The sequence below is a fragment of the Chlorocebus sabaeus genome, chromosome 20, assembly GCF_047675955.1.
Source record: "Chlorocebus sabaeus isolate Y175 chromosome 20, mChlSab1.0.hap1, whole genome shotgun sequence".
NCBI lineage: Eukaryota > Metazoa > Chordata > Mammalia > Primates > Cercopithecidae > Chlorocebus > Chlorocebus sabaeus.
Genome location: NC_132923.1, coordinates 17,638,937 through 17,783,115, shown reverse-complemented (window position 1 = coordinate 17,783,115; position 144,179 = coordinate 17,638,937). Strand labels below are relative to the sequence as shown.

At 40.9% G+C, this 144,179-nt stretch overlaps 1 protein-coding gene across 2 annotated transcripts; it reads right to left on the bottom strand.

The window, feature by feature from the left end:
• Window positions 1-33,154: 33,154 nt before the first annotated feature.
• Window positions 33,155-142,406, bottom strand: TBX15 (T-box transcription factor 15). Of its 2 annotated transcripts, none has more exons than XM_007977382.3 (8): window positions 140,093-142,406; window positions 84,917-85,130; window positions 79,698-79,799; window positions 77,839-78,010; window positions 76,609-76,776; window positions 65,478-65,542; window positions 50,379-50,476; window positions 33,155-35,632 (listed from the first exon to the last, which is right to left on the bottom strand). In XM_007977382.3, exons 1-8 carry the CDS (start codon window positions 140,295-140,297, stop codon window positions 34,848-34,850), a joined length of 1,809 nt encoding a protein of 602 aa, XP_007975573.3. In that variant the 5' UTR covers window positions 140,298-142,406; the 3' UTR covers window positions 33,155-34,847. The 2 variants fall into 2 exon arrangements, with proteins under 2 accessions (XP_007975573.3, XP_007975575.2); XM_007977384.3 differs by lacking the exon at window positions 140,093-142,406 and adding an exon at window positions 136,070-136,525.
• Window positions 142,407-144,179: the final 1,773 nt, after the last annotated feature.

Genomic DNA, 144,179 nt, shown 5'->3' with positions numbered 1-144,179 from the left:
CTTGCATGTGAACCTCTAAAGGTTGGTGGAGACCACATCCATGCCATGTGTGATGTGGTACTGTGTAAAATCTCTGGAATGTCCTGAGACTGGATGAGCCTGAGCGCCATCATCATGTAGTTCCTCCATCAATTCCTGAGTTACTGGCAGCTCCTTTTGGATCAAGACTGGAGACACCACCACCACTAAGTGTTTGGACACTTTTTGGCTCACCTGCATCTGAGAACAGTGACATCACTGACCAAGCCTCAGATGTCTGTGCAGCTCCCAAGACCCTGATCAGAAACCTGGGCAGGAGGCCATAGCAGAAACTCTTTGGACCAGGCTCAGTAAATTACTTCAAAGCAGAGGTTTCATGACAAAGGAACCTGCAAGGAACAATAAAAACCAACACTCAGCCTCATCCGGGGTGCTGAACTGCATCTACACATGTATGCTGGTAGACATGGGGCCAAATTTTTTGTAGACTACTGTGTTAGTCCATTTTCATGCTGCTGCTAAAGACATGCCTGAGACTGGGCAATTTGCAAAAGAAAAAGATTTAATGGACTTACAGTTCCACATGGCTGGGGAGGTCTCACAATCATGGCAGAAGGCAAAGAGGAGCAAGTCATGTCTTACATGGATGGCAGCAGGCAAAGAGAGAGCTGTGCAGGGAAACTCCCTTTTTAAAACCATTGGCTCTCATGAGACTTATTCACTATCACTAGAAAAGCACAGGAAAAACCGGGTGTGGTGGCTCACGCCTGTAATCCCAGCACTTTGGGAGGCTGAGGCCAGTGGATCACCTGAGGTTGGGAGTTCAAGACCAGCCTGACCAACATGGAGAAACCCCATCTCTACTAAAAATACAAAAAAAATAGCTGGGTGTGGTGGTGCATGCCTATAATCCCAGCTACTTGGGAGGCTGAGGCAGGAGAATCACTTGAACCTGGGAGGCAGAGGTTGCAGTGAGCAGAGATTGCGCCATCACACTCCAGCCTGGACAACAAGAGCGAAACTCCATCTCAAAAAGAAAAGAAAAGCACAGTAAAGGCCTGGCTTTACTCCCTCCCACCAGGTCCCTCCCACAACATGTGGTAATTCAAGATGATACTTGGATGGGGACATAGCCGAACCATATCAGCTATTTCTTCCCCAGCTTTATTGAGGTATACTTGACAAATAATAGTTATATGTATTTATATACAACAGGTACAATACAATGTTTTAATATATGTACACATTGTGAAATGATTATCATAATCAAGCTAATTAATGTATCTGTCACCTCAAATAGTTACCCTTTTTGGTATGGTAAGAACATTTAAGACAAACTCTTTTAGCAAATTTCAAGTATACAATACAATGTTAGTAACTATAGTCATCATGTTGTACATAAGGTCTCCAGAACTTATTTACCCTCCATGACAGAAACTTTATACCTTTTAACCACCATCTCTCCATTTTCCCCAACCCCTACAGTCCTGGGAACCAACCGTCTACTTTCTGCTTTCACGAATTTAACTTTCTTAGATTTCATATATGAGTGAGATCATGCAGTATTTGTCTTTCTGTGCCTGGCTTATTTAACTTAGCATAATACTGGTGGGGCCACTTTTTAGGAAAAGCCAAGATATTGAAATCTAAATTGATTTAAAAGATAAACCAGGATCAAATTATTCTCATCACAAGCGGGATCTTTCTTCATAAAACTATTCAGAGTAAGGTCACTTTATGTATTCCATTCTCTGCTACTGTTAAAATATGCTTAGTTCTCAAAACTAGGTTCATTCACCTTTCATTGAACATACTATTTGCATAAAATGCAGTGTAGCTCTATTTAAATGAATTTAGTTTAAATAATTAAATAATTCTATTTAAATGAATTTAAATATAGGAAATAGGAGTTTGGTTAATGGTCTGTTTGGATAATATTTTAATCCAGGAGCTCATTAGTTTTTTTTTAAATGTGGAAGTCAGTTTAGTTCAAACTGATTCATACGAGTATTTTCATTTCTCTGGTGCACATGTGTGTTTGGGGTTTTTATTATCATTATTATTGTAGGAGCGGTTTCAATTAAAGGTTCAGAAAAATATTCATAAGTGGTTTCTGTTTGAGTTCAGCAGATCATCCAGGGACTCTTGATTTAGTTCAGTTCAATCTCCATGTATTTGTGTCTGTTGCATACATGGACGTGTCTGTACCAAGTATGGGTGTAGGCAGAGATATCCCTCTTGAGTTTTGTCCAAGCTCACCTCACCCTTTGTCTAAGCACTCAGCTCCTGATTGTAGAAAGAGACCTCTGGGTGCACAGGAAAGTCTAAACTCCATAGAGAGAGAAGCAGCTTCCCATGGCTGAGCGGGAAGGCCCCCAGGAACAGCCTCCTGGGATGAAAAGTCTCCCAGATACCCAACTATCTCCTGGGCCAACACTTTCCCACATAGTGCTCAGGCAGTTTGTGACTAGCTGCTGCTAATCCCACCACCACACCTCTTCCTGGGTTCTTTCAACAGAAATCTGAGTACCTATTATGAACCAGGCTCTATTCTATGAGCCAAGACTCAACACTAAACAAGAGATACACATTTCCTGCTCCAGCCACACCTCACAGTGCTCTTCCCTGAGATACCTACCTCTTGAGTTATCATAATTTTCAAGAACAGAACAGAATAGACAATAGATATGTATCTAAATTTTTGAATGATAAGGCTTGCCACCTTACCTGATATTCATTATTAAATAAGATGATTCCAAGGAAGAAAGACCCTGAAATGCAGCACCTAAATTGCAGGTGATCATTGGGAGGTGTTTGGTCTATACCATGTTTATATCAAGTATAAGATTTACATTTACCTGCAAGAATTATGGCATGTTAAAAGAGCCTGTGTGAATAAATATGTAGCAGATTTGGAGAAAAAGTGAGTTTTGCTTTATTATAAATATATTCTTCTTCATTCCATTATTCAAAAAATATTTGTTAAACCATTACTCTGAGTCAGGCACTTGTCCAGATAAATAGGTAAGTATTGTATATCTCGGGCTTTAATACAGATGTTTTCATATTCATTACGTGAAATGGTCCACAGAATTATCCTGTGCTGAAGACAAGGCAAAGCTATTATTATTATTATTCCAATCATGGTCTTGAGTACCCAGAGTCAAGGGTCCAAAATGCCCTTCTCAAAATTGCATAGCTGATGAACAGTGTTGTTACTAGGCAGAGATTAAGAGCACCGAGACTGGAGTTCTACTACTTGAGATCAAGTCCGTCCTCTGCTGTGTGACCTTAGGCAAGTGATAACATCTCTGTGCCTTAGTTTCCTCATTAGTCAACAGAAAGAATACTAGTTTCTACCTCATTGGATTGTTATTGTTATGAGAATTAAATAAAATAATGCCAATTAGACACTTAGAACAGTGTCTGGCAGCTGGTGAGTGCTTAATAAGCCTTCACCATTATCGTCAAACTCAGTCTTCTGGTGCCAAAGCCTCTATCTGCTGCCTGTGTCCATAACTCCTGCCTGATTCCACTTTGCTCAGGGTTTTTCCTCCCTCAGATCAGAGGCATTAATATTTCAAACTCTCAAATTCCACTGGAAATTCTGACTACGCTCATCAAAACTATTATGACAAAAGCCTTAAGACCGGTGGCCATGAACCAATACAGTCACCAGTCTTTCACTTTCCATACGAAAAACAGTTATATTTTCCAAGTCAAGCCAGTCTCCCGCATGGAAATTAAACCACCTTGGATTCTGGTAAACTTGACATTCTTTTTATTAAAGCACTAAATTTGTCTTTATACAGTAGAGGGAAAACTTGCCTCTAAGAACTAATACATGTTTTAATATCTATACTGATAATAATTCTTTAAGAATATTTTTAAATTTAGTTTAGTTTGGTTAAGGAGAACTTCTGTGGTTTTTGTTTTCACACACTGACCCCTTAGACAGTAGTTAGTCAATCAACACACGTTTTCTGTGCATTTATCTTATACTGAACCCTGAAATAAATACTGCAGATTCAAAGATAAGTAAAAAGTGGTTCCTGACATCACGGGCCAAGGGAAATTGGAAAGGCAGCTGTCCTCTGAATGAGTATCCACGTGTTCTTATGAGTTACCTTGTTTGAAAAATCTTATTTGGAAATGACCATTTTTAAAATTGCATGCTGAGCTCACCTACTTCCATACTTTATGTAAGCTGAAGGTACCAAGAAGCTGATCAATCTCATAGATGCTACGAGGGTGGAGAAAACTGAGTCTGTTCTATCAATAAACTGAGGGAAGCTCCGCAGCCTCCAATTCGGAATGGGGAGACACTTTGGCCGGGTTGGAAGCCCATGAGATTGGCAGAATGTCCAGTGGTAGAGTCCTCAGGCCCAAGATTCGTGTTCTTTTGGCAAAACAGCAACTTCCTACTTCAGAGTAAACAGGCTTAAAAGGCTTATGGAAACGGTTCTGCGGGATGGTTCACTATCCAAAAGCTCTTACAAAGGTTTCAATAAGTTAAGTGTGAAAGAATCAGAAACAGATGGATTAAGTTTCTCACAGAATACCCAGGGCTTAACAATTAACAACAACAAAAGCAAGTTTTAAAAAGGGAAACCATGTATGGCCATTGTCCAAGTTTGAGCCCTTGAATGAGGGTTTGGAATGTTCTTCCGGACACCTAACTCTATGGGGTCCTTTATTATCTACCATACCAAAACTACAAGCTTTAAATGAAGTTAGGTTTGTATACTGCTGCAGCCTTCTCTAGAATATGAACCACTGGAAATGCAGTCAGACACCCTTCAGTTATGCAGATCTGTTTCCCAGTATATGCTCCACAGATCACTTGTTCTATGACGTGTAAGCCCCCATACCATTGTTCAGGCCATCTCTCTGCCAAGAAGAATCTCTGCTGAATTAACCCCTCACGTCCCTCAAGGCTAACCTCCAATGCCAACTTCTTGGAGACATTTTCTTTGTCCCTCTCTCAGCCAGGTCCTCCACACAACCTGACAACTGCCCTTCATATTGGGTGACTCCAGACAGCTGGACCAAAGCAAAGCCCTAGTTGTCCACAACCCAAAGAATGAGCAAAAGCCAGTTAGCACCTTTGAGAACTAAGTCTGCACTCCAATACCACACCACTACACAACTCCAGGGGACATTGTTAATTTTGTATTCAATGAGAATGTCATCCTCCCTAGCAAAAACAATGTGCATAATAATGACTTCTGGGGATGGGAAAAAAGGCAGCCCTGCTGCACTCATCTGTGGCCCTGCCTCCCGACACTTAACAATGTGTGCTAATGGCCATGCTACCCAGGACACTGCAAAGGCAGACACATACACTATAGTTTGCAGTGGAGAGAAAAGTAGAATCCTGTGGTTTTTATGGGAGAGACCAAAACATGCAATGATCTATATGGTCCAGATTTAATGTTTCCCAAAGCGTATTCGGCGGATTGTTTGAGGTGTTGGACAAAAATAAGATTATCTGGTCAAATTAATTTGGAATTTCTTCTGAATGTCTTAAAAGCATGCAATATGTTGCTTTGTATCATTAACTTCCAAAGTGGAAGTGAAGAGAAAGTAACTGGTTCAGTGGTTCCCAAACTCATTTGACCAAAGAACCTATCTTCATAAAGCAGCATTGTAGCTTTCTGAGAAACACATAAAGCAAGAAAAAGATACAGTTTTCTGCCTCTTTTTAAACAAACAGCATAGTGTCCCACCTCAATCTTATGGTCTCACTTGGAGCCCATAATAGTTTTCTTGCACCAATTGTCCTTAATGTGAGAGGGTCATGGATGAGTCCCAGAAGGCTTGTGAATGCCCTGAAATTGCATGCAAAATTATATTCACCTATGTATTCTTGGGAGATGGGCCTTCAGATCTGGAGAGGAGTTCAAGACTCCAAACTAAGGCAAATTCTCTACCAAATCCTTCTTCATTACTTTGGAACAATGTGGGGGAAGAAGAAAGGGAATTATTTTCATGCCCAAGTAAATGGGGGCACATAAACAAACTCAAGAACACAAATGTTTACCTAATGAACATTTATTAATTAAACATCCCCGGATCAGTAACGATGTGGGTGATGTTCCTAATTTGGTCCAGAGTCTTTCTCTGGGAAGACTGTGAAATTTTCACTTTGTAAGGACCGGTTTGGCATCTAGTATTGCAATGAGAATTCTAGTTTCCAAGGCTCTCACCCTCCACCATTCCTACGCCATTCCAGCTGGCTGGCAAGGGCATAGATGGCAAATCCATTGCAGGGGCTCCAGATGCCTCCAGGCATCACAGAAGTGGGTCTCATTGTACAGAAAAAGGATCCAAGATAAAACGAGCAAGTTCAAAAGATCAAGATGCATTTTCATTGATCTTGGACTTGTAAGAGCCGTGCCATCAATCACAGTCGTTTAAAAATTCCTATTAATGGCCCAGAGTGCTGGGGTTCCCATATGGTTTGTCTTTATAACATTTGGTCTTGGGCATCTCTTTAGAATCGGCATGAGAATCTGTCAGTGTCAGATTCAGACTTTCGCCTGCTTCCTCACTCCTGGCAGTAGTGTAAGGGAGGAAAGGAAGAACATGTGCTTAAATATGTGCTTTGGGACAATGGAGATTTGGGGTTCAGCTATGGAGCCAGAGGACTGACAATACTTGCCCCCAGGAGAAAGCAGAGGGCTAAAACAAGATTGACCCAAGTCAATAAGAGGTCCTAGGACAGGTCCTGGAACCATATTGAGGAAGCAGCAAGTCTAGAAAGAAATTCTGCCCCAGCTCCTCCTTGTAAGATATTCTGGTGGCACCAGGGGCAGGGCTGACCCTGATGTCCCCCAGCAGAGAAGCAGTGGGTATCTGAGGGACTGTGTATGTAGAACAAATCAATAGGAACTGAGAGAGCACCAGGAGGCAGGATTGTAAGGGAAAAGGCCTTCCTTCTTGTTCCCCCTCCTGCCTTCAGTGAAGAAATGCAATGCACACTAGCAAGGCAGGGAGAAGAAAATCCAGCCTTGGCTGGGCGCAGTGGCTCTTGCCTGTAATCCCAGCACTTTGGGAGGCTGAGGCGGGTGGATCACTAGGTTAGGAGTTCGAGACCAGCCTGATCAACACGGTGAAACCCTGTCTCTACTAAAAATATAAAAATTAGCCAGGTGGCCGGGTGCGGTGGCTCACACCTGTAATCCCAGCACTTTGGGAGGCCAAGGCGGGTGGATCACGAGGTCAGGAGATCGAGACCATCCTGGCTAACACGGTGAAACCCTGTCTCTACTAAAAATACAAAAAATTAGCTGGGTGCAGTGGCAGGCACCTGTAGTCTCAGCTACTTGGGAGGCTGAGGCAGGAGAATGGCGTGAACCTCGGAGGCGGAGCTTGCAGTGAGCTGAGATCGCGCCACTGCACTGCAGCCTCAGTGACAGAGCAAGACTCTGTCTCAAAACAAACAAACAAACAAAAAGCCAGGCACGGTGGCACGTGCCTTTAATCCCAACTACTCAGGAGGCTGAGGCAGGAGAATCACTTGAACCCAGGAGGCTGAGGTTGCAGTGAGCCAAAATCATGCCATTTCCCTCCAGCCTGGGCAACAGAGGAAAACTCCGTCTGGAAAAAAAAAAAAAAAAGAAGAAGAAGAAGAAGAAACAAAGAAAAGAAGAAAGAAAGAAGGAGAGAGAGAGAGAGAGGAAGGAAGGAAGGAAGGAAGGAAGGAAGGAAGGAAGGAAGGAAGGAAGGAAGGAAGGGAGAGACAAGAAAGAAAGAAAGAAAGAAAGAAAAGAAAGAAAGAAAGAAAGAAAGAAAGAAAGAAAGAAAGAAAGAAAGAAAGAAAGAAAGAAAGAAAGAAAGAAAAGAAAGAAAGAAGAGAAAGAAACCATCATTCTTAGCAAACTATCACAAGAACAGAAAACCAAACACCGCATGTTCTCACTCATAGGTGGGAACTGAACAATGAGATCACTTGGACTCGGGAAGGGGAACATCACACACCGGGGCCTATCATGGGGAGGGGGGAGGGGGGAGGGATTGCATTGGGAGTTATACCTGATGTAAATGACGAGTTGATGGGTGCAGCACACCAACATGGCACAAGTATACATATGTAACAAACCTGCACGTTATGCACATGTACCCTACAACTTAAAGTATAATAATAATAAATAAATTAAAAATAAAAATAAAAATAAAAAAAGAAAATCCAACCTTGCATTATCCAGTATGAAAGCCACTAGTGACATGTGACAGTTGAGGACGTGAAATAGTATGAATTTGAAATGTGCTATATGTGTGAAATACACATCAGATTCAAAGGCTTGGTGTGAAAAAAAATGTAAAATATACCATTAATAATTTTATATGGATTACGTGTTAAAATAATTTTTTAATTTTTAGTTGACAAATAATAATTGTATATATTTGTGAGGTAGAATGCAATGTTATGATACATGTATACAATGTGGAATGATTGCATTAGGCTAATTAACATAGCCTTCACCTCACATACTTATCATTACGTTGTAACATATTTTCATATTGGGCAAAATTAAATGTATTACTAAATTGATTTGCTCTTTTTTTACTTTTTTAATGCAGCTATTAAAATATTCAAGATCACGTATGTGAGTCACAGTATATTTCTATCGGACAGCCCTATTCCAAAGCATGGCTATGTTACTTTCCTGGGGCCTCCCTGACAAAGTACCGTAAGCTAGATGCCCTAAAATAACAGAAATGTATTCTCTCACAGTTCTGGAGGCCACAGGTCTGAAATAAAGATGGCAACAAGGTGGTCCCTCTGGAGAGCTCTGAAGAAGAATCTGCTTCAGGCCTCTCTCCTAGCTTTTGGTGGTTGTTGGCAATCCTTGGAGTTTTTTATTTGTAAATGCGTCAATCCAGTCCCTGCCTCCATTGTTAAATTATATTCTTCCCGATGTGTCTCTGTTTCTGTCTCTTCTCTTTGTTTAAGGGCACCAGTCACGTCGGATTTAAGACCCACCCGCCTCCAATATGATCTCATCTTAACTAATTACATCTGCAAAGACCCTACTTTCAACCATGGCCACATTTTAAGGTTCTAGGAAATATATAAATTTATACAGCAGTATTCAAGCCAGTACAATGGCTAAACCTGTCCTTTTCATGAAACAGGAGTCCAAGCCTCGCCTGCATGGAGAAGACATATTTTCTCAGCCTTGAGTGGTGAGATATGCCCGCCATGTCCCCTCACACACTGCACCACAGATGCTCTGAACTCCAAAAGAACTGCTGTCTAATGAGGAGTTTGCTAAGGTAAAACACTTTCAGGACTGGAATTGGGAGACGGGTTCTAGTCCTGGCTCCCTCATTAACCACGACAGTGGCCTTCAGCAGAAATACTAAACCACTCTGAACCCCAGAGTTTCCTGTCTCAGCAATGGAAATGCAAACCCCTGCACTTCTAAATTCACAAAATAGCTGTGAGGATTACATGGGATCATTGTAAACGTCTACTAATAATCTATATACAATATAAGTCTTTGTTACAGTCTGCTGCCAACTCCTATCCTTTTGCTACACAAGATAAACAGGAGAATCAGTTTGAAGGCTGGAGGATCTGAGATCTCTCAGCTTCTAGCACAGATGGGGGGACTCCTACAAAATCCTCCCTGCGGAACTACCTGCTCCCAAATTTGTCCCTTTCAATTCAGTCTTCTCACTGTGGCCGGGGGATTATTTCCAAATTTTTGAAATCTAATCATGCCGTTTACTTTCTGCTTAAAAATACTTATCAAAAAATATGTATTGAAATAATAAATGATGTAGACCTTGCTGCTTCTGATCTGGGGACAGAAGAATGTTGGGGTGATCTTCCAGTAGTCTTCCTCCAGTTGAGGCCCCAGGATTAGGAGTCAGGCAAAAGAAAAAGAAGATCTTAGTTGATGGAAGATTTGTGAAATTGTATGATATACAGAGCAGGAATTGGACACTATGCTATGTGGAATACATGCAACCATTCAGAGGAAGCCCAGGACATCTAAGCCAACTGTGAGGCAGGTTATCAGCTGGGCAAATAACAGCAACTTTGGCAAGACCATGTTCCAATGACCCATCAAGGGACGAGGCTCAGAGGAAGCCTGAATTAGAAACATTTGCCGTTTCTCATTAGGCCCAAGAAAGTTATTTATTTTGTTTTTTCTAGACTGTTTTATTTGGCACATCTTGAGTGAAATGGCATTCTCTTTTCCCAAGGTGCTTGAAGCTGCTTGTTTGTTTTTGCAATTGGCCGTTTTACAAGTAGGGGTCATGAGCACTCATACTGAGACCTGATGCCACCTGTGAGCACGTTATTCTGCTAAAATACAGCACTTGGGTAAGGTCAGCTGCATGGCAGATAGGCTCTGCTTGAGGATGGCAATGCATTTCCCACCTCTATTACTGATGGCTACTGTTTGTAGCTCTGCCAAGGAGTCTTCCAAAGTCCTCCTCCTTTGTGGTGCACAAGGATCCCTAAGTCAACTGTGAATTTGTTATTGATGCCTCCTGCATTCCCAACAACAGTCTCTATCAATGCCACCTTCTCCTTAAAAATCCTAGTGCTCCAAGTCTCCCATCCAGTTAGCTCTCAAAGAAGCTAAGCCTATGCCTTCTAAGTAAGGTGATCAGATGTCTTCAGTTTCTCTTGCACAGGCCTAGCTTCACTTGTACTGATACTAACAGTGCCCCTTTTTCTCTCAAAATTGTCCTGGCTTGGATGACAAACTATAAAGACACCCTATTTTCAAACTATATTTTCTAAAGAGAGTTCTTTTTGAATTATACCATTAGAAGATGTCAGAGCAATATGTTTTCTTAGGCAATAAGTTTGGAAAACATCTCTCATTTTGTCTTAGAGAATCACAACTTATATTAGCAAATTAAGAACTCTGAGAAGTCCCTCCATAAATATGTCTGCTTAACTTTGTTAAGCCCAGTGTTCCCAATATTTATTAAACCACAACCCTTGATTTTTGATAAACACATATCAACAGTTCCTTGGAAAACAGTTTGGAAAACACTTCCCTGAAGTGTAAGAGACTCAATGTGCTTCTCCTCTCAGAATTTCAAAGAAATCCTTCCGGGAGAAGCATATAATCATCTGAAGGGTGGATGATACCCTCTGCAAATTATCCACATTGGTCATAACCATAGTTTTTGAATTAAAAATCAGACAACATGATCTGACCCATTGATCTGACATGGTCTAAAAATGAGACAAGATCTTTGAAATCAGGGCAGACCTAAACAAATCTGAGACATCTACATGTGGTCCTGCCTACATTCCTTTCATGGCCGATCTCAGGACAGATTTTGTCAACCCCTCAGAGGGAGCTCTTACCACTAATATGTCCAGGCTTATCTCTGAAATCCTCCTGGGGCAGTAACGTGGTACTGTTACTTCACCAGCCTTGCCTGCTCTACCGTGCAGCAGTCAGTCACTAAAAGGCTGAGTGCTCAGGCACAAAGGCAGGCCACCTTCCATGTGGTCATCAGGTAGAGACCACCTTCCATGGGATCATGGCAGCCTCCTCTCTGGTTCATGGGGTAAAGATATGACTGACTGGATCTCACCCACCCATCCTCTAATCTTCGCCATGAAAACAAACCACAGCTTGTGTGTACTTCTGACAAATCTGAATTTCTAACAGAGTTAAAGCCTTATCCCATAGAGTTAAAGCCTTATCCTGTCGTGCAGTACCCAGCACATAGGAGGCATCTGCAAACATCACAGGCTGAAAACTCTTACAGCCTACAGAAATGGACATCTGTGTTTTCTTTACCATAAACCTAGGATTTTTTCTGTCATATCTTTTATTTCTCCACTCAAAAGATCTATGCTAACAAAATGTTTTTGGTTTTGAAAAATGTTTCCAATTTGTTACCGGCTTGGTCATGGTCTTACAAATCATCTTTAATGTTTCTCCAAAATGTGAAATGATACTTAGTTAATATGCCGGTATCTTCCTCTTATAAAATAACTGTCCCATGACTCTCAGCCGGAAAGGTGAAATAGAATTGATTCTAAACACTTCCAGGTATAAACAGTGGATGATATAAATACTATAATCCAGGAGTGGACCTCTGACAATCCTGAAACTATTCCAGTCTGTGGAATTATTTGATGACGTGTTGATTTACCTCATCCTTAGTTCCAAGACATGGGTCCCCTTTGATCTTTGGGGAAAATTTTTCTTCTCTCCCAAACTGGAGACTCAATCAACCACCACCCAGGAGTGACTTTATTAGAGCTGGACAGTCCATTAAGCCATGCTGATTGTATCCTGGCCTTCAGAATATTATCAAAGAATAAACTGGTAGAATAAACCCCCTTATTGCTATGACTCATTCCTGTAGAAATTTCTGGAAAGAGCATTGAATGTAGCTGAAAGTTTACCAAAAAAAAAAAAAAAAAATTAAAAAATTAAAAAAAAAAAGAACTCCCTAGCCGGGTGTGGTGGCTCACACCTGTAATCCCAGCACTTTGGGAGACCAAGGTGGGCAGATCACCTGAGGTCAGGTGACCAGCCCGACCAACATGGAGATACCTGGTCTCTACTAAAAAATATAAAAATTAGCTGGGCATGGTGGTGCATGCCTGTAATCCCAGCTACTCAGGAGGCTGAGGCAGAAGAATTGCTTGAACCTAGGAGGTGGACATTGTGGTCAGCCAAGATTGTGCCACTGCACTCCAGCCTGAGCAACAAGAGCAAAACTCCATCTCAAAAACAAAAACAAAAACAAAACAAAACAAAATTGCCTGTACAACTTTATGAAAGAAGCAAGTATTGTTTCTCTGTGAAAGGTAAAGACTGAGTATGGTCCACATTTTGTTATACAAAGACAATGTTTACATTTCCACTGAGACCAGACTAAGAGAATGCAGGCTAGGAAACTATCTGGTTCTGTAGAAAGACCCTGGGAGAGATATTCTGGATATGGGATGACTCGTTCATTCACTTCTGTTCACCAATCATTAATGAAAATCTACTATGGTTTACATCCCACAGTACCCAGGCTTATGGAGACCAGCAAGGACAATTCCAGGCCTTTAAGCTCACAACAACTAATAGGAAAGACAACATACAGTAGATCATGACTAAGCGTCAGTTAATACTGAGAGAGAGGAATGAGGCCCTGAGCAAGCTATTGACATTTCTCAGCAGTAGTTTTTAAAAGTAAGAGTTTCCCACATGAACAAAATAGACAGGTGTTAGAAATAGATAATCTGTGCCATGAAGAAATGTCAGCACGGAGACAAAAGATCTCTCTCTCAGCAAGGCAATCTTTACTTTCTGCAGAAAGGGTGTTCAATTGCAGATGGAACAATGGTGAGAGCACACCTGAACAAAGGAAAAGAAGACATATTTATCCCTTACACATTTGGGTTGTCCTTACTACTGTGTCTTGCATCCATTGGCTGGGGCTGGACCTCACAATCTTAAACTAATACCCGATTTGCTAATAACCTAAAACTTTCCTAAATAGGTAAGTGCAAGGAAGAACAAAGAAGGAGAGAAAGTTGCTTATGAAAGGTTTAAGGAAGCAATAACATTTCCAAATAAGGAAGGGGCATTGGCTGTGAGCTGGAACATGTCTGTGAGCATGTCCAACAGTTACATAGGACAGGGCTTAACAAAGAGTTAGTAGCACAAAGCAAGGAGGCTTGAAGTAAGTTAGTCTTTAAAAGAAACTATTATTTCGAACACTTATGATTTATTCTTTAACAAGAAGGGAAACTTTGAAGAGGAAACTTTTTACTTTCTACATAGGGTATTCCAGGCCAGTTAAAGGACTCTGCAGAAGTGAATATGTATAAAACAGTATGGCATTAGTTTGCACAAAGAACAAATGAGGAAGTGATAAGAAATGAGGCTGGTGCTAGATTGCCCAAAGACATAAGGGTGGACAACTGAGGTCCCTACCACTCAGTAACTCTAAGATTCATGATCATTTTCCTCCAGGCTGTCACCAGCTTATATGCCATGAAATGATAGAGTAGCTCTTATTAACCATGTCAAAAGATCAAAGTGGAAGGTCAAATCCAAGCAGGAATGAGGACAATGCTGATGGATTTCCCTGCCTAGTTTAAAAGGATCCGTATGCTTACTGGAAACTAGCTGCACCAAGGACCAGGATAATGTGCATGTATGCCTCACACTGCTTACAAAGAGGCTCATCTGGGTTTCTCCAGACAAATAGATATTTGACCTGACACAAGATGTCCCCAGCCACAGGAGGAATCATACTGGTTTTTTGCCTGGCAGCCTTAATGAGGCAATTTGGATCTGAAGCCTCCACAGGACCACGCTGCCACTCATCTGGTTAAGTGAAGTGAGTATGGGTTTCTGGTGGCCCATGATGAACATTTGCCCCATACTTGAAGACAGCAGCACTGCCCTCAAGAAAGCAGGCTGCCCCAAAAACTGAGCCGAGAACTAATTTAGTAAGCATGACTTTATACAGCTGGACAGAAAAGGCAGCAGGGCCTGTTCTTTTCCATGAGGTAAGGTTTGGAGTCATTAAACTCCTTAATGTCTTTAGATGAAGCCTAGGCATCCAGCACCAGAAACACAGGACCTGGGAGGGAACTGCTACAGGCACATCCTGCCCTTTGCCCCTTGCTTTCCCATAAACATTATTGGATCTCTTGGGCCCAGAAGTCTCTGTTTTTGTTTAACATGCGTGGTGACTTCTAAAGATAGCCAGAGGTCATTTCTACTGCATTGAGAGCCTTTGAAAGCTAGGGCTTTCTTTTCTACATTATCTCTCTGAACTATCAAGTTTTAGAATTTATTCTTCTAGAAAATGGCCCACAAGCTCAATTTGATTGCCCCATATTGACGATTCTGTTACCAGGGCTAGATTCATGAGTTTCACACTCAGGAAGTCCCATCGTTTCATGCTCTGACATTGCCATCTTGAAATGCTTAATAAATTTGAACAAGGAGACCCACATTTTCACTTTGCACTATCCTGCATAAGATGTAGTGAACCTGACTGCAAGCAATAAAAATATACCTCTGGCTTTGGAGTAACACTTTTTCTTTTTTACGTTTTCAAAGGGCATTCACACTTGTTATCTCATTTGGTCCTCACAATAAAACATCCAGAAAAGGACAGCAAGTGGAAGAAAAGACAAAACCATGAAGTTAGAAGAAACCTGGGTTCCAATCCAGGCTCTGCAATTATTAGTTATGTGAACTTGAGCTAGTTATTTAATTTCTCTGAACATAGGCTTCCTCTTCTGTAAGACACCACAACTACCTAGCACATTTAAATTGGTGAAATAATTATGTGAAATTGTGTATGTCTCCTTCTGTCATGGACATGTAAGTGAATAAACCTCGGTTCCCCTTTGCTCTTCTAGCTTCTCTTTCTGTCCCCCATTTCTCCCAATTTGCAAGATATAAAAGGTGAAGCTGAGCGATTTATACGATATGCCAATTGTGTTATTCTGGATCCTACAAAAAGCAGAAGTCAAAGTGGGATTAAATGTACAAACATTTTATTAGAGGAAACGGCTGTGTGAGAGAAAAGGGAGAAAGATGGGAGACTCAGACCAGGAAGCAAGTCTGACCTGGAGTAAAGAAGAGAATGAGAGACGGTTGGATGGAAGAGCCCTAGACCACTGTGCCATCTAAGAAAAAGATTCGAGGAGGCCGCTGGGGCTTCTTTGGGCCAGCCAGAGTCAGCTCCCAGCCCCTACATCTCCCAGGAATGGTCTTGCCTCAGAATCCTAGCTGTGCTCACTCTGGATGCAGCACTCATGAGAGGCGTGGCCTCGGCGTGAAGGAGGCAGTGGATTTCAGGAGCAGCATCTAGGCCCTTGGTCAATCATTTTCCCCGTATTCCCAAGTCCTCAGGGTGCATTTTCATGGCCACCACATCGAACTGCGCACTGAGTTAATGACAAAACCAGATCCACCCTTGACTCTTACCCTCAAGGAATTCAATTATCCCAGCCGCTTCCTGTGTGACGGAAGTTGTTCTTCAGCCATTATTTCCCCCAAAAGCAGAACAATGTTCTCTGCTGAAGATGCCTCTGTCCTGTCTCTTCGAGGAAGTGAAGCGTTTCCCCCAGAATGCTTCTTTCGCGGCACAAATCTCCTAGGTTTTTGGAGCCCCAGAGAGGAGACTCATTCAATCAGCCCTTTCCACAACTCCACCCTGTAAAACGTTAAGGGTGATTCTGAGAAAATTGCCCAAAAGTTAGGTATCTTTTGGTTGTTGTGGTCCATGAAATAATTTTTAAATTCCAAAAAAAAAAAGAAAAAGAAAAAGAAAAAGAGAGGTGGAAGTGAGGGAAAAAGAAAGCACTTTCACATCCATTGCAATATTGACACATTACTCTGAAAAGTGGATGAAGATAGGGCAGGTCATCTTATTATTCTCATGTTTTAAATGTGGAAACAGAGGTTTGGAAGATTCAAACCACTCGCCTAAGGTTCCATAATTCATGGAAGGGAGAGCTGGAACTCCTGCCCACGCCTTCCGCCCTCCTCTGGTAGGACTGAGTCTACACAACACCAGTCAAGTCCTTCATTTGAATCATAGAAACTGTTAGTCAGTTCAGCAAATTATTATTCTAGCAGCTCCATGCCCCGCCCCTCCTCCCAACTCCATCCACTTCCTCTCAAGATCTCTTAGGGCTCTAGAGTCCAAGACACCTAACCACTGCCAACATTTGTGGGTGAGAGCTTCTTTTAAAAAATCACACAGACTTAATCAAGAATGAAGAAAAAACAACAAACTTAATCAAGTACAAAAAAACACAAACTTAAGAGTAAGCAGATGGTGGGCAGAGAAGAAGGGGAAGGAAGAAGGGAATAAGAACTCCAGTCTAATAAAAATTTATCTAAATAAAGGAATGTTTTAAAGTTAAATTAAATTTTACTATGTCATTTTCATGTAAGTGAGGTATTAGTAGAAACTCCTCAAAGATTTGTCTTAAGGAACAAAATGATTTATAATATATGTTTCTCATTCATTCAAATGTCCCTAATGTAGTTTTTAATCCTTAGAACAGGGTCTGAAATTTAGTTTGCATTTGTAATACAATATTAAGAAAAAGCGACTAAACCAATTAGTGTGGGAGATAAGAATATATGGAAATTTGCTTTTAATCTTCGTGAATGAAAAACGACAACCTTTTACCCCATTTGAAAGCACTGACTTATTTGCCAGAAAAGCACATACACAATGTCAGGATTAGTCACTAAAAATAGATCCAAAAAGGAGGTCATAGTAATCTAGTTGAAAATAATAGAATAAAACTAAATTTATTTTTAATAGTATTTTATTCATTCGTAATACCTAATTCAGACCAGTTTGTTTATATCCTACTTCCTCTTTACCACCACTCCCACAACTTCACACTTACACACCCTGCCCAGTTCATCTAAATTAAATAAAATTTATTGTGTTCACGTGGTAAAGTTGTAGAAGACTATTTCCAGCCATAATGCCAACTAAGAAAGTAGAGCCCCATGGCAAAAGTTTAAACTACAGATAGCGTCTTTTTTATTCCACAAAATCATAGAACAGATGTTTCTACCCAATTTGGGAGTTCCTTCAACAATATCCATAAGAGGTACTCCTTTTGCCTGCATAGGAACATTTTTTTCTTTCTATTTTTTATTTAACATCAAGGGGTTTATGTGCATGTGTGTTACATGGGGGTTTGGTGTACAGATAATTTTGTCACCCAGGGAATCAGCATAATACCCAATAGGTAGTTTTTCAATTCTCTTGCTCCCCTAACCCTACACCCTCAAATGTGTCCCAGTGTCCATGTGTACTCAATGTTTAGTCCCCACTTATAAGTGAGAATATACCGTATTTGGTTTTCTGTTCCTGCATTAATTCACATAGGATAATGGCCTCCAGTTCCATCCACATTGTTTCAAAGGACATGATCTCATTTTTTATAGTTGCATAGTATTCCATAGTGTATATGTACCACATTTCTGGATTTTATCCAGTCCACTATTGATGGGCATCTAGGTTGGTTCAAAGAGTTCTTACCAATGCCAGGAATCATGACTGTAAATAGAATGCCGCTAGTTTCTAGAAAATAATTTCAAGTCAAGTTGAAATCAACTCATCATCCATTTGAAAGATATTTATCATAGCATCCATGTCATCTTATCCTTTCCAGGTTATATAGAAACAGTTCTGTCAAACTTTTACTATGAAGATCCTATTTCCTGTATAGAGATCCCATGGAATAACTATAAATATCCCATTGAAAAAAAAACAAAAACAAAAACAAAACCCTTGCTTTGAAACACGTTTCTTGCCATTATTTTTCTTTAAGTATAATACACAGCTCTGGACTGTGCCATCATTGAATCTGTTTATTTCCTTCTTCAAAATGGGGTTGGTAGTATTTTCTACCTCATAGATGTATGTTGAACATTAAAAGAAATAGTACCTACAGTTTGTTTTTATCAGCATCTGTGCTCTGCTTATCCTCTTGGGCACACTGGAGTCCATGTTCCAGCCTCCCTTGTAGTTAGGAGAGACCATATGACTGACTTCTAGAAAGGGAAGGTGGGCCTAAGGATACATACCACTTTCAGACTAAGTCTGACATTGTGTGTGTGCTTTTCTGGCAAATAAATCAGTGCTTTTAAATGGAGTAAATGGTTGTTGTTTTTCATTCAAGAAGGTTAAAAGCAAATTTCCACATTTTCTTATTTTTCCTTACTAATTGGTTTAGTCCATCTTTTTTGTGTGTGATCCTCCCTCTTTCTCCATCTGCCTACTGAATGGAAACAGCTCCAAGAACCTACAGGAGGGTGGAGCTACAAAATTAAAAAAACCTGAGTCTCTGCATGACTGCATTTCTTCACCCACATCTCTCCCTTGACCCATGGTATGCAACAGAGGCAAGAATAAAATTTTACTATATTGAGATTTTAAAGTTCTTTCAGCCCTTAGTCTAATGCTGCTATGTATATTAAGCTATTACTTCCACGGAAAAACTGTGTAGGGTAGAGAAATGCTCAAAAAATATTAGCTGCCATTACCACTAACAGCACCTCTATCACCACTGTTACTATTTTCACTACTATACACATAGTCTGATGGGAGTCCAGTGTATTCTCTTACTTAATCTAGTCACTTCAGCTTAGAATTGAACCTGCTATTTTAAGAATCACAACATGCTTTGACTTGTATTGAAGTTCTAGTCAACAACTCCACAAAGAAAGAGAAAAACAGATTTATTTTCACATACGATTTTCAACATAGTTCTCCCCTTTTTCAGTACATTCTAAACATATTGGAATTTAAAAGTAGGAATAAATACACACCTCTGTTAAGTTCGCTAATTTTAATTACTGACCCATTTTGAAGACCGTTAATATACTTTTTAATCTTGATTCCCTTGTTCGGTGTCTTATTTTCTTCTCTCAGTGATAATATGTTACAGATTTTTCTGATATACAATCTGTTTTCTTCTAAATTGCTAACAAAGATTTTGGTGAAGATAAGGCTAAGTACAAACCCACTGTAGTGTAGCTCTGGGGGCTCCCTCAAGAAGTTAGAGTGGTCAACTCATTAACAGTATTTCAGTTCTACAAGCTTGGGCTGTATTGTCATTCAATCCATGACTCACCATTTTGTCCCCAAAATATCGTAAAATCTTCATCAAATGTCCCATTCATTGTGTGATTTGCTATGTGATAGCCTTCTCCTAACCAATTAGCTCAGTAATTCTGACATAAAGATAAAATGGTATTTGCCTGAAATAATTGTTTCTTAATGATCTTGAGCTGACTCCTTGACATCACTGCTGTGTTTTCCAAGTACTCTCAAGTCATCTGCTCACTAATACATTTCAGAATATTTCCTGGGTTTCACCTCAAGTCTATAGCATTTAAAATTTCTTCCTCCCAACTTCTCTTTCAAAATAATGATGTTTGCCCTTCTCCAATGTTTCCAGGACCTCTCTCAATATCCATGTTCTTAATAATCACTAACCATTTCCTTGTCTCATCTATACATTTCTCTAGTGCCCTTATACTTAGATTCATCTGGGCTGAAGAATTGAGCTTAATGAAATCTGGAGCCCCACTCCCTGAGGCACAGAAAGCACTTGCAGCTACCAAATACTGTAACCATGACTGCAAATCATCCCAGCAACAGGTCGGGAAGCTTTATCTCCTTTATGGAGCATCTCCAATCTGGAAAGCCTGCATGTCCACCCAGCTTTGTGCTGAGGGTCTGCTACGTGCCAGGCATTTAATACACATAGCACATTTAATCCTAACCGCAATCCTGGGAAAACTGAGGTTCACAGAAGAAAAGTTGACCAAGGTTATACAGCTAGAGTCAGGCTGAGTCTGGAGTCAACCAGGCCGTTCTAAATCCCAAATGCAGAGTGCCCCCACTGAGTCACACCTCCCTTTTTTCTAGGGCTCTTATACTCTCTTCTCGCCTATTAGGGGTTTCAATTCCTGTTGGTTTATGCCTGTTCTACACTTGCCAGTATTTAGACACCTTCTTGGTGAAGGAAACAGGGATTTGTCAGAAATTGAGGCCACTTTGCTTCTCCCCTCTCCTGCCTGTCAAACGTTATAGGCACTCCCTTAAGTGACTGAGCGTATTCTAGCAAAAAGGAGTTTCCTTATTTTTTTCATAAGCTTCAACTTATTTTACATTTTTATTTTGACTCCAACCTCACCCTCCACACGTAGCCCAAAATCCCCTTAGTCATGTTGGTGAGCCTTGGTTTCCCTGAGTCCTCAGGATGCATATTTTGCTCTTTATCCTAAGGTTATCTTTTTTCTATCAGCAATATTCTTTTTATCCTAAGGTTATCTTTTTTCTATCAGCAATATTCTTTGAACTCCATTCTCCTGAACATCAGGGTCCTTCCCAAGCCCTCTGTGCAGTCCTGATCTTTAACTAGAAGATTCTTCTCAGTGCCCTGTCCACCCTCCGTCAGGGCATACCCTAGCACACCTGTAAGCTGAAGACTAACTATAGCTGTCAACTAACTATCCTTTGGTCTCAGCTGACAAACACTCCAAGTTTCCCTCTACCTGGAGGCATTTGTTATCTTTGGAAGGGACTGAAGAAATGAGATCCATTGATTCCAAGTACAATTTCTGCACAGACGTTGTCTGGTACTGACTATACCTCTTACACCTCGGTGAACTTGGGCAATGTACTTAACCTCTCTGCCCCTCGGTTTATTTATCTGTAGCATGGGGATAACAATTCTGCTAGGACAGATGTCGGCTATTACTTTGTCAAATCAATTTTAATGTTGATATTTTTATCTTCTGGTAAATAAAAGAAGAAATAATTGAGGATTAAGAATTCTGAAGTTTGCCGCTAAATTTACATCATGTGAGTGATTACTTCTTCTGCTTAGCAATAAGCAGCAACATATTTTTTGAGTTGGAAATATTACAGCCAAGCCAAAAGTTGCAAACTCAAATGCCAGTGGAGCAGGTTACATGAAGACTGTCGAATTGGATAATTGACGACACTTTCAAGAGGGTGGCCCTACTTGGTACCCACATAAAACTGTGACCTCAAAATTACCAAATCTTCTTTTGCATTTGCCCCAAGAGATACCAGAAATCCAGACTTCTATGCAAAATTTCTCAATTTTTAAATTTCAGCAAGTTATTTTTTCAATATCTAGCACTTACATGCTTACTAACAACATACCACCTGTTGGCAACCTCTGGCTTGCAGCCTGAAGTCTGAAGCCCCACTCCCCTAGTCACAGAACAGACTTGTAGCTACCACATGCTGTTACCATGACTACAAATAATCCCAGAGATAGGTCAGGAAACTTTATCTTATTTATGGAGCACCTCCAGGCTGGGAAACCTGCGTGTCCACTCAGCTATGTGCTAGAGTCACCCTTTTTTTTTTTGCCACAGATATTAGTTTACCGCAAGACTACTCTTGTCAGATCCCCCAGAACCTCCAGGTCAAATTCTCAGCCCATCCCAAGATTCCAGCCACTCACCGGTGATATTATTTATGGTATCAATTACTAATGCTCCTGAGATTAAGAACCCGGTAAAACAGATGCCAGAGAAGCTGTTGCTAAAATTGTCTATGTATGGTTAGAGGCAAGGAGAACCCCGCCCCTGCCCTGGACATTTGTGGAAAAGAGGGGGAGGTTATTGGGGCCAGCATCCAACGTGTTCGCACTCAAGTCTGCTGAAGCCCACAAGATGATCCATTTGGGGAAACCAGGGCTGGTAGCAGCTGTTGAGTAAGCCTTGCTCATTTTAGGATTATGAGAGAGCTGAGGAAGCCTTGATAAGCCGCTAAGAGCAAAGTCTATCTTTGGAATCCTGCATAATTTTCCTGCAGACTTGATCCATAGGGAGCTAGAGCTAGGGTTAGTTAAAATTTAATGCCTATAGGTAGTCAAAATACATTTTAAAATTTTATTTCATCATTTTTTGGCTTTTTTTCCTTTTTGTGGCGAACAAGCCGTTGCTATGTTGCCCAGGCAGGTCTCAAACTCCTGGGCTCAAGCTATCCTCTCCCCTCTACCTCCCTAAGTGCTGGGATTACAGGCATGAGCCACCACCAGGGCCTATTTCATCATTATTTATACTGGAAATAAGTAAATAAAGAGTTAAATAAATAAATAAGTGCAACCTAAATATCTATAGTGAACTGCATAAAAATTATGGCACATAGTCTGGGCACGGTGGCTCACGCCTGTAATCCCAGCACTTTGGGAGGTGGAGGCAGGTGGATCACGGGGTCAGGAGATCAAGACCATCCTGGCTAACATGGTGAAACCCTGTCTCTACTAAAAATACAAAAAATTAGCCAGGCATGGTGGTAGGCGCCTGTAGTTCCAGCTATTTGGGGGGCTGAGACAGTAGAATGTTGTGAACCCAGGAGGCGGAACTTGCAGTGACCCGAGATCACACCACTGCACTCCAGCCTGGGCAACAGAGAGAAACTCTGTCTTAAAAAAAAAAGAAAAGAAAAGAAAAGAAAAGAAAAGTAAAATGGCACATCAATACTATGGAATAGTATACAACCAACAGCTATGGGATACTTGAGTTTTTCAAAGGCTGTGTATAGAATGATATGTATGGTATTGTTCCTTTTTTGGTTAAAGCAAATAAAGAAAAAAAGGAAGGAAATAAAACTTATGTGAATATATTTGTCAGAGTAAACATATGTGTGAGTATGTAGGTCAAATAGGTTTAGAGGAAAAAATCTGGAAAGCTACATGCCAAACCATTAAGAATAGTACATCTGGGGACAGTTTTTATTTTTGTTGAACATGCTTTGGCATTTCATTTTATTACAACAAGCAAGAAGTCATTTTGTAAATTTTAAAAGTGAATATATAAAGAAAATATTTAGTCCTTATCAGATCAACTCATTAATTCATTAACTCATTAACTTAGCACCTACTGTGACTCCACAACTGTGCTGATGCCATCAAAAATATAAAAGAAAAAATTTCTGTCTTAAGCACCATAATCCAGTAGAGGAGCCTATGTATATGGATAGTTTACAAATATTTTTCAAACTCCAGTAGTCAAGTCCTTTCTTTCTCATAAGTCAAAAAGAACTGTCATTATTCTTATGTTATAGATGAAGGAAGGTGACATGCAGAGAAAGTGATGTCAGCAAGTGAGAGAACTGGATTGCGATCCCAAATCCAGGAGTTTCTCTACCAAATGCTGATGGGTAAGTGTCTTCTTTCAGGTTTTCTGTTTCTCAGAGTTCCATCGCTATGAAAAGAAAATATATTTCAATAATACCTAAGTATTAAGAAGCACTTACAAGTGCCTGGGCAGAGATGACATACCGAAGTTTTCTAGTGTCATTTTCAAATGAGATTTGTCAGCTTATTATTACTCATCTTTCTTCTTATTTATTTCTTTAAACAGAATCTACTCCAAAGATTGACCAAAAATCATGGACAAGACCCAGCTATCTTTCATGGAACATTAGAGATGGCAAAGACCTTAGAAATCACCTTGTTTGACACCTCTATTTTAAAGACAGGCAACCGAAGCCCAGAAAAGCCTGAAGGCTGTCATAACCGGTGATTAGTGGCAGAGCTGGGACATGAATCTACTACTCTTTCAGCCCATCCATGCCATGCTTATCGTTATGAATGACCCAGTGAAACACCCAGCTAGCATTCCTGGGTGCCCCAGTTTACCAGGAAGGTGCTTTCCTCAATTGCAATCTGACCTAAGTAAAATTCTTACTGGTTTAATGGTTCTGCAGATTGGCATTAATGGAATAGGCAGTCTTGCTAATCTAATCATGTCTTTCTTTAAATAGCTTGGGCTGACATGTTGTTTTCTGTCCAGAAGATAGATGGGCAAACACCAGTACAACTAACATTTATCACGTATCTAGTATACAGCCCTCAATGAGATTAACGTTTTTGGTTGCATTATTTTAACATTATCTTTAATAGTCTAGGAGGCATTGATGTCTATCTTATAGCTAATAAATAATGCAACCAAGGCTAAAACCTAGGCCTTTAAAAAAAAAAAAACAAAAAAAAACAACTAGGTCTAGAGCTCTTTCTATGTGTTTCGCCTTCCAGAGTATAGCAGAAAAACCACCGAATTTATCCCAAGGATTGTAGCTTCTTTAGAAGCAAAACATGCCAATAAAATCTCAGTTTCCAGGGGGAAGTCAAAGGAAATAAAATAAGAATGTATTTCATTCTGTCATCTCCTGACCTATAAAACAGAGTTAGAAGACCAGACTGCTCGAGAGTTGCTGCCATTAGGCCTTACAGGAGTCTGTGCTCACTTCTCATTGTTCCAGATTTTTTCATCTTGTCTTCAGGCCAGTTTATCTCCTTTCATCACAGCAGTACTCCATCCTGTCCAAGCATAGGAAATCTGTGCTGTATTGGATAGATGACAGAACTTGGACTTTAAGCCACTGAGTTTTTTGTGGTGGGCAATTAGGAGTGCTAAAGCCAAAAATGGATGCTTATTTAAATCTAAGGGTTACTCTCCCATCATCCCACCTCCATCTTAATGTCACCTAGTTCTAATCAGGGTCTACTGCTTAATGCAGTAGGAGAAAAATGAAGTTTTGTTTACAATAGGAGGTCCCATTGTGACTGTGTTCTTGTAGTGCAACTCTTTTCAAAGCAACATATAGTGAGCTGAAATAAATATATCTCCCCTACTGCTGATTCTTCTTTTAATTTTTTCTCTAAACAGAAAGGACTCTGTCATTGAAAGCATAAAATGCACCTAAAAAAATATTCTTCAGTGAAGCCCAATAGAATCAAGGTGTGACATCCCCAAGAACAGCCAAGTCACAAAAGAGCTAGTCATGCTAAAGGCCAAGTTAAATAACTCATAATTTTGGATCTCTCGGTCCCGCTAGCACCCTTGAGTGTGGGCTTATAAAATTCCTGAACAGGCAAGACGGCCCCTGTTGAATCTTGCTTGACTTGGCCCCTTCATGGGTAACTCTTCTGTGATTTGGCTTTCCCAACACATCTCACACCTTCCCACAAGTGACCTTTTCACTCTGTACTTGGCTTTTCTGTGGTGGGTTAAGTGCCTGCACACATTCACGTCATCATGTTCCTGGTGTGAAGATGACGTGGTCATATACGTGCTATTGATCTCCAAATACGCAAAGGACATTGAAGCTCTGCTCAGGCTCCTGCAATCTTTTCTGGGATAAGTATGGATATAAGGATATGGCAAGATGATGAATGCCCTACGTATACCTATTGTTCTGATTTGTGTAGCCCCTTGTGCTGCACAGCTCTTTTTATGAAAGTGAGCTTCCACATACCTAATGGTGCTTAGTCCCTTAGACTCTAAATCTTAGACCATGTGTTGTTATTTCATACCACCCCAGAGCTCTTTCCTCTTATATAAAATTTCCAGAAATCCATAGGCATACTGCATCATGTGGCAGTGGGCTTCTGCATTTCCTTGGACCCTTACGACAGGTCACCCTAATTATAATCACTGGTTCTCAGCTTACCGTCAGTCTGTGTTAAGCAGTCTCACTTTCAACTACTCATCGTCATCTCCAGAAAGCCTCCTCTGAACTTTGGACTGACCCAACTGCTCCCATAGTATCCACGTTTACCTCTATCATAGCATTTCCTCACTACAGTAACTGTTTCTATTTTTGGTCTGTCACGACACTAGACACATTAGAGCTCCTAAGTTGTATGGACTAGCTGTCTTTTATCGGCATATTATCAATGCTTAGCACTATGTCCTGCACAAAATACACATTCAGTACATCCTGATGAGCCACTGTTGAAGGTTTAGTTGAATGGGTTAAGGTAAAAATTATTTCCAGGTCTGTGAATTAATTCTATTCCAGTGACTCTTTCTGTTGCCAATATTACTGTCATAAAATATTAAGTATGACTTGTTTTGACACTCAGACAGAAGGACATACAGCCCACTCGAGTTATCACTGCAAAAAGGCTAATTAGCTTAACTCTCAAAGAGTAACTTTATTTACCATGCCTTTGTTGGAGGGGAGGTGTTGAAAGGATGACTGACTTCCCCATGATTTCACCTTGTAGGAGACAAGGAATTTAGCAGCCACCTGGATTGGCCTTCAGTTTTGTCTATACCTCAGTATCCTTCAGTGTTATCTTCCTTAAATCGTCCCAAAAGTCTGTGTAAGGTTTCATGGATATCACCAAACTAAACTGCCTGATAAGACATATGGACCCCTCAACCTCTGTTTCAACTTTTTATCTATGGTCTTCCCACCCTCCACTAACACACAAGCATGGCTTTGTCTCAGATATAGACTGGGAACCCCAGAGATAACATTTACCAACCTCAACATCTCCAGTTTTCTCTGTTCAGCAACATGATAAAGACGTCCCTGAGGGGGATTTTCTATCCCAGAGGTTTGACCAGAAAACTGAGATTTTCCAACTCTGGATCCTTTGGCTTTGGCCCTGATTATTTTACTAGGGCCTTAATCTTCTCTAATTCTTAACAGTTTAAAAAAAGTATTTCCCTTGCCATGGTTGAGAAGCATGAGCCCTTGTTAGGATGAGATTTTGAGAGCTTTAATGAGAAGATGTGTGTAAGCACATGTTGCAAAGAGACAAAACCAGAATATAGAAACAAGGCTCTGTTGACGAAGCAGAAACCCTCCTGAGACCAGCAGACTGTGGTAATGGAAAATGGAACCAGTGGCATTTTGCTTATTTGTTCTTGGCATCATTCTGGATGAAGGGATAGCTAATTTTTCTCTGTAAAGATTAATCAGTGACGGGACCCAAGATAGTTGTTGTTGTTGTAGAGGGTGCTTCACCCTGTGAGCTTCCTTTCTGAGGAACACTACCAGCAACATCCTTAGGTCAAAGGCCTGAGCATTGCCACAGGGTTAGACAAAGCCTAATTCCAGAAGCTTAGTATAGAAGCTATGTATGAATATAGTTTCCAAACAAACTGAATCTTTGGGGACTGCAAACAACATCACATGATCGGGCCTTCCACACTCCTGCCTTGAGGTAGGAAGTGTTAGGCAAAGACCTGCAAAAACTACAGGCTGAGCGGAGTGTGATCCTGACTCTCTAGAGATGACTTCCATATGCAAGTCATACTTGAGCTCTTTCTGAATGAAACCAAACAAGAAGTGATTCCTATTATACTGTAAGCTTATTTAAGCCAGGGAACATGGCTTGTGTAGCATTCTCAGAATTTTGCCCAAGAAAAGAAATATTTTCTAAAAGTCTGCCTTATCAGATATTAATGGCGCTAACGTCAGATTGCCTGAGTGTGACCTTTGGCAAGATTCTTAGTCTTTCTGCATTTTTCTCTCACCTATAATGTGGGTATAATAATAATACTACCAGCTTCATAAAGTTGTTGGGAATTAAATAAGACACTGTACTATCTAAGGCACTTAACCTGGCATGAATAAGCACTTGATACATGTTTCTTGTTTTATACTTATCACTTGAGAAAAGCTCACTCTGCATTTTATAAATCCTCGAGATGTTTTAGGAGAACAGGAAGGAATCCTACTAAAAGATATATCTCACAGATGAACTGAACCCCAGTGGGGCAAAGTTAACTGTTCCAGATTGCTTTGCAAAGCATCTGAGAAGCTGGGACTAGAAATTAGCCTTATCTTTGCCTGCTGGGTTTATATAAAGGAAAAGCAGATTGAGATTGGCTCAGGCTAGGTTGGCTCAGGGGCTGGCAGAAACTCCCTGATGCCTAACAAATCTGTTTCCTCTTCTTCCTATGCATTCAGCTGACTATATTGCCCAGTTTCCCTTGCAGTTAGGTGTGGCCATTGGAGTTCTAACCATTAGAATCGAGAGGAAGTCATGCACCAACACCAGACTGGGCTTATGAGTATCTCCCATGTACAAGTTTTTATTCTTTCTCCTCATCTGCTAGCTGAATGGAGAGTTACTGAGGTAAGGGCTGAAGATATTGAAGCCATTAAATGGAAGATGATTGTTTTCCTAGATCATTGCTTGGAGAAGAGCTGCTCAATGAGAAACTCCATATTGGGTTATGAGATGAGTGAGAAATGAACATTATTATGTTAAGATTTGGAAGTTTATCTGTTACCTCATCTAGAGACAGCCTAAGAGGGGCTCTACCTGCCCATGTGTAGAAGGATGCATGGTGTGGGCAAGATGAAGAGAACTCCAAGAATCTTCTTCATGGAGTTCAAAAGCTTCCCTGAGAATGAGAGCTGCCACAGGTTGACTTGGCAATCCTTTGGCAGCCCCCTTTGTCCACTTTGGCTTCACTAGGTGAAAATACTAAAAATGACTCAAAACCCCTTTGGTTTTCTGTGCCTCTGCAGGGCCTGCAGTAAAGTGTAATAAAAGCAGAAACTGTTAGTAGGAAGCATCTGAAGTGGGAAATGCCGTTAGGCTGGCCCATAAAAGATGAGTGCTATGAGCAGTAAAATGAGCTAAGAAGGAAAACATGATGAATGTTTTCTCGGCTTTAAGCAGCAAGATCCCATTTCACCATCCCACGTGGCACTGTGTGCCTGACTGGAAAAAGCAAGGGCCTCTGTGCAGAGCCTGACTCAGGGAGTGTGGCAGCTGAGCCTATCCCTGGGGTCCCAGCTGGGGCAGTGGAGTGGGGTGGAGGTGTTGCGGGGTCTGGGGGGATGCAGCTTGATTTCTTCATCACCTCCCAGGCCCTACTGATGCTTTCCAGGTTGAAGGTTCCCACTGAGACACTGGAGGAAATCCTGAATTGCCCAAGTTCCAGAGCAAGGACACCTCACACAGGGAAAGGGAACCCAGAGGTCATGGTGCCAGGAACAGCAGGGAGAACTTCATGAGATTTGACTTAAGAAAATGAATATCCTCTCTTTCAATCCCACTACCATAGCTCATTATACCACACAGAGAACATGCGTCTTTACTGTGCTGGCCCCACCCTCGCACCAGGACACCATCCTCCTCCTCAGTTTAGGCAGTTTCCATGAATTCTTCGAAGTACGATTCAAGTTCAACTTTCTCCATGAGCCCACCACTTTTTATTATAGTCCCTATACATCTCATTTTTGGAAAAATGTAGTAGTGGAAAGGTCTGGGTTGGAGCCCTGCCTTTGTTACTTGCAAGCTATATGATTTTGTGCACATGGCTAACCTCTGTAAGTTTCGGTTTCCCTATCTATAAAAGAGGGATTGAAATATAAATCCTATAGGGTGGCTGCAAGGATTACAGGATATTACCTTGCATAATGTGTAAGACGTAATAAACACTCAATAAAAAATTAGTTTTCTTCTGAAATTTTGCAGCATATATGGTCTTTACCACCAATTTAATACTTTTATTGTTTCGTATGCATGTAGCTTGACTCCTCAACCAGGGTAAAATCTCCTTGTAGAACAGAATGTCTCAGATCATTATAGACTACCAAGTCATATTTAATATTTTTGCTTATTAATTACTGTTCATCATTAATCTGATATCAATTGGTTGGTTGATCATTAGTTTTAACCTTTCACAAAGTTAGAGAGAAAGGTGTCTCTCATCCTCTAAGAACGTCATGAAAATATGATTTTACTCGGGCTGCGTAGAAGATAGATTCACATTTTGAAGAGTCTCTAAATTACTCCAGTCCCAAGAAGACTTCAAAAACTTAGTATCAATACTACAAAGCTATTGTAGAGACAAAAATGCCTGACCTCCGCTGATACAAGACCAGCTGAGCACATCTTCCAGTGAGGCATGGCTGCCCTCAGCACAAGTTACAGTAAGCCAATTCTAAGAAAATGGCCATATTTATACTAGCTCAAACATCACCCTCTGAGAGCAGCCCTCTTAGAAAATCCTATCTAAATAAGCCTTCATTTTCATTGCCCAGTCATTCTCCATCATTTTATTATTTTTAATTTCCTCAAAGTCATCATTGCAATCTGAAATTATTCATTTACTTGCTAGTGTATTCAATATCAGTCTCCCACCGGACCATGAGTTCCTTAAAGGCAAGAACATATCTGGTTGTTCATTGCTACATTCTCCGTGCCTAGAGCAGCGCTTAACAAAGAGCATTATATAATATTTATTGAACTGAACCTGATGAACCTTGACATAGTTGTGGGGAACAAATCTCCAGTTGATGATCATAAGGAAAAAAACTTTTGTGAAATGCATCTTTGCGGCTGGGTTTCCTTGGGAAGACAACTCTCCTTTAGCTTACTGAATGCAGATTGGTACAACAGAGTTTCTCTGAAATCCTCAAAGTACTAAGCAATGAATTAAACACTTGGCACCAACCAAACAGCTCTGCTCTTGGATCTCAGCTCTCAAAACTCCCACTAACGAAAAAATATTCCATAGAAAAAGATACTAATCTATTGGCTGTAAGAAAGTTCTGAATATCTCTATCTTTATTAAATTGCTCCTTGAATTGTAATGCTATTATTTTTCCTCCAATGTTTATTCATTGTATTGTCTTTTAAAATCTTATTTTGTTCTCAACCCACCATTTCTTATTTCTATAAAAATTCTAAGCATCCTTAAAAGTTCAATAGAAGTTCTGCCTCACCAATGAAAACCATTAACCTCTCCTTCTTACCCTAAATGTCTTCTTTGAATTTCCAGAGCCTTTTATATCATTCACCTCATTGTGAATGGTTGCCTAAAAATCGAGCCCTTTCAAGAAAGAAACCATGGTGTGTTTTTTACTCTTCATTCTCTTCATTCTGTATAATGGATGCTTGCTAGCTACTATTTAAATTTGCACTAATCTAACACAGAATACTATATGAAGAACAATAAACCTTTGTTAACTTAGGTAGCTTTAACTTGGAGTAAATAATATTATTTAGCCATGCAACCATTTTTTACCATCCTTTAAAAAAAAGGCTTTGGTCAACAAATTAAACAGTAAGTATGTATTAAGATTCTATAATAGATCAGGAACTGTCCTAGCTATTGAGGATGCAAAGATGAACAAGATAGCCTTTCCCCTAGAAAAACGAGCAATTGTAGAGCACCTTAGCCTATAGAAGAATAATCCTTCTAGTAAACACCCCTTTGTGTAATCACTATGCCAATTCCAATAAATGCTCACTATTTCATGAAAAAGAATTGCATAGAGCATATTCTTCACAATTCTTTATCCGGTTTGTTTTTTAAAAAACATTTTTATTACTTCTTCAGGTACACATAGAAACATATGCCATAATTCAATGTAACTAACTTGGATTGTTCTAATTAACCCAAATTACAAAAATGTTCTGTACTTAATATTCTAAATGATTACTGAAATTATGATTCTTACTATTGGATGAAAATATGGAGATTTCTATGTCAAGTTTTCTGATTGGCATACTATGATTATCTACCACCCCAAACCTCAAAGGGTGTTAGATTAGTGAACAATGTTTGGTATGCAGCTAAATTAAAAAATAATAATAATAACCATAAGCTTCACATGTAGTTGTTTTTGTTATACCATTATGAAACCAAGGGGTGATGCAAGGTTTCCAAATAGGATTGGTTTTCTAAGTTTTGAGGCATGTCATGCCCAGAGAGCCTACAATCCGTAGAGGTACTCAGTCAGTCATTGTCCAGCTATTTTGGCAATGATCTGATGGCTAATGGAATTAACTAGTATGCCACCCTCTGCAGTTATTTATAAAACCAAAGCAACGTATAAGGTTTTTGCTCTCCCAAACCAACCTCCATTTCCAGTGAATGGCTGTGGTGGTTGGCAACCTGAGCCCACCAAATCAAACCCTGGTGAAATGGGTCAGTGAGCAACCAGTGTAACAGTCCACCAGGAAACAGTCTGGAGTAGGGGCAAGAGGAGGAGGTTTCAAGTTCTGGCTCTGCTGCTTCCCAGCCACTTAAGAATGGGCAGGTCACAAAGTTTATCTTTTACTTCTCCATTTGCAAAACAATACTTCCTGGCCTGTCCATCCACCTTTCATGGTTATTGTGAGGCTCCAATGAGATAATATACAGTAGTTCTTGTAAATGGCATAGTCCTAGCCTCTATTAGTCTAACTTGTCAGTTGGTGCATGACAACTCAAAACCACTCTCCCCATGCTGCAGTGATGCATTCAAGGAGGATAGTGTATGCTTATTGTTCAATACACCAAACAAAATCCAGCCTCAGAGGCACTCTCACCTCAGTGCCTTAAGATATGTCTTATTTCCTGACTGTCCAAGTGCCTCGTGGTACTGCTGAATGACAGTGCTAATGGACCATAGGGTCAGATTGCCAGCTCCACCACTTGGTCAAATATTTAACATTCTATAAGCTCGTTTCTGGATCTATAAAATGATGATTCAAATATTACCTATCTCACAGAACTGTGGGAGGATAAGATAATCATGTAAAATACATGGTATAGTATCAGGTGGCACACAGTAATGATGACAATTACTAATAGCCTCACACAGGTTTCTGCAGCTAATACGAAGGCAAATATCCCATTAGAGTCAAAAGATCTGGTTTCATGTCCTCGTTCCCTCTGTGACAAGCTGGATAATGCTGCCAAATTCATTCAATCTCTCTGGAATGCAGTTACTACATATAAAAGGATGCTAATATTCACTTCATGGGGTCTATATAAAGATCACATGGAGTAATATATATAAAACTTCTATACTCACTGTAATGCACGATGAAGATGCACAAGGCTATTATTTAATTTTTCTGTATGAACAAACATGCAGAAAACAATTGCAAAGATTTTATTTAGCGGCTTTCTGTGCTTGGCACTTAGAAACAGAGTTCCGTGCATAAGGGCAAATTTTTATACACCTTTTCTTCATACATATTTTACATACCCTTTTATTGCCCCCTTTTTCATATTCATAATATTGGATTCCCCACTAGGCACATAAATACATTTATCTACAACACCTCAAAACCAGAAATCTTAATAATATCTGTATTATTTTACTTGGTATTATTTGCATTTCCACACCATTTAAAAATTTTAGCTTGCACCAAGCTTCACTTGCTTTCTTACCATTAAAAGATTTGAAGGGAAAGGGAAAGATGAAGGAAAAAACCCAAAACTTCAAAATGCAATGAACTATTTGATAAAAATGGAGATCTAAGGGCAGGTAGAAGGTATAGAAGACCCATCTGCAATTGCCTGGGACATGAGGGGATTTTTCCTGCCACAGGGGTAGCGGGCAGGCATTCTAGGTTAGGTGTCTGGATCCGGCACTTGGAGGTCAGGCCTCTATTTGTTGCCTCTGCTCTTGGTATCATCTTCTGAGATTGTAAAACTATTCCTTCTTCACTCCCTTCTATTTCCCTTCCCCTACCAGGCTGCATGCTGTGGAATCAGCACTTCCCACGTAGTGCACCTCTCTTCTGGATCACAGTGGTCAGAGCTGTGGGCTCAGGATGCATTCCTTGCTCTGTCCCTCTGACCAATGCCCTGACCATGCTCAATGTGCCAGAGACGTTTACTCCTCAGTAATGCCATGATTTTTTCTATAGCCTGTAGTGGGGCAGGCGGCATTTGGGGGGACAAACCAAAAACACATCTCCTTGGTGAATTAAAACTCTCATCATTGCTCACACTTTCTTTGTCACTCTTGCTCTCCACCTCTCTCCTGTTCTCTGTTCTTCCTGTTTGTCTTTCTCCTGTTCAGCTGTTCTTTCTCCCTCTTTCCACGGGCACCAACGGGAATATCAATGATAGCATACAAGTGAAGAGAGCCAAAGTTCAAAAGCAATCTTTTTCCGGAAGCCAAGTCCAGTTGTACTGATGTCTTTCCACTCTCATCCATGGGGAGGGTCTCCAGGATACATGGTTCATTCCAGAAGCAGAGGAAGCTGCAGGGGAGAGAGACTGGCAGCTACTGCTGGCCCACTCCATCTAGAGTTGTACATAGACAAATTCTTGGTGAAAGCACCCATTCTGGGCCTCCCTCCACAGAGTTCACCCAGTTCAGAGTCCGTGTGCATGTATGATTGCATGCGTATGAACTGTGTATGAATACGTATGTGTGTGTGCATGTATGTATTGGTAGGTCTGTGTGTATGTGGGTGTGTATGTGTAACTTTTCATGGCTACCACACACTAGCATCTCCCTTAACATTATGACGAAGTGATTATTCAGTCTCTTCAAAGGACACTCTGGAACAGACAATGCTTTATAAAACTAAGGTCTGGGAAGGCAGGAGAATGGCCACTGAGTTGTGGATGATTCTACCACAAGTATCCCTCACTGGCTTAAAGGTGTCTCTAGTTCTTGGGGATATGTTATCCTCCAGAAAAAAAAAAAAAAAAAAAAAAAAAAACACAGTTCCTGTTTTCTGAAGGCACTGGACTCCCAAAGAGGAGGATCTGACCATGGAGACTCTGGGGCCTTGATTGCCAAATGCTCCGTGGTGTTTGGACTGGCCTTTAAACCATGTGCACGGACATCTGGGAGGAGGAGCCTGGAACTGCCCCGTATTGCCGGCCATCACAAGTGTTGGTTGCCTGTTGGTTATTGGGTGAAGGGCTAATCATGTGCATGCTGTGCTCCATCCCTGACGGCAGGTACTGCCTCTCTCCAAAGGCCCCGTTGGAAGGAGAAGAACAGAGTAAAGTGCTTTGAGAGGCGCTCAGTTTTTCTGGGCTTGCAGCTAGTCTAGGGGAAGTGGGGAAATTGTATCCATACAGGTTGTAAGGGTTGTGAAGGGAGAAGGCATTGTAGGAGCTCTGCTGCATGTGGCTGCCCCCGAACATGTGTGGTGATGAGGAGCTGGAGGCAGCATTGCCTGCCTGCATGACATACTGAAACTGGGAAGTGGGGAAGGACCCCAGCTGGCCACCATAGGCTTCCATCTTGCTGTTGCCAGGCAACGAGGGAGGAGTTGGTATTCCGGATATCAGGGATGGAGTCCTCTGAGGCATGAAGGTTTCAGAGGGCTGAGTGGCTGAAGTGGTGCCACTCTGAAGCCTGTTGTAGCCACTGTCACTCAGCCCTGGGTAGCTCTGCAAGGCAGCCATGTTGCTTCGAGCACATGGTGGATAATCAGAGAGGTTTAGATTACACAGCTGGCTCTCTCGGCAGCCCACATTGAAAGTGTTGGGGGCCAGATGAAAAGTTGGAGGAGAACAGGATGGAGATAAAAGATGAGAAGAAGCCGAAGGGGATGGTGTCCCAGTGCTGGAGGTTGTTGGGGAAGTGCCTGTGCTGCCTCCTGAAAAATAAAATGTGAATACTATTGAGACAGAGTCTTTTAAGATGAGTCTGCCTAAGTCATATGCAAACCATACTGGAGGTGCCTTGAAATGTCCAAGATAAGGCTGATTTTTACAGAACCATTTTTCCTCTTAACTCAGCAGACCTATGCTAAATGATTCCACCTGTGGACACATACACAGTCATACAGTCATACACACACACTCACACTCACACACATGCACATTCCAGAAGACCGTGATCAAAAACAACACTAAATTCTTTTGTTTGTTTCTCTCTGTAAGAGCCTTAGTAAGTCCTTTGTATAAAAATAACAATAAACCTTCCAAGATTCACGTTGCCATTTCTCACCATCAGATTCACTTTCTAAGACGACCTCTGATGTCAGCATTAAAATCCACTAGCTCAGCTTTTCCCATTCTTAATGGAAATGCATTAAATATGTATTTTATTCAAGGGCTGTTGCCTGCTTTGCCATTTTTATTCTTCCAGCCAAACATGCAGGACACCAAAGCAGGACCCTAATCTCAGAGGAAATGGGGTAATGGAAGAGAGTGCCAAGTCAAAATTGAGGCCTGGGGGTGCACAGCAGTGGAGCCTGGGGTATGAGACTGAAATTGCATCACATGAAAGACATTTGGGAACACAATTATAAGGGCTAGATTAGAATAAAGCAAGGCTAACCCAAAACAAAATCATTATGAACCAGAGGCTCTGCTGATCTCCTTTTGTAAGATCATGCCCATTCTCAGAGACTGGAATAAAGACTGTAAATGGAGTCTTTGGAGTTTTGATATTTATGAGAACAAGAAGCTAAACAGGCCTTAAACTGACCTGAAAGTCAGGAGATCTGGGTCTGCTCACAACTCTGCCACACTAACTGCCCAGGTAACCCTGAGCACATCACTTACCCTCTGCAGGTTACAGTTTCTTCATCTAGAGATGAGGAATTAACTTAGATCAGTGGTTCTCAGCCATAGAGGACCTGGCAGCTTTTAAAAATGCTGGTGTTCCAGGATCCTACCTCGGATGAACCAAAGGAGAGTTTCTGGGCATGGGACCTCCATATCAGTATTGTTTTAAAAGCTCCCCCAGATGTGTAGTGTGGCTTAAGAACCAATCATACAACCCGAATTCCTCATTTCTAAGTACTCAGAATAGTCCTTCCTAAACTTGAGTGTGTATGAGAATCAGCTAGATGGCTTGTTAAAGCATAGATTGCTGACTCCATCCCTAGAGTCTGATTCTGTAGGTCTGGGGTGGGGCCTACGAATCTGCATTTCCAACAAGTTTTCAGGTGATGGTCCAGAGACTACACTTTGGGTTAGAGGAACTCCAGATTCCTTTCATTTCCAAAAGTTCCTGAATCTGTGTTTGAACGAGTTGATCTTACGACGTGTGAATGTTAGAGCTAGACAGGTGGATGACACACCAACAGACTGAGGACCAGTTCAATCCAATCTACTTCAGTGTGTTCTCAGATAGTTTAAGAAGGCCAAAAATGACCTTTACGAGCCTCCTCTTTCCCAAAGTCAGGAAGGAGCAGTGTAGCATCCGCCTCCTGTCTCATCCAATGGAAGTTAAAGACATGGGTGAGTGCTAGGGCTGCAGGGCCCTTTATTTGAATTCTGGAAAGAGCAGTTGCTTTGTCTTCCATAGAGAATCTTCCATGATGCAATTTCCTCCTTCACAGCAAGGTTAGGAGTTTCCCAGCATTGTCAAGAGCTGTGATTCACCCAAGGAATGTAATATCCTTTAGATCACCTATGCACTCATGTTGGGACTCTTAGAAGATGAGCATTATAAAAGGGTAAGGGGCATTTTAGGTAGAAAAGGGCAGGAATAAGGTTTTTCTCAGTGAAGAAAATGTTATAAAAACTAGCAGGGGCTCGGCGCACTGGCTCATGCCTGTAATCCTAGCACTGTGGGAGGCCAAGGCAGGTGGATCTCTTGAGGTCAGGAGTTCAAAACCAGCCTGGCCAACATGGTGAAACCCTGTCTCTACTAAAAATATAAAAATCAGCCAGGTGTGGTGGTGGGTGCATGTAATACCAGCTACTTGGGAGGTTGAGGCAGGAGAACCTCTTGAGCCCAGGAGGCAGATGTTGCAGTAAGCCAAGATAGCGCCATTGCACTCTGGCTTGGGCAACAAGAGCAAAACTCTGTCTCAAAAAAAAAACAAAAAAACAAAACAAAACAAACAAACAAAAAAAAAACAGCAGGATTCCAGAGACATTGAAATACAAAGAAACCATCCACAGTGTGCTAAGGACTCAGGGGTCCCAGATGTGTCAATTAAGAGACAGATGCCCTCAAAGAGGAACCTAAGGTTAATTTTTAGCAGGAAAAAAAAAAAAGCATTCAGCTTACAGGCATGAACATAGGTAGTAGTGCTGGCTATAGAAGTACAAATTTGGCTCTTGTTGTTATAATAGTTTATTCAGAGGCAAATTTTGACAAAGCCTAACTAATAACAAAAGAATTTCAAGAGAATTTCCCGCAATGAACTTTCAAGGAAGAATTGTATTTAATAGAGTCATTTCAGAAACTTCTCCTTCCTCATTTCTAATACTCAACTTAAAAATCCTTAAAAAAAAAAAGTAAAATGATTTTTATTCCACAATTTGAGACAAAGCCAACATTGTAAATACCACTGGGAGAAGGAAGCCAGCAGCTGACCATGTTGCAAAGAGCCCTGAGTCTGATTCTAGGCTTATTAACCTCTGTCCAGTTCATGACCACTAGCAATGCAGGTCACCTCTTCATTCTCATTAGCTGTGAAATCAGGGACTTGAACCAGTGGACCTCAGTTTCTGTCCTTCTCAGCATATCTGTAACTGAGGTTTCAAGTAATATAAAGTGTGAATTGCCAACAAGTACTTTCCATGGAATTATTTTAATATAATGAAGGATGTCTGGCAGGAGAAGATTCTAGAAGGAGGAGGAAGAACATCTCATCTGTCTTGTTTCTATACAGCTGAATGGCCAGGCCTTCTGTGCCTTGCAGAAATCTCAAGGATTTATTTCAAGTGTGTAGTTCTTCTTTGAGGCATCCTACACATTTTCCTTATTTTCCACTCTAAATGCCATGAGCTTCTCTGAAATAAATGCTATGGCACAAATGGAGAAACCTGACTCCAGCTGTAAAGAGATATGTGTTTTATGGGATAAGTATCTGGTCACTTCTCTTTGAAAGTTCATCCTTGCTCTCCCTGATCTGGTGTTTATGTGGTCCCTGAGGAGACCACCTGTTCAGCATGCCGTACTGTCCTGTTATCGGTATATTCCATCAAGCACTGGTTCTAGCCCTGCAGCAGGAAGCATAAGGTGGAACAGACGACTTCCTACAACTCTAAATGGTTTTCTCTGATGGCCCACGATGGAACGAGTGGTACTGATTTGAGGCCTCAATTGGTTTCACTACAAAAAAAAAAAAAAAGGTGGGGGGAGGGTGGAACTATTAACAAGTTACAGGGATTTCTGCTGAGCAGATGAAAGACACATGTTAGAAAGTTTGTAGTCAGCTTGCTTGGGCTTTTAAATGACATTCGCTGGAAATGAGACTTGGTGGCCTGCTGAGCTTGAGTGGGTGAAGCCCCCATGTGAACTACTGTTTGAAGGAGGCAGGGGCAAGCCTGTCCAAGAGAAGGTCACCTTGCTTCCATGCACTTTGAAGAAATGCTCTTGGCCGAGCGCGGTGGCTCAAGCCTGTAATCCCAGCACTTTGGGAGGCCGAGACGGGCGGATCACAAGGTCAGGAGATTGAGACCATCCTGGCTAACACGGTGAAACCCCGTCTCTAAAAAAAATACAAAAAACTAGCCAGGCGAGGTGGCGGGCGTCTGTAGTCACAGCTACTCGGGAGGCTGAGGCAGGAGAATGGCGTAAACCCGGGAGGCGGAGCTTGCAGTGAGCTGAGATCCGGCCACTGCACTCTAGCCTGGGCGACAGAGCGAGACTCCGTCTCAAAAAAAAAAAAAAAAAACCATGCTCTTGTGCACATAAAGTACTCAATACAGATAACAGCTATTTTTCAAAGTCCCCATAGAAAGAGAAGACTATGGTATTCATTTTACAGAGAAGCAAACCAAGATACTGACAAGTCTTTCTACTCCTATGATCTAACAGCTTGTTAACTGTTAAATAAGACTGGAATTTCCAGCCAAGGGCAAAATGAGCACAAAGAGGGAGCCCATCCTCCTTGTTCATTTTCAACACTTGGCTGACTAGAGATTCTCATCACAGAAAAGCTAGGGCAGGGTGGGAGGCCAGGCCAGGCCACACTGATACAGGAGGGTAAGAGCTGCCTCTCAAAGCAAAGCATGCCTCTCTTCCCTGTGCCCTCCTCGCCTCTGTACCTGCCAGGTCCTAAGTGCTCTGAGCATCTTGACAGAAATTTTATTTAATGGGTGAGTGTGGTCTATAGGGTCAAACAAACCCAGTTCCAGTCCAAGCTGTCTTACTGATTAAGGACAGAACCGTAGCAAGTTAGCATCTCCAAGCCTTTTACATTATTAAGGAATTCCTGATATCTACTTTGTAGAGATGTTTTGAGAAATAGATAAGATATAATAACATATATTACAAAGTGCTCATAACTGTATTTAGCACATAGGCATTAATTTTTTAAAAAAATAATTTTTAATGAGATCCCATTTGTCAATTTTGGCTTTTGCTGCCGTTGCTTTTGGTGTTTTAGACATGAAGTCTTTGCCCATGCCTATGTCCTGAATGGTACTACCTAGGTTTTCCTCTAGGATTTTTATGGTATTAGGTCTAACATTTAAGTCTCTAATCCATCTTGAATTAATTTTCGTATAAGGAGTAAGGAAAGGATCCAGTTTCAGCTTTCTACTTATGGCTAGCCAATTTTCCCAGCACCATTTATTAAACTAAAGAGCTTCTGCACAGCAAAAGAAACTACCATCAGAGTGAACAGGCAACCTACAGAATGGGAGAAAATTTTTGCTATCTACTCATCTGACAAAGGGCTAATATCCAGAACCTATAAAGAACTCAAACAAATTTACAAGAAAAAAACAAACAACCCCATCAAAAAGTGGGCAAAGGATATGAACAGACAGTTCTCAAAAGAAGACATTCATACAGCCAACAGACACATGAAAAAATGCTCATCATCACTGGCCATCAGAGAAATGCAAATCAAAACCACAATGAGATACCATCTCACACCAGTTAGAATGGCGATCATTCAAAAGTCAGGAAACAACAGGTGCTGGAGAGGATGTGGAGAAATAGGAACACTTTTACACTGTTGGTGGGATTGTAAACTAGTTCAACCATTATGGAAAACAGTATGGCGATTCCTCAAGGATCTAGAACTAGATGTACCATATGACCCAGCCATCCCATTACTAGGTATATACCCAAAGGATTATAAATTATGCTGCTATAAAGACACATGCACACGTATGTTTATTGCAGCACTATTCACAATAGCAAAGACTTGGAATCAACCCAAATGTCCATCAGTGACAGATTGGATTAAGAAAATGTGGCACATATACACCATGGAATACTATGCAGCCATAAAAAAGGATGAGTTTGTGTCCTTTGTAGGGACATGGATGCAGCTGGAAACCATCATTCTCAGCAAACTATCACAAGAACAGAAAACCAAACACCGCATGTTCTCACTCATAGGCGGGAACTGAACAATGAGATCACTTGGACTCGGGAAGGGGAACATCACACACCGGGGCCTATCATGGGGAGGGGGGAGGGGGGAGGGATTGCATTGGGAGTTATACCTGATGTAAATGACGAGTTGATGGGTGCAGCACACCAACATGGCACAAGTATACATATGTAGCAAACCTGCACGTTGTGCACATGTACCCTACAACTTGAAGTTTAATAATAATAAATAAATTTAAAAATAATAATAATAATAATAATAATTTTTAGTAGAGATGGGGCCTCACTATGTTGCTCAGGCTGGTCTTAAACTCCTGGGCTCAAGCAATCCTCCTAACTCAGCCTCAAAGTGTTGGGATTATAGGCGTGAGCCACTGCACCTAGCCCAGCACATAAGCATTAACTATTCTCTTCTATGAGAGAAGAGTGAAGGAAGGAGAAAGGAACTTCGGTTCTAATGAGAATGGCTCTGCGGTGTTGGACTCTGTCTGTGGAGCTAAGCATCTTGGCCTCTCCCCACCCTGAGGAGCATTATGTCCCAACAGCTACATGTTTGTTGTAACATGCTAGAGGAACCGCCATCACTGTGAATGATGGAGCACTAGGCCAGGTAGCAGCTATGGCCCTACCTGGGCCATATTCCCAAAGGCTAACCTAACTCTAGTTTCTCTCTGAATTATCTGTCCATCCTCCCTCACTTCCAGTTCAGGACAAGAATGGCTGCCCATGTCTCCATCTTTCCTCAAATGAAGCAAAGTGGAATTGAGAGAACACAAATAGCTAGACTGTTGTCTTTCCCACTATCCTTAGAGGTCTTAATTCACTTCTGAGAAGTGATTAAAATATAATGCCCTAAGTAGCTTTAAACTTTCAGGAGTTCTGTAGCATCTGTAGGATCTGTAGGTCCTGTAGGATCTGTAGTGTCTGTAGGATCAATCTCCTACAGTCCCAGCTCCCTTCATCCTATTTTACCCATGGGCCAATATGAGGTGGCATACATGAAAATTCATATATGACATTAACTTGCTCCAATATCCAAGACTAATGGCCAAAACAACCAAAAAGGATACGTTTAACAGTAATTCCGTATGAGGACAATAACCTAGAATATACTTCATTTTACCATAAAGACAAGTTAAATGTGACCATGAAAATCCTGAATACTAAACCTGCTGACTTTTGCATCTCTAAATTGATCATTTCCAGATTGTAATATGAGGGCTTTCACATACAGTTTCTTTTTCAATTTATTTTGTTGTGCTTTTCTTCCTCCTCCCCCAAAATTGAAAAACAGTAAGGCGAAACTCCATCTGGGCTAGCAAAGAATAAATTTCCATGTAATTACTTGGTTCCATGAGCCAGACTCTTCTCTCATATAATTCAATGGCATCTGTCTCTGAGGAGTGCTGATTCACTGTGTATCCTTGAGAAGTCTTCTTTGAGGCTTTCAAACAGGTAAGAGGTAAAATATCAGCACTCTATAGACTGATCCCAGAAAATAAACCCAGAGATCATAAAGTTTAATGAGCACAGCACTGTTCATCTCAACAAAAGAATTACTTAGTTGAGATGAGTACCATCCTCATAATGCAAATGTGAACATTAGAGTGCTAATAGGAAGCGTGTGGTTTCAATCTTAGAAAGATTCCTAATGAATCATTCTCCATAAAAGTCAAAGGAATGCACAGAACTCCTTCTCTTTAAAATAGCTTTGAATATATTCATCCAATCCTCATTTTGCACATTGGTCCTCTGTGTTCTGAGTATCTCTGCTTCTTAGATGGTCCTATTTTATACCTACCACATTCCTTAGGTGGACTGCAGCATTTCTTCACTTTCCATTAACTTAATTGTTTTCTCCGCTGCTTGTTTTACTGCCTTCCTTGCCGCAGAATGCATCTGCTATCTTCATTTAGAATTAATCTGCTTCTTTCTGGCAACAGTATCTAGTTTTCCCACCACTACACACTTTCTCCCACTCTCACTGCTTCACCCCTACCTTCAGGGAAGGCATGTGACTCAGGCCTGGACAATCAAAGCATCATTTCCCCCTCTATCACAGTATTTAAAATTGAGATGACTCGATTAAAGGCAATTAGACTCAATGAGATTTTGGTAGAAACCTTAGGAGAAAGGTACATGCCTTTTCTCATCAGATTTAAACCTCAAAATACGTAGGTCCAGGGGTTCTGGTAAGTATGTTCATACCATGGGGAACCTGAGAACAAAGTCAGGATGATAGCAAAGTTGAGAAATGGAGTTGATGATCTTTTATGGGTGCCTACATTAAGCTTTGCCTAAAACTGGCTATTTGAGTCATTTCAGTTTCATGACCCAATGAGTTTCTTTTTTGCTTTGCCATTTGGGTTTTATATTATTTACAACAGTAAGACTCCTCATTGTTATACCTCCCTGATTCTATAGGTAATTCCACTATGAAACTGAAGGGGTAGGAATATTAAGATAAAGTTGGAAGAGACAGAAATAAAAATGAGAACGGTAGGACTAGACTGTGAACCACTTTGTCAAACGGAAGCTATGGATGATTCCTTCCTAAGACATGATAAATCACCTATGAGTAGAAACAAGGTATTTCAGCTATGTAAATAGACATCTAGCTCTGTAAAAAATATCTAACAAGATAGTGCCTTTACTTTAAAAATATACATAATCTCTTAAATGGTTTCTGGCTTCATTCTGATCAATAAGAGCAGGCTAAACAATGAAGTGAAAATGCTGGCAACTTTTCAAGATGATTTTTTCATATTAGTGTTCATGACAAATAAGGAATATAATGTACAGAATAGAAAAACAACAGCTGCTGGGTTTTTTTAATTTTTCTAAAAGTTCAGTAGAAAGAAATGCACAAATCTAAACAAAAAGGCAATTTCAAAAACCAATTATAACCCCACAAATGGTGAGAAGATAAAAGAGGAACGTCTAAAGACATCAAAGTGACCATTCTCTGATAGGTTTGTGAAATGTAGTTAGATAAGACATAAAAGGAAGAATATATAAATAAAAGCAGGAAAAACAATGGTGTGATCTTGTGGGAATAACATTAGTATGCTTAGAATTAAGTGAAGTTTGTAGTCTTCCCTAACAGTAATACTCATATTTTTTCTTGTACTGGGTTTCTTTCTTTCAAAGTATATCACTTTAATTAACTATCCTTGTCATTATTTCTATCCCGAGAAGTCTTAACATTACCCACAACAGCATGAGAAACACTAATGTTAATCAACTGCATGAGTGAACAAGTGACTCTTACTTCTTAGTACTAAAGCTTCAAGGTCATTTTACTCACTCCCCATATTATACATACTGACACACGGATTCCTGAGACCATAAATAATTTTTCCCAACTTACTATCTTGTTATTTTCACTTAAGAATTTTGGGGGCCAGGTGTGGTGACTCATGCCTATAATCCCAGCACTTTGGGAGGCCAAAGTGAGCAAATCATTTCAGGTCAGGAGTTTGAGACCAGCATGGCCAGCATGGTGAAACCCCATCTCTACAAAAAATACAAAAATTAGCCAGGCATGGTGGTGTGTGCACCTGTAGTCCCAGTTACTCGGGAGGCTAAGGCAGGAGAATCGCTTGAACCCAGGAGGCAGAGGTTGCAGTGAGCCGAGATGGTACCACTGCACTCCAGCCTGGGTGACAGGGCAAAACTCTCGTCTCAAAAAAAAAAAAAGAAAAGAAAAGAATTTAGAGTAATTTCCTCATTATTTTCTTCTTTTTTCTTTTCTAATCATCATGCCCTTCAAATTTTATCCCAAAGTTGCCTCTGGTTAATTTTTGCCAAACACATTGACATTAGTCCCTATGATATAAAACCTAGCAGAGTTCATTCACTTATTCAATAACTATTTGAGTAGTGAATATACTCTCAACCAACTGGGAGTGTCTGGACCCAGGGATTTAATCATGTGGGGAAAAAATAGTGAGAAAAGTGTGGATAAGAGACATTAATGAAAGAATGACACAAATAAACAAGAGTTCACCTTAAGGAGACGTGGCCTACTCTAGATGGCAGGGAATTTCCCCAAGGAAGTCCTATTTAAGCTGTGATCTCAAAGACAGATAGCACTAAGAAGGCAAGTGGGTAGTAAGGAGACTTCCAGGGAAAGAAAACAACGTGGCAGGAAAGAGCACACCACGTTTGAGAAAGGGAAGTAAGATGAGTGATGCTGAAACAACAGAGAGAATGAGGGGAGGTGATACAGGCTGAAACTAGAGTAGTAATAATACCAATAATAAGGACGAACATAGAGAACATTTTTGAACACTCAGTAAATCCTAGGCTCTTTCCTAAGCACTTTACATTCATTAATTCTCATTGTTGTTATCTCTATTTTAGAGGTGAGGCAGCAAAAGCCAGAACATGCAAGGTCTAGAGACAATGTTAAGGAATATGTCTTTCATAGGTGCAAGTAAACTGTGGCCATTGAGCAGCTTTAAGCAGACTGGAGATAGAAGGTTGAGGCACAAAGATGTGTGTTTTGAAAAAATGACTCTCATTTCTACATGAGGAATGGCTTGGAAGAAAATGTAGTGACTATGGAGGACATTACGGTCATGCAGTGAGAGGCGACGTCAGTGCAGAGTGGTATGGTAGCAAGGAAGGTTAGAGATGTGGACAGATTTAAGAACTTAGTAATGGTTGGGCATGGGGGTAGGGGAGGGAGGGAAAATTCCGGGATATCGAGTGTTCTCCTTCCCCGTAGAGAGGGCACCAGGCTGTGAGGTAGATGCTGACTCAGTTTTGGACATGCTGAGCATAAGGAACTTTGGAGACAAAATAAAATATGAAATCAATTACTGTTTGTTTTAATGGATTGAATTGAGATACTCTCTACCCCCATCAGGAGCTCTTCATGATTATAGTGCAGAATTAGGATATTGCTCTTCTGTAGCTAAAAATGGAGTGCTTAAAAAAAATTCTATGTGATTATTCACTGGTAGGCTGTACATATGGCCATTATTCCTCACCTCAGCGATAAATAAGATCTGTGTAAATCGGCTATGTTTTGATCATTACAGTGACGTCACAGTTCAATGGCTCACGTCCACCTAATTGTCCTTCTTTCCCAGTATCTTACTTGTATGACTTGATCAGTAGCTGATCCCTCTCACTAACCAACCTCAACTAATACAAGTCAAACTGATGAAAATTCAGTCACCAACAGAGATACTCATAATCCTGACCCTTTAACTGCCTGACAAACACTGAAACAGCCAATGGTACTGAGCTCTGTAGTGATGTCTGCCAACTCTCTTGGGAAATGGAGAGCTTTTGTAAATGGCATGTCCCCTCATGTCCACAGATGGAAAGTTGGCAGTTCTGGTGTCATTGGTCCAGAATGATTCCTTTTAGAACAACAGTTATCAAACAGCTTGAAGTCACTGCTGATAAAGCTCTCAGTTTTGGCCACTCAAATATCTCCATTATATATATGAGGAAGTTGAGGCACATATTTTATTCAAGGATGTCCATCAGAACAACAACAGCATTGCACTTAGCTATAACTGACCTGGACTTTTATTTCCTTTTCCTTCTATGTTTATATTGCCTCAGTCACTTTCTCCAAGTATAACTTGCCTGGTTAGTTCATTTCCTCCTTGTCACTAGCAGTGTTCAGGCAAAAGCCATTCCTGAGATAGAATCTTCATCTCCAGAACCTCCAGCCTCTCTAGACTCTCCAAACACATAAACATCCTTGAGTCTAACTGAAGACATCTGAAGACCATATACTTGACTTATAAAAAAATAAAATATTGACCTATTGAGAGTTAATGCTCAAGTTGTTGAACAATAAAAACCATTAACAGGAAGAGCCAACTAAAATCTTTGTGGAAAATTAAAGCTGTAGTAACAAAGAAAAAGAAAAATAACATAATCAGGTGAAAAGGAAACTGTCCTGTCAAATAAGAGATTTGCGTTGATACTCTCAACTTAGTTCTACCACTGCTTAACTACAGATATGATACTAGACCAGACTTGTCCAACTCATGGCCCAAGGGCTGCATGCAGCCAAGAATAGCTTTGAACGCAGCTCAACACAAATTTGTAAACTTTCTTAAAACATTATGATATTTTTTGTAGTTTTTTTTAGCTCCTCAACTATGATTAGTTTTAGTATATTTCACGTGTGGCCCAAGACGATTTTTCATCTTCCAATGTGGTGCAAGGAAGCCAAAACATTGGACACCCCTGTACTAGACTGTGTCATGCTTCAGTTTCTTTTTTGTGTCAAAGGCAGACGATAATTAATCTCATGCATTCTTCTCCCTAAAACAATTTAAAATACTCTATTCAACGTGATTTTAAAAATAAAAAGATTTGCAATTTTGCAAAACTGTGGAGAATTTACCTAAGTTCTTTCCTCGAAGTTTTATCAGCAGATGAGTCTTAATGACAAGAGAAATAAAAGATGGCAGCAAAGCCAGGATGAGAAAAGCATCCTTAACCTCATGTATGCAGAAAGACAGATCCACCCTCACCAGTAGCAGCACAAAACTGTCTAGGACTGCTATGTGACATGACAGATATTCATGTGCTTGAAACAATGAGGTGATATGGACAATTGGATAAGTCAGTCAATATTTGGCACCAATCTTAGGTTTGGTGCAAACACTGCCAATACTCACCTCATTAAAAGGGAATTACTGTAAAAAATAGACTACCACTGCAGTTTCCACTAGAAGTTCATTCCTCTCTATTCCTTCTAAGATGCAAAGCAGTTCAGCATGCACGGTTGTGTCTCTTCTCTTCATTTTATGAGTGATACTGTCCAGAGTCACTGAAACTCTTAGTTCTTAAGGAAAGAGCGGATGGTGTTGTTGGGTTTACATCCTTTGTTAACGTCAAGAAACCAAGCCACATATTTTTTAATAATGAGAATCTGGATCAACTTCAATGGATATTTCAAAAATATATTCCAATTAAACTATTTAATAGAGTCCTGGCTTTTTCTCTAGCCCCATCCCATCACCATATGTATCCAATAATTCAAGTTCTTTCTTCTCTTCTGATAAAAGTGAGGGTCACTGAAGTGTTTCAAAAGTTCAGTTTATCTGAAACCATTGTTTTCAAAATGTCAAAAATAACCTTTCATACTGGTAAATTTTTAGTATAAGTACCAAGAAACCTACTAGGCTGCACATCTAAGTAACCCATGTAGGCTTCCTGTGTCTGTGCCTGCCCAATAGTCACCCTCAATGATCACTCCATATCCATGTATATGTACACGTTAGGTGATTGTGCTCCAAGATGAAGGCGAGAGTGGCTCTGCACACCTGAGTCACAGTGCCACCAAGTGATCCCATTCACTATTCACTGGGTAAGTACTGGGTGCCAGGCCCTGTGGTAGATCTTGGGTATACAGCATTGAACACAATTGTTGCCATTAATGCCTGCCCTCTGAAACTGGCAATATCACTGCCAACCTTCTCCGACCAACCTCCATGATACAAACTCCTGCTTAGCTAGAGCTTGGAAAGGCAATGAGTAAAACAAGGGAAGATAAGCAAAGAAGCCATCTCAGAACTAAATCAAATCAATGACACATTTTTGTCTACACAGTATGTTTATATAAATTTCCTCACACACACACAAAAATTATCCCTCTTTTGTAGGTGAGAAAGCTGGAATGCAGGAATAGAATTAAATTGCTTCAAATTTAGAGAATTTGTGACCATCAAAGATAAGGGCCTACATTTTCCTGAGTCCCTTTAAGCCCCTGTCTCTTAATGGCCATCCATGAGGGCTTCAAACCCATGATGACACCTTGAACAACTATTGACTCTGCTTCTAATCACAGGTTTGTATGGAGGAATACATAAAAGAGATGGAAATTCTGGATCACTTACTTCACCAGATCCCTGTGAAAATGAACAGTCTAATCATGTTTTAAATAATTAATTATCAGAAAGGCAATATTCCCTGGTCCTGACACAACTTTGCTTAAGTGTCTACATACAGGGACATAAGGGCCTTGAAGGTGAAGATAATGAGGATGATGAAGACAATGATAACAAGTAGTATTAAATGCTTACTATGATTTTAAATGGATGATCTCATTTAATTCAAGAATTCTATTTGATTCTACTTTTCCATATAATGCAGAAGATAAAACTGAGTGTCAGAAAAGTTGAGGGACTTGACCAAGGTCACAAAGCTAGAAAGGATTAGTGATAAGAGCCTAGCCTAGACCTAGTCTGACTCCAGAGTCTATGCTTTTAATCACTATGCTCATCTTAAAACCTGACAGATTTCAGCAATTTAGGTTACAAACCTAATTCAGTGTGCAAAATATTAGAAGCTCCTCTGAAAAAGGAATGTAATATAATACATGGGTGCTATGGCCTGGGGAAGCTACAGACTAAACTAAGAAAATCTGAAATAAGTCACGACCTATCTGGCCACAGGTTTCCCAACCTGAGCTGCAAGGAAAGAAAAACTATAAATTGGATAAAAAGCACAAAGTTCAAAGCAGTAGAGGGGGACGTCTATTTAGTCCACCAGCTGAGAGGGGTGTTGTTTTATATAAGCAAAAAAGGAAAAAACACAAGTTGCAAGGTTCAGATAGGCTTGCAGCAGCCCACTCCTCACCTTGAGACCTGATACAATTTATTCCCATTGTCCAGAGCGAAGATTTTGCTCATCACAAAACTTTTCTTATTCTAAGGAAAACTGAGAAGGCTACCGTGAGGAATAAATGAAGTTATTAAGAAAATCTCTCAAATACCAAGGCATATGTGAATGCTTAGCAATATTAATAATAATATCATCATTATCATAATAATATATCATATAATGATGATATTATAAATATATAACCGCACTCTCAGGAAGGGTGAGAGCATTTTGAGTGCCAGATGAAATGCTGCCTTTGGACCCAGCTTGTTTACCCAAGTGGTGATGCTTTGGTTATTTACAGAGCTCCTGAGTTCTCTTCATTCCAGGAGAATTGGTATAACCCATATCTTGGCCCGAGGCCAGATGTGCTATATTCAGTTGAGCTCCCCACTCTGCCCTTGGCCCTGTCACTAAGCACAGGCCTTGCTCCAGGGCTTTACCTTGCTGCTTCTGCATGGTGGTGAAGTCTTCGAAGGTGAGTGTGCGCACAGGAGGTCTCCAGAATGCATAAGTCTCCATGATGGCTTCAAGTCCGGTTCTGACGAGAGAAAAGCCAGCAAGGGAAGTCATAAATAATCTCAAGAAATGCAATGACTTTTCAAAGATCCAGAGGTGGACTGATAAACAGGTAATAAAAACATAGATACTAAGATCTACCACCATCAGGGTAAACTAGGGTGAAAAAACTCAAGGTACAATGATACTGGACTGCAGGGGGAATAACAAATTAACCCAATTCAGATAATTTGCAAGCAAATCTACAACTATGATGGAATTTTATTGTGACCCTCCTTTAAAGGAGGCTTGGTCTGCAGGGAAAAAAAAAGCATGGTAAGTGTTAAAGGTTAAGGCCACTAATATCATGAGTACAGTTGTGCAGAAAGTAACACTGACTATTTCTCTAGCACAGAACAATGTCGTCATCATTACCACAGTGCACTGACACAGCCTGACTGAGTGTCAGCTCCTCATCTTGGGTATGTACAGAATGAATGGAACTGTCAAACTGCTGTGGTTTTAAAGCCTTCTTAAATCAACAGAGATGAGTAGGGCAACAGAAATAAAAGGAGAGGTAAGCAATGAAATAGAGTTGGGTTTCTGCTGTAGTAAGAAACACCTACCTGAAGATAAAGAAAGGGCTTGGTCTTCAGAAATTATGGCTCAGGCAAAAAGACTAATACATCTCTCTAAACATTCATCTGCATTTTAGTAACCTAATAATCAGTCTGGTCTTTGGTCATCACAAACTGTCAGAGTTCAGGAAGTATCTAGTATTTTACAAGTACATTCCTTTAAGACTCCTGGTTCATTTATATTGAAAATTCCATAAATTGGACTATGTGTATACTGTCTTTTTACCCTTCAATTAACTATGTCTCTAATACATATGCAAGTGTTGATATACATCATTTTCACATGATTATTGAGGTTATCTCAGACATATTCTTGCTGCTATCCATACCCTCAAAACAAAATATCAGCTGGGGCTTTGTTTGAAGCTTTGAACACAGCTTCTAATTACTGATTTTTCTTTTTAAAAAAACTGCTTCACTTAACTAAATAGAGGGAGGAGAAGTGTGGGACCTGTGAGAAAGGTGGGAGGAGAATGGGAAAGAGCAGATGGCATAAATCTTTTCATTGCAAAGTCACTGGAAAGTGGGTGGTATGGCGTCCCTTCCTGAAATGGATTAGCTTTCCCTTTTGAGATGAAACTTCTGCTGCCTGTGCTTCTTTCTTGGTAATGTATTTCCAGAGTTCTCTTCAGCCTTACATAACAAGAATAAAGACATTTTATTTTAGGTGAGAACAAATATTCTTTACTTATCAACAAGTGTAGGAAACCCTGAGGTTCTTCTCAGATGAACTGTTGATACACTGATTGACTCTTTGTGTTGGAAAATTTCCTCTCTGAACAGGCCTCACTTGCACAGTTAACTTTCTAAAGTCTTCCCTGGAATCTTGGAGGCTTTAAATACACCAATGTTGGCAAACTAAACTCTGTATTTTAAGAAGAGGTTCAGACAAGAGAGTGTTGCATGGTGTTTATTAGCTGTTAATCTGTTAGAAGTAGGAATAGGAGACATCTCCACATAGTCACTCTACGTTAATGTTGAATACAGTACATGAAACTATTTGTGGAGAGAAAGAGCCCAGGCAATTAGGGAGTTCAGAATAATAAAGGGATAGGCAGATAAAACCACACTGAGCCTGGATGGATAGAAGAAATAGATAGGCCAGGCTTAGGTCTTACTGCTTTGTTTTGGAATGTTGGCCACCCACCAGAATATTTTAGGATTCCCTTTAATGGCACAGAGGCTCACTGAAAATGGCAGGGTCTTTATTGTTCCACCTCCTAGTTCATTCTTCCCAGGAACATGTACTGATGATGAGGACAAAATATTAGCTCAAGGACAAAGAACAGTCCCTTCTCAGTTCATAATAAAGTGCTAGAAGACTATGAAATTGCAATAACATACCGATACACTGCCAATGTTTTATTTGTTGAATAAATAGAAAATGAACTTCATTTTCTATCCTAGTTCATTTTGTGCTGCTATAACCTACCATACGCTAGGTAATTTATAAACAATAAAGTTTATTTGGCTCACAGTTCTGGAGGCTGCGAAGTCCAAGAGCATAGTGCTGGCACTTGGTAGGGGCCTTTGTGCTGAGTCATATATGGTGAAAGATAGAAGGTCAAGAGAGGGCAAGAGCAAAAGAGAAAGGGTCCAAACTCATTCTTTCATCAGGAACACACTCCTGTGTTAATTAGCCATTCATGGGGCACAACTCTCAGAACCTAATCACCTCTTACAGGTCCCAGCTCTCAACACTGTTGTATTGCAGATTAAGTTTGGAACATATAAACTTGGGGGAACATGTTCAAACCACAGCAGTTTCATTTTCATAATGGGCAAGAAAACTGTGTCAAAAGTGTTAATAGTTTTATTTTATTTAAGCGGTTAACTCTATATAGAATAGTGACCATTTATTCATTAATTCAAATCTAAAATCCAACTAAAAGAACCGAGTTGTAAAAGCACAGATTTTAAATCTGGGAAGAATCTTGGATGTCATCTACTATACCTCTTATCATATCATCTTGAATGGTTGTCCACCTCTGTTGTTATATATATCCCCAGGAAAATTTTCAGTTTTTTGATAGATCTGATATAACTTTCACCCTCTGGTTCCATTACCAATAAGTAAATAGTAAGAGGACAGGCATTTCCCAGAAGGAGTCCACCTGCCACATCCTCAGCAGGGAGACCTTCCTTAGCTAAAGAACATAATGTACAACATGCCACATATGGACACATATGTAATCCATCCAGGGGTCTGTCACAACAAGGATCAATTTAGTAGTGGAATTGTGTGGGGAGGGTTATGGCTCCCAAAAAAGTAATGGCTAAGACCACACATGCCTAACCATCTTATTAATCCACAGTGGATCTATGTCTCATAAATATATCCTACATAGCATATATATATAAATTATTCTATAATAGAAATGATCCTATAATATATATTATCCTACAGAGAATAATATTGGTCTCATAGATTTATTTTATTGATTTTATTTATGTATTCAGTGTGTATTGCTTTTTGGAAAAATTAATCCTATTCATTTACCATGTTCCACCTCTTTTATTTGTCCTCAACCCTATTACGCTTCGTTGGATAGATCTAATTATTAGAAGGTACTAGTTCTATATATCAATATTTGGTGTAGTGCCATGCCAAGATTAAACAATTCACCTCTCTCCACCACTAGTATGTTCGCATCTCAAGGGCTTGGGTCCCATGTTCTTCTATGCCCAGTTTTCTAGCACAGTGCTGGTTACAGGGTAAGATCTCAAATGATATGCATTGAATTAATAAGTAGAGGAATTAATGCTTTATTGCTGAGTCGTTCTTACACTTTAACAAGCATTCAGTTTCCTAAGTCTAAAACTTAGGAACACAACTTGGTGTAAAATAAAGTCTCTGAAGACAGAAAAGATCCTCCAGTATTAGAGATTTGGGAATTGTTTCTATAGCTTATTGTGATTGTGCTTTTATTAACTTCAGGCTCAGAGAGGTTTGCATTTTCATTGTATTTTTTCCATTCCAGTCATAGAACTTCTGAGCTTCAGCAGAGTCTGAGTTCCCTCGCAGGGGCAAGTCATTTCACCCCGTATCTTTTCTTATAAGAGTTCTTGCCAACCACCTATTAACATCTTCAGCCAGTTGGATATCTAGTCAAAATTTACCCTGTGCTACATATTGTTTATTCATTTGTCATCATTTTACCCTAGTTTTGTAAAATTTTATCTCCAAGTTTTTAGAAGTGAATTCATTGTCTAACAGGTGAAAAAAGCAGTCTTAGGTAATGGTATGCCATTAACGTGTTCCACATGGTGAGCCTCTCAGGTCTGCTGAACACCAGAGACCTGATGTCATCTCTGAGATTTCCAATCAGAGAGAGTCAAATTGGCAAGTGTCCCCCTCTTGCTCATTTTTCCCTGTTAGCTCCAGTGACAACACAGGCCATATCAAAACCACCTTTGTTCAGTGCTTTGGCTATAATCACCTCTCTGGTTTCCAGGCCTCTCTCTTTAGGCTTTTCAGGCTGCTCACTGGCCAAGCCAACAGAATGCGCTGAAGAGAAGGGGAAAGAGGAAGAAAAGAAAGCAAGCCAAGGACCTCTTTTGCAAATTGATGATGCCTTGAAATCAATTTATTTGGAAAAATAGTCAGACTACAGAAAAAAAACATCCTTCCAACATTTTCAGTCCAAAAAAGATGGCAGGATCATTCCTTCGAAGTTCAACAAATATTTGATAAGCATGACAATAATTATAATAACTTTCATGACCCTACTTGGTAGCACTCCAATACATATTTCTGCTTTTTATTTGTCTTGAGATAGGGAGCTGCTTTTTAATTTTTCCTTTGTTTATTTTCTCTTTAGTTCTGACTTCCTTAATTTTTACTCTTCCCCATACTATTTGCTGGTGACACTGATAACAAAGGGAACATATGCTACGGGTTGATAAGGCTATTGGTTGTCTCTCAGTAGAAGATAGAAAAAGACTAAGGGAAGCCTACTGAGACAGAGGTCTTGAAGTAATAAAAGAGTTATCCAACCAGAAAAAAATACTTATATGCTAAGTTCAGGAAATGTAAAGACAGAAAAGACACAAGGTCTCTACTCTTTACAACTGTCTTGTTTTTTTAAAAAAGGAACAAGATATAAATGACTAGTTTCTGAACTATCCAGTAAATGTTACACTGAAGACATGTATGCCAAGATGCCAGGGTGTATTCAGCAAGAATCACTTAATACACCTGAAAAACTCAAGGAAGATTCCACAAAAGGTCAGTTATTTAAGCTTACTATTAAAGAGTACTCAGCCATTTTCCATCCAGAAAAGACGCAGGAAAAGTTTTACTAGTAGACTTAACAGTATGTGCAAAGACGTGGAGGTATGCAAGGGAAAGCATGTTTTGAGGACATAGTTCAGGGTGACTGGAGCCTACGGTACAGAATGGGAGAGGGGCAGTAGACATCATGAATATTTATTCCATGTTAGGTGCTTAGATTTTATCCCATGGGTGGTGCTGTGCCTCTGATCCCCTTTATTTTCCCTTCTAGTATTTGAAAGGACATATAACTAGAATATACTGTTCCTTCAGATATAATTATCACATCTCAACATTCATAGATTTTCTTGCTTGGTTGAGGTAAGGCCAAACCTTCCATACTTCCTTCTCCTTCACTGGATCTGAGCTAGAATTACTCAGATCAAAATATCCAGATTACTCAGGAATTTTATTGTCCAGGGATATTCTAAAAGACCTCCCAGCAGAAGTGTGCAAATTGACTAAAAACCTAACCATCATTCAAAACTTGGCATTAAATCGTGCCATAAGTATATCTACATGAGGAAGTAGCTGTCATTAATGTGCCTTGCAATGGCTTGGGAGAACAAGTGTCCGATGGACAGATGCCTGGAGTTGAGTTAAAATTGTTCCTTACCAAGTGATTCCCAACTTAAGAACCCTGTCCTCCCTTGGCATATGAATCAGTAACCATGGCAGTCCATAAACAGTTTTCACTGACTCAGGAAGTGTAGTAATAACCCATGATCACACAAAGTTGGTTAACTAGAATATTAAGTTTCTTTGCATTTGACTGAAATTGTCTAACTTTAATTCAGTAATGCTAAAATCACATAAGGGACAAATTAGCATCACGGTTAAGAGCACAGGCTCTGGGGCTAGATTACCTGGCTTCAAACTGCAACTCTGCTGACTATTAGTGCAACCTTGGCCAAGTTATATAACCTCTTCATTTCTAAGTCTGCCTATCTATAAAATGGAGATAGTCATAATACTTCCTCCTAACTGTGATTTAATAAATGCAGACTGATTAAAGACAAAATGTATCAAAACAAGAGAGAAAACATAATGAAAGTTTGAGGACCATTGGTCTAACTCAAGCGAAAGAATTCCAACCATTCTGCTCAGATTGTGACCTATAATAGAAGAATATATTCTTACTTCACTGAAATCCAAAGTTCTGTCAGCCGTCTGGCTCTGGATTAAATGTGGAGGGAGCTATACGGTACCTAATTCCATTTTTCATTGTCTTCTCAAAGAAACAAAAACGTGTCCCTCAAGTCCCTGTAGGCCTCATTATCTTGCAGAGATTTCAGACTCCAATATGTTGGCCATTAAAAAGACGTCCCTCTGTTCGATGACACCATCCCTGGGCAAAAGCCACATATAACAAAATGATTGCCAATTTTCTCTGGCAAGTTCACACAGCCAGGAGGACAATGGTGGAAAAGGCTCACGACAAGGGAGGGAGAACAAATAAGGCAGAAAAAAATGTTAAGTACTGACTAAAAGACCACAAGCCAAGGAATAGGATAAACAGCTATGGCCTGCATGAAAAGCAGGAGTCCAGCTGGATCATCTGCCAGAATCCAGCACAGGGCCAGCTATCTTGAACTGTAGATGTGGTAGTACCTGATGGAGTGTCCAGCACTTATTGCTTCCTTAGATCTGCTAAATGGAAGAAGGCACCCATGCCAGGGATAACAAAAGGGTATGCAAAATTTGTGGGGGCTGGTAAGATTGCCAGGAAAGAGCAGAAAGAGATTGGCTGGAAAAATATACCCAATGGCTTTAAGGAAACCAAACGAAAATATAGAAATTGAAAGTGAGGTAGACACTTGAGATGTCATGCTGGTTGAATTAAAGATAAGTGATCAGTTTACTGACTCTAAGGTCACTATATGAGCCTTCAGGAGTGACAGAGAGCCAGAGGTGGACAAAGATACAATTTCTGTTAATGAGCAAGCTATGCCTAGCAGAAGAGAGTTAAATCATTCTCTGTAGGCTGTCATTAGCTGGATTTACAAATTCTGAAAGCTAATACCTCATCGTGTTCAGTCTTACCATCAGTAAAATGGGAAATGGTGCATTGACATCATCAACTTGGAGATTAAAATGGACAATTTGGACCACAGATACTCTATGAAATAATTATTACTATTGTTTGTATACTTATTATTTGAATGGCTAAAAATAAATATATGAGGTTAAACTGTATGAAATTGCTAGCATTTTGCCATTTTTGACCTATAAATACAGTAAATTTTATGTTTAACTTAACAGATAAAGGTATAGATAAGATTTGAGTTACTTGGTATAATAGAGAACTCTATCAGCAAATTTTAACTGAGATCCTCTGTATACCCTTTCTCCTCCCACCCCCAAAGACAAGTTGTTTCAGGTTTCAGCAAAAATAAACTGGCCCTGGGATTAATTTCTAGCTGACTTTTCCTTGTCCCTTCTTTTCCTCCTGTTAATATTAGGCACTTTGATTCCTCACCTTACATTCCACCTTCTATTATTGGATGTTGTGAGGAGGAGCTGGCCCTCCAGCAGGGGACTCCTATTTGTGCCCAAGAGAGGTGGTTCTTTATAAACATGGCCATGGGACAGCAGCTGCTGAAGAGGTGATCATGGGAAAGTTCTTTGCTCCCAGGTATTTTCTCCGCCACCATTAGTGAGAAATTATTTCTCTCAGGTTAAGTATCAACCTCATTAAACATCCTTTTTCAGTGAGCAAATATATCCATTCCCGTAATGCAATGAGTGGCTCCATTTTTAGATCAGCATCCTCTGACACGTTATGTAAAAGGACACTAGGCACCAAGAAGGACTGCCACCAGCCACATTCCCAGCAAACAGCACTGCTGGCTGCAAACACTCTAAGAATATAAGCTCAGACTCAGATGTCTTCTTGTGCCTCATCCTGCAAGCCCTATTGTTTCTTCAGTGAGGGGCAATGCATTAAAACTACTCACCCATTAAAAAAAAAAAAAAAGAAAAGAAACTTCCTTGTGATACAGAGCCTGCCACTGACTCCTTTGTGATAGGTTCTAAGTTATAGAATTTGAGTGTTCTGCCTCAGGCCTCCAATGGTGGATTTCAAAGAGAAAAACATACCCTCCTAAGAAGTTGTACCAATTCCCTGGGCTAGGGAAGGGCCATTCCACTTGGGCCCTATCGTGGGACCAACAGCAGTGGCTTTGGGGTGTCATGCCAGCTGGAAATATCTGGAAGAAACTGTGTCAGATGGGACAGTCCTGCCTGCAGCTGTACTAGATGCAATGGAGGCTAGGAGTAAGGGTAAAACCCAAGGTCACAGACAGGATGAAGGCTCTGTCAGAGGAAATCCCAGAGTCTTTCACTCCATAGCACGTTTAAGACAAGTTCATAGAACCTTTCACTAACCAGACAGACTACAATCTTAATCATCTTATTTTTATGTATGTGTTTGCTTTGAAGGAAGTCCCTGAGAATTATATAAAATTTCCCAAGCTGACTTGTGCTTTCTGTAAAATCTTGGCAGCCGCCCCATCAAGGACAAAGCTTTCACATCAGATGTGGGATGAAAGATACAAAGTCTCTTTCCTTCCACTTCTTTGGTTATCTCTTTCATGTGCAGGGTCTTGGCAGTTGTCATACTCCCTCTAGCTGAGCACAGTGGACTCTCCAGGTATGCGTGCACATGCACTTCCCAGGGGTGCTTCACGAAAATTAGACCCAGCGTAAAGACTCTTGCTCCTCTTCAGCTTCAGGATCTTTGTCTTCTCCTTGGTGCAGGTTCCCCATTGGGGTGGCCATCTTCAAAGACATAATTTTACCTCTTGGTTCACTACTGCATGGCCTTTATCAACCAAACCTCATTTTGCTTTAACTCAGTCTCTGGGAACCACTTCTTTTCTGAAGCTCGCAGGCACTGAAAATTGCTAGGTGTCCTTCTCCAGGGAGCCAGAACACACAGACATGCTCCAGCTATCCAGAGCCAGATCAGAGGGCCTCAAGGGTGTGTGTGTCTAATCTGCAGTTAGGCTAAATCAGTGTCTTACAGCAGTAATCAGTCTCTGACTCTCATCAAAATTGTCATTAATTGTAAAGCTAAGCCTATTTAGAGATCTGCTCTTTCTTCCCTCCTTATGTGGTATTCAAAACTAGCTCCTCACTGCTGCTCTACCTGATTTCCCCCTGGTTGGGATAGGGCTTTCTCTCTCTAATGCTCCTGGTTTTTATATTCTGTGCCACTCATCAACACCTTTTTACTGTTTTGTAGCTAATTGAAAAACTATGATTTTATTCTGTATCCCTGGCACCATGAAAAAAAAATACAAGAACAGAAACCTGGAATAGGTACAGTCCCAGTCTTCCAGGAGCTTATATTCTAGTAGAGGGGAGAGCCCAGGAACACAGGGCACAAGACCAAAAAAAAAAAAAAAAAAACTCAAGCTGAGAAAAGTTATTTTTTCCTGAAAATGGGCAAGTGTTACTGTCACCCCCAGTAGGAGAAGTCTCCCAGAGGCAACCCTGGATATTGTGTCTGAGAGCTATAGGCCTGATAACAGGTGAACACTGCCCCCCTCCCACACACACACCCAAAGCCAGATTCGGGCCACACAATTTCTAAGAAATCTAGAAGTAGAAACAACTTAGAAAAAAATAAAAAAACAATTTCCCTCCCATTGCAGAGACAATGCCTGGAAGCAAAATCTGTCAGTGATTTCACTCCAGAAAAAATGGCCATCTGCTATTCTTCCCCACAATGTGAACACACACATACACCCACTCCTCTCTCTCTCTCTCTCTTTCTCTCTCTCTCTCTCACACACACACACACACACACACACACACACACAGTCATATACAGGTATACTTATACATGCACACATTCACACACATATTCACACATATATGAATACTTAGAACACTTATACAAACACACATAGACACACACTCACACATATACAGGTTTACTTACACGCACACTCAGCATTCACACACATACACATGCATGCATGCTCCCAGTGAAGACTTCTCATCAGAGGCTTAATTACTTGGTAATGGAAAGTAGCAGTTCCATAAGTCAAGTCTGAAAGGTGGAGACCTTCCCATGCTTCTCACCTGACACTTCCTAAAGGAGCAGGGAGAACTACAACAGGCTCTAATGACAGTGGCACCACAGGGCTGAAACGCAAACTCACTGGGGCTCCCACTGGGGTCTTACACAGTCCAATGAATATCACCTCTTATTTCACCCAAGCTCAGAATCTATTCTGTGGAAGGCACAGGAGGCTAATGCCATGGAGACCAGAATACCATTTTCACTATAGATAAAGGTGTTTGGGGGTTGTGGCATAGGTGAGAAGGCTGAATGACCTGGCTAGAACTCCCCTGAAATAAGCCAATGCCCCAGAAATGTAGGCCTCCTCTGCTAGACTTTCCACATAATGGAAAGACAGCTGGGAATGTATGTTCTGCAGGTAAGCAGGCAAGAATCTGGGAAGTTCCTTCTTCCAGACTCACCAATCAGATCTGGTTCCCATTTAGAGGAATGAGAAAGTGATGGGGCTAGAAGCCAGGAGGACTTCTCCATGGATATCCCTGGTTTGTTTTTGTTGTTGTGGTTGTTATTGTCGTTTTCTTCTTTGAGATAGAGTCTTGCTCTGTTGCCCAGGCTGAAGTGCAGTGCATGATCTCGGCTCACTGTAACCTCCACCTCTCAGGTTCAAGTGATCCTCCTGTCTCAGCACCCCTAGTAGCTGGGATCACAGGCACACGCCATCATGCCCGTCTAATTTTTGTATTTTTACTAGAGACAGTGTTTCACCAGGTTGGCCAGGCTGGTCTTAAACTCCTGACCTCAGGGGATCCACCCGCCTCGGCCTCCCAAAGTGCTGGGATTACAGACATGAGCCACCTCACCCGGCCGGATGTCTCTTTACATCAACATATGAAAAATGGGAAGCTAGTATGCTCATCCACAGGTCCCTCAAGCACTCTTTTCTATACTTCAGAGGACATAGCTGTCAGCCAGGGGGCCACACTCGGATGGTTCTGAGTGTGAGAGGCTTATGGGCTGAGAGAGACTCTCACAGGCATTTGAGGAGAGTGTTGTGGGTGGCTGCGTCCTCCCCATCTTTCCTCTCATTCCTCCTTTCTTGAGCCTCTGGATTATACTAGGATGTATTGAGATTGACAAACCTGAACATGTTTTGGTTTGAGGTTTGGCAAACTCTGTAACTCCAAAGTCTTCCACAAATGTTTTGTGTTCTGCAAAACCAAAAAACATTGGACAAGCACTTTCCCCCCTAATTTTTAAGCCCATGTGTTTTTAAAGGAAATACAATCCGTATGTTTTGGGTACATTTATATGCAACTCATCAACCGTGCTCCTCTACATGAGTCACTTGATGTCTAAAATGCATGGGGAAGATCTTAGATTTAAAATTTAAAAATTAGAATTTTTTTTTTTACCACAGAAGGGCAATAGATGAGGTGCTGGATGGAAGGTGGTGAACTGGGTCCTGATTCTGGCGCAGAACCACAAGTTCCCAGAAGATTTGCAAATAATTCTCCATATCCTCATCTATCAATATTTCCCACCTGCAAAGTGGCATTAATAATTGTTGCCCTCATCAGATCCTGTGGGTAGCCAGTGAGAATTAAAGTGTGATTATCAGGTAATTTTGAGATATTTAAAGAGAAAAATACAAGGACCCCCTTACTTGCCTTAACAATTTATTTTAATCCAGTTTTCCAGAATGCTAAAGGACAAAAATGGCTTCTATCTTTAGTAATTCATCCTTGTCCCATCATGAGACACATGACTTCAATGTCATTATATCATAGTTTCATCTGCTAGGGAAGGTCAGGCTGGCTTCCCATTGTCTACTAGGAAAACACTTATTTACACGGGGATAGAAAGTTGACAATGAAGTCATGGGGAGTAGACTACGAAGACAAACTAAGAATATACAGTTTGTGTTACTTGGAAAAGCAAAAGTTCTAGGTGACTTGAATAGTGTTTTTACACAGATTAAGAGGTAGGATTCTGCCTTTTAGAGTTGGGATTCTGTTCTCAATATCCATGGAAGATAAAATAAGCCAAGTGTAAACTGTTAGCATGATAAAGCACAAAGCATTCAGGCTTTGAAGTCAGGTAGAGTCGGCTTTAATACCTGTTCCAGCTTTACTGTGTGACAGTAGGAAAACTGCCCAACCTCTCTGAGCCTCAATTGCTTCATTTGTAAAATACGAGTTGTTTTCAAGATTAGAGAAAACATGATTAAAGGTCTGGAACACAGTAAGTTAACTGGTAAGATTTCTGATAGTACTTAAAGTAGCCCTCAGATTTTAATGGAACATAATGAAGAATTCCCATGCTATCAGAAAAGAATAAATAAATAATGCAGGGAAATGAGCTAATGAGGATCCATAGTTCTGCTTTCCTGGAGCCCTTAGAGAGAATAGAGCTCATTAGGAAGGACACACACATAACTGTCCACCCTGAACAGTAAGACAGTCACCAGCCTTCAGGCCAGTAGAGGAATGAGGGCCTCAGTACTTGAAATGAGATGTCATCACAATTCCTAGCCAACAGCAAATTCTTCAAGATACAACAGTCTAATTCTCAAAGTTAAAGAGTAGCTCTATTTCCTACAACATAGATCTAATGCTGGTCAACACTCGCTTGTCTAGCCTACTTTTCTGTTATAAATCATGCCTCAGCACCTTCATTCTCATGATGCTCAGTCATGTTCCTGTGCAGGGGTCATGCTTTGTAGTCACAGGGCCTCCTTGATGTATCATAGACATGCCTGGTACACATCTGTCTTTGCACTCGCTGTTTCCGCTGCCCCAGAGTACATAGCTGGCAGTTTCTTTTGCAACATTCATGGCATCTTATCAGAGACACCATCCCTATTCACCCTGTAAAAATGTCTCCACCTCTCACTCTACCTCTTAATCTGATTTATTTTTCTTCTTCGCATTTATCAACAGTTGACCTACATATTTCTTGATGCCTTTGCAGTGCAGACAACAAATGGTCAAAGTACATTCAGATGGCAATTTCCAAGGAATGGATGACTGCTCATAGGAAAGTACTTATTTAGAAATCAAATTCAACTTTAGAAAAATGAACAAAAACTCTAAAAAACACGGACTCAAATGGGAGGAAAAAAGCAAAGAAAATAAAATATTTCAAGTGCCAAGAATAAAATAAGCAAATACTAAATGCCATTGGAGATACAGAAGGAAGGAAAAAGAAAGAAGTAGTTTAATAACTAACACCAGTAGGCTGGAACCCTTAAGAGAGACAGAAAGTTGTATCTAGAGCAGAAATTCTTAACTTTAAGACTTTTTTGAAAATCTGAAGAAAGGTATAGACCTCTCTCCAGGAAAAATGTACATCTATTCATCCAAACACAACTTTACCTACAATATCTGAAACCCCTGAAAAATCTATCCATGTACTCCAAGCTAAAGGTCTTAAAAGCCCCTGCATACCATGGCCTGCCTCCAGAAATAGCCTGTCATGAAAGTCCTGCCCCAAAGAATCACCACCAAGACAGGTCTAGAGGCTTCTTTACAAAAGGCCAGTTTCTATTTTTGATCTCCTTATCACTAACAAGGTCTTCAGTTAGCCCACAGTGCAGAACACCTTGGAAAAAAGGCAACAGGAAATGGCTTGCAAGCACATTCTGCTGACCTGGACATGTAAAATAAGCTAATGGGACGGAAGAGAACGGGCCATCTAAAATGAAAGTAATAGGTATTCATTCCTCACTGGCTAAATTTTGAAAATGAGGGCCTCTGTCTTGTTATAAACAACGAATGATCGAAAGGAAAAAGCATTTGGCATGTAGTCCACATGCCTGAGTTCTACTGTGCTCTGCCACTAACTAGTAGTTGCTTGACCAAAAATACATTGCTCAATTTTGTCGTCCACAAGCTGGAAGTTTAAGTGATTTTTACTTTTCTCAGTACATATAATTTTTTAAAATTCTGAGGTAAATACAATTTTATTCAAATCTAAATATATTTTAAATACACATACGCTTAGTAGAGAAGTGATTCATAAATCATTTTGTAAAGAAAATGATTGCCATAACTGATTTTTAGCATAAATCTGGATTCTAACATAATGCACTGCACATTTCACAAAATGTTTTTAAATAAAAGTTTTTGGTTGATTTGAAAACTCTTACAGAGAGAATACTGAAGATAACTCCTGGTAATCTGTCATTTGAATGTAAATAAATGCCCTCAAATTATGGGAAAAAATCTATTAAAATAAACAGTCATTGCAAAGCCTACGCACTTTATGAGACAGATGTGTCACATTTGTGAATTCAATATTGTATATATAAGATGAAATTTTCTGATTGAATAATCTTAGATACAGCTGGTTTCCCTACCCATTTTGATTCTCTCCTAACTTTCCATAGGTAACAGCTTTTAATTTTACATAGGAGGAGTGAGAAAGAATTTAGAGAACAGAAAGAAGTATCATCCAGAGAAATGACACAGTCTGTAAGGACATTTATAGCAGGAGCAAATAGTCCTATAAACTTCAGCAATTCTTAAGAGATTCACTATATAATAACCTAGTTATAATGACTGAGACTAAGTCATCAAGAAAGGGGGGTTCTATAAACTCTCTTTTCTAAAGCAGGAAGCATCTGATATATTTTGGAACTATTTCCCAGGAGAAAAGCAGTTACATTTTTTTTCACACAGTTTTAGCTCTTAAGGGAGTAATTTTCTGAAAAAAAATGTTATTTGTCTACAACTCCTTGTTTCCTGGTAATGCGAAATAGATGAGATATCACTGCAGGTGCTGAAGCCACCTACAAATACTTATCAGAGAAAAAATGGCAATCTTTTAATGATAATAAATTATCATAAAACTTGTTTTAAGTGACTCAGTTACTAAATATGATACAGGGAAGAAAACAACATGAGGGATCTGATGTGGTGATTTAGGCTATGCAACAAAGAGTTTGATTCTTATGTTAGCTATCCATTTCTCTTTGCTGAAGTATACACAGTGGCAGAGCATACAGGTGTTTTCTAAAAGGCAGGAGCCATCAGCCATCAGCAGGATGTGAAGGAAGTAATGTCACATAGAAAAGAAGTGCCTCTTCCCTGGTGATTCTTACCTGTTTCTCCCAGAATCTCTGAATCCTTTAGCAAAAGGGTTTCGGTCAATTTTTAATCTGGTAATCTAGAAACAAACAAATAAGTATGAATTGCTTTTATATTAACTGATTTCTTTTTTAGTACTCCTAGAAAATTACAAAAATCACTTTTTTAATAACAGCTGTTGCTTTTACTTAATTTCCTTTCAGCCTGAGATTTAATTTGAAGCTGGATATAGAACTTGGCCTGGCACACAGATGTCTGACCCACCTGACTCACTTCTCTATAAAAACTAAAGTTTGCCCAGTATGTGACTCTATAAACTCTCTTCTACTCACCTTCCTTGCCCCAGAGTGGTGATAAATCACTTGCCTAGACAGATATTGAAATGGAAAACTGGTCAATGGTCATATCCATAGTACATGACACACAGGAGGCACTTAAAAAATGCTTGTTGAATGAATTAGTAAACAAATTATGTGCAAGTGAGTTAATAATTAATAATGGACTCAGTCAATTCAGTTAGGTGCAATCAGACCACCAGACAATCTGCCTCAGCCTGAAAGACCCCAAAACTTGACTGCATTTGCCATTTCACTGAAGGCATGCCTTTCCTACCACTAGAAATTATTCATTTAATGACCTGAAATGTTCATGTAAAGGACAGAAAAAGCACTTTTGCCAGGGTCTTAGCCAAAGGAAAATCTACAATGTAAGACTGAACGGGGCAGGATGCAGTACATGCCATCCAGTCTCCAAGAATCACAAGCAAATCAGAAATAAAGAGCCAGTTTCATAAGGCTGACCAACCTAGCACATCCAATTGTGTCACCAGCTTGGTCCTCAGGGGCCATGTGGTTCAACCTCCACTTAACGCATAAGTCCCCATCCATTGCATCCTATCTTAGTTCTGGCAACCCCTGCCATGGTTGTATATATTGCCCTCATGCCTGTAGACTAGAACAAGCCTGAACAACATATTCCATATGCACTCTAGTGTTTCCACTTTCAGCCTTGGTACCTCTGTGTCTGCACCAATTGTTAATGACTCACTACATTCGAGCAAAGGAGACTTAGGGATAGGTGCTAGGGAGCTCAGGAAAGAAGGAAGGCACTCTCAGTGCAAGGTGATTCTAGAAATAAGGGAATCTCATTATTTAAGATCATCTTCATATTTTTGATAATTGCAGAACTCATCACTAAGACAGCTCAAGTTGTTTCCTACATTGCAAATCTTTCCTAGTTCTCTTTCACCTCATTTTATCAGAGTGGAATTTCCCAAGACTGCAGTCTTTAAAGGTCTTTTAAAGCAATGCGAGATTCTGACGAACAGACTCTGACTTGAAAGAGTCTTCAAGGCTTCAAAGTTATTTTTCTCCCTAAATATTCCTTGCCTTTAAAATTGCACACTAATTATGCAGCACTAATAATGTAGCAAAGCAATTTTGCACGTATTTTATAGACCAGAGCAGGACCCTAAAGGTTTGACTTTCTAAAGTTGAGTGTCTGCCATATGAATACTGTATTGAGTTTAAAGAGTGTCACTGCTTTTCTGTGTTGACTTAAAATCAGTTCTTTCTTCCTCCATAATCCACAGCAATAAACCATGCACCATATTTTCTTTTCAAGTTTGGGTTATAATATTTTATTTTCTCTTTCAAGTTGGTTTATCCTGCCCAACTCATTTATGATAGGGATTTCTGACACATGACTGTGATGCCATGTTTTGGGGGTCTCCACAGACCCCTGTAAATATAACAGCACTCAACTTCATGGGCCTGGGAGAAATGGTTGAAAATATATTTCCCACAGCTCATTGGATCCCAGGTCAATGGGTATGCATGGAAATTTAATAGCAAATGCCTCAAATGTTAGAAAAAACAGTATCTGTACACTTGTTTTAAAGCTTTTAATGTGAGAATTAGAGAGCTTTATGAAGAGCATGGTTGTGCCACTTATTTATCATCAAGTGCCTTCTGTGTGCAAAGCAGTGTGACAAGCAACACAGGTGACAGAGTGGTGTACAGCCAGTGTATAGCTATGTGTCATCCATTCTTCCTCAAGGAGCTTATAATCTAGAAGAAAGAAGTGGACGTGCACTAACAATTACAATATAAAAAAGAAGGTCATAAAGTTCACAATAAAGGCAAAGTAGCCTGAGAGCTTAGACGAAGTAGGAATTACTCCATGTTGAAGGGCTCTGGGGTTTCATGTTAGAGACAGCATGTGAGCCAGACCTTGAAAGATGTGTAGGATTTTAATGAAAACACAAGAGAAGGAAAAGGAACAAAGGACGCATTCTTAAGAAAGGCACTCTGTAACACAGGATATGATCAGACACTTCTCAAAAGAAGACATTTATGTGACCAACAAACTCGTGAAAAAAAATTCAACATCACTGATCATTAGAGAAATGCAAGTCAACACAATGAGATGCCATCTCACGCCAGTCAAAAATGGTGATTATTAAAAAGTCAAGAGGCCAAGCATGGTGGCTCATGCCTGTAATCCTCGTACTTTGGGAGGCTGAGGCAGGTGGATTGCCTGAGCTCAGGAGTTTGAGATCAGCCTGGGAAACATACTGAAACCCCATCTCTACTTTAAAATACAAAAAATTAGCTAGGCATGGTGGCGTGCACCTGTAGTCCCAGCTACTTGGGAGGCTGGGGCGGGAGAATTGCTTGAACCCAGGAGGTAGGGGCTATAGTGAGCTGAGATTGCACCACTGCACTCCAGCCTGGATGACAGCATGAGACTCTGTCTCCAAAAAAAAAAGAATAAAGAAATAAACAATAAAAATAAATAAAAATCAAGAAACAACAGATGCTGGCAAGGCTGTGGAGAAATAGGAACACTTTTCACTGTCAGTGGAAATGCAAATTAGTTCAATCATTGTGGAAGACAGTGTGGCGATTCCTCAAATACCTAGAACCAGAAATAGCATTTAACCCAGCAATCTCATTACCGGGTATATACCCAAATAAATAGAAATCATTCTATTATAAAGATATATGCATGTGTATGTTCACTGTAGCACTATTCACAATAACAAAGACGTGGAATCAATCAAAATGTCCATCAATAATAGACCGGATAAAGAAAATGTAATACATATACATCCTGGAATACTACACAGCCATAGAAAGGAATGAGATCATGTCCTTGGAAGGAACATGGATGGAGCTGGAAGTCAATATCCTAAGCAAATGAACACAGGAACAGAAAACCAAACACCACATGTTCTCTCTTAAAAGTGGGAGCTGAATGATGAGAACACATAGACACAGGGAAAGGAACAATACACACTGAGGCCTCTCAGGGAGTGGAAGAGGAAGAGCATCAGGATAAATAGCTAATACATGTGGTGCTTACTACCTAGGTGATGGGTTGATAGGTGCAGCAAACTACCATGGCACACGTTTAGCAATGAAACAAACCTGCACATCCTGCATATGTATCCTGGAACTTAAAATCAAATTTAATTTAAATTTTTTTTTAAAGAAAGGCCCTATGGAAGCATGAATATCAAAGTGGGAAAGAATGACACATATTCCAGAAACTTTAGCCCATGTCATCATCTCTTGACTGAACTATTCTATGTGGCATTAGAACTGAACTTCTTTCTTCCATTCTCGTCCCTGTACAACCTCTTCCCTACCCAGCACCCCAATTGGTCTTTGTTAACATGTAACTGGACCATGTCATTCTGTTTAGTGGCCACTGCCACTCAGAATTTAATTCAAATTCCTTGCCCAGCTTTGCAGAGCCAGCAGGCCCTTACTCTGGCCTGCCTCTCCAACCCATTCACACTTCCCTGCCTTGATCCACAGGCTCAGGGCAGACTGAGCAACTCAGCCAGACTGAGATGCTCCCAGTGCTGGACTGTGCCAAGCCCTTTCTGTGTTCAGACTACTTACATTTGCACTACAACCAGATTTGAAATGTGTATTTCTCTACTTTGCACATACCTGACTCCTCGTCCTAAGTCTCAGTCAAAATGTTATCTCCTGAAAGAGATCTCTGATCATCTCTCCAAAATAGGATAATTCTGCTACTCTTCTTAACTGCACCCTTTTAAATTCCATCTTTGCTCTTAGCCCAATTGGTAATTACACATGCATTTTTGTATTTATATGTTTATTAAATGTAACTCCCCCTGGACCACAGGTAGGAACCATGTCTATTTTGTATACCATTTAATTAAGCAGAATCTAGTGTGACATGCTCAATGAATATTTATTCAATGAGCGAGTGAATGAGTAAATGATGATTTGAGAGCTAGGGATCAAGAATCCCAAAACCATGGTAAGTTTTAGAGAATCTAGACCAAACAATGCTCTTGATTCTATTTGCTTTCACTAGAGGCATTAGAGACAAAAATCCTATACTAAGAGAACAAGCTCTATTAGTAACCTCCTGTGTGACTAAAACAAGTCTACTAATCTACATGTCCAAACTTTGCCCAATGATAATGAGAAGACAGTGAAAATACAGAGGTTGTAAAAGAATTTTACTTTACAAATTTTATTTCCATAACCTTATACTAATTTGTATAGTTTGAATTATAGAACACTGAGGCACATAAGGGGGTGGTTGCCGACTTGCCACCATTAATGTTAATCATTGTCACAGACTTCTTGCCTAGTAACATGGAGGCAGTTAATAAATGAGGTATACTTCACAGTGCACCAGGCAGACATAAATAGCACAACCTGAAAAGGAAATGAAACTTGAATATCCTGAGTATGGTTTTACAGTACCAAGGCTGAAAGGGCCTTCTCTTATTAACACTCTACGTTATTTTTATTTCATACTATGTTGCTTGAAAGGTTTTCCATAGGGGGGAAAACAAAACAAAACAAAAAACCTTAGCCCATATGAAAAAAATTCCACACTGATTTGAGCCAGCAAAACGGCTCTCTAGTTTAGACCATAACGAGGGGCTCAGAAATCCTATTGGATTTGCTCGCACAAACCTGGATGTGGTTTCTGACTTCCTATCTGGTTCATGTAGCCAATTCTCATCAAGAAATAAGACTGTGTTACCTGGGGAGAACAAGGCCATGCCTTTTTGAAATCTAGTTTCCTGTTTGAAAACAAAAATCAACGTTCAGCATTCTTTTTCCCTTAGAGAAGACAAAGGCTTTGCAATGGAAATTTCTTGCTAATTCTGTGAGGATGTGTTGGCGTCAGATTCTTCTACGAAAAAGCATGAAGTGTTGAGTCACCTTTATTCCCACATCTACCACTTTATTCTCCATGAAGAGATTCTGGGCATGCTGCACCTTTCTCTCTGCCACAGGTCTGCCAAATTGGCACATAGAGAGCAAATAATAGTAATAATAACTTCAGTATGCTAGCAGCCCTAAGAGTCTATCAGTCAGTAAGCAAGGATGGAAGGAAGGAATGGAAAATGGGGAAAAAAAAGCATAACATATTCCATGAAAATAGAAAAGCTCTCTTCACTACTACTTACATCCAAGGAAAAAGAACCCCAGATATATAAAGGAACCAGTGGTAGAGTCGTGTCGGCTAATCATGCATTCAGTTTCATTTCAGTCATTTGCCAACCATATATATTCAGTGCTATGCAATGTAGCTCAGACACAAATATCTTAGAATTATGGAGATGTGCTTCAGAATTTTTTAAGCCAATTCTAATCCCCCTCCCATCATTTGAGGAATCAACATTACATCCCAATTTTTCATTCTACCAAATGGAGACAGTTAACACCTAACTACTCTCTCCTGTCTCATAATTTCATAAAATAGTGACATTTTTATATCTAAAAAGTAGGAAAGACAAAATAAAATAAAGTCTATTAAATTGAGAGTCTACATTCATCAAAGTCTCTATATTTCTATTTTTTTCTCATTTTTCAGTGGACCATAAAAGTTTCTCCATAGACTAGTACTGATTCAGACCAAATCATCAATTTGTAAATGAGAATACTAAGGTAGAGTGATTTGTCAAAAGTAGTACACTCTGTCAACTGCAGAGTTGGGTCTAGAACTCAAGTCTCCTAACTCCCAACTTCATGTTTTCTACATCATACTGTTTATTTGTAAAAGGTACAACTTTTGTTCTTAAAAAGCTCAAAATATCAAGAGGAAGAGTGGGGATGCACGCCAAAGTTACAATGTGATGAGGTCATGAGAGAGTGCAGCCCCCTAACAGTTCTAACTGGGGAGAGCTCATTTGCAGCTGAAAAAAGGAAAGGAAGTGGTAGGGGATGGTATTTTCACCGAATTTTTGAAGAGCAGAAGGAATCAAGACAGATAAAAATGAAAGTGAAGGGCATTCCCAGAAAAGAAAAAGGGACATACAAAGGTAAGGATGCAACAAAGTTCAGGCAACAGTAAAAATCTGACCAGATTGCAACTCTCTTGTATATGTGTGAGGAGGAATAACAGAAATTGAGCCTAGAAATGTAGTTGTTTTTAGCCACAGAGGACACTATTGGAAAGACTCGGGGTCCAGGACTTGACTCCCTAGGCACTGATGAGTCATTGACAATTTTTGGCACCAGCCATCCCATTACTGGGTATATACCCAAAGGATTATAAATTATGCTGCTATAAAGACACATGCACACGTATGTTTATTGCAGCACTATTCACAATAGCAAAGACTTGGAATCAACCCAAATGTCCATCAGTGACAGACTGGATTAAGAAAATGTGGCACATATACACCATGGAATACTATGCAGCCATAAAAAAGGATGAGTTTGTGTCCTTTGTAGGGACATGGATGCAGCTGGAAACCATCATTCTTAGCAAACTATCACAAGAACAGAAAACCAAACACCGCATGTTCTCACTCATAGGTGGGAACTGAACAATGAGATCACTTGGACTCGGGAAGGGGAACATCACACACTGGGGCCTATCATGGGGAGGGGGGAGGGGGGAGGGATTGCATTGGGAGTTATACCTGATGTAAATGACGAGTTGATGGGTGCAGCACACCAACATGGCACAAGTATACATATGTAACAAACCTGCACGTTATGCACATGTACCCTACAACTTAAAGTATAATAATAATAAATAAATTATAAAAAAAAAAAAAAAGAACTGGTGCAATTATCACTGTGCTTTACAATGATGTATAGAATGGCTTGTGAGACATTAAGCTTGCAGTCCAGGTGACCTAACTGGAAGCTATCATAAGAACTCAAGGTCGGGGGAAGGCAGGAACAGAAAAAGGGCAAAATCAATTAGATTAGAAAGAAGAAAATATTCTATCAGTAGAAGCAAAAGACATTAGTGGCAGACTGGATGTTGTGACAGCCAGGTGTTCAACCTGGGTGACAAGATGGAAGTTAGCAGGAACACGGTGTTTAACAACGGAAGGCTCACACTTGTAATCCCAACACTTTGGGAGGCCGAGGTGGGAGAATCGCTTGAGCCCAGGAGTTCAAGACTAGCCTGGGCAACAAAATGAGATCCCATCTATAAAAAAAAAATCAAAATAATTAGATGTGCACGGTGATACCCGCCTGTGGTCCCAGCTACACAGAAAGCTGATGCAGGAGGATGGCTTGATCCCAGGAGGCCAGGGCTGCAGTGAGCCATGTTCACACCACTGCACTGCAGCCTGGGTTGACAGAGCAAAACCCTGTCCCAAAAAACAAACAAACAAAAAATAAAAACAACAAGAGAACTGAAAAGAGTCACAAATAAACAGTATATTGGGGAATATCTTATTTACAAAACACCATGTTCATACCTTTCATGTGTAGACTTATTAAAAATGTATTGGTATAGATTATCTGGTGAATAAAAACAATTTTCAGACATGAACATTGTAATAATTTTCAGTAGCGGAAAATCGTGTTGATTGTATTGGTTTGAGAACAATTGCTCCCAATCCTCATTAAAAATCATGCAGAAGAAAAGAGGGATAAATTAGAATTCCTGAGCTAGCAGGGACCTTGTAAAGCACAGGCCCATTCCTCATTTTCTAAGAGAAGAAACTGAAGTGTGATGAATGTAAAAAAATCACAACTTGCTCAGAGCAATGTGTGTAGCTAGTAGAAAATTTAAGACTAAAACCCAGGTCTCCGAATGTCTAGCTCATTGCTGTCTGTGAAGCAGGACACTGCTTTTCCTTAGAAAGTCTGGGTAATGTTCCATTTCCATTACATTCCCTCTATTGTCTTTTCTTCAGTGTTTCCCCAAACAAGTTCCTGAGAACACTAAGGACCTACCACTAAATTTTTTTCTCTTTACTGTTTCACAAGCCTACTAACCATTTCCTTAAAAAGAAATAGATGAAGTAAATAATTTTGCCGTATTGATTGTTCTCATTCCAGAAGGTTATGAAGAATAAAAACACAGTAATAGGTGAAAATAGCTCACAAAAGAGAACAATTTATGTTACCTGGCATCTTCAGAACAAGTCTGAAAAGTATAGTTAGGTAACAGCTCTGACCTACAGGATGCAAACTTCAGGATCCCTGGGGGAAAGACTCAAGGTTATTTTGTATTACTAGAAGTTACTGTATTATATTAAATCATATCTGCACAGCCAAAGGGAATGTTAAATAAGCATGCTTGTTGATTTATCCAGGGATTAGAGGCTTGTTAAACAGGCAAAAGCTGTCATCTTGATCCCAAATGGGCAGAATTGAGTATGACTCATCTATTTTGAATGTCAGCACATCATGAATTCAACAATATGACATGACGACAGAGAGATCAAAGTAGTTACCTATGGATTATAATTCCTTTGAGAGCCATTGCAGCTCCTCCAATTTCCAACAATGCACTTTTTCCTTAATAAGCAATTTATTCTTTAAAATTTCTTCTATGCCCCACTTTTCATGCCTGTTCAGACCCAGCCACAGAGCAACGTAGGCTGACTACTATTAATTAGATGTCAGGTTTGTATCTGTGAATTTACACACGTTCCCTTATTTAGTCCTCATAGCTCTACGAGGCAGGTGCATTTTCAAGACCGGAAACACAAGTTGAAAGGAATTAATGCCACACAGTGTCAATGAAAGGATCAGAAATCAAACCTAGTTTATCTGCTGCCAAATTTCACGATCTTAACCATGGTATCCTGCTCCCACTTCAGCCCAGATGTAAACAAAATATTTCTATGATATAATATACTCATGTGCTAGAACACTATCTGTGAAAGAAGGTAAAGGATGTGAAGAGGTTGTCAGAAATCCATGCTTGGTCCTCTTTCATTGTCAAAGTGAGTTATAGCTTTCTAGTTTCAACTTGGGTTACAATACTGGCTCTCCTGGTCTCTATAACTGATCTCAATAAGGCAGTAGAATATTTGTTCTTCAGTGTTCTACAAAGTATATCCTGATGTTGAAATATTTATTGTCACATCACTGCCTTCATCAGAAACTAACTATTTTAAATGGTGGCTGGAGTACTCTTAGAAAAGTCTAATCAGTTATCCAGAGAACTCAGACTCTTACTCCCCTTCTTCTGAGCCAGAACTAATCCCAAAGTTCTGGTTGCTCCAAAGTCCATGTCTATATTGATGCTATATCTTGTATCAGAGCTTGAAAAATCTTAATTATTACAGTTTTCTGTATGGATCCTCCATGGCTTCTGCATTTTTACTATCTAAGGAATTTGAGACAGTTTAATAGTTTCTTAAATAGCACCCAAACCAAACTAAAGTTCTTCTTCTATTTTTGATGAAATGTGGCATTCACTAGGAAAATCTGAAGTTGGAAACACTTTACAGCTGCTGAGAAGTCTAACACTGTACAGTACTTAACATTTAGTGGACTAAAGGTTGTTGTATGTCAAATTCCTCTGAAAGTAAATAATACCTAAGGAATCTTATGCAGAAGGACCATGAAAGATAGAAATACCCTTTTTATCTGAGTCAATACTTACATAATTCACCTTCAGCTGTCTGGCACATAATAATCACTTGATAAAGAATTAGTAAATGAATGCTTTTCTATATATTGCTTTCACTGTTAGAGCATGAAGCAGAGTATCCAATACAAAAGGTATTGAGTATAACAGTGTACATTCACTTTGCTTCCATAGGCCCCAAATAAAAGTAAGCACAGTTTCAAGCAAGATAAACAAAAAATTTCTTTGTTTTGGAAAGGTTCACTGCAGTCTTTGTAATTACATATTTTGACAAATAAATACCATCCAATTAATAAAAATGGCATTCTTATGCAACTTTTAGGGAGTTGTGTAAAGTGAGACCACTTGTAAGTCCACCTAGCCACCTGCCTCCAAAAAAATATATAAAAACAAAAACAACAAAAAACATGTTTAGAATACCCACAGTAATTCCAGACTTGACTTCTCCTTCCCCCTCTCCTACACATATTTCTCCTGCATTCTTCTGGCTTGTGTGTGTGTGTGTGTGTGTGTGTGTGTGTGTGTGTGTGTGTATGTGTGTGTGTGTACATCAGAAAAGTGTCAACTCTTCCAGGAAAACTTACCTTATTCCACAAACCAAGAAACATTCTGCCTACATCACTGTTATTGAGTTAATTCATTTTCCTATCATTATGTATTTACACGTCTTTCATTCAACAAAAATTCTTCTTTTCTTGAACAAAAAATACCTCTTAATCAGCTCTATTTCTCTGTTAAACTTGGAACATAGTATGTTCTCAATAAATATTTATGGAATGAATGAATGTATTACAGATATAAACTTACAGATCTTACAATGTGGCTGGTGGTCACACAGAAGTAAATTTAATCTGAAAGTGGAAGTGGAAGTGGTGAGTCTTAAATAGACCCACAATAGCTTGATGACTTTGATGTAGCCTGGTGGAAGGTTACATAGAAAACTGTATATAAGAGAGAAGGCATGACTCAAACCTCAGTACTTGCAAAGGAATTCCAAATGATGAGGATCATTTGCCAGGATGTAGTAGAGATCATGAACACAGGTGCAAGTACAGAGAGACATAAAAATAATTTAATAGATTTGGTCTTCTCAGTCAAGATCTTGTCTCTGATCTAAACCTAGACTGTGTAAGCTGTTACTAGGCACTACCATATTGTTATCACCAATGCCTTGTGTGTACTGAAAAACTCTTGTCTCTCATACTAACTCTTCAGTGCCATGCAGGACTAAGCATTTCTTGCCTTAAAAAGAGATGTAGCAGAAGACTCTCAAGGGCCACCTCTTACCTGCTGGTTCTGATAGGCCGTAACTGTGGTGAACACAGTCTCAGGAAAGTTGAACGTTTTCACTCCATCTCCAACAGGAACAGGCTTAGTGGGTGAAAGGTCACTGCTGAAGTCTTTGCGAATCACATGAACTCGAGGCTGGTATTTGTGCATAGAGTGCAGAATGATCTGAAACAAAAAGGGGACTTGTACCAGGCTTGGCTTTAAGGAACCTACATTTTGCTCTCATGCAAAATACATCACTAAGTAGAAGCACTAGGAAAAGCACAGATTGGAGGTGAGATGTACAGAAAACTAGAAATCAGTATACTTGCCAGGAAGAACTAAGTGATTAAATAGCATTACATGGAACCAAATAGCAGGACATCCTTATCATGGATGGTAAAAGTAATATATTTGCTTCAATTGGATAATGCCGAATGACTTCTCTAGTACCAATGGACAACATATCACTAAAAGGTCTCAGAACCTCTGCCATGTGGCTAGTTATTCCCTCCAGCTTCAAATTTTCAGCATGTATTCATGCTGTCTTTAAATTTCTACATCCTATTATTTGCATTCATTATTGAATATGTGAACATTATTTTGTTATGTGAGAGTGAATGGTAGATATGGGTTTTCACTCTTTCAGACAATTGTTATTTCCTTGAAGATGGAAGCAATGGTTTTAACTTATTCAATCTTCCCATAGCACCCAGTATGGGTCCTGTCATTCAGTGAAAATTCAATATGTGTTTCACTGCCAAAGATATAGTAATAGCATCACATGCTCCAGTTATACCTGGAAAACCTTAAGATTTAGTCTTCCCTATAAAAAAAAAAATTCTTGACAAATTAGCTGAAACTGTCATTCACTTGTTTCTCTTGTTTTATGGCCTTTGGGTTATTCTACTGAATGTTGTGATTTCTTTTACAACTGGTTAATTTGTCTTGTTTTTCTGTCTTGCCTCCTCGACTAGACTGTAAGCCTCTGGAGCACAAGGACTTTGTCCGGTAAACACAACTTGATCTATAACAGATGTTTGCTAAATGTTAGATTTGTAATAAATGGAATTTAACTGGAAAAAAAAAAAAAAAAACACTTTTATGCTTACTTACTTAAAATGACTTAAAGTGGCATAGAGATTCCTTATTTTACCTATTTGAAAAAGACAGGGGCTAGCCAGCTCTAAAACAAACAGTGGAAGAAAGAAAGAAAGAAAGAAAGGGAGACAGGATTCTTTGACTCACATGTCCTTGATCATCCAATTCATTGTTGGTGAGCTTGAGTTTGTCAAAACTGACCACCTGTCTCATCCAGGTGTCTCCAGAAGCCAGAGAATCGGGGTGTATATAAACTCTTGGGGGCACAGGGGAATCAGCATTGCCAGCCACCATCCACTTGGAGCTATGATACACATACCTGAGATAAAGAGAAAGACAGGAAAATTCAGAGACAGAGGCAGAGAAGGGACAGAGGTCCAGGAAACAAGTTGAGACAGGGGAAAGGAGAAAAAAACAAAGAGATTACAGGAATGGAGAAGTAATGGGAAAGAAACAGAGAATCAAAGGAGGAAAAGAGAAGGGCAGATAAGCAGGGAAATGAAATCGAGATAGAAATGGACAAAAAGATGGAGTGGGGAGGGCAGAGAAGTGTTGTGGTTAATGATCAAATCTACAGCCCTCGCAAGGAAAACATTCTCACAGCCCTCTTCCTTTCTTCCCTCTCTCCATGCCATGCACCCCTGTGTGCACACAGGCATCCTGAACTCACATGTCTAGCTATAGAAAAGGCATTTTACTGCAACCTTTCACCTTTCAAATGCAAACCATATAATCCCTTGGCCATTTGTTCAGGATTTTGTTCCTTATTAAAAACATCTTCCATATTGTCCTATAAAATGCAGCCATGTGCAGAGCCCTTCCAAGTCTCTCACTGGTTAACTATTTCCTTGCTAAGAATCTGGACTTTGAGGCATTTCTATGACGGGCCTTTGCCTCACTGCAACCATTTCAGAAACACCACCAAATACTCGCAGTTCACATTGTCTTTGATGAACCTGTTTTGAACATCATCTTCTACACTATTTTCCCACAAAGTCACTGGAAACAAGACGTTTGGTAGCAAAGGAAGTCAGTTTTCCCAACTTTGCTAATTTTCTCATAGTTCAGAAGAAACATCTTCATGGATCTGGCACTTCCCTGCTTCTCAGTTCTAAAGGACCACATGGGACCTGGACCCTGAGAAATAGAGGCACCCTAGTCCAAATCACAACTCCCAAGATTCCCTAAAACAAGCTGGAAGCATCTCTTCTCCTAAGTGCTGAAAGTCAGACCGTGTCTCTCTCAGCCAGCTCTCTCCCTGGTTGCCATACTAGTCCTGGCCTTTTTCATCAACACTTGCCTCCCTATTCATGGGTTTAGGGCCAAGTTCTTAGACTTTAGATATTTCAAAAATGAGTAATGATTTACTGATTTGAGTGAGACCTCAAGAGAACAAATAAGCCACAACATTTTTTTCTGGCAAGAACTATGCATAAGCCATCCAAGAGACATGGAGACTACATTGGCTTTTAATCAGTTTGAGGGAAAATTACTTAACAATCTCACTCACAACCCATATCAATGAATAATAATTCTCCCTAAGTAGATATTCTTCCTGAAATTTTATCCAGTTCTCCTGTTCTTCCTCTCCATCATCTATGGGGTAATCCATCAAATATACATTTTAATATGCTTTATTGTTCCACCTCTCCTTCCTCTTTCCAAAATAAATCACCCCAATTTATTTAGCATTTCACAAAGCAAATTATTCAATATGTTAATCACTTCCAATATTAATTATATTAAATTTAGACTTAAGATCCACTTGATTTTTGCTACCTTGGGAGACACTATACAGTCCCATTCTATCCAGAGACATAGCGGGGAATCCCAGGTCAAAGTTAACACTTTTTCCACCTGGTGCTCTGCCACAGGCCATTGACATAGTCTCCATTCCTTGTTCCCTGTACAGTATGCATTGTTAAAATATTTCCTCTAAGGAGTTTGAAGAATTGTCTTGGAATGCTGGTGATACCCACATTTCCACATCCCAGAGTTATTGTTACCTGTATCTCTTATTGTCCACAGGCACAATGTCCATTGCTATGTAGTACTGCTGATGTGGATCTAGGCCAGTGATTTTCACTCTCATGGCAGGAAACATCCTCCTATATAGATGAATAAAACAGAAAGCTCAGAAATCAGAATGGGAGAAGTAGCAGGGGTAAAAGCTAAAACAACGTTTTTTGTTTTTGTTGTTGTTGTTGCTGCTGTTTTTTGATATGGAGTCTCACTCTGTCACCCAGGCTGGAGTGCAGTGGCACAATCTTGGCTCACTGCAACCTCCACCTCCTGGGTTGAAGGGATTCTTCTGCCTTAGCTTCCTGAGTAGCTGGGACTACAGGCATGAGCCACCACGCTCAGCTAATTTGTGTGTGTGTATGTGTATGTTTAGTAGAGATGGGGTTTCACCATATTGGTCAGGCTGGTCTCAAACTCCTGACCTTATGATCTGCCCGCCTCGGCCTCCCAAAGTGCTGAGATTACAGGTGTGAGCCAATGTGCCCGGCCTAAACAATGTATTCTTACTAGATACTCTAAGCACATCAAATTCTAATGTCCTCTAATTCTCAAAGTTGGCCAATTTTTTTCACTTTGGAAATTATCACTACGAAATATACTAGAGACTTATACTACTGAACTAGTATCTCTTCTTAATTTAAATTGACCTATTTGATGATTCATACTCTCCAAGGGTTCAACCCTGCTTTGTATTTTTAGTTAATCTTTGTTGTGATATATATGTATGCATAAGCATGTGTGTGGATGCGTGTAGCCATGCATACATTTCCAATTAGCTATAATCTTTTCTTTTTTTATATACTTTAAGTTCTAGGGTACATGTGCACAACGTGCAGGTTTGTTACATATGTATACTTGTGCCATGTTGGTGTGCTACACCCATCAACTCGTCAGCACCCATCAACTCGTCATTTGCATCAGGTATAGCTATAATCTTTTTAAAGGTTAGTACAGCAACTTACACTCTTTTTATAATCCAAAGAGCTTTTCAGTTTATTGCAAGTTACCATAAAATATTTTCAACTGAGTTTATTTGAAAATAACCACTCTAAAAATAGTCTCTCAAGTAAAAAAGAAAAAAGGAAGGTGTGACCAGTCTCCAAACAAAGAGCCACCAAGATTTTTTAATGCGTAAAACTGTAGAAAATTTTCTGCAAGTTCTCAGGCTGTCAACGTGTGTGTCAGAAGAAGGACCCTGTGGAATTGGAAGCAAATACCAAATGAATTCTCGTGGCCTCTGGGCAATACCTTGTTTCTACCACAATGGCTTGTTAAACTTGCCAAAGCAAGTGAGGTCAGGATATAGCACTTTACAACTTCTCTCATAATTGAAGAGAGGAGGAGACAGAGCAGCCCAAAAGAGGTATTGAGTTTCAATAAGTCTAGAATAAAGTTCACCATTCTTCTTTAACCATAAGAAAGAAGAAAAACATCAAGCTCAAGCTCTTTTGTATCAAGCCGGACGTTAAAAAGTCCTCAGTTCAAAAATTTGGATTGACCTGAATGTGCTCGAGGCTACTTGTATGCAAAATGTTGCATTAAGCTTAACCATCTGGGGCTAGTTAGTCAAGTTGGGCAGAGCACTGTGCTAATGAGGTCAAGGTCACAGGCTTGATCCACATATGGCCTAACTGGCTTTGCTCCATTTCATGGCCATAGACCATACCCTGACCTCAGACAGCCATCTTGCAAATATGTACTGGTTGGTCACAGGAGAGGCTCTCTGTGCTAGTTACACACTCACTACTCATCCAGGAAAAGCAACCCAAAAGGCTAATATCCCCTGGCAGTAGGTCAGTGACATCATAATCATATCTGAGGGAAAGCACAAGAAGGATCACAGTCCTTTAATAGAGATGGTGGCTAATTGTTATATAGTTACAAAATTAATATGTAACTATTTCATCTTTCTCACCTTATTACTCTTCAGAAGCTTCTATGGGTATATCATTTTAAAAAGATCATTTCTCCCCCTACCCTCACAATTTTTATTTAAAAGCCTCATACTTTTGTCTTATGGTGGGCTAATGAAATTTGATGATGGGATACTCATATTGACTAAATCTAACATTCACCATAGGTTAGGCACTTTAATTTGCATTAATTAATTCCAAAAATTTGGCAACCTTGAACTATACATTTAAATACAGATAAATAATTCCCTTCTTAATAACACTGATTTATAGCTTCCCTCTATATGTAAATGTTTGGAGGGCATCTTGCCAGAGATAGGGCAGAAGTCCTCTCACTTATTACCTGAGATAAGAAAATATGGTTTCCCCCAGTCACCTAGAGAAGCTGTATTACATGAAAAAGAGAGACTTCTTTTCTTCATAACTTTACAAAGAAAGATGTTAGATTTTTAAATTCAGTATCTGTTTTGTCTGGAACAGTTACATGACCTTCAATGGAGAAGCTACCCATCTCTTTCCAGTATCCAACTTCTAAAATGAATGAACTATGTGACTTTGGATAAGTCATTTGACCTCATCACCTATAAAACAAAGGAAATCGACTAGATAATCTCCTTGGATTCCCCCTGCTTTAAAATTCTGTGACTACCTTTGAATTCTCTTCTTAAAATCTTTGCAAGTCTTTTTTTTCTTTTTGTCACATTTTAGCATAGAATATCAAGTGAAGTCACAACATTCTAAAGGAAAGTTAATCTTTCATGTTTTACAAAAAGGGATGTGTTTGGTTTTAATTTTATGGCTAAATTTAGGCCAGTTATTTTGTCTTCTAAACCCATTAATCCTTGCAAGCACCTCTGTCCATGGTGCTGATTATGCAGGTTGGGTTGGTACACTCAAAGACTAAGGGCTCTATAGACTTCAGTAGCTCTGAATCAACAGGATCACAGTTCGGGGTGTGGGAAGAGGTAGATGTTGACTAGGATCATCTAAGTGAGAAAAAGGAGAGAAAGCCATATATAACTAATATAACTAAGAAGATGGAGTTTGGAATTAAAATCGAAAATAATACTGACAATACTGTACAGGAAGAAAAATGAGTGAGAAGCAAGAAATCAACCAGGAGAATGAGAAGGAATGAAGAAAATTCACAGAAGAGAAAGCCTTATTTGTATGATTCTGAGTTGTTTCAGAATTACCTGAAAAGAATTAGATGTAGTAACAACAGTTAAGACAACTGAATGCATTGATGTAGTTTCTAAACTTAAACACATGATTTCAATTATTACTAAAGAACAAACTGTGTCTGTCTTGGGGAATATGTAGAGTATCCAGATATTAAGGTGAATTTGTGAAATCAGAGATATGAAAATGAAAATACTGTAGAAGAAATTACAAAATGAGTCACAAGAGGGTTGTCAAGGAGATGCTCAAATGAACTCAATTCACTGAAGCACAGGGAATAAAGAAGTGATACCAGGAACAAACATGACTGGAATGCACAGACCTAAAAGTAATAAAGTAAAAACACAAAAAGAAAACTGGAAAATCTTACAGACAAAAAAAAAATGTAATATTTCTCCTCTCTCCAAACCAACTCTTCTACCAAAACCTTAAAAAATTTTTCCTTGAGTTACTTTGTTTTCTTCCAAGACTTTTCAACCCGAAATGTGGAACAGAAGTACACTGAGACCCAAGCAACAAAAAAGAAATGGTACTGAACACAATTATCCAGCCCAACTTCTCCCCCTAGGAAGCCTTTGATGGTTTTATTCACTATTGAGAGAAGGAAGAGAGTTCCAGAAGAGAAAGAAGATAAACAAAATTTCAGCTTTATTTTAACTTCATGTTTTTGTCATATCTTATTGTATTGGGAGGTTTCCTTATATATATGTAGATAAACTGGACCCAATCAAAATATTATTTTACTTTAAATGGCTATGTTCATGAAAACAGCTCATAATCAGTAAGATGGGATTTTTGTTCCCCATGACATGTAAGATTATGTACACTGGCTTTGAAAACACAAAAGTAGCATAATTGTTTTGCTTAATTTCAATGAACTTTTCCTATATGCTGAAAAGCTTAGTACAAAATTTATTTATTTTTTTATTTTTGAGACAGAGTCTTGCTCTGTCACCCAGGCTAGAGTGCAATGGCATGGTCTCGGCTCACTGCAACCTCTGCCTCCTGGCTTCAAGCGATTCTCCTGCCTCAGCCTCCCAAGTGGCTGGGATTACAGGCACCCATCACCATGTCCAGGTAATTTTTGTAATTTTAAAAGAGAGGAGGTTTTGCCATGTTGGCCAGGCTGGTCTCAAACTCCTGACCTTAGATGATCCACCCGCCTTGGCCTCCGAAAGTGGCATGAGCCACCATGCCTGGCCCAAATTTAATTTTATCTAAATAGTTTCATTTTGAATCCAAGGGGCAAGAACTACAACAATTTCTTAACAGTTCAGAGTTGAGACCACTGTTTTAGAGTCACACAGATTTATGCAGAATTCTGGAACTGCCTCTTAGTACCCATGTGCCTCAGAAAAGCTAACTAATGTCTTTCATTCTCTGCATCCTAATCCATATATGGGATGATTATGTCCAACCTCATAGGATTCCTGTAAGTTTCAAAGATGTGTGTTGAGTGTCCAGCACAAAATAGGTACTTAACTATGGAAAGCTGAAACATATCAATAAAGGAGTAGCTTAACTAAAAGTGTCTATATCAAGGGAAGCTGTGTTTTTAAAACTTTGTAATCCTAGAAAAACAGTTTTGCAAGAAATTCCATAGGTCACCAATAAAGTTGCGTGATAATTTCAAGTCAATGATAAAACACAATGGACCATCAACAGGGCTCAGAATATGCACCAAGCCAATTCTTTTTAAAAAACTTATTACAAAAGCATTGTTTCTTTAAATACTTTAGAAGATGCAAGTTATTATTTGGGAAGCAAACTTCTTGAAAGTCTTTAATGGTGAAGTAAACACTTGCTTTGGAAATATGTATTTTGGCTGTTAAGATACCATGGACTTTCAGTATTAGCTGAAATACATTTGTAGGTGGAAAATGTTTGTGATTTACATGACTTACATTTGAATGACCCTTGGAGGAACATAATACAATCACAGCAAACACAACAGAACCACTTTACCAAGATGTCCAAATGCAGAAAAATGAGCACAAGCTGCTCTGGTTTTATTGATGCCATCACAAATAAATAAGAATGGAAGAATGTAATGGCTCCTACTTCTGCAAATTCTTTGAATCTGGCCACTCAAAGGAATTTGTCCTTACCTGCCTGCTTTGGTGATGATCATTTCAGTTCCAATATCATGGAACCGCTTCCAGAGGTCAGCACATTGCAGCTCCACCTGAATCTCCTCCATGGAAGACATGGCAGCAGGCACAGGGCCTGCAGCGCCAGAGACCAGGTCAGTGTGAGTGCTGAAGGAGCAGGAAGTCCGCTCAGTGAGTACCTCAGAATCTGAACCAGTGCTCTGCTCAGAATCTGCAAAATAAACAATCAAGCCTTAGGTGAGAAACTGCTGAGCTCCCCTCACCCCTGGCCCTAAAAGATGGGGGTGGGAAATGCAATGAAGTGGGGAGAGGGGTAAACAAAAGGAGACTTAAAGCTAGGAAGCTCCAGAGCACAGCACTCAGGGTATTTTATTATTTTCTATGGTTTGTTTTTGTGATTTATGACCTTCTTTCAGGTTTCATGTTTCCAACATGACATCTGGCATTTTAGTAAGTTTTAGCAACAGCTGAAGAAAATTGGTCCACAACAGGCAATATAAATAGTACTAATGTCACCATGTTGAAGGGAATGAGGCCAAACTGGGTCAACAAAATAAATGCCAAATTAAACTAAAATAATTATAAATTATAGGTCCAAACCTAGATTAGACTACCTCATTTGTGTGAGTAAAGATTCAGTGCTAACAATATGTTCTTCAATTCCATACCACTCAGCGTCGCTGCCTGTCAGCTATTTTAAACACAGAAATTTTTTCTCTACTTACATAAGCCATGGCCATCAAAAGTAATGAAAAGCTGCTTGGGATCTTTAGAAGTACTTTGTCATATATTTGAGTAAATGGTTTTTCCTAAGAGTCTAATCAGGCCATTTTGGATGGGAAAAAAACCTCTGTTGTGAGTCAAGGATGTAAGCATATGGAAAAAGTTACCCAAAAAGGCAGTTGAAACAAAGGGAATAAATGAGTTCAGGAGACACCTTGATTGGTTTCTGAAGTATGGGCAGAGGGGAGGGGTGATCCAAACAGGAAGGTGGGATTGAGAGCAACCAAATAAAAAGTTGGCATGCTGGGCCAGATGGTCCTTTCCTGTGTCTTCTGTACTCCTGAAGACAAGTGGGGCTGGGGGTCAGGGGAAGCTGACTGATGAAGAAGGCTAGAGCCAGATTTATCAGGGAAAATTTTCTGGAATTTAAAGTATTTACCTTTAGGAGCTTAATGCCAAGAATTGTATGTCCTAAAATTTTTCAAATTCAGATTATCTAGTATAATTTTCTTAGGTCAAATGATGCTGCAAGTCAAGCCTAAGAATCCATTTATTTAACCCACCCTTAACATCTAGAATTCTGATTGCTTTCCTTGGATTTAAATATATACATGAGTAAAGGCTGGAACCAAGTGTTGTACTCTGACAAGTGACTTTTCAATGGTGTCAAGGATCAGAGCTTCTTGAGCATCAGTCCTTGGCACTAGTAAGATGGAAAAAGAACGGGACAGAATGCCAAATCATGTTGCGGCCAACCTCACTTACCTGCAGCAGGTTTGCAGCCCTGTGAAAAATACATCCCATGGTTCCTTTACTTTTCTTTCCTTTTGTCACTGACTCTTTTCTCTTGCAACCCCAGGCAGCATCTCTGGCAAGAATATCTAACAGCCATGTCAAAGCCCACAGAGAATAAAGTGTCCACAGGGGAAAAAGTGTCATTTCTCTCTATCTCCCCATTTCCTCACCTGTCACTTGTGAAGATATTCAGGCTGTTAAAGAACCAAACCAAACTTCTAAATAAAGGGGAAGTTTCTGACCAAAAACTTCAGTTTACCCATAATCACTACTGTAGTCACTTCATTCTCCCTCCTCCTCTGCTCCCCCCAACAAAAAACAACTATAAAGTTTTATAACTAGGTTTTACATGTCTAAGCACATAATTTTATACCTAGGACTAAACAGCAGCTATTTTTTGGTCTTCTCCAAGCACTGAAAAGTAGAACTACTTATCTAAGATGACAGTTGTTGCTGAGTGACAAATCTATACCCTAGCCTGATTCTATACGCCTTTCAGTGGCAGAGCCATTATATCATCACACACTCAGCCAAACACACTAATTCATGTCCCCTGAGACATAGATTCCCAAATCCTATTTTGTTTCCAGGATATTTTAAGAGATCCTCACTTATCATGAATAGTGTAAATTTTTCAAAAAATTCCTCAAAACAAGATTTTTAAAATATATTATTGTCCTAGCTTTGGAACTGAATAGCTATGAAATCCACCAAAAGTGCCACAATTACAAAAAAAAGAAAACATACACCTTAAGGAGGACCCAGCAGAAATTTTGGACATACGATTTCTCCAATGTATGTTTAGGAAGTGGGAAAAGGAAGGAAAGGTATCACTACACTAAGAGATAAGTATTTAATGGTAGCTAAATTGAGGTTGAGTTTGGAATTGGGACTACGGCTAGAGAATTATGAAATAAGAGACTCTACCGTTAACTCAGTATGTCATCTGGAACAAAACAGGGACTCAAAATGTAACATCAAATGAATTAATGAATAACCTTAGACACGCCATTTAACCACAGGGGGGCCTAGGTCCTCAATGTGCAATGAGAAAGAATGAACTTAAGGATTCCACCTCTAATAATCTGTATGTAAGAATCCTCCCCAGTGCAAGTGCTAACCCAGGTAACCTCAATTAGAAACATCAAATTTAAAATTCTTTGAACAAGACGGGTTAAATAAGGAAAAAGACTAGAGGCTCAGATTCACATTACCATAGGAGTTAAATAATTGAGTGGGTATTCTATAAGCATTTATAGCTTCAATCAAATCAATCAATAAGCACCTATCAGCATATGGCCTTAGATGAAGTACCATGCAGATAATTAGAAACAGAATCCAAGACCTTAAGAAATTTCCCAGTTAGTGTTGATTAATTATGTGTTTATTGAGTGCTTACTATGTGCCCAGCTCTGTGCTAGATTCTGGAAAATAACGAAGTACACAATGGGACCCCTCTTCAAGTACAGTACAGTGGAGACTAGGAGCATTCAAAAATAATCAGAGAGCAACACAAACAACTGCCACACAGTTTTCCTGTCCCAGACGTCTCTTAAGAGTCCAGAAGAGAAAGAGATCCAAGAGGGCAAGAACACTCCTGGGGAACCCAGGGTTAATAGAAAGGAAATAGGCAAGTCTGTGGAGGCATAGGCAGTATTTGTCCATGGAGAGGATTTCCAAAGACATTTATTTAATTGGAAATACCCTGAACTTCTGGATTTTCACTCTCTCACAAAATAGAATCCAGTGACTTTTATATCAAGAATGTAAGCAACAGCACACATGTGCAATAACATGAATGCACATGCAATCTTCTATTCTCAATTGTATCTTAAATATTATAATATTGAAATAAAGTTACTGTTACTTTTATAGAGGCTTTGTTTAAAAAGCTTCTTGAAGAGTTAGGGCCACCTGTGGGGTAACCAACCCTACAAAACCCTTAAAATAGTAACTTCAGAGTCAAGATTAACAGGCTAGGTAAAAATAAAATTTAATCTTTTGTAAAATACATTTGTAAATCATAGTTACAGAAAATATTTTGGCTAACCAGATCAAAATTTTTAACTGTTAATTAGGATGTATAATCAAGTTATCTAAGTCATGAAGAAACACACAGCTGGTTATTTTAATCAAATTAAACCATCCATTTAGAAATATAATCAGTCAGTCCCTTAAAGATCAAAAAACACCTCTGTGTTTTCAAGTTCATTTATTCTTGGCAATTTGTGACTTCCTGTCCACAAAAAATAACTATTAGGAACTCATATGAATGATGCAGGATTTCTTGGCTATCAGATACTGTCAGAATAATATTTCAACAGAAGTTTAAGTAAATCAGGAACATAAAATGTTACACATAACCAAGACAGCTAAAGAAGAAAACTTAAGTAACCCACGCTGAGCCAGTTACAAATCACTAGAGAACATTTTGCGACTCACAGGGCCAAAGCAACACACCTATTCTCATCCCCCAAAAAAATCCTTTAAAAAGAGATTTTAACCATCATTTTACTTTCTATCTCTGACCTATTTCACTTGATAAAATGCATACTGTAACACGAAGTTCCCACAGAAAGTTGAGTTTAGCTTAGAGTAAGTTCAATTCTCACTCTAGCAATAATAATAAAATAACTTTTAATTTATATTTTACACATTACCTAATATTGTATTCCCATTATAAGGTAGACATAGCATGTATTTTTATGTCTATTTTGTGGACAAGGACATTGAAACAAGAGAAATTGAAAACTAACATGTACTAGAATGTAGGTCTTCTCCATCCTGATCCAACGGTCAGATCTCCCCAAAAGCATACTAGGTTCAACCCAACCAAAACAGCTGGCAATTCTGTAACACCCCTTAACTATTTTAACCATCCTCACAACTAAGGTGGCTTAAATATGTTTGATTTTGGCCAAGTCACATGACTATTCTGGTCCCCAATTTCCTTAATCTTTATGGCACAGCACATGCACATTTAATTAGAAGTGCTATAAAGTCCCTTTTAACTTGAATGTTTAATGGGTGGATTAGAAGTACAGCTTAGAGACCACCAAGTCTAACAAAAGCAAACCAACTACAATAGGTTTATTTGTTTACCATATATAGAAAATGCCTAAATTGCATACACTTTTATTCTAATAAAAACAATATCAAAATTATACATTTTAAAAGCATATTTTACAGTCCTGGCATCTCCACTTAACAGTTAATTTTGAGGAATTATTCGTTACTACAGTGAACAAAGCACATATACTCCTGTGGTTCTGCTACTGATCAGCAGTGGGATCTTTAAAGTTTCTTTGGTTCACTTGGCCTTAGTTTCCTTATCTTTACCACGGGGATGGGGGTATAAGATATCTTTCTGCTAAAAAAATAGTTATATATTTATGATAAAGCATAATGTAATGGTTCTACTGATAATAATATTATTGACTTTGGACAGGGAGATGAATATAAGCTCACAAGAACTAACACAAAGAGTTAATGGCCAACATTATTGAGCTCTTACTATTTGTCAGGCACTTTGCCAAGACTGTACATGCATAACATCACTTAGTACAGGCAAGCCTAAGAGTTATTATTATTATCTCCATTTTATACATTATTGATGCCAGAGTCCAGGTTACATCCATTCTATTGCCTAAGGATTTCCAGCACAGAAGACTACATTTAATTTCATTTTTATGTCACCAAATATTTCTGCTTTGCCTTGACTAGTTTACATATTAATGGACTAAGACAAATAAAACAAGTTCTTGCTCTGAATGAGCTCACAATTTGGTAGAAAGGACATGGAAACTGTTAAAGAAGGCTGACTGTGACAGGTACTCCAGCAGAGGTGGGGAAAAGTGTTGAGGAGCTTCAAAGTGGAAGCAAGTCAACGATAAGATGATTGAGAAGACTTTATGAGCTAACATTTGAATATGGTCTTGAAATAGAAATTTGAAACCAACAAGCAACAAAATGAGAGGGAAAGAATTTCATAGAGTGGGAATAACAATGATTAAGGATTTGGAGTTTTAGAGAATTACAAACAAACTGGTATGTCAGAGTTTAGATTATGTAAAGGGAAAGGGGAAGCAAGATAAATGATGAAGGTGGAAGGTCAGGTTCAACTCAACTAAATGACTGCATATTGAACATTTACTATGTGCCAGTCACTCTTCTAAACTCTTGGGACGTCAGGGAACAAACAAAAATTTATAGCCGAGGATCTTGGGTGTCAGGATATGGAGTTTAGACTTTATCATCTACATACTAAAGTTTTTCTTTTACTTGCAGGTAGTAATAGTTCTGTCTTCTATTCAGACCATGACTTCCATAAGCTCAGTTTAATGCTTTGCCACACCTCCTGTGTGAATGATGCAAGATAGCCTGGTTTCTATGTGAAATGTGTAAGCTGGCTGTAGAGTCAGATAAGAGATGTAGAATGCTCTGAGATTAGATGCACAGTATCACTTCTATAAGACTGGAGCTCAGCTGTCATATTTTCCCCAAGGAAGAAAATAGTTTGAAACAATTAAAGGAGAAAAACCCAACCCAGATGATAGACAATACATCTTACTTTCTTTTCTGCCAAATACTGGAACACAACCACATTGAATGCTGTTTCCTATCTGATATTGGTAGGACAGCCACTTCTTGATCTAGTTTATAAATTCCAAACCCTGTAAAACCAAAACTCTCATGACTATCTCAGTGCTCCCATTCATAGAAGGGCAGATACCAGAATCTTAAAACCCAGGCAGCCCTCTCTGTACCAGAAGCAAGTACGTTCCTATTTCCAGAGGACCTCTGCAGTGGAAATTGGTTGTGGGCTATCAGATTTTATCAGGTAGCTTAGAGAATGCTGGTGATGAAACTTTTCATAGAGTAACTCTAAATATGGCAGAAGCGGAGCATTTGGCACTGACCTGAGTACGAACTGAGCCCAAACTTGATACTCAGTCCAGAGCTTCAAGGGAATGAACTATAACCCGGGTTGGATTAAACTAAAATTATGATGATAGCAAACACTCAAATGAGCCTGTTAGATGGCTTTAGTAATGGAATGGTGTCTCTGAGCTCTCCATGCCCTCCAAGTTCTATTTGGGAAAAGGGAGTAACCTGAAGCCTGCAATTCCCATGCCAATAAGCCAATTAAGGAGACTAAGGGCACATCATATCTGACCAGCTGCCTACAGCACTCTCCACTTAACAAGCAGCACCTCTCTCAGCAATACATAGAACCATAGCAAGGACTCAAAGTCATCCCTGAGATCAAAGCCTTTGAGAGAGTCTTTGCAAAGAAGTGGTAGTAGTGATTTTTTATATCTATTTCTTGGTGAGCCGGCAAAGCCTCAATGCCATTAAAGGTTCAACCTCTGTTTTAAGTTACTTGAAAAAGCTTCAGATTGCTCTCCACAGTGGCTGGACTAATTTGCATTCCCACGAACAGTGTATAAGTATTTCTTTTTCTCCACAGCCTTGCTAGCATTTGTTGTTCTTTTCTCTTTTTAATAATAGCCATTCTGACTGGTGTGAAATAGTACCTCATTGTGATTTTGAGTTGCATTTCTCTGTTGGTTAGTGATGCTCAGGATTTTTTCCTATGTTTATTGTCCACTTGTATGTCTTCTTTTGAGAAGTGTCTATTCATGTCCTTTGCCCATTTTTAATGGGGTTGTTTTTTGCTTATTGATTTAAGTGCCCTATAGATTCTGTATATTAGGCATTTAACCAAAAAGACACATGCATTTGTATGTTCATTGCTGTACTATTAAAAATAGCAAAGACATGGCATCAACCCAGGTGCCTACCAATAGTAGATTGGAAAAAGAAAATGTGGTACATATATACTATGGCATACTATGCAACCATAAAAAAGAATGAAATTATGTCCTTTGCACAACATGGATGCAGCTGGAGGTCATAATCCTAAGTGAATTAACACAGGAGCAGGCCAGGCCTAGAGGCTCATGCCTGTAATCTTAGCGCTTTGGAAAGCTGACACAGGCAGATCGCTTGAGCCCAGGAGTTTGAGACCAGCCTGGGCAACATGGCAAAGTCCTATCCCTACTAAAAATTCAACAATTAGCCAAGCATGATGGCACGTGCCTGTAGTCCCAGCTACTTGGAAGACTGAGATGGGAGGATCACCTGAGCCTGGGAAGGTCGAGGCTGCGGTCAGCTGTGATAGCATCACTGTACTCCAGCCTGGGCAACAGAATGAGATCTAGCCTCAAAAAAAAAAAAAAAAAAAAAAAAAAAAAAAAAAAAAAAAAAAAAAAAAAAACAGGAACAGAAAACCAATTATCTCATGTTCTTTTATAAGTGAGAGCTAAACATTTAGCACACATGGACATAAATATGGGAACAACAGACACTGAAGACTGCTCCATGGTGGAAGAGGGAGGCATGGGTTGAAAAAGTACCTATAGGATACTGTGCTCACTGCCTGGGTGATGGGATTCGTACCCTAAACCTCAGCGTCAAGCAATATTCCCATGTAACAAGGATATCTAGAGGATAGCACAGGTATGCTCTAGATCTAAAACAAAAGTTAAAATTGTTTAAAGTTGAAATTTCAAATAAAAGATGAAATTATAAAAAAACTTTGCTTTAGCCTAGAACAATATGCAAAAGTTTCAACCTCTAGTGATCCAGCATGCTTTGAAGCTGGAAATGAACAACAAGGAAGAGAAGTAGCAAGTACTGTATTAGGCACTTTATATACATTATTATCTCATACAATTTTCACAGAAACCTTTAAAGTAGGCATTATTGCTGCCATTTTACATATAAGAAAACTGAGGCATGACATGAATAAAAGGCTTCTCTCACAGTATATAAATGGGAGGTGTCAGAGTGGGAATTGAATTAGTCTGACACTAGAGTTGATGCTCTTTTCACTATACTCTGTTGCCCATTTTTCAGAACTAGAACTGCAGAGTTGTGCACATTCTACTCTGAACTCATAAATGCAGAGTTAATGCTCAGGCTGCTCAATCAGAAGTTAGCTCTATGGAAATTAAAACTGTCGGTTTTTTGAGAAGGGAAAATTCAAACGAAGGTCTGACGGGAATTTTCCCCTGTCAGTAAAAGGGCAGTTACATTCAGGAATATTTTAGCTCTCTTCATCAACTTAACATTATTAATAAGCAAGTACAAGTATAAAAGGCCTCTTTTGCTGTATTTCACTTCCTATCCCCAATCCAACCTAGGTAAAAGATCCAAATGTGATAGACGCTGAAGATCACTGTCAATGTCAAATCATCCTTTTGCTTTAGCCTAGACCAATAAGTAAAACATAACAAGGTACTTGGAAAATGTTTGGACTTTGAGAAATTTTTAATGGAAGCATTGAAAGACAGAAGGCAACTGAAGTGGATCCTACTTGTGCAGAATTTGGTTTATTTAGGCTTAACTCAAGTCAAAGTGCAGGACCCAAACATTTTTGATGGTCCTAAGTGGATATCTACGCTTGAAGAGAATTCAGCTGATAATAATGTATGTGAAAGCACTTGATAAACAATAAAGTGTCAAATCAACATATAAGATTCTACACCAATGACAAAGCATATCAGAAAGACAAAAAGAAAGAAAGAAAGAAAGAAAGAAAGAAAGAAAGAAAGAAAGAAAGAAAGAAAGAAAGAAAGAAAGAAAGAAAGAAAGAAAGATGGGTACTGAATTTTCTAAAACAGTCCTAATTTCAAATATTTTATTTTATTCTTCCCACAAAATTAATGTTTATGAGACCAACTTTTGGTTTAGAAAATATTCCTCATGAACACACAGACAGTGTGTTCATCACACTGTTTGCTTATTTTGATGGAATAATCAAAAATTGGCCACAAGTCACATGGAAATGTTCAACCTAAGAATCTCTTGCACCAAAGGTCCTTCAAAAGTTCATTCTGATAAACTGGGTGGTCTTCAAGATTTACCAGTCAATTTCAGGTGAGCGGCTATCAACACAGGCCCCTTCCTAAGGCTCTTCGCATTTTTCCTGGGTGAAGCAATACACTATCTCATCCCCAAGTCAATGTTTATTTGCTCTTTGCAACCACTACTTCCAACCTCCCACCACCACCTCCGACACCAGCCACTGTCATAGCACCATTATATATCTGCCATAGTGATCTTTTAATTTCTGTGATGTGAAAAGTGGGCCTTTCTCCAAAGGCCCTACAAGCATTTGCTGTATACTTTGTTAGAATGTTCCCACTGAGCACCAATAAACAAATTCATGATGATGCACTAAAGGGGAAGAACTAAGCAGCCAATTTCTAAACAAGTGTAATTTAACTGTGACTTCTGGAGAGAGTGCCCCTGGAGGTGGCAGTTTCAAAGATGTAAGTAGGATAAACATTTGAGTACAGCCAGGAATGCCCTTCAGATGATCCCAGGAGACCATCAACTACTCCAAGTTTAAAATCAACTCAACTCACCATGCAAACACAGAAAACCATCCTGTTTAGTAAATATCATATGGCTGACAACAATGTAACAACCTCTTCAGTAAACAAAATTCATCCATTCAATGAATCATTCATTTGTTCAGCAACTAATATTCATTTTCTGGGCTGGGCCTGGCAAGGTACTAGGTGCTATTAGGGGCACAAAATTGAATAAGAGATGATCCATGTCCTCAGCAGCTTATACAATCATTTAGGGAGAGAGGATACGTCCATAAATAAGTCTAATAAAAGTAGAATAGTCAAAATCCACCACAGCAGACAGCATGCTGGGGCTTAGGATTCAAAAGACTGAGTTCTTGAGCTCATCTCTCCTCTTTCCAACCGTCTAACCTTAAGCAAGTCACTTAACTTCTTAAGCCTTTGTTTTATCATTTGTAAAATGAGGATACCATTTGTATCTACTTTGTGAAACTTTTATGAACTATTAACAAGGTGCCTACGTATGTGTATTTGCACTAATACTTTATCAACAAAAAAGATCCAGACATATGAATGCTAATTTTCAGGTACTATTATCTAAGAGAAATAGCAACAAAATCCTATGGGAGTTTAGAGGTGAGAGAAATCTCTCCCAGTCCAGGGATTTTTTCTGGGCCTAATGAAGATATGTCTGTGAGATGCAAAGGCAGAAATGGGGAAGAAAGAGAGGGGTCTTCTAGGAAAAGGGAATTTTCTGGCAGAGGCATGGCAATAAAATCCACCAAATGTATTTAGAGAGCAGCAATCTATGTCATTCTGGCCACATCAGTGTTATTCCTCTTGTATCCTCAGCACCTGAAACAGTGTCTGGCACCTATTATGCACTCAATAAAGTGTTTTTGTTGAATGAATTAATGAATGAAATGCTGTAGGTTTAGCAAAGTAAGAGAAGAGAGCCAGAGATCTGGGAGGGTAGGCTGGAGTCAGATGAAGAATCTTGAATACCATTCTTCTCATCTTCTTCCAGGAGACAAATATATCCCTAGTAATGAGGTGTCTTAATTGCATGATATGTTCCCAATGAAATCCCTATTAAATCCCAGGGTCACCTCCTGACATTATAACCTGAACTACTGGAATCCTACCAGCTTTTCCTTGCATGACTGTGAGCTGTGTCAAACTGATTGGCGAGGTCTGACCTGAAATCTTTCAGGGGTTTCAACTGAGTTCAAAGAGTTCAGTCACTTCTGTGAGTAGCAGTCAGTCAAACACCTAGAAAATACTCAGATACTAACTCCCCTCCACATTAACCTAAGAAGAGAAAGCACTTACAGTCATGAGGATAAAATAAGGAAAGGATCAAGTTCTTCTACAAATGCTAGAGCTAGTAATGCTAAGGGAGAGGTAGTGAGACAGAGATACCCTTCTCCTTCAGGAACAGAATGACTGCTGTGCTGACCAGGTCCCCTACACATCCAGCGTCTCTGTTGTCTGCAATGAAGTGGGGTTTCCAGAGTTGCTGAGAAGTAAGGGAAAAGATTACAAACCTCCTTTAGAATTCCACAGACCCAGATTATGACTGGGCAAGCTACTTAGCCTTTCTGAGCCAATTTCTTCATCTAAAATGGAGATAGTGGTTACCATGTGTCTCAGTGAAGCCCCTGGCGCACAATAGGAATATACTTAATATAAATGCTTTCCATCATTTGGAACAGAAAATGATCATATGGGTTAAGTCTTTTCCCAGTCACTTCCCTGTCCCTATCAGAGAGGCAGAAAGAAGACTTTGAAATGAATAAATGCAAACCTCACTAAAGAAAATGTAAAATATAGAGTGGGAAAAGATCACATGATGAAGAAAATATTTCAGGGTCTAGAGCAAAACTATCAAAATTGAACGGTGTTAGGAGAAATGGTGGAAAGGCAGAAAAAGGGAAAAGCAGAAGAAACAATGAAAATGCCATGTAAGGAAGCCTCCTTTTGTGTGGGTCTGCTTGAGTGATGCTCTCTTGGTCCACAATGGCTGGCACAATATCTGAGAAGGAAAGTGATAAGGTCTAAAAGAAGAGAGAAAAAGGTAGATCACTAAGAAAAGAGGTACACTGGGTTTTCAGTAAGGAAAATGGGCTAGGGAGCAAACTCTCACCTTGAACAGAGAAGCAGAGAGAGCAATTGAGGCTGAAGAAGCTGCTCAAAGGCATTGTTCCATGAGAGGTGGAAAGGACAGGGCAGAGCTTAGAAGCTGCAGGAAGCCCTGACTCCAGATGGACAGCCTTGTCAGAAACACTCACCTGGCTCAGGATAAGGAAAACACACTGGGAAGGCAGAAAAAAAATCTAGTACCTAGGTGAGGCTCCCAGGGAGCATGAGCAGGAGGCCTGAAACGTAGGCATTTTAACCCTATTTTGAGACTTCTACAAGGGAATATGCCCACTGCCACCCACCCAGAAGTATCAGAGAGAACAAATTGACCCAAGTCTCTCCCATTTCAAAACTTCACCTCATCCACCATCCCACACCACCTTCGGAAACCCTAAAATCAAATGTTTTGATGTCAGAAAGAAATTCACTTTCGGGGCACAAGGCAATCATTGAGAATGAAATCACTGAGTGTCTTTATATTTACAACTCAACAAACCCAGATTAAGATGCTTGCAAAACTTAGAATCTCACCCTCACATCCCAAGTTCCCAGACCCTCCAGGAAAAGTCTTCCTCCCAAGTCTCTCCTGTCTTTCTTTTTCCTCTAAAGTTCTTCCCAAACGGGAATGAGTCATCAAAGGGTGCTAACCCCAAGGTGGATTTTTTATGATGGCCAAGAAAAGGAGGGTGGGGTGAGGTAAGCAATTGCCTTACACTGTCTTCTGTGTAGAAGGCTGATTAGGGAATCGCAAAGTGAACATGTTATTCTTAACTCCATTCCCGACTCCTTGAGTCATTCTGGCCATGTCACTTAATTCCACTCATTCCATGGTCAACACCCTGGCTTCAGCAAGCCTCTGTTTTTCCCCAGGCCTACCTACCTTGAAGGGTCAGAATGACCCTTGAAGAGACAGTGTCCTTCAAGTGTGTCAGCAATTCAGAAACGGACAGCTTCCAAAATAGCTGGTGTGTTGTTGAGTGTCTGTTGCCTTCTGAAAGAGTGGCAGTGTCACCGAGACAGCAGGATTTCCTTGCCAAAGTTGCTCCTATCCTCCTCCCCACAAGACTTTGCCCTGCCTCTCCCTGTCCCTGCCTAGGAAGACTTTGAGCCTAGGGGCCATGGCATTTAAGCACTGTCAGAGTTCCCACTTCAATTCCCACAGTGGTGCCAGTTCAGCATCTGTCATGATGACCCAGCCTGAACTGTATTTAGAAGCTTGGACATGGCACCATGTTCCAGCCCATCTCAGAGTGACAGGAGATTTCCTGGGCACCTGGGCTTGCGATTCAAGCACTCCTCCTCCCAGGGAATGGGGGTCAAAATGACTTTCCTCTGATGTTCTGTTTCCTTCTTAGGATGGCATCCTTCTGTTGGAGGCCTCTTCTCAGAGTCAATCTCCATCAATGCTATTACACAATGCTATTTAAAAATCCATACTAGTTTGCAATACATAGCAGGAGAAAGAGAGGAGAATAGGAAAGTCAATCAGAAAATGAGTTTAGTACTCTGTTCATGGACTATTCTTACATAGATAAATTTCTCAGAAAACATAGCCTAGGAGTATTCAGAACCTACCAGATATTGCCAGTGAATTGAGAGAGCCTATTTCACAACTAAGTGGGACAGTGTATAAGAATTCACTTCATCTTTTTGGCAGCATTTATGCCAGTCTTTCAAGCAGCATACTAGAGTCCCCCCAAAATTGTAAGTTAATTCTGGTTAGTGGTTAAAAATTAAGTCCATTTATTTACATATTCACATTAATCTCCACCCACACAGGCAGACTGATAATTGTATAACACTAATCAGGTGGGCTATAAGTTTTGAGGGTTACTGCACACAGAGCAGGCCTAGGTCCTCAATCTGATAGATCACAGGAGAAAGAAAGGCTTTTTCTCAATTCACCCCAAACTCTCTACCCCACTTTCCCTGACCAGAGTTCCCTGGAGACACCCTGTCATTTAAAAGGCATCAGTGTTTGGCCTCTCCCATTCCTGGGCAAGAACCCAACACTCAGAGAATGTGGTTTTAGGATCATGGCATCTAATCCATTCAGGATTATTTTCCCCCCCTACTGTTCAGATGGGTGTGTTAATCATCACCTCTCTTTGTTCTGTAATAAATTCAACCCTGGCTAATTCCAAGCCTCTATGCATCACTGGAGTTTAAAGATGGCATTTTGACAGGTCAGATATTCAGAGTCAATGGACCACCAACCAGTCAAAAATCTTTAAGTACTTTTAGGAACATGTGGAAGTAATTTTTTCCAAGAATTTACAAGTCTGGTGGATGAGATCTTATTGACGGGGTATGAGCTGTTGTATATATTCAAGTATTACTTTATATACCATATTCTACATATAATCAACACTGATTTACGAGTGAAGGCAGATTTTCTTTTTTATACCAAGTACTACATGAGTGTTATCAAATGCAAATTACAATAAAGTATACAATATACAGCATCTTTTAAAAAAATAAGACTAGAGTAAAACTATAAGTGAATGTGCAATGAGTACAAGTTTGAAATGCAAATGCTATAGGCTAGGAAATTTCGTAGATATCAGAATATTTTATATGACACTTGCTATACATGTACATTTTAACTACAGCCATAGTTAGAGATGAATCTTTTTATAAAGAAAAAATACACATAAAACACTGACTTTTAATTATTTAAATGAAGAGGTTATTAACCTAAAGTCAATGGACAGGCTTTGGAGGTTTACAAGTCACCTAAAATGGCAAGGTCCATTTGCAAAAGCTTGTGTGCTTTTCTGGGGCGAGGATGTATGGGATTTATGAGATTCTCAAAGGAATCTATGACTTTAAAAGGCCTTAAGGACTACACTGGTTTGAAAGGTTTTCTTCAAGTGTAATAAACATGCAACTTTCCAAGCTCTCTTCTGCCGTAACAAAATGCATTTTCCCTCAGCCAGATACTTAAAATGAAAGAAAGCTTCAAAAGAATATGGCACAGAATACTAATGCTGCATCTTAATAAAATATATTTTTTATCTGTATTATGAAGATGAAGGGGTTGTGTTTCTCTATGTAGTAGTGAGTATTAAAATGACCACCTGAGACTATCTTACTTTCTCTGTATGGTTCCTTATTTTCCATTGATCTTTATTTTAACCACACATACACATATGTATAAGTTGGATAAATTATAATCCATATTCATCTACCTACTTGGGGAAAGCAGATGAATTGTAAATTATTTTTGAGTGAATGAAAACATGGCTTTTCCTTTGGCCTTGCTGCTTTTACTCTGGTTCTCTTTTCCCCTGTCTCCCAGGAAAACATTAGTGGCACAGGAACCCCAAGCTCACCAGGTTCTTTCTCTTTATGTGTGCCAAAAGTCTGCACAGCAAGTCTGCTGTTGTGGGACTTGCACTCCCATCTCCTCACTGGGGATGTGCTCTTAGTCAATGGTCCCTGTATCTCAGAAGAAATTCCTCCACCTCATGTCCTCTAAGGCAATGTCTGCATCTGGCAGTGGGGTTGAGAGGCAGCTCCCCAAGGGAAGCTGGACACAGTGAGTCAGTGAGGCTGCCCCCGTTAGGCCTGCCAAGGCTTTCCTAAAGGCCATGGCAACAGAGCCTGCCCATGAGAAGAACATTTTGGTGAGCTCAGTTTGTTTGCTACCAAGAACCTCCTTGTCCTCACAGCTAAACATCTATTTTTACCACACTGTGACACTGAAAACTCTCTGCTGTCATTAAAGTGAATAGTAAACACAGTCAACTCTGCATTATTTATCATTTTATGGTGAAAGGAACTCTGGGTTCAGAATCAGAAGGTAGGAGTGTTAGTCCTGGCTTGGAATCAAAAAGCAGGAGTGTGAGTCCTGATTTTGACTCTACCTAGAGATATGATCTTGAGGAGCCATTGAACCCTGTGGCACCTCAGTTGACACATCTGTGAAAAGAGGAGAAGGAAACCTACTACTTACCCAACTCAATGAGGCACGAGCAAAATAAAATAGTGTAGAGGAAAGCACTTTGTAAATTATAAAGTGCCCTATAAAATGTAAGTTATCATTACTACATTTAATCATTTACCCTGCAGAGATTTCTCAGTGTGCTCTAAATACCATGCTTAATCTATACTTGCTAAATCCATGCAGTGCCCATTAGAGATGAGGAAACTGAGACTCGGTGAAGCAAAGTGGTGAAGTGAGAAGACCTGTTTGCTGAGACCCTGGGTTGTCTCCTCAATCTTATCCCTATCTCCCCCAGCAGCAGTACTTCACTTACTCTTGCTGAGCAACCTTTGCCTCATTTTTAAAATGGAGACGTTAACTGCTTGCTCCTATGAGACAAAGATCTAAACAAAATGACCTCCCCAGCATCTTGTTCCATGATCTGTGATTCTGCAAGATGTAAGCAAGGTCATGAGTTATCTTGTGGTGCGGGGGAACTAGCAGCTAAGTATGCTGACCAATGGACCCCATTTGTTCCTTCGGTTTCTGAAGCATAGCACCTGGCCATCTCCCCAGTGGTGACTCAATGAAGAATCACAGTACAGTCAGGGTCTCTATCATGCTAAGTGCCTTTTCCTATATTCTGATTCTCTGTTAAGAAACATATGTAGCAACTTTTCACTGATCAAGCAAAATAACCCATTTTATAATGGGGAGAGGCAGATAATATCTTTAAAAGGTCAGTTTACAGTCCACACCAAGAGATTAGCTCTATAATATATCCTCTTATACAGAGGCCACTAGGCTGCAGGATAATTAGTATAGCCAAATTGCTCTAATTATTTTCAGCAAAAGAAGGCTTTGCTCAATCCAATGGCAAAATGTTCCAGGGACTGACCCTATGGGATTCTGAGACCAGCAACAGAGCTGGCCTTCTGCTCCCTCCTAAAACAAAAGCTAGTCCCAAAGAAACCTCAGGTTTCACATAAAGTTGCGCAACTTCTCTAGGGTCCAACCTGCCTGTCTCTTTTCCCCTCTGGGCCTCAGTGCTGTTCTTCTCTCAAAACATACCTCACTTTGCCTTTACCTCACAGAGTCACTGTGGTGGCAGGACTCAATGTTTACAACTGTTTTTCAACTCCACAAAGAAACACCTAATGAGAGAACTTGCTATTGATTCTCATTTCTCAAAATGATCTTCTGAAACATGCTGCTTGTTGCCTCAGAGGAAGTGACTTTCCTTCCCTCTACAAAGACCCTACCATGGTTTGAGTTGTGATTACACATCTTAATTCAGTTTGCACAAGATAAATATTACTATTTAGAGATAAATGTTCTGCTAACTCAGTCCTTAGAAGAAAGAATGTATCATGTTTCTTGTCATGCTCCTAAACTACCTGTGAAAGACCTCCTTCTTGTCATTATTTACAATTTAACTATGAGTCAGTGTGGACCAGGATAAAATACAACCCCTTAGTAAGGGAGAGCAAATGAGTTTCAACACACATGTCAACTCTAGCCATTTGAATGTGGCATTTGAGAGCTTGAAATTCAGAAGCATGAGGCCCAATCCAAGCTCAAAGGGAAGAGTACCAGATTGATTAGTGATGTCTTTCATGAACACAGGAGTAGGGAATAGCAGCATATGCATTACATATTTATTATCATATTATTTCTAAGGTCTCTACTGGGATGCTGCTGTGCATGAATTGTCACAATATCCTTCTTACCTGCTTTCAGGAAATAAAAGCTATTGTGTCATTGTTCATCTTTTATGTTATTCTTTCCAAGTGGCCCAGATTTTCCAGAGGCATCTGAGAGGCCACTAATCTCTCCCCTCTAGAAATAAGGTCATCATGTTAGCAAACTTCCTCTGCTCTGACACAGTTGTGGTTTTAATGGAGAACTAATGTCTTCATCAGTATCTGTGCTATTTCACACTTCATTTCCTCCCCAACTCTTGGATGAAAACCATCCAGTCCTGGTGATTTACTTTGCGGGAGTTTCTTTCAAGTTTGTTTCCTTCTCCAAAGATGTCACACAAGCATTTTCAGGGCTCCAGCTGGGGAGCACCCAGCCTTGAAACATCAGTGTGTGATCAAGTCACTCAAGAAACCCAATGTCCTTGGCAGGGACCTGGCTGTGAGACCTCTTAGCCGAGGCCCTTGAGTCTGAGGATAAGAGAAACAGCTGCTACTTTTCCTGCCTTTCCATCAGCACTGGTTCAATGGCTTAAGATGGTCCAGATTGCCAGGACCCCAGAAATGGGAGAAAATGGGAGAAAAACACAGACACCTTGAACTCATGATCCACTATTCAGGTTGTCTCCGGATTGCTCAGTGAGTTTCACAAAAATCTCAAAACAACCTTGAAGAAAGAATAGTCTTAAAGTTCTTTTATATGATCCATAGTTGTAGCCATCCCCCGATCCAGATTCTCCAAGACAGTACTTATTTCCCTTCTGTGGTCCTCGAGATATATTTGCATTTAAAATAATCTCCTACTATCTGGCTTGAAAAACCAGCTCCTACCATGGGCACACAATAAATACCTTGCTTTTAACTTGATAAAATTCTGGCTACATGACACAGCTCAGAGAAGCAAATAGGGAGGGTGAAGGAAGAACTTGTAAAAGACTGATTTTCAGTGGCAGAAGGCACCCCCTCTTCATGGTAATAGTCATATACTCTCAGGGTCTAGGCATATGTGGCTTGTGGAGGAGAGATTTCTCTGCTGCTTTGAGGTCTCCGGCTTCATCGGGACAGGCTCTTGTCTGACTTGTGCTTCACTGAGAGTGGACAAAGACAGGATTGAGGATGCAGAACCCAAGATGAAGCCAGCTCATGCTGAGCCAAGACTCACTGACATAAAGAGGAGCTCCTTCTTCATGCATCCTTGGGGCAGAGGCCACATGATGTGGTCTCATCTTTGGCCTTGAACATAGTTTAAATGAGGACAAGAGCCATGTTGGACCATTAAAATATCTCCTAATATCAGCTGAAGAAAATATATAAGCACCTTCCCTGGCAGCAAACTCCAAGCACAGGGCCAAGCTGCAGCCTTCCCAGAAAAGCCTGTTGAAGTGGTAGTGGACTGAGCTGCCTGACCTCTCATTTAGTTTGGCTGTTGTTCTTCTGTTTCTTAAATGAACATCTGATATTCATACCTTGGTAAGTATGGGCCTTTATTATTCTCTGATAGGAAAGCTTAACTCAGAATGTCAGCTATATTTCAAAGACCATCACAAAAAAAGGAAGAAAAAAAACCAGCTTCAGTTCTCAAGCTTGCCTCATAGTTCTCATTGGAGGATTATGTGGGTCAGTCCAAACATCAGCATGTGGTCTTGGTTCCTTACCAAATGAGGCAGTGGTGATAAAAGAAAAAAGTCCAACATGCCACTGTGCACTCCGAAAAGACACTAGCATCTACTGCCCCCCAAAGAGCAATGTACAAGAACAATTTTCATACTGCAACGAATTTAAAGTTTTAAGAAAAGATAGAATCATTACACCATTCAGATGCCATGTAGCTAGCTATAAAAAGAATAGGATACTACAGAAAACAAACTACAAACTATGACTACATCTTTAATGTCAAAAATACCTGGCTTGAAATAAATCTCCTTGACAGGAGAAAAATGATTCCTTTTATCCGGAGACCAGAAATGTTCAAACTCCAACTGTCATAAGGATAACAAAATCATGAGAAAGGAGTTTACCTCCCAATGTAGAAGACATTTCCCCTAATTGGCTTGGCCTTCTAAATTCTTGGAATACACAGGTAGCAGCTAACATGCAATTCCCAGAATAAGAAGCAACGACAACTCTCTCCTAAGAAATAGAGGTAACCTGTGCCACCCCTACCTCTGCCAGCTGGAGAAAGTCCAGTGGAGGGGTTCTGAGTAACAATAATAACACTCATCGGCTCTGAGCCCAGGGCAGGAGAGGCAGGAGATCTGTGGAGTCCCAGAACCCTGGTCCTTCCTCTCTTATTGGCAAGGTCTCCAAATGGTTCCTGAGCTCTTCTTGGCAATCACTAAAGGTCACCTGCCGCAACCACAGGTGCCTTTTTCTACTTTGCCTCATGCCCTCGGTTGCAACATCTCATTGTTCCTGATTCCAGGTGGCAAAACCTAAAGGTCACCATTAACCTGAGCCAAAATTGCTTCCTGCTCCCATTATCTGCCAATTCGCACCACACACTCAAAAGGTCACCAACTTGATGTTAGTGTCCCAGCCCTATCTGGGCCTCACTGCTTCTCCACAGCTACAGCCCTAACAAGGTTATGTCTCTTCCCTGTGCCATCCCTGGGTAAGGGTGGGAGAGCTCTGCTTCTGCCAGTGTTCAAAATCTGAATGCGATTCTCTATCCGTGCCTTCAGCTTGCAGGAATGTAGGGCTGCAGTGGAAGTTGATATAAGTACACTTGACCCTTGAACATCAAGGGTTTGAACTGTGCAGGTCCACTTATATGTAGAACTTCTTTTGCCTTTGCCACCCCTGAGACAGCAAAACCAACCCCCTCCTCTTTCTCCTCCTCTTCAACTACTTAATGTGAAGACAATAAGGATGAAGACCTGTGATAATCCACTGCCACTTAATGAACAGTAAATACATTTTCTTTCATGAGGTTTTCTTAACATTTTCTTCTCTCTAGCTTACCTTATTGTAAGAATACAGTATACAATACATGTACAAAATATGTGTTAACCAGCTGTTCATGTTATCGGTAAGGCTTCCAGTCAACAATAGTCTATAGCAACTAAGTTTTGGGAAAATCGAAAGTTATATCGAGATTTTTGGCTACACAGGGAGTCGGCATCACAGCCTTCACATTTTTCAAGGGTCAATAATATAGAAATAAAAATTTAAAAAAAAATAATTTTCTGTCCTTAAATTCAACCATGTCTTTAGATTCAAACCAAGACTCTAAATTCTCAATTATTTTAAATGTGGGTTCCCATCTCTCTCAGTGCCCTCACTGAGTGTCAACAGTCTTATGCCCTTTTTTTCATAAGACATTTTACAATCCTGGGCCAACCATCAGTTTCTGATGTCTAATCTCTCCTTCTCCTAGGCACTCTGCCCTTACATAGCCCTGAATACCTATAGATGCCCAGACTAGGCACCTGCATAAAGTATGGCTAAACTTCCCAAGTGGGCTAGCCATAGTAGTTTTGACCAAAAAAATAATAGTAACTCTTTGGCTCAGAAAGGTAATAAGGACTTTTTCCTTGGCCAAGAAACTACACTAGGAGCCACAAGAGACAGAAATCAAGTATTTACTTTACTTGAAATTCTGCTATCTCGGAAAACAAGTACAGGAAACCACCAGGAAAAACTGTCATCAGCCAAGTGCCTTTAGCACTTGAAGGAATGGTACATCCCATATTTAGATCCACCCACAGCTCAGGCTTCTTAAAGCAGAATAGAAATAGGAAAATATGGCTTGAGGAAAGAGAAGCACTTCACGTTTTTTAAATGTATAAACCCAATACTGACATTTTTCCATGCTGCCAAGGACTAGTTTCTGAAAAAAATAAAAAATACACCTGTGGCCAACTAACCATATTCTCTTTAAGATTTGCTTTTGTGACTAAATTAATTAAGGCCACTGGTATTTTTTTAGACTAGTGATTTTTTTGGTTGTCCTCTGAACCTAACCCTCATAAATGAGTCACTGGAATTTAACTCATTCTAAGTGCTACTTTTTATTTTAACCCTTATAACACCTGACTTAGCCAACCAAACATAAAATACAAGATATAGAATAAATACAAAATAGAATGTACATATGAGAAGAGATAAAATAGAATCTTGGCGAATTCCAACTGCTCCACATCCCCAAGAGAAACATTTGGTCTCCGCTGTTTCACTCATTCCCAACCCCCCACTCTGGGCCTTGGGACCCTTAGAGCCTCACTCCAATTAGAAAGAAAGGTAAGAATGACCCTCAAAATTCCAATTATAAAACACATTTTGAAGTGAAATTTCATTATTTCACAACTCATACAATAATATTTCAGATGGGAATGGAAGTAAGATGAGAAGGGTCATGTGCCTATAATATGTTTGATGTTACACATATGGGAATTATCTGAAACCTATGTCTTCCTAACCCACCACCAACAGTTTATACACAGGGTTGTTCCAGGTTTTTTCTTTTTTTAAGCTTATTGGTTTTCACTCTCAAGAAAGTCAACAATTCTCTTCACTACATGAAATTTTTTGATGAATGTTCTTTTTCCCCCTACAAAGTTAGATATTATTTCAGCAGATCTGAATTAGTTTTAATAAACAGTCTGAAATAAACAGTCAAATTGTCTTTATTTACAGAGGGAGTGAACTTAACGAGAATATTGTAAGCTATTGATAGTATTCTTTGCCTACCCTTCTAAGTTCTTATAACCAGACAAGACCTAATAAAGCCAAGGTTCTATCCCTCAAGATTTGTCACATGACATCCAGATGATCATGGGAGGAACACTAATCTTCACGTGGACACTTGGAAGAGCATCATTCTAAATAGCTATTTTCCAGAGGCTGTCAAATCCTTCTTCTTCCCCAACATGTAATCAAATCAAACTCTAATAGGAAGACTAAATATCACAAACCAACAGTCAGATGGACCTCTGGAGACCAAGGAAAGCTAAGGAGTTTCCCTGCTTGGCTGGGCAAAGCAAGGATCAAAGGAAGCTTGGAGTGGTTGGAATATCACAGCCCTGGAACAGAGGTCAGGTATTTGGCCTTTTCCTGGCTTCCAATGATATTGAATACAACAGATAAACTAAGATCAAGGCACAAGGCAGTTCTAAAAGCACCAGCCTGTCCCCAGGAGATCCCAGGAAAAGAGTCATCATCTACCACGAGCCAGATCTTATCATTACTTGGAGGAATGCCTGTCTACTTGAGAGTGGATTACATACAACAATGTCTAATCAGAAGCCCTACAACATGATCACAGAAGGAGGCACACTCACCAAGAGCATTCACTTGGCTAAGGAAGAGATCCTAATTCAGGCACGGGACAAAGTCAATGAAGTTCACTATGCTCCAGCTCCTGATTAACCATATGTGTGTGGAGAGGTGATTACCCAAAATAGCAAGGGAGTTCAACTGCTTACGGGAAAATCTGACCCTTTAAGTTAAGGCAAGAATGGCCTGCCAGCAAATCTCAAAGACAGGAAATATTTCTGGGATTAATAACTCAAACCAATATTCATTTCAGGTTGGGGGAATTCCCTAATCCAACTGTTGGTTTCCACGACTAATGCACACAGGCATCTCAGCTGCAAGCATTGCATGATTTTATAGGCCTTTGTTGAGCACACCCCTCAAGTTCTTTTAGAGCCTATCCCCATCATAAAGAGGGAAGAGTCCCAAGCACCACCTTGGCTAGAAGAATTACAATATATCAAGCTTCAGGCTTCATCAGGTCCAAGAGTGAGACCCACAAAGGGAGTGTGAAGAAGGTAAGCCACCTTTCCAGAATCCCTCTTCATGTGCAGCATAGGAGTCACATACATGGCATCACTTTAGGGTTGCCAAGAAGGCCTCCCTTGCCCTAAGTTTGCCTACACCTCATCATGGAAGATCAGTTAGCCCACAGGTTTATTTTCATCTAAAAGGGGCTTTTAAATATGTAGAAACTCCCTTCTTTTAAAAGGCTATCTGCTCTTTAAATATGAACAATGTGATTTTTTAAAAAAAAGATGTTTAGGAAAATTGAAGTCTGGAACTGCTATAGTGATTTTTGCCTGTACAAGGGAAACTCCAGAACCACCCAGGGTTATAAAATTAAGCTAACACAGAAAAACTTTACACTGATACACAAGTCAGCATCTCACTATATCTCCCATCTCACATATCCCAAAGCAGTTAGGGTTGTTCCAGAAAACCAATCAATCCATGAATAATGGGAGATGCAAATAAGAATGATTCAGGGCCCTGCTCCCAAGGCTCTTGCAATCTAGGGTGTAGTTAGTGTGGAAATACAAAACTATTCAGCCAGAAAAAAACCTTGGCCTGCTTTTCTGCGAGGCAAGACATTTTCTGCTGCAGTCTAGAAAAAGAGCTCTCAGAGCCATTTTACAAAGAGTAAGAACTCCCTGCTCTAGAGCCATTAGAAAGTGAAAAAAGGCAGAGAATCACATAAGGTCATCCTCTTCTGTTTCAATTCCCTGACCCTATTCTAGACTTTAGGGAATGCTTGTGTATGGAAATTTAGTAAAACCCAAGGATTAGTTACAACAGCCCACTCTTCCCTATGTGTGCCTCATGGAGATTTATAGTTCAGGTATAAAAGATCATCTACCAAATAGTTATCCTTCCAGGCCAGGTAAATGAGCACAGAGTTTATCCTAGGTCTTCAAAGATCTCTCATCTTAACGGTTATGAGCTGTGGGTCATGCCTGGCTTCTCCATCCATAACCTCCTTGAAGATCTCTAATTAATAGGATTAGTGACCCTTATAAAAGAGACCCCAGAAAGTGGCCCTACCCCTTCTACCACATGGGGACACAGCTAGAAGGTGCTATCTATGAATCAGGAAGCAGGCACTCACCAGACACCAAATCCCAAATCTTCCAGCACCTTGATCTTGGACTTCCCAGCCTCCAGAACTGTCAGAAATAAGTTCATGGTATTTTTTCCTAGCAGTCTGAACAGACTAAGACAATAATCTTGAATTAGCTCTTAGATTAGGTAAAAAAGAATACTAGTAATGGATATTAGGACAAATGGTAATATGTAAATACCAACTGGGTTAAATAACAGATTGTATCAATGCATGAGTCTCCAATTTACTAACAAATAGTTCAGAAAAAAATCGGTATTTATGTATAAATGTTTATACAAAAACACACACTCACAGAGAGGGCAAATGGAGCAAAATATAAACAATTTGTGAAACTATGTAAAGGGTATACATGCAGGAGTTCCTTCTAATAGTTACTGTACATTTTCTGTAAACTTAAAATTACATCAGGATTAGAAGTTCAAGAATGTTTAATCATTTTGAAAAATCATCCCAAAAATTTTGAAAAAATAACCACATCATCAGAGAGCTGAAAAATATTCACAGCCTTTAAAAAATAGATTAAATCCACTAACACATCAAGATTACAGAAGTCACAGCAAAAGAACATTCAACCTAACAAAGCTGAAGGTTCTGAATGGAATGGATTCTCTAGTTCCTGCCTACCTCCATTCCTATGAGAAATTTAGAAAATTATACTTGGCTACTGAATGTTATATTTAACTAATTACTGTAATGTCGAATAAAATTCAAACTATTGTGGAACAATGAAAATAACTGAGCATTGAAAACACAACCATGCGCTTGACAATAATCAAGGAAGAAAAAGCAAATGAAGAATTTGGTCAGAGTCAGACCAATCCAATGAGGGTCAGACCTTGCCCCTTTGACTTAGAGTAATGCCTCAGCCCCTTGCTCTACTCCAAATCTAGGAGGTGGGTTTCTCTAGGGCAGGACCAGGACTGGAGTGAGGTGAGCAATGTACTGGTCTAGAGTGAAAAATTTGAGGGGCACCAAAAAATTCAGCAATCAAGATAAATAATATTTCAATGCAATATTTTTAAAAATTAAAATTAATGCAAAAATTTGCCATGAATGAAGTTATCAAAATATTTAATAAAATAAAGATAGTGCTATGGACTGAATGTTTGTGTCCCCACAAAATTCTTATGTCAAAACCCTGACTTCCAATGTGGCAGTTTTTGGAGACAGGGCTTTGGGGAGGTAATTAGGATTAAATGAAGTCGTAAGGGTAGGGGCTGGTCCAGTGGGATTAGTGCCCCTATGAGAAGAGGCAGCAGAGAGTTTGTTCTTTCTCTCTACCATGTAGATGGACACCTGCAAATCAGGAGGAGAGCTCTCACCAGAGCCCAGCCCTGCTGTACCTTGACCTGGGACTTTTAGCCTTCAGAGCAGTGAGAAATAAATTTCTGTTAAGTCTCTCAGTCTATGGTATTTTGTTGTGGCAACCTGAGCAGACCGAAACACACAGGATCAGTATTCCTGATTTTTCCTTTTGCTTCAGGTTCCAGTATCACTTCAATATTTTGATGTTTAGTTCAACACAGTTTCTTTTACATTAATTCTGAATTTTTAAAATACTGCACTAAATATTATTTAACTTGATTAGTGATATAATTTTTGCCTCACCGTAGTCCTGGCCCTACCCTAACAGACACAATCTAGCACTCCATTCCCACTGCAATATCCTTCCATATTCCCACAAGCCCCACCTCCCACCTCCCAGAGAAGTAGCTAAATCCTCATGGTTCCTGGGACTGCATTTCACCAATGTCTTGTCTTATTAGGCATGTTGAGATGCTCACCAATTAATACTAACTCTACCTGGCCACTACTTCCTCTGCTTTCTGACGGCCTAGTTCAAAAGAAGAAAAATATTAAACAGCTGTCTCACCCTAGAAGGAGCAAAAACAGAGGCTGGAATAGTAAACAAGAAGGAAGATTGGTAAAAGATGGGTAGAAGACCGTTCTTAGTGTTTCAGTGTTATAAATACTAATTAATAGGGAGGCTCTCTAATTTGGGAAGACAATGTCTTAGTGGTCATCAAAAAGTATATCTTTATATATATCTTTATATATATATATTTTATATATATATATATATTAGAAAGAGAGAGAGAGAGAATGTGTGTGTGAAGTTAAACATGTACTCTGCTAACATTCCTTGTGGGAGAGGGTAGAAATTAAGAACAAAGGAAAAAAGGGAATGTGGAATAGAGTGGGAAATGTCAACAATTAAGGCCTCCTCTGCACCAGGAACTGTGCTAGATACTTCCCACATTACCTCACTGAATCCTCCCAACTATGAATGCTGGGCTGTGGAGGATACACTCTGATCCATGCCAGAAAGCCTTCAGGCAAATAAGAATATGTATTTATAGACATCTGCAAGAGAGACCATCAGCTCTCCTTTGGAAGGCAGACAGCTGTGTTCTGCCAGGTGTTCAAGGCTTCTGCATCTGAACATGAAATGTACAAGGTGTTTCAGGCCTGAGAGATGATGGTCCTTGATATTTCCAGTACCTAACCTCTGTCAGCACTGTAGGGGCTCCAGTCTCTGTAGCTGGAAAAAAACACAACAGCCCTGCCAAGCTGAACTGAGCCTTCCCTGGAGTTACTGCCACTGCTGCACCTGTTTCACGGCTATTGTGTTTTCCCTAAAACCACCTTAACACTCTGAGCATCAGCAAAATATAGAGCTTTGTTCTCCAGAACAGTGTCAGTCCTACTCCAGCCCCCTAATTCATCATTGTTAAATACTGAATGAGCTCAGTTCAGTGAGCAAGGGAAACTACATATAGACCAAATGAGAAAGAGACTTCAAAATCAGAATAAGCACAAATGTCTGCAATAAATTCAGTACATCCAAAGATGCTCTGATTGCAACTAGAGTTAGGAGGCAATTTCTTCTCCTTGTACAGACACCTGAAATATAGTACCTTGGGGTGGAGCAGAGAGGCATGTTTCCTGTGACTTCCCAGAGAAAAGTCCTAGACTGAGACCAGCTTCTCTGAATCTCTCCTGCACTCCAAGAAAAGGCCCAGTAACTTAGAGATTGGCAAGACAACTGCAGGACTAGCTGAAGAATCACTGGAGCAAAACAAAACTTGAAGAGAAAGAGGAAAACAAAAAAAAAAAAACAAAGAAAAAAAAAGGGAAGGCAGGGCAAGGGAGAAGAATGTCTGGCAGGAGCCTGTGGTTTGAGTGAGGCAGGATGGGGGACCCCCTGGCTATTTCTGCCTCTGCTTTTGGCGGCCTCTCCATCTTGCTGTGTTTATGGGCCTGACGTGACTTTCCACCCAAGTACACCCGCTAGGCTCGCACTGGAAAACTTGCCACCTTCCGCTCAGTTCAGGTTTCATCTGATTCACACCAGGAAGCTCTAGTTTCGAAAGCCCCATGCATTTTTTGCAGCTGAATGGAAACAACTGGATGCAAATTAGACCTAGAGAACACCTACAGCTCTTCACTGCCCTTGCACCTCCATCTAACCTTTGAGGTGAATGGCTTGGGTGGCCAGACTCAGTGACTGAGCTTCTCCAAGCTTTGACATCCACAGCTGCCAGCTTCCCAGGACCCAGAAGAGGAGGTCAGTTCTAAAAAGTACCAAAGTTTACACAACAAAATTAAGCGACCAGGAGGCCAAACTGGACAATGAGAGGAAGGGCTGCAGGGAAGGCCTGCCAGGGTAGAAAGCACAAGGTTTAATTTATAGAAGATGACACAGCCTCCCAGGCAGGCTACTGAGTGAGCCGGCAGAGTCTCCCTCAGGATGAGGGCTTCATGTTCCAAAGTCCAGCTGGTGTGAGGAAATAGGGACAAGCGGCCACTCTGACTCAATCATCCCCAGTGTTTGCTACTTGTTGCTTTGAAGGGAGGAGGGAGGGCAGAGCCGAGGTCTGGTCAACACAGCAGTGGCTCAAAGTGCAATTTAATCATCCTGGACTTGGCTCAACCCATCCTCTTGGTGTGAGGCAGGAGCAATTTGTTATTGCTGCTGTCATCAACACTGGGCAGCCATGGATAGAGATCTGCAGGCAGCAGCAGTAGCAGGAAAGGCTGGGGAGCAAAAGAAGGGGGTGGCAGTTGTGCTGAGCTACAGGAACCGCAGGAGAGTGGTGGCCCCCAAGGACAGGGAATTCATGCAAGTTCCTTCTTCATCCAGACCCTGCTGTAAGAAACCTGTTGGGAATCAAGAGACTAAAAACGATTTCCTGGCTCCTCCTTCCTAACTCAGGCTCTGTGCTCCATACTCTGTGCATATTCTGTCGAGACACTCATCACCCTGTTTCATTTGTCTGATTACGTATGTCTTCTTAAGAGCAGAGAATGGTGTTTATTCATCTTTATACCTCCCAGCACCTAGTACCATGTTTGTTGAATAAGTGAATCAACTATTGCTATGATGAGAGTGTGATTCATTCTCTCCACTGAAATTGAGCATGTACTGTTGTACAGTCTCAGTGTTTGCAAAGTACTGCTGAGAATAAGGAAGCCATCTTCCCTGGGGAGAAGGAGCATTATTCAAAGTGCATGGGGGGAAGGGAGATGTCAGAAGAATGCCCCAATTACTATGTAAAATTCAGGTTCCTAGAACCTTCCTCTGACTCTCTGAAGCAGAAGCTTGATGATGGAGGCCAAATAAGGACGAGAAGTTTCATCTCACTAGATCCCCATATTAAGTGTGAATCCTGAGGCCTAGGGAAGAAAAGTGATTTGCTCAAAATTTCCTATCCAGTACTTGCAGATCGGGTAGTATCATCTGTCTAACCTCGCTCTTTCCCACTACAAGCTGAGTCACTTCCATGAACAGCTCCTTGGTACCTGCTATCTGGGGGACTCACTGGTGAGCTCTGAGGGGAATGCAAAGATGATTAAGGCACTATCCCTGTCCTCAAGGTATGTACAGTCTAAGTGCTGAGATAAGACCCTCTGCTATAATCAAGACAGACTATGGTACCCATGCTGAAGCAAATGACAATGGCTTTGGTCTTCCTACAATCCAATATATGGATGTTTACAGAAGAACTTTTAAAGTTACAGTCAACTTCTACTTTTCCAGAAGAACTACAAGAAGCCAGGATTAACATTTATATCATGAGGATATGCCAATTTTTCAAAAGTTCTAGTACATTAGGCCCAAATCCTAGCCAATAAAATTTCTTTTTTCTATGAGGACAGTGTTACACAAAAGGCACATTCATTTTTTGCAGAACTCTAAGGAAAACTCTGTAAGGGTCAATTACTACAGACCAGCACTGATAAAATGTTTGGCTATGTGAGGTTACAATTTGTTCCAATATCAGATAAATAAAAAATTGACTATAGCTTTTTTAGACAAACCCTAAAAACAGCCTTCAACTTCTGGTTGCCTACATAACCTCAAATTGTGCCTACATTTCCTCAATGCATAATGACAATTCAGTTGATGATAAGGGTAACCATCATCACTTCTCCCAAAAGTAAAACAGGCTACTTACTCTTGTCTCTGTGGCCAAAAGTAACCAACAACATTCCCTTCTGTGTTTAAATGACAATGACGCTTGTTCCAAAACCTCAAAATATCCTAGATGGACAAGTGGAAAACTGATAAGTCTTCATGAACTTCAGTGAGCCACCTCGCTACCTCTAATCAATAATGAAATACTGGTGCATTATATCAAAGTGCTCTCAAAAATGGCCAAACCAAGTGCTAAACTAAAGTTTTCATGTCCCCAAAAAGTGTAACCTCTAGGATTTAAGGGACTCTCTCTACCCCTTTACACAGTTTCCTCACTCTATTGGTTTATTTAGCTATACAATGAAGCCTTCAGTCGGAATCTAGAAAATTGATGGCAATGATGATCTTTGGAAAATATCCATCATGAACACTGCCACTTAGGTAACTGAATTAATTTAGAAATGGTTATTACATAATTAAATTACAAGTTGGTAGGAGAGATCTCAAAAGCAGAAATAGTTCATGACAACCCCTCAGTTCCATTAAAACTAAAACTTTCTAGAAAAGGGAAGAATTAAACTTTTAAGGAATTTGCTTTTCAGGAAGATGGCATATTTGGAAAATGGAGACAAGAAACAAGTCACTTTTAAAAGTTTATCCTTCAGGTTTATCATTACACTGTCTAATCTCTGAAAGTCTTTCTAACCTTTATGCTGTAAAGCCTAACATTCTTGTTGAAAAAGAAAAGTAGAGAACATATATCTAAGTAAATAAAATAATCCATGACAGGACCTCACATCCTTAGAGCAAAACCCAGCTATAATATTAACTCACAGAAATAAAGAAAACATGTGTTTTTATGAGGTTAAAAAATACAGCAGAAAGTTGATTTAGCATATTATTTAATCTAAACTATTACTAACCAGGTATTTGAAGCGCTCTCTCGTTGAATCGATCCTCTCCTTTATAATGTCTTCCTAAACGCTTTGTTTCAGACCTGCATTACTGCTTACCTGGACCACCACAAGCATCTTCCTTAGTGACAATAGAAAAGATTTCTAGTTTCATTCTTACTTGTTTCCCCTCCTGAGCATCAGAATACATCGCTAAGGCCTTCTGTACTTAAACAGGGCTATGATTAGCTTTGGACTGCGACATATTTAACTTACAGGCTAAGGCCCCAGTGTAACCCTCTTCCCTAGCCATGGCAATATTGGAAGCCATGTGTTGAGATGGCGGAACTATAAAATGAAAGCAAACTGGGTCCCTGAGTCATCACTCAGAAGAGAGCCATGCTGGAAGATGTCCAGATTTCTCACAGTATTACAGACTATTACATCAGTGGGTCTAAATTAATGAACTCTTCTTCTCAGTATTTGTACTGTTGTACAATCTCCTTCCACACTGACGCTGAGTTTAGTAACATGACTTGCTTCAGCCAAGTGGACTTTTGTAAGCATGATGCAAGGGTTGATACATGTTTGCACACTGGAGCCTGTCCTCTTTGAATACATCCTCTTAGAGTCCAACTTACATGCAGTGACGAAATGCAAGCTAGCAACATACAGAAGCCACATGGAGGAGAAAGAGGAGACCATCTGACAGCCAAAATGGAGACTACAGTCATACATCCCCTATTAGGTCATCTCAGCCAGCCATTTAAACCACCCCAGCTGAGGCCCCATGTATCATGGAGCAAAAATGAACCATCCTGCTGTGCCCTGAATACCTGACCCACAGAATCAGGAGCAAACGAAATGGTGTCACTAAGGGTTTTAAGGCACTAAGTGCGGAAACTGATAACTGAAACAGTGAGCAAGAAATAAACTTGCATATATTAAGCCACTAAGACTTCAGGGTTTGTCACTGCCATGGGGCCTAACCTATCCTGACTAAACTCATATCTCCCCATTTCTTATCTTTCCCCATTCCATGCTTTAGCATCCTATTTACTACTGTGACATGAATCTTCCTAAGGCATAGCCCTGATTATGTAATAGTTACTGACATTAATAGATCACTAATTGTTGATGACTTTAATTCTTATAACAAAACCTTTATAGATAAGTAAATGTAGGTCAAGAGAAATTAAGAAACTTACCCATGTTTTCAGAGCTAATAAGGATTAGAGTCATAATTCAAACCCAGCCTAAGCTCATAACTACTCTCCTCTTTGAAAAATTCCAGGGGCTCCAAACATCTACTCAATTATCCTTTCTGCCTAGATTGTAAAGTTTTTAGGGCAGGGACTATTCCTTACTCATCTACATATTGCAAGTGTTCAATAAATAGTTGTCAAATTTAATTGAATGGGCTATTTGTCTCAGGCCTCTTGTAAAAACAACCTGAAGGCTGTGCATGGTGAAAGAAGGCATATGCACTGGGTCAAATCAGCCACATGGCTCATAGCTGCTTGCAGCCACTCTTTGGAGAAAGGTGGGAATAGCCAGCTGGAGTCATGGTTTGGGTCCCCCTCCAGGCTTTTCCAGTGGTTCCAATTCTTTCCTACTACAGGAAGAGATAAACACCCTTCATATATTTCCTCTCACCCCCAACTGCAAGGAAAACAGTAACACTAATTAGTTGTAACAGGGTGTTCATTTCACACAGGTCTCAGCAGGTTGCCCTGCCGTTCTTTGAAATGGTCTGGAAACAGCCTTTATTTTAAACATCTGAAGATAATTGAACCAAAGTTGCACCCAGAAACCCTGAGTGACATGCCTTTTATTCTCTCCCTCGCTAACAAGAAATGTTTGCTGCCATTTCTTATTTACTCAACACCTTGAAAGCCTCCGGCACTGAAGACTTGCACTCCAGGATCCTAAAAGAATAAGTTAAAGTAATGATTGGTAATAAATGGAGGAACAGGGAAGCCTGAGATATTAAACAAAACCCTATGCCTGTTTAAAGGGAAGAAGGAATTACTCTACAAATCTATAAACTTAAGCTCTGTACCTGGAAAAAATGGGGAAGTTGGGGGGAGAACAGAAGAGAATTTATGATGAAATCAATTTGCAAGCATTATACCCTTCAAATACAAGGGTATTCGGTAGCAAAGACAAAAATATTTTCTAATATATTGTTGGCAAATGGATAGGAAAATGGGCTGTCATACACTGTGGGTGGAAGTGTAAATTGAACAACCTTGTAGGAGGGTAATCTGGAATACCCATCAAAATTGTAAATGCCATGACTTCAACTGTACAACTCTACTTCTAGAATTTATTCTATAAGTGCTATCACAAGAATGCCCAAAAATAATCATGGAACCTTATTTAAAGAAGGAAATGACCAGAAACAACCTGAAGGCTCATCAAAATAGGTTCAATAAACATTACGATAGATCCACACGACGGAATTCTATGAGACTTTTAAAAGAGGGGGAAGTGGAGAACCTGCAAGAATGACTATTTGACAGTCTCCAACACAAGTTCAAAACTAAAAGTATAAAGTCTAAAGTACTATATGTATTATGCCACAATTTCTCTTTTCATTTTAAAGGTTTGTACATATACATATGTGTGTATGTGTACATAAGGACTCATATATATCATACATGTATCTGGAATGATGCAAAAGGAAACTGGTAACAGTGGTTATCCTGGGAGAAGCTCAGAAACTAGGGATGGGAGATTGCTCTTTACTTTACGCTTCTCACTGTTCATTTTGGGCTATTTGGATTTTTTAAAGTATACAAATTATCTAAGTTATTTTTTTAATTTATAAGTAAAAAAGGAGAAGAAGTAAAAAGTATCACAGCCTATTAGAGAATAGAAACTGGGTCCAACACAATCTTCTCAGGCACAGCGGTGCACCTGGTACTTTAAGATGAAAAGAATAGAACCAATCTTGTGACTCTAAGGTTTTGATTCAGTCTTTCAGGGAAAACTGGAGGCCCATGCACTGAAGAAGATACCTAATAGGCTGTCACCCAGCAGCGATTTCACAAATCGTGAAGAGCAGGTGCTCCTGGGCCTGCTGGGCAGCAGCTAAGGAAACACAAAGGTAGACATTCTGGGCTTAGAAACACAGGCTCCTCAAAAAAAAAAAGTGAAGGAAACCCTCCATATCACTACTATGTACCTCTAGGCTTGGCCCTCAACCCAATTCCTAGGACCAGTAGGAGAAGACCCATTGCACATTCAGAGGCCCTTAGAATGTAAAATGGTATTCGGCCTGCCTCCAACACATCCTCTAAAGTTCCACCTACACTGCCCAGGGTAAGAAAAGGAGGTACATAAAGTAGGAGAGTATACTGAGGAAAGGAAGGTATACTGAGGCTGGGCATTTTAACAGGAAAGCAACAGATCTATCCCAACAGCTCTGCTCATACCTGGCTGTGATCTTGCTTAAGTTGTCTTCATTTCCTTTCCCAATTCTAAGATAAGACTAGTAGTTTCATCTTCTATGTTTTAGAGAGAATGAAATAAAATTGTCAACATGATTTTCCATCCTGGGACAGACAGTACTTTGAGAAAATAAACTAATATACAAATACAAAATATTAGCAGTATTATGCAAGCGATCTTTTTGGAGGAAAGCCAGTGATTTGACTAAATTTTCCAGCCAGCTAGTTCAGTCAAAACAGTTAATCTGATAGCTCAGCACAGACAAAACCCAAAACTATGATTATTCATTAATTGCCACACATGTTAATTAATAGAGCACTTATTGCAAGCCAAGGATGGTGTGAAGACTAGACATACAGAGATAAAGACAGACTCCTGATCTATAGGAAATACCAGATCGAGTGAAGAAGACAGATGTAAACAAATAATTGTACTCCAATACCATCACTGCGGTATACTATTAGAGGTACAAGCAAAGTGCCACAAGAGAAAAAGAAAAGGGTTGACCTCATGACACCTACATTATTGACCTTCACAAGCAGACTCACCAAATCTTTATTTTTTATTTATTGCTTTGTATTGTTTTCACTTAGTCAAGCATCTAAGTGAATAATTTCAAAAATGAAGGACTAAAATTGTCAAGATTTCACAGTGGTCGAAATGCTATATAAAAATCATAAAAATGACCTATAAGTAGCAGCATAATTAGGTAACATTTCAAACGAAATGATTTAAAACAATGTGTTTGCCACCACTGAGCTAAGATTTTGTGTTCTCTTTATGCCTGAAAAAGATAGCTATATTCCATAGAAACTGCACCTCATCTGCCAACTCAACAAATCAAATCCATCAGTTAAGTGAAGGAAAGGGACAAGTAGAAGATAAAACAGTCAAAGCAGTTGTTTAAAGCCATGTAGACAAAAGAAGAGGTTACCCAAATGTTTCACTTTTAAACTTGTGTTTTATTCGATTTGGTGTTTCATTCAGGTCTAAATATCATCCTAAGAGTTGCAAATGTTGAGCATAGCTCCCAGAGTTAACCTGCATAAAATTAAATTTAATTCTAATTTAATTCATTTCCAGAAGGGTATTCTGTTGTCAATGTTAAAATCCTGAAGGAGTTTCATTTTCCATAACCTCTATAAAATAACAAGCTGCATTTGCCACAACCAGAAAAACATCCCAGGCCTCATTTGCTTAGGGAGTCTATAATCGGATATTACTTACCGCCCTCACGTTATTTCAATAGCCACAAGTCACTCCTATTAAAACAAAAAGTAATTTTCTGATTTAGCTACAGTAATGAATGTTCTCGGTTAAGACATTTATTTGTATACTGGTAGAACTATTACAATAGCATTACAAATACAGGTTCCAGAGCACTGTGACCATTTTTGCCAAATGTACACTTCTCAGTCTTTTTCTCCTGGGAATTCCTAAGAAAAAGACAGTGGTACAGAACAGTGTTTTCCAAACCTGGCTGCCCATCAAAATCATCTGAGGACTTTCTCTTTTTTTCTTTTTTGAGAAAGGGTCTCCCTCTGTCACTCAGGCTGGAGTGCAGTGGCGTGATCTCAGCTCACTGCAACCTCCATCTCCCAGTTTCAAGCAATTCTCCTGCCTCAACCTCCAGAGTAGCTGGGATTACAGGAATGCATCACACTAATTTTTGTATTTTTAGTAGAGATGGGGTTTCACTATGTTGGCCAGGCTGGTCTCAAACTCCTGACCTCAAGTGATCTGACCACCTTGGCCTCCCAAAGTTCTGGGATTACAGGTGTGAGCCACCACGCCCAGTCTTACATTGTCTGAGGAATTTTCTGAAAAACAAACTTAAATGCTTTCTCTCAATGGCATATATATATATACACACATATATATTGCAAATATATACATATTGCATTTGTGAGTTAACCAGCTGTTTTGCCAATGCTGTTGGGTGAAGAAAGGAAAGACCCAGAAGTTCTCAGCATGGAAACTAGTTTGAGGGTCTGTTCTCATTTGGGCTCCAAAAGAGGGTGTTGGTGCTCCACTTCCATCTAAAGAGAACCATATGATGTGAAACTTGGATTACAGTCTACAGTGAGCCCCAGAGCCAGGCACAGGGAGCTTCCCTGTTTGCCCAGACCCTCCTTTTGATAAAGACACCAGGCCTCTGTCTCCATCGTAAATACCAGGCACTTCAGCTTCTTTGAAAACTATAAGTACCGTTGGGATTAGAAAGTAGGTTTTGGGGTTTTCCTAAGATAGAACAGCCCAAATGGCATAATTAATACGTCACCTAGCATGGATTGTTAACAAGATCTGGGTTAGAAAATCCTTCTTGCAAGTCATGAAAAGCAACTGGCACAGCAGTCAGAAGATCCCTTGCCCCAGAGTGTCTGCGCCGTGTTTCTTAGCATCATGGACAAATGGACTTACTCCCTGTACCTAGTGCAGCTCAAAGGCTAGACATCTCCCAGTAGCCTATGGTTCAGGTTCATCCCATCTTCTCCTTCACTCAATAGGACCCACTTCACTGTGAAACAGAAAATAGGGGAGCTCAAACTGTGTGATTATTATAGGGGTGTCAAAGCAGTAACCTTCTGGGGTTACTCTCTGGAGTTGTTGATTCTGGCCTCTGGACCATGAAAGACCTGAAGAGTAGCCTATAAGAGAACTATGTAAGCCTTAAGGATCAGCATACAGATGAATGAATAATGAACTTTCAAATCTTCATGGACAATATATATCCTCAGAAAGCACTTCAGCATTTGAAGGGACTTCTTGTTTTCAGAGGCATCAAATTGGGTGCTTCATGACCTATAATCAGATCTTGGTAAGTCATCTTGTACAACCCTTCTAGGGTTGAGTTCCTGGGTCATATTCGCTTTCTAAAGAGGATACAGAATAAGAACTACATTGGAGTGGCATTCTCCCAAAAGACACCAGCTCATTCAACAATTCCTAGAGTCTGTTGGCTAATAACATTTAGAGACCCACAAATGTATCTTGAAGAAGTATCCTCCAAGATTCAGGATCAGGGTTTCTCAACTAGAGAAAGATAGACTAAGTTATTCTGATTATTTACATATTAAGTGCAGAGAAACGCTTTTCCCATGCTTGGAGCTCAAGGCATCCGTTCACTTTAAGTCTGTTGGCCTTTGATATAGTTTGGCTCTATGTTCCCACCCAAATCTCATGTTGAATTGTAATACTCAGTGTTGGGAGAGGGACCTAGTGGGAGGTGATTGGATCATGGGGGCAGATTTCCCCCTTGCTGTTCTTGTGATAGTGAGTTCTCACAATATCTGGTTGTTTAAAAGTGTGTGGCACTTCCCTCTGTGTGTTCTCTGTCTCCTCCTGGCATGTGAAGACATGCTGGCTTCCCCTTCACCTCTGCCATGGTTATGAGTTTCCTGAGGCTTCCCCAGCCATGACTACTATACAGCCTGTGGAACTGTGAGTCAATTAAACATCTTTTCTTAACCAATTACCCAGTCTCAGGTAGTTCTTTATAGCAGTGTGAGAATGGACTAATACGGCCTCCTTTTGTAAGTCTGGCCCTCCATGCCTGTCTCCACTTTGCAGGATTTAGAATATAACAATGGCTTGGAAACCACCACCTCTGCAGAACCCCCAATGACACTGGGTCAGCCTTAGCAGTCCAGTGCCACTGTGGGCACACTAGCTGAGAGTTCACACTGAATCAAGGAGACCTTTATCTTCTAAACCAATGGATTGTTAACAAGATCTGGGTTAAAGAGAACCCCTCTTGCAAGTCATGAAAAGCAACTGGCATAGTAGTCAGAATATCTCCTTCCAAGCAACAGCAGGAAGGCAGGTCATAAGGCATAAAAGAAGAAAGGAAATAGCAAAGTGAGGCTGTTTTCCTCCTTGACCATCTGCATCAGAACCAAAACAGTACTAAGGATTTTACATGTAATTCGACGGGACCAAAAAGCACCTGGCACTCTGTGATCTCTGCTGCTGACTCTTTTGACCGTGCAGTTTTTCAATGCATTCTTACAGAGATGCCTTACATTTCTCAACCCTCCATTTTGCTCAGTGATTACCTTGTGTTTGAGAGGGTTTTCCTCCTTCCTTCTCCTGACAATCTTCCTTCCCTGGTACCGTGGGGCTGAGCCCTAAGCTGGGATCTCCTGTCAGTTCATGCACATATCCCCCACTGCTCTTGGGAAGGGAAAGCCAGAAAATTTTCTGTCATTCTGCTTCAGCTTAACCCAATTCTGCTCTCTCAGGCAAACACACACAATCTGTCTTTCATTTAGAGATTTTTTTGCACTTCTGTTTAACACTAGATATTTTCAGATTGCCTTTTATTCTATTTCTTTTTCTCCCTTGCTGGGCAGAAAACAGAGGCTGCTGTGGTCACAATCCTGAAACAAATAGGAAACGAGGAGGCAGAGAGGTTCCCACAAACTAATTATGCTTCTAAATGCTAACACCTCATCAGGCAAAAGCTCCAAAAGAGACTCCATGAGCATTCAACAATTTCTATCTACAAAAATGTTAAATGTCCTTTCTTTCTTCTCTAAGTCCAGGATTCTTATTCCTATTATAGAGATTCCAGAATATAGAGAGATCAACTGACACGTTCAAGGTCACACCTACAGGTGACTGGCAGGCATCTCATGCTGGGCTCAAGGATCATCTTGAAGCCAAGTCATCTGTAAAGTGGCTGTAGTGGTCACAAAACCCATCACTAAAGTTTGACAACCACCAATTCAGTTTTACAAATGTTAACTGAGTGCCAACAGGAATTCAAAGATGAGTAAGACACAGTGCTCTCCAGGGTTTTCCAGTCTAGTTGGGGCTTGTAAAATAAATATTTTTTCCAAAAAGTTATAATTCAAGCAAAAACATGTTGGATGTCATAAGAAAGGTACAAAATACTAGTTTTTACAGGCTTCTAACTTATCCATTCATCTGTGACCAATTCTAAAATGTAGAAAATATCAACCAAAACCATTGTGTGAGTGTGTATATGCATTTACATGTGCACAAAGATGGCCACAGAATAAGAGGGACAGCCAAAGCCAACAACCCTTTGGGTACAGGCATCAATTGCCCAAAAGTCTAAAGGTTAATGCCAATCTAATAGGGAAAAAGGAATCGAACAGGTGTGCATCCTGCCAAGAAAATAACAGGTTAAAACCAAATTACTGTCCTGTTGATAGTGTAAAGCCGGCAGGTATTCTATGATGATAAAGGCAGGACAAGAGTCTTGACTAATGGTCAAGTCAGGTTACTTGGTGAAGACCTCCTCCCAAGAGAAGTTGATGATGATGGCCAAAGGGGGACCCTTGTATTTATACAATCTTAGCTACACCTTTGAGAGCTGCAGAAAACCTAACTGGAGCTCTTTTGTGACCACAAAACCACAGAAGCACCCTGGCGCCATTTTGAGAGGAAACCAAAAAGACATCCCTAAAAGAAGAGCTCCCTTTAGCCAACTCCAAGTTAAAGGTAAAATTGGTGAATCCAAAGACTTTCCTCCATTACAGCATATCCAAACATATGAGCTCTGCATGGACATACGTAATGTTCTGAAGCCATTACATGTTTGGAGTTATACATCATGTCAATTAACACTTATATCAAATTGCCCTTTTCCATCTTAGAATACTCCTGTCATATTTAGTGTCAAGATAGATCTTGAAAGTAGAATAAGCTTTCTTTAGAAAGAAATGTATGGGAAAAAGCAGGAGGAACGGTGCTCCAGACAGCAGCAATAATGGCATGGAGGAGGAGAAAAAGCTGTGTGGAGAGGAGCTGTGATTAGGACAGCAGTAGAAAGTAGGCAAGGAGGGTAGTTTGGTAATTTGGGACCACGGACTGTCTTGTGCCAACACTCTCCAAATAGTTTCTTTTCCTTTCTTTTCTTTCTTTTTTTTTTTTTTTTTTTTTTTTTTGGTAGATGGAGTCTTACTCTTGTCACCCAGGCTAGAGTGCAGTGGCGCAATCTCAGCTCATTGCAACCTCTGCCTCCCAGGTTCAAGTGATTCTCCTGCCCTCAGCCTTCCAAGTAGCTGGGATTACAGGTGCCCACCACCGTGCCCAGCTAATTTTTGTATTTTTAGTAGAGATGGGGTTTCACCATGTTGGCCAGGCTGGTCTTGAACTCCTGACCTCAGGTGATCCACCTGCCTTGGCCTCCCAAAGTGCTGGGATTACAGGCGTGAGCTACCGCGCCCAGTCAAATGGTTTCTCATAAAAACACTAAAGAGTGTCTGAGTTGTCTCAATGTATGAAAAGTGTAATTATGAGCAAGGTAGACAGATGATAATATTGAGCATTCCCTAATTTTGCACCAAATATGACAGGAATTTTCTAAGATGGAAAAGGGTAATTTGATACAAATGTTAATTGACATGATGTATGTACCAAGTACTATGCTAAGCACCTTAGATTTGTTATGTCACTTAATTCTCACAAGAACTCTGCAGCAATATTATTGCCCTCATTTGACATGTACGCAGCTGAGGTACAGTGTGCCCAGGTCATGTGTTCAAAGTCACAGCCAGAAGAGTTGCTCAAATCAGGTCTCCCTGACTCTTCCCTGCAGTTCAGTGCTACTTCTTTGGCCTCTATCTACTGTCTTAGTTTCCCATACCAACCAGCTTTCTCTGCTTCTAGTATATGAAGGCTGTCTGCTTTCATGCTTTCATACTCACACTCACGTTCATCTCCCAACAGAGGCCATCCAATACACTACAGGGTTAGTAGTCAGCTGACAAGATGATGGACAAAAAAAAAGCCCTCAGAATTCAGAAAAGGTGCTGAATAAAAAATCCCTCAAAAGTCTAAACCTATATACATGCCCAAAAACTGCCCTTATAATAAAGCAAATTTTTCATTCTCAGCACTGACCAGCAATGAGCCACACAGCTGTGGAAGCCTAACAATTTGGGCAGGAAAACAGACAGGCAAAGAAAAAGAAGAATGTAGTCAATCCCCAAAGAAAAAATGTTAACATCCGGAACCAATTCACCCACGCAGGCTAGGGAATTGTTACACCCAGTTCTCCATAACATCCCTCAGCACCGCCCCCAACACTCCCCTACACACATACACACACACTCTCATACACACTGGCTGAGGCTTGGCTTATTCTCTGCTCACCCCTACAGCCATCAAATTGGCCTGTGTCTTTAGGAAGCACCTCCTGCAGTACCTACCACCCAGTCAGAATATCACAGAGATGCCTTAAATCTCTGTGTTGTCACAGTCTAATCTGGGTAATGCACAGTTGTACCAGATGGGATCTAATGTTCCCAGGATTAATGTTGGTCATGCAACTAGTGCTCTGAACACTGCAGGCAAAATGAAATGACCAAGGCCTGGCTAGTTGCATACCTTGCAGAATCTACATTTCTAATGTGATAGATCTTATGGATGAGATCCAGTAAATCACCCAAGATTGCAGTGTTCATCTCATCCTCTGCCACACTCTATATTTCAAGAATTTGGCTCTCTATGGGTTCCTTGGGAAAGGAAATGGACCCAGAGATTCATATGCTTCTGTTGCTGCAAGAGCGTATCAAATCCCATCAATCAGTTGCCTGCATAGAGTGGTGCTGGCAATAGGAGAAAGCAAAGCTTTAAAACAGAGATGGATTTTACATCTTTCTCTTTTTCGCTTCTAAAAGCCATTTTTTTAATCACTGGCCACAACAGACAGGAATATGACAGACTGTACAACTAAAGAGCCAAGAAACACATTAATGCTAAAATCCACGCACCAAAACAGGGGCAGGGGGCTGGATTTTCTTCAAATCCCTGTTGGAGACATCAGACTTCCTAAGAGAGGAAGGTTACTCGGAGTGGAGAAAAAGTGATGGAAAGACAGTGAACAGGTGCGCCAGAAAAGCGTGAAACCTGTTGTTGAGTTCTCTGAAACTCACTGCTGGCATCTCATCCACTTACAGCATTAGAAAAGGAATGGAGCACAGGGTGTAAGTGTTCGTTGAGATGAGAGACTTCTGCAAATAACTGAGTACCATACCAAACAAGGCTACTCTAAATAGAGCTGTTACAAAATAAATGAATCAGAGCAGTCACTCAGAGGTTAAAGTTAAAACCTCTACCCTAACAGCGGGTGTACTTGCCGTGGGTCCTCAAGGCAGTTTCCTAATCCGAAGGCATTAAAAAGAAGCCACTGTGGAAATCAGAATCTCTTCCTTTGTAAATTCAATCCATGGCAAAGGGATTTCAGCTGTGATTACTGAGTTTGAAAAAAATCAACAGTACTTAGAAATGCACGAATTGCCCGTCATTGCAACTGATATGTTTCTAAGCTGTTCCATTTTGAATCAATTACCAATAAGATTCCATCCATCCCGTTGTGAATGGAGAAGGGAATGGGTAAAACAGAACAGTTAAAGTTTCCCCCAAATTTCACTGCGTGAGGAGATTTAGGATGGAGAGGTTTTAGATAAAATTCAATATGTAATCACTATACTTCAGACACTGAGATTTTTGTGCATTAAAGTCAAAGAAACGCAGGTCATGTTGGGAAGGCTGCACGTGCACCATTCCAAAGACCACGGTTTAGAAAATCAACCCTATATCACTGCCACAAAATCAACCCTATATCACTGCCACAAAATCAACCCTATATCACTGCCACAAAGAGACCTCTACTAGCAGGTATGGAAAAGTCACCTTAGGAGCAGAAAAACTAATAATGACAAGCAAGGAAGGAAAAGACCTGGAAACTATAAATAACCTCTCTCTCATTCACAATTTAACAATTTCTGTTTTGGTGACAACGTGAGCAGCAAACATAAATTTCCACCTACAAAGGTTCAATATTCTCCCTAGAGCTCTTAAGAGTCATCTACAGGACAGGCAATATAATCTAGTGGTTAAGGATATTACTCTGGAGCCACACATGGCTGAGTTTAAATTCTGGCTGGGTCACTTAAAGTATACTGGAACTGTGCAACGGTGGGTAAGCTATTTAATCCGTTGAGCCTTCATTTCCTCATTTGTAAAATGGGGAAAGAATTATCTTCCTCGAGACCTATTGGGTAGATGCAATGAAAGAATGTGAATAAAACCATCCACACAGTACCTGGTACAGAGTGTGCTCTCAATTCATGAAAGCTACTGCTGGTTAGAGTTGTGGACACTGAGCAAAGATAATGCTTGGAAAATTGGAAAAGTATAGGAACATCTGTCTTGGAGATAAAACATAGGGCAGAGTCTAATTTGAACACTGAGACCTGGATTCCAGAAGGAAAGGGCAGCTCCCTTTTCCTCTGGATGGACCTCAGCACTTCTTCTTAAGGGCCCTGGGCTGCTTCTTGAAGGAGACTGAGGAGAGGATCTCTTCTCTGTTCCTCTTTCCTAGGGAAGCCACTTTCTCCCTCTGTTGCCAGGAAATAATATAAACAAAGTCTAGGGTGAAACAAAAATTTTTTAAAAATTAGTAAATTATCAAATCCAGGCTTCTGTTTTACAGAAGGAAGAAAACTGGGCAAACCAGGGCTGCCAAATGTAGGTTGTCCAGTCCTAAACCAGGCAAATCAGAGCTGAGGTTTCTGTTGTTTCTCTAAAAAAAGACTTCCCAATTTCCTCTTCCCTGACATTCAGCTCAGTTATAGGCTTTCTTTTAATTTAGTCTCTTTCTTCTTTTATTCTTTTTGTTGTTGTTGTTGTTGTTGTTGTTGTTTTAATTCAGCCAAGCAACACCTACTAATCCTTTATTGCAGCTTCAACTAACTGGTGCAACTGGCTCATTTTTTCTCAATCGGGGGAGGGGGGGTACATTGGAATATGGCTTTGCAAACAAAGAATGAATGCTCCTATTTCCTATCAGGTAAAGTCTAGTTTTTTAGGGATTTCTGAGCTCTGGGAAGAAATATCAAAAGCTAACCAAAGAGTAACATGCTTGTGTTATTCCACCTCCCTGCATTCAGAAAGGCCCTCCTGTCTTCTCAGAGCAGAATTCCTAAGGAAGTTGGTAAGGCTGAGTCTCCTCAGCCCCGCTTCTGCTCACCCCCTCTTCCTACTGTATGCCAGTCAGCTACTCCCCACCCCTGCCCCAGATGCTCACTCAGGTTGGCATTTTGCCTCAGTGGAACCTTCAATAGCAACAGCTGTCAAAATTCCTTTCGTCTTTATTAGCCACAGGTACTCAAATTCTGTACTGTTTCTAGCCATAGGCTATAAACAAAGTGGGGATTCCACTTCAAGTCCCAAACATTCCATTTAAAGCAAAAGAATGGGGGAGAGGGGGAATGGCTGCTATAGATTACAATTTGCAACAATTTCTTATCCAAGTTGCTCACTAAGGTGAGTAATCGCTGTCAATTCAATTGATAGGAATAATAGGCACTATGCTAAATCTTTGGTTCCTATATGTGAACCATCTCATGTAATTCTCAAGTAATCCTTTAGTGAACACATTTATTATTCCAATTTCATAGATGCAGAAACTAGGGTTGAGGGTGATTAACTAACTTGCCCAAGGTCATACAACTAGCAAGCGTTAAAACCAGGGCTCAGACACATGCAGTCTGACCCCAAGAATCTGATCTTACACTACACTGTGTAATTCATTCATTCATTGCACCAAGTAGAAATGATAATAAGATACAGTATTTTGTGAGTGTTTTGATATACATATAATTGTTATATACACATATATATGCACATATACATAGCACAGGGGCTGGCACAGAGTGCCTATTTAATAAATGTTGCTGTTTGTTATCATTGTTCTTATCATGTTATCATTATTACAGTTTTATTATTTATTAAGTGCTTCCTATGTAACAGCCATTTGTCCTTGGTTCTGGAGATACAAAAACAATGAAGACAAGGTCGTTGGCCTACAGGGGCTGCGCAGAATGCAGACATCAGATGAGGGTGAGGAGCCATCACTGGAGTTTGAACCCACCTGCAGAAGTCTGTAAGGAAATAAAGCCCTACAGATAGAAACACAAGAAACCCTCCTAGGTGTGTGCTGGGCACAGTTTTGCATCTGACCCTGCCCTCAAGTTCAGCAGCTATGAATAGAGGCCTTGAATGCTAAGCTGTCTTCTGATCTATCTTGTTGACAAGCGTTTTGCCTGTTACTAAGTCATCCTTTTAGCCTTCTCACATCTCTGCCAGATCAAGATCTCGGCTTAGCAGACTAGACATGGAAAATAGTTGCTAGTGCTTTCCATCAGGCTCAAATAGTAATGAGGGGGCAACTGATTTTTATTAGCCCACCAATTCAACTCACCAGTGATGAAGTTGCTTTTTTCAACCCTCATTTTTCAAATCCAGAGTTTTTCCAGTTATTTCTGGGAATGGCACAGAAAATGTTCAAAGCATAAATAACTTACATTTCCTTTAAATTCGCTAATGCCGTAGAACCCTTTCAACAGCATTCACGCAAGCAACAATAGGTTACATCATACACAAGGACTGGAAATCACTGATGCAGGACTGCTGAACATGTGATATTAATACAAAAACTTTTTTAAGAACTTTACCAAAGCTTTCAATTCTAGCTCTAAAAATCTCTCTTTTTTTAATTTTTTGGCCTTGTGTTGCTATTGCTGTTAATTTCTACAACTGCAGTGAAACTCCTTCGTTCCAACAAAGTAAGGATGGGTCAAGTGATGACCAAAGTACTTTAGGAGAAAATGTTAATATTTCAAAAAACAAAACCAAAGTTAGGATCACAGAATCTTGTAGCTAAAGGGGCCTCACCTGTCATTTGAGCCTCATCTCCCTCATTTCACAAATGAGGCACTGAGGCCTCATCAGTGGCTATAAAACAATTATGAAACTTTTTTTCAACATTAATATGTCTGGTTTTAAATCAAATATCCCTGGTTCCAACATCAATTGCAAAACTAGCGCTAGAATCTAGGACTCCTAACTGAAGCTCCTCCAGCCCTCTTTCTACCATAAAAACATGGATATAATACAGAACATGAGGGTCTGTGTTGAAAGCTTTGCAGGAAAGTGAAGACATACATATCCACATAAGTAAGCAAAGTTTCTGATATATTTTACAATTCAGTATTTCTCTGTAAGTTTGTTTATACCTGTAATTTTCTAACTAAATCCTTCTTTCTAAATAGCGCATAGGTATAGCCCCTCCCACCCTTTGATGCCAAAAAAATCAAATTATTAATTAAGTTTTTAAACTGAGAAAACTTTTCTGAACCCAGGGAAGACACCGCTGTGTTCACAATCACTTGTTGGCTCAAATGTTTGCCCCTCCCCACTGCGAAATTCAGTTATTTATTTTTCAGGAGCAAGAGTGGAAGCACTAAAACACCCAAGGCACCTAGCCCCTAGGTTTACAATTCTGAGCCCTGTATCCTGGAGAGATTAAAGCTTTGGAGCAAGGATGCATCGGGACAGGACTTCGCTTCAAAGGGAAGCCATTCCCGCCGGCTTCTTAAAAGAACGCAGTTACTTCAGCTACTAGTAGTCACTTCTCACTCTGCTTTTACACTTGGTTGGTTTCTTTTTCTTTTTCTTTTTTTTAATAAAAGAATGAATTCATCGTTTTTTAATCCCCAAGAGCAGCGTGAACGACAATCATTTGATTTTCTTTGTCCCCGTGGGCAATGCCCGCTTTCTGGGCGTGAGCATCCCTGTCTCTTAGGCACCCAGGGATCCTCCATGTCACGATCTCACAGGATGACTTTCCTTTTTAACAGACGAGCTACGATATATACTGACCCTAGATTTACCCATTTGGAAATGGTTAGGGATTAAAAGTTCTTCAAGCCAGCGGATTCTTGGTTTCTAATTGCTAATGTTTGAAGTCAGTTTGATTCCTGGGAAATTTGTTCTGCCTGATGAAAGCAAAAGCTCGAACTCCCCTCAGGGCGTGAGGTGTAAGACCCTTGGGTTCCATTTGCATTTCTGGTTTGCCGTTGGCGGGTTCCTGATTTGTTTTTGTTTTGTTTTGTTTTGTTTGTTGGGGGGGGGGTGGGTGTCTTTCACCAGGGCCTTCCTGGTTAGCCCAGGGTCCCCACATTTCTCCAATATAAATAGAGCTCAGAACAGCGGCCATCCCTCAGGGTTTCGGGTCCCGGGTTTCCAAGGCCCCGCGATAACCCGGGGCGCACGCGGCGCGGCGAGGCCAGGCGAGGCGAGGCGAGGCGGCTGGGCCAGCGCGGAGCCCCGGGCGCGAGAACAGGAACTCGGGCCGGCACACTGAGGCGGTGCAGCCCAGCCGCGCCTGACCCGGCCGCCGTTCCAGCCCCGCGGCGCCTCCAAGGCCCGGCCGAGGGGCCGAGGACCGGCAGACGCGGCCACGGCCCAATTCTGACTTGTGAAGGTCACCGAAACTGCTCTGTTTTCCCAGAGATGGGTTGACGGGAAGAGATGCAATCCCAGCTCCTTCTGGGGCGAAACGGAATCTGAAATTCTTGGAGAGGGGGAAGAACTGGACGTTTTCATCGTGCGTGGAGGAAAATTGGGGGAGGGGAAGTGAGTGGCAAGTAAGGGGGTTAACTGCTTCCCGGACCCCTATCCGGAGCTTACACTACACGTCCCCGGGTGTGGGACAGTAAAAGAGAACGCAGCGGTGAGGGGATTAGGAAAATCGGTTCATCCAGTTGAGAACTAGGAGCTAAAAAAAACTTCAAGGCTCCGAGCTAGGTCTATAATAAATACCTAAATCTCTAATGTTCCCTTTCCAAGGGAACTCTACTCGCCATCTGTAGTGGGTGGTTTGTGTTTTTGTTTTTTAATCCTCTAAAGTGTATGGCAACATTTTGGAAACTGTCAGCTCATTTGAGCCTTGGCAACTATATTGTAGAAAATATACGACGACAAATAAGAGGACGCTTTTACATACATTCTTTATGTTCTTAAATTAATTTCCCCAAATCACGATGTTTCTCTAGTTATTTCTATAAGCCATTTTTATTATTAAGATTTCTTAGTTATTCCGTTTGCTTTCTACATGGAAGAACATGAAACTACTTTTTAGAATAAAAAGCACCATTCTGCCCATCCAAAATTAATACAAATTACAAAATTAAATTTAGTTACAAAAATTCCACTCTCCCTGTTCTTTTAAATAGTATCTGTACAGTCTCAATTTCTGGCATTTTGACTGGTACTTTTTTTTTTTTTTTCCTTCTTTTTTGAGACAGAGTCTTGCTCTGTCGCCCAGGCTGGAGTGCAGTGGCACGATCTCGGCTCATTGCAACCTCAGCATCCTGGTTCAAGCGATTCTCCTGCCTCAGACTCCCGAATAGCTGGGATTACAGGCCCCCACCACCACACCCAGCTAATATTTGTGTTTTTAGTAGAAACAGGGTTTCACCATCTTGGCCAGGCTGGTCTTGAACTCCTGACCTCGTGATCCACCCGCCTTGGCCTCCCGAAATGCTGGGATTACGCCTGGCCTTGACTGGTACTTCTGACTTTGGTCACAGTCATCAGTTTATTTACAAGTTAAATGACAATGCCCATTACCTGGAAGTTTCAAAACTGGGATGCTCTAGAATCGTCCCATGATACCTAGGGGTGACAAAACTTTTGGCCTCCCAAATTTTATACATTCCCAATTTGTTAAACTGGCCACACACACACACACACACAATGGCAGTTTCTTGTCCCAAATTTTATCTACATCCAATTCAGAACTGACATTTTGATGTGGATATAGTGTTCTGGTGATATTATGGTGTTCACACACATAAGTTTGTGTATAAACACATACATTTGTGAACATATGTTTTATACACTTATCCATAAAATATATAAAACTCTAGCTAATATTTAAAGTATAAAATGAAAAGTAGTCATTTGCAAGGCCTGTTTTCACTTCTGGTATCAAAAGTTCATCACCAGTTTTGCAGTCAGCAAGACATCCTGCCTAAAAGTGAAGCCATTAATGGCACTGAAGAAATGTTGATTGGTCCTCACCAGTTGCTTGAATTCCCCTTTTCCCATTTCACAGCGGGTCCTCCCTACCAAATCACATTTTCCACCTCTGACACTTAGAGCAAGGGCCTCACTTAAATTAACTAATGATTATCCTTCCCCCAAGAAGTGTAAACAGGACCCTAATTTATAAATTTGCTAATTGCTGTTCCCAGTCCAGACCCCTGAGTATCTCAGTCATGCACATATAAAATTCCAGACTCACTAGAAACCAGGAAAAGCGAAGCAAAAATAAACTACACGGATGAGAAAGAGTAAGGAAAAGAGATTCCACATTCCACCAGTTCCTTAGTTTTCCCTTTTGTGAAAAGTATCTCAAAAGGTCAAAACATAAATCTCAGATGGGAAAATCATTTAAATATTTTCTCCTATTGAACAACTTTATCTTTTGAGAGTATGAAAGCAATAACCAGCTACGCTCCCAGAATAATAACCGAATGGAGTCCTGTTTCCAGAAAGGAGAAAGGTATATAGCATGGCAATCTGCCCTTTATCCCTGTGGAATTTGCACAGTTTGACCTTGCTTTAAAAAACAAAAAACAAACAAAACAAAAAACTATAGACACCCTGAGAAGGAATTCACAGATTTAAGAGGTAATTGTTTTTCTCCCGGGTGTGAGAAATAAAGTTCTGCCAGAGTCTATAATCAGGATCTCAAAGCGGTCCTCTCATCTTGTAAATTTTTTTGGCAATAGAATGATTGCGATGGACCTGAAATATTTCACTCAATAATAGCATTGAGTGCCCTAAGAGAGGACTGGATGAACACAATGTTTAGGCCTTCTAAGCCAAAATGTATTTGTCCCTTTCTCCTTGTGGCCTAATATGAGCGTTAATGACGAGGGACTCGTTTCCATGTTTACACTCATGAAGAACAGTATACAGATAAATGGAGAACACAAACCACAATATCCAGTATTTTTAGTTTTGGTCCCCAGTTTAGGCATTGCATGCCATTCTTCACTCACTCCTCACATGCTGTCTATATTAAAAGCTATTTTAAACAAATTTTCTTTCATAATTAAAAGATTTTTATACCATTTGAAGTCATTGGTATGGGAGGTGTCAGAAAAATGTCAGACAATTTGTGTCACCATCATTTCAGTCTGAATTCCTGCTTAAGAAATTTAATTCTCCCTTCCTCCCTGCATGAAGGTTGCCCCCATGAAACTTTCCTTCTGGGAATTTCACCTATACAAATCAAGATACCCAAAGTGGCAAGCTTAGAGCCCAAATATAGTGCTCAGTAAGAAATAACGTTGAGTTGGGAGTAGAAGATCTGAATTCAGAATTGCAGCGCCCGTAGACTGTGTGTGAAGTTGCCTGGAAAGCCTTCGCTGCCCATGAGGTTTGTGCGGGTCTCTGAGGTGCAGAGGTGGACGCCAGAGGCGGGTGAGAGGTCGCCCTGCACTTCGTGGCAGCAAAGGGAGAGACCCGCACACCCGCTTGTGATCCCTGGGTCTATCATTACTGGCTTCCGAAGCACGGGAACCTAGGGTGGGAAGGGACCTTTGGAGATGCAAACCACAGCCCATTTTACCTTCCTCCCCATCACAGTCCTAACTCTGCATCTGGGTTTTCCCATTCACTGAACTTCCCATTGCCCTCGTGCAATTTGCCCTGGTCACTTCTTTGGGTGGGAACAGGTTACAATTACTTCCCTTTGCCTACTGGTTTGTATTGTGCCACCGCGCAGGAGCCGGAGTTTTACCTAGAATGTCTTCATAACCATCTCAGCTGCCGGGGAACCCAGCCCCGCGCACCCAAAGGGCTTCTAATTTAGTAAGATCAGATCAGTGCGCAGAAAAAGGCCCTTGGCGGTCATCCTCTCAGCGAACAATAATCCTCACTGGCCCATGACAAATTCGGGCCTTATCTCCCTCTCGCTTCCCTTCACACAAGGTCACTTACCAAAAGGGTGACCTCCGCGGAAGACCGTTTTAACCTGACAAGCGAGTGCCTTGCGTAGGTCCACCAGGCCTCACCCTTGACTCCTCGAAGCCACGAACCTCCAGGCCAGCAGCACTGCAGGGGCGTGCACAGCAGAGACGAACCAAGGTTCCTTATCCCTGGACTCTACCCCAGCAGACCCTCCGGCATCTCACTCTACGCGTTCGCGGAACACCCTGTCCTTGCGGTCCGAGCTCCGGCCTGGTCTGTGCCCTGGCTGGCGCTTGCCCCGCGCAAACACACACACATTCTCCCCCGCTGGCTTGAACTCATCCCTTTTTATTTGTTACTTAAACGTCAGTGAAGAGTCACTTCCTCCGTGTTCACCCTGTTTCCCTATTGGGGGTTGGAGGTGGGTAGAGAGGTGATGTCAGAATTAAAATCTCCGAGTTTTATTTTGAGCAAACAAACCATAAACTGGCAGATTAATTCATGTGACCACTTGATCTAGATAACACCAAAGAAAAAAGTGCCCTGGTGCGGCCACACTTACTGCACGGGCTCTTCCTGTCTCATTTCACTAAGAGTTGAGCTGTCGGGTGCGTTCGAGAATGCGAGACCTGCCACGTGTGCACGTGTACGCGGAGTGTCAATCTGCCTGCGTATTCTTGGGTGTGCCTGTCTAGGTGCCCACCCGCGCGCGCCACCACCTCCCCAGGCCTCTGGAGCGCAGCGGCTGCGTGGCCCGGCCCAAAGTCTCTGGAGGAGGAAATCCTTCCACAGAAGGTTTGAATTATTTCGCTCCGCGGGAGACCCGGCTTCGGCCGCACTCAGCAGATTTTGGCGGGAAAGGCCCAAGCCCTAGCTGAGGACTCCGGGTGGAGCCGGGGCTGAGGTTCGAGCGCAGATGGCGCCGCCGAGCGCCTGAAATATACTTGCAAGGCCGCAGCCAGAGCAGCTGTTCCAGCCGATCCTAGCTCTAAAGTTCCTCTGTTGCTCTGGGAGAGGGCGGGGACGAGCAGGCTCGAGAGCCAGGCCCCTCCGAGACTGGTCTTGAGGCACTCCTAGCGGCTTCTCCAAAAGACGAGTGCCGGCGTAGGTATGACAGTGAGGGTACCTCACACTCCCTTCTCCAAAGTCTGGCGGGCCTTGGGGTTTTTCGGGGCCACCAGGCTCGGTGGAATTTTTGAAACACTTTCGAAATACATAGCTTCCTCTGTGGAGTGAGTGCATACAACGCGCAGGCCGGACGGATCCCGCGTTGCTGCAGGTTGGTGCCCCAGGCTGCCGGTGCTTGGGCGCCAACTAAAGCCAGCTCTGTCCAGACGCGGAAAGAAAAATGGGCTGTGAGAAAGCAAAAGGCCGCGTTTTTGAATGAAAAGGCCGCATTTTGAATGAAAGTTAAACATTAAAATCTGACCCTAAGGTTGTCTAAAGATCGCAGAATTTTGAGGCCCCGGCAGAGCGGACTAAAAAACCGTGTCATGAGAGATGGTGAGAATACTCTAGGCATGAACGTGTGCGTGTGTGTGAGTGTTTAATTCTTCCCCCAAAACAATTTGTTGTTCTTTTCCTATTCCGGGTTTGTTATCGGCCTAGGGCGGGAGAGCCACACAGCGGCTTCTTGGCCCTAAGAAAGAGAAGAGAGTTGAAACATAATGACGCTCACCCGGGAAGAGACGCTGCCCTGGGCACAATAGGGTCGTCTGCGCTCCTCCTCCATACACAGATCTTTAAATGTGTCCCTGTGTGTGTTCGTTAGGGTGCTACATTACAGCAAAATAAAGGCCTAAAAAGAACTCCAGCCGCGGTCGCGCCTTTCGCTACTGCCTGAGTCTGGAGCCCACAGCGCCACCCCTTCTGCTCCCTGAACCACTGCGTCTCCACGCCAAGGTGCCCTTTTTACTAAAAGATCTTTTCTCATCCTATCAGCAAATCGTTAAGAAAGTCTTAGCCATTGCGGGGGCTCCAACTTAAGGATTCCCCCGGCCCCCTAAAAGGCTAGGCCCGGCCTGCAGCCCAGCTCTGCAGAAAGCCAGAGAGTGCTGGGCTTTCAGCTTCTTCCTCCTAGACCCTTGCCCCACAAATATATTTCGTTTTCTGTAATCCAAATACCCATCTTTTTCTTTAAAAAAAAAAAAAAAAAAAAAAAAAAAGATAATGTAATGGGAAATGACCACCCGAACTCTGTTACATAAAGTTAGTTCTGTTAGAGCTTCCACCCCACCCCCATCCCGCGGGAGAGAGTAAATAGAATTCGGGAGCGCAGCTCCCCACGTTCACGCTCTGGAATGGTCTCTTTTTGCCTCATTCCCTAACTTTTCTCTCTTCCGCCTCCTGAATGGAGCTCAGGCTGAGGAGAACGGCAGAAAGAGCAAACTCTGATCTGAGTCTCTAATTATGACCCCATGTATTACCCCTTTTGAACATAAGGCCCTAGACGGGCTCCGTGCGAACTGGGGCCTCCCAAGAGAAAATTTCCCGGGGACAGGACGTCTGCCACGCGCAGCTAAACAACCTCTGTTTTTTCCGCCGTGGGGAAAATAAAAGAAACTTACAAATTCTAAGGTGTCATAACCCCTGCAAGAACTTCTAACTGTATGAAGGCCCACGCGAGATTTTGACAATAGATAAATGAGGTGAGGAAATAGGGTCTGGCCAGGGAAGGGAAACACACATTAGCCCTGGGTCCCTTTCTGGAATGCCCACGCAGGGGTCCGCGTGGACAAGCACTTGCATTCAAATACAGGAAAATGCTTGGACGGTCGAAATAAATCTCCTTTTAATTTTCTTTTCATCGACTAATAAAAATAATTCCCCAGCACTAAACTCAAATACCGTAACGGGCCACAAAAACACGGAGAATTCATAAAACTCTATCTCTGCAGGTCACCCGCTAATCGCATTATTATTAGCCTCGGGAGCATGGAAATTGAACTGTCACTGCCTAAAGAGAAAATGTAAGCGACAGCTGTCCCTCCTCTGAGTTGGACAGCTTTGCGGTTGGGATCCCCAAGTTCCTCAGCCCCAGGCCATCTCTATCCCAGTGCAGGCCTCTGCCCCCTCCCCAGGCTTGCCAGCGTGCGAAGCGGGGTCTACTCCCCAGCTCTGGCTGTTCAGCAGGAGCACCTTCCAGTATGGTTTTAGAAGTCCGAGCTGGAAAGCTTCTGAAACCGCTAAACCAAGTTGCGAGCGTTGTGTGTGTGTGTGTGTGTGTGCGTGCGCGCGCACACTCAAGATTCTTCCGACAACAGCTGTTCCCCCGGGCTGTTTTTGCACAGTTGAAATCTTGGCACTTAACGCAAAACGTTAAAGTTGGCTTCTCCCCTCCTAGGGTTCTGTTAAAATACAGACATGACATCCGCCCTGCTTTTTTCATGTTCCGTGCACATAATATACATGGGTTACTGTAGGATCTGAGACACAAATCAACCGTACCCACACCCTAAATACACAGAGATGTGGGCCCTGAAGAGTGACCCAGGGAGTAGGAAGTCTAATACCCATTCTTGTTTCCGTAAACGCCAAAGGAGTAGAAATATAATTATGTTCCACCATCGAAAAGTTGGTGGGAGAAGGGCAAGGACGAGGTTGAAAGCTAAATGAGACAAACTGGTCATTCCCCCGAGACTGAGGTATTGGATTGAAGAACGCCGCGCCAGTCCTCCCGAGTTCTCAGAAGCTAGTCCCAGATCTCGGCTCCCGCCGTTGCCTTCGGCCCGCGCCCCTCCCAATCCCAGGGACCGGCAGCCCCTTCACCCACGGACACCCAGAAAGCTGCGCTCTGCTCCCAAAAGAAGGAAATGCAAACAAAGAGGACTCCTTGCTTAGGTTGGCGACCAAAATGCAAGGCTCAGTTCAGCCCCAAAAATTGGTTCCGGTAAATTTAGGGAGGCTCAGGGCATTTGCGCGAAGAAAAAGAAACTTATATTGGGTCACGGCAGGGCGTCAACGGCAGGGCCTAGCTCCTCACCGGCGACTGGCGACTGGCCCTTCGGCGTACCCTCTCCGCCCGCCTCCCGCGGTCGGCTGCGACGCACTCACCCGGGTGAGGCTCCAGGCCGTGTGCCGCCGCGTCCTCCGTGTCTCCGAGTGGGCCCGCGGGGCTCAGCGCCTCCATGGACAGGTCCAGCCCCTTCTCCTCCCAGTCTCGCAGTTTCCGTTTTTTATTTGAGCCGATCAAGGCTTCAACGGAGAAGGCATGTGCTCGCGAGCTCAGGGCGACTGCAGATCTTCTCCTTTCACTCATTTTAGCCGCCCACACCCCTGCCTCCGCTCGCCCCCGTTACCGAGGGAGCAGCCGGCGCCCTGAAGCTCGGAGCGCCCACCGGGCCCGGCCCGGGAGAGGCAGAGGCGCGGCGGACGAGGCTGAGGCGGCGGCTCACGGGTCTCTGCACCCTCCCCCTGCGTCCTCCTCCGCCCTTCGCTGCCGGATCGGACCTGCGCCCCTACGCTGGCCCAGCTGCTAGGAACTAGCGCCCCGAGCGCCGCCCGCTAGCTGCATGAGCGCCCGAGTCCTGCTTCCCACCCACCGGGGCAGGCGCTCACAGGCTGTGTCCCCTGAACTTCATCTTGTTTTTGTTATTATTATTATTCTCTCTCTCTCCTCTCTCTCTCTCTCCCCCCTCCCTCTCTTTTTCTCTCCTCCCTCTCTCTCTTCCTCTCTGCCTTCCCGTCCTCCCTCTGATCCAAACTTCTGGGAAACTTTTTTTTCCGCTGAATTCCTCCCTTCCCGAGGAACAGGGGGCAGGCGGTGCGCTCCTGTCCGAGGGGTGAGGGAGAGGGAGGGGGAGGAAGAAAAAGACTGAGGGGGAAAAAAGCCAGCCCCCAACCAATAGCGAGGAGGGAACAAGAGAAACCCCGAGAGCGCGAACCAATGAGAGGAAGGGAGAGACTGAGGCCCGGGCCAAGGCGGCGCGCCGGTAGTCCCCTGGATGCTCCTGGGCCGACTTTAACCCCTGGCTTCCCGGTTTCCCCATGGGTTACTCCAAGAGAGAGGTAGGACAGTTGAAAGTCCGGGTCTGATCTGCGCCTTTACAAACTCCTGCAAATCCCAAATCCATATGTTTTTCTTCCAGATCTGCTGGGTCTCGTAGACGCTGCAAGCCCAGAGTCACTTTAGTTGCAGATCTGGAATTTGGGGACTCTGGCAAAATGTTAACCTGTCCAAAACGCCAGAAAACGATTATGATAATCTCGCATCAGCCCCAGGTGCTTTAGAATATGCTGGTTCCTCCTGGATTTCGCCGCACAGGTTTTTAATGTTCCTATTGAACGTTTTCTAAGCAAATCTGGGTAAGGCAAAAGGAAACAAACAAACAAACCAAAAGCCCTGTTACTAACCAGGGTCTTGTAACTGAACATTCAAAGACCGCTTCCTCCTTCCAGCTCTACCTGGTGGAGAAGGAGACACAGGCGCCTTGAGAGCAAGGAGCGGGCGGCGGAGCGCAGCGTTTAGGGAGAACTCCTCAGGCGTATTCCAGCTGGGCCCCGCACGCTGCAAATAAATACTCTTTCCCTGTGACCCGAACGCTGTGCTGAGCTTCGCCTATTCCGGGCTCTTGTTCCGGAGAACCTATGGAGAGGTGCCAGGCGAGAGCAACTAGGAACTTTAACATAAGAGAAAGAGTTTTTTCTAAATTCCCTGCAAATCCCGTTACCTCAAGAGCCTGGCTTTCCCGGCCAACTGATCTCCCCGCTGGCCGTCCCCCGCCTTTTTCAATCTCTAAGGACTGCATTCAATATGGATTTCTAAGGAATTTAAAATCCAACGCTCCTGGCCATTCTTAATTCCCACACCCCTTCCCAAGTTACGCCACTGGTCGAGGACAGCAGGAGAACCCCGAGTGCAGAGAAAGCTCAAACCCGCGGCGAAGTCGGTCCTAGCCAAGCTGGAAAAACGTCTCAGATTTCGCGGACAGCGGCCTAGACCCAGCCCGATCTTCCAGTCCTAGCGCCCTGGTCGAGACGGTTCTATCCTTTTGCAAAGAAGCCGGAAAGAGCTGGATCCCAGGGGCGGGGGACAGACTGAGAGGCCAAGCAGTCCAGTCGTGGCGACAGCCAGGCCCTGAGAAGTCTCCAAACCTGAAAGTTTAGGTTAGCGGGCCCACAGACTGTTAAGATTTTTTGTTGTTGTTTTCGCGAGGCCCGGGAGAATCAGCTCTCCCACCTTGCGGCAAGAAAAGATGACTTGTCAGGCCTCTGAAACGCCGAATTCTCTGCCGGACTGCGGAGGGATGCAGGGAAATCTAGTCTTTATTATTACAGTTGGAAGTGCTCTGGTGCTGAAGGCAACCACAGTGTTGTGAATGCATCTTGGGCCTCTTCGGACAAGAGGCTATTTTTGCCCCCCACCTTCGCCCCCGCCTCAAATTAGGATCCAACCAGGATGTCGGGAAGCTAGCATCCCAGTGAATGCAAAAAGAACAATGGAAAAGTCACTGGGTGAGTGTGATTCAGCCAAACCTGACCTCCCCGGAGCCTGTGTCTCAGGCTTGGAGGTCCCCAGGGAGCACGAACATGCACTCTAGGGAGATGGAAGCAGGGTACCGGTCCCCGTCTCCTGCCGCTCTGCCCAGAGGACTTCGGGAGCCCGGATGGAGAGGCGCAGGATCTCCCACTTCAGTCACCATTTGGCGTTGCTTCCAGGAGTCGTCGCTGAAAGTCAGCGCGCATTCACTGCTACCGGGCTTCAGCAGAGAAGCTGGAGACAAGGCAGCCCGGAACCCGCAGTTTCCTTCCCCAACGGCTGGCGCTTCTCTCTTAGCTCCCAACTCTGGTGTCGCCCGGCGTTTTCCGCCTGCGGCTGGAGCCTGCAGCTACCAAGCTCGGTGGTGTAGCAATGGGGCCGGCCTCTAGACTTTCCCAGGTCTTTTCTCCTCCCCATAGCCGGTATTTCCCATCTCTCTCTGGCAGCCTTTTTCCTTTCACAGTCTCTCACAGGCCTGGTTTGGACTGAGAAGCGGGTACACCATAGGCCTCACCCTCCCTGAGACTATGAAATTTTCTCAAAAAGGAGGACTTAGCCTGGGTAACATGGAGAAACCCCATCTCTACAAAAAATACAAAAATTAGCCAGGTGTGGTGGTGTGGGCCTGTAGCCCCAGCTACTTAGGAGGTTGACATGGGAGGATCACCTGAGCCCGGAGGTCCAGGCTGAAGTGAGCTGAGATCCAGCCACTACACTCCAGACTGGATGACAGAGTGAGAACCTGTCTCAAAAACAGAAAAAAAAAAAAAAAGAAGAAGGACTTTTTGGTTATCCAGGAACCTAATTGCAGGTCTAGAGGCCCGATTGTTCCTGTGTGTCCAAGGACACAGCATCTGAGAGGCATACAAAGAGGAATAAGCAATGCCTTCAACATGCATGCATCTGCATCCTCCCGAAGCGTGCTCTCAGCAGAGTCAGTAGTCAGCGGTAGAGTTCCCACACCCCTCCTTCAGATTGCACATAGGCTGCTCCCACCCCCATTCCACAGACACACATATCCTGGAATTGTAGGTTAGGCCACTAAAAACAATCAAACCCAAATGAAAGCAGGCTAGGTTTTAGCAGTCTTGAAAATAAGGGGTTTCCTCTAAGTAAATGGGAGGAGCAGTGAAAACTCCCGTGACTCTATAGGAGTTAATGTAAGGTTTTTACCAGAAGCATGCACTCCTTGGTGGGTGACTCTGCTGATGGGGAGGAAAGTCTGGAGAAAGAGTGAGTGGGATGGCTTAATATGTGTACTTAGGTGTACACTAGTGTGCAGCTGAGGGAGGGTTTGGGAGATTACATGTAAGAACCTGGAAATGTGATACAAATTTTTCTTCTACTGATTACATCAACGGGCTTTTAAAATCTCTCCTCATTATCCCAGTTTATCTCTCTTTTACCCTTTATGGGTAGGGGTGGGGTACCCAGTTTATGAGGCGAATTCCCTAGGCACTACCTAGGTTTCCCTGCTACAGGCTCCAGCTTTTTACCCTGAGTGGATCCTACAGGCGATCCACCCTGAAATGACTGAATTTCAGGGCTGTTTTAGGCCTGAAACTGGTTGACAAAGACCAAGCAAGATGTCTGCCTCCCACTTACTCCCTGTAGCCCCCCAAAAGGAAGTGATGGTTATTGGGTACCTGGGAAGTCTGAGGA

Excerpts from the sequence above, each read along its gene's own strand:
- TBX15 (XM_007977382.3), bottom strand. The coding sequence starts at position 140,297 with ATGAGTGAAAGGAGAAGATCTGCAGTCGCCCTGAGCTCGCGAGCACAT. Across the intron at positions 85,131-140,092 it reads CGGCCTGGAGCCTCACCCGG|ATTCTGAGCAGAGCACTGGT; the intron begins GTGAGTGCGTCG and ends TTTATTTTGCAG. Across the intron at positions 79,800-84,916 it reads ATCATCACCAAAGCAGGCAG|GAGGATGTTTCCTGCCATGA; the intron begins GTAAGGACAAAT and ends TCATCTATATAG.